The sequence below is a fragment of the Callithrix jacchus genome, chromosome 6, assembly GCF_049354715.1.
Source record: "Callithrix jacchus isolate 240 chromosome 6, calJac240_pri, whole genome shotgun sequence".
NCBI lineage: Eukaryota > Metazoa > Chordata > Mammalia > Primates > Cebidae > Callithrix > Callithrix jacchus.
Genome location: NC_133507.1, coordinates 28,005,135 through 28,143,463, shown reverse-complemented (window position 1 = coordinate 28,143,463; position 138,329 = coordinate 28,005,135). Strand labels below are relative to the sequence as shown.

Below are 138,329 nucleotides of genomic sequence, written 5' to 3'. Positions count from 1 at the left end.
AGTAGCTGTGGGAGACTGGGATTGTGGTCCCGGTTCTTCACCTTCCCTGCATCCACACCTTTTCCACGTCTCATGGGGCAAAGGGAACTTTCCTCACCCTTGATTTTGGGTTTAGCTCTGTGGCTTTGACCACTAAGATGAGGAAGAAATGGCAGTGGGTGGGGAAAGCCTGGGTCCTCTGGGACCTTAGCCTTTGTGCACTCCTTACCGTGTTCTGCATCACCTTGAGGCAGATGATCCTGCTGCCCTAGGAAGGGATGGACACCATGCGGAGCACGATCGCCCCCGCAGAACAAAGCCTAGCACACCCTATGAATGTGCGGGAGTAACTGGCTGTCATCGGAAGCCACTGAGTTTTGGGATGTATGTTACATAACAATAACTAAAGGATGCCAGTGAGATTATGGACCCAATTGTTTTTGCTTCACATGCAGCCTTTCAAGGATGCATCTAATGTGTACAATGCAGAATGCCAGCATTGAATACACCATGGATCTGAGTCAGTGCACTAAAAGAATAGATAAGTGGAATGAAACAGGTGATTCAGAAATAGACACAAATATATATTTGTGTGCACGTAGTACACAATAGAAGTACTACTTTAAATGATTAGAGAAAATATACGTCGTTGTATTAACAGTATTGAGACAACATCTGGCAAGAAATAAGAGTTCAATCTAGGCCCGGTGGCTCATGCCTGTAATTCTAGCGCTTTGTGAGGCCAATGCAGGGGGATTGCTTGAGGCCAGGAGTTCAAGGCCAGCCTGGGAAGTATAGCAAAATCCCATCTCTATGAAAAAATTTTAAAAATTAGCCAAGCATGGCACATGTGTCTGTCCTCCCACCTACTTGGGAGGCTGAGGCGAAGGAATATTTGAACCCAGGAGTCTGAAGTTACAGTGAGCTATGATAAATAAGAAAGGCCCTGTTTCAAAATAAATAAATAGAAGTTTAATCCATATTGAAATCAACAAAACATTTGTATGCAAAAGGAGAGAAGGAGGAAAAAAAGAAAAGAAAAGAGCTGAAACCATAGAAATACCAGGAGAAATTGTGAATGATTTTTAATGGTCATGGGTTAGATTTTGGAAAGAATGTTAAAAAACCCAGAAGCTATGAAGGAAATATTTGACAAATGCATTGTAAGAATAAAAAACCTTCTACAAAGCAAACAGTATTCTGATCAGAGTCAAAAGACAATAATCTGGGAAAAATATCTGTAACACATATGACATGACAGATAAGGAACTCATCACTTTAATATATAAAGAACTCTTTAAAAAATAAAAGGTGTAAACAAACTGATAGAAAACATGGGCAAAAGATAGCAACAGACTTTCACAAAAGAAAAATATGGATTACCAATGTATATTTGAAAATATGGTCCACTTCACTTGAAATTAACAATTGTAAGCCAGAACGAGGTTCAGTTTTTCACCTATCGAATTGGCAAAGGATATGTAGAAACACATTTACTGGAAAGTGTTAAGCTGGTTTAACCTCTTTAGAGCACAAGTTTGCAACACCCCTCAAATTTTTAAATGCACAAAACCTTTGCTCCAGCAATGTTATTGCTTTCCTACCTGTGGCCTGCTTTCCTCCCCTTTTCCCTGCCTTCTGTATTAGCTGTTTCCAATTCATCTTTCTCTGCAAAGCCAGTAACATCCTCTAAACTGCAGAAAAGATGGCAGGAGACTGTTTTGAAACCCATAACGGGCTAGGATCTGAGCAAGAGTCAACAATGCTGAAAAGCTAATGAGAAACTTTGTAATGGATGGATCGGGCTAATGATACCTAATCAATCTTAATATTATGAAGAGAGAGAAGGAGAGAGTACATCAGACATCTTACACCTCCTGTTGGAAATGGACAACATAACCTATAACATATTCTTGTCAAAAAATCAGGCTCAGGTCTTATAAGGCCATTAGCTCTAACTACCAGTTTACAGGAATGGTGCAGCATAGGGACACATGTCAAAGGTACCACAGGAATGCAGTCAGCCAAATGAAGGCTGTAGGAAGTTCTAGTGGATAAAGAACCTGGTTTCTTCAAATAAATTCTGAGGAAAGGGAAAGAGAGAGGGGCAATCTGTGGATTAAAGGAGATTTACAAGATTTATCAACAAAATGCCACGTATGGACTTAACTTGGAGTCTGAATCAAATGACGAAATCACAGACAGAGAGAAACAGAGAATAGGGACAGTTTTAACATTAGCAATCATATTAGAAATTATTCTATGTAATTTTAAGCATAATACATTAGGTTTCTGTAAAAAGTTCCTATTGTTTAGAAATGCATACTGAAACATTTGTGGATATGAAATCATAGGATGTCTGAGCTTCAAAATAATTTAGAAGTTTGGAGAGTAAGTAGCAGATAGATTAAACACAATTGGCTATTAACTGCTAATTACTGAACTGGGTAATGAGTACATAGAAGTTTACTATACTATCCTCTCTAGTTTGTTTATATTTGAAAATTTTCCCATAGTAACAAGTTAGACAAAGATATTTGTTGGACAGTTAATTTGTTGGCAATATCTTTTGAATATAAAAAAGTTCCCACACTGCAAGGAAAAACTGATTTTTCTGTAGCCACCCGTATTTTAAACCGTTCAATCAATCGATTGATTAATTTCCTATCCAAAATTCCTTTTAAAAAACAGACCATAATACCAGCACTTTGGGAGGCCGAGGTGGGAAGATCACCTGAGGTTGGGAGTTTGAGACCAGCCATTAACCAACGTGGAGAAACCCCGTCTGTACTAAAAATACAAAATTAGTCTGGTGTGGTGGTGCATGCTTGTAATCCCAGCTACTCGGGAGGCTGAGGCAGAAGAATCGCTTGAACCCGGAAGGCGGAGATTTCGGTAAGCCGAGATCATGCTATTGCACTCTAGCCTGGGCAATTAAGAGCGAAACTCCATCTTAGAAAAAAAAAAAAAAAAAAAAAGGCCTATGAGGCTGGGTGCGATGGCTTACACCTGTAATCCCAGCACTTTGTGAGTCCAAGGCAGGCAGATCACCTCAGGTTGGCAGTTTGAGACCAGCCCGACCAACATAGAGTAACCCGTCTCTGCTAAATATAGAAAATTAGCTGGATGTGGTGAATTCCTGTAATCCCACCTACTTGGGAGGCTGAGGCAGGAGAATTGCTTGAACCCAGGATGTGGAGGTTGCAGTGAGCCAAGATCATGCCATTGCACTCTAGCCTGGGCAACAAGAGCAAACTCCATCTCAAAAAAAAAAAAAAAAATTAGCCAGGCATGGTGGTGCACACCTGTAATCCCAGCTACTCAGGAGGCTGAGGCAAGAGAATCCTTGAATTAAATATGATCCTTCATGTAAAGAATTTAGAATAACGTCAGGCACAAGTCAAGCAATAAATTATCATTTAGTTGGTAAGAATCATTCCAATTTCATGGATTGGAATGATTCTTCTCAACTAAATGGTAAGCAGACACACACACACAATGTGTGTATGGAATAGCTCTTCAAGAACATACACACGCGCGCGCGCACACACACACACAACATTTGTGTATGGAGCTCTTCAAGAACCAGGAGGAAACCGTTATAGGGCATGGAAGGGTAATTAGGGAAAGATGTGAGTGGAAAGAGAAACAACATCCCATCGCACATGCTTAAAAAATCCGTTTAATTTTAAAATAGGTAATAGAACCATACAGAGAAAACATTAAAATAAAAAATTTTCACAGAAAATTTTCGTTCCCAATCCATTCCCTACTCACAGTCCTATATGTTACTTTTATTTTCCTTTGTTTGGAAATATAAATGCACGGTCATCCTACTTTCTCGTGAAGACTGCAATCTCTCTACATTCTTCCGCACTTGTTATTTTTGTGCATACGCTTTCGTTGTGAAATATTTTCCCCTATATGCTGTCGTATGTGAAATAAATAAATACACAGAAGCTAAACAGCTCCGCTTGGTCGCACCACCTCCAAGCCCGTCCCCGCCCTCCCTCAGGCTCACGTGCTCCGAGGGTCCCCTTCGCAGGTGGTTTCTGAGGATGCCTATCCGAACGCCTCAGACTGAAGTCCCACCCACTCTCCCTCTCCTCTGCTCTCTAGACGCCCGCTTCAATTTCGAACGCAGCGGGAGGCGCCTCAGGCAGTGCGGCGAGCAGCCAGTCCTCCGGCGCGCCGCGGGCCTTGGAGGACCCCAGCGACGGCCGTGGCGTAAGACCGGGGGTACGCCTCGACAGCGGCGGCTGCGGCGGGTGTTGCGATTGATTGAGCTGGTTGTCGACGGAGTCCACTTCCCTGGCCGCCCTTGCCACAGTGGCTGATTGTTGTGCAGCCAGCGCCATGTCTGTGAGCGAGATCTTCGTGGAGCTGCAAGGCTTTTTGGCTGCCGAGCAGGACATCCGAGAGGCGAGCCCCCTCCCTTCCCCATTCCCTTTCCCTCTCCATGCCTAGCTGGGCCACATCTCCCGGCCCTCCTCCGTCTTTGAGTATGGGGCGGTGGGGACGCCTCCGAGGGTGGGTTGCTTCCCCTCTAGCTTTAGGTTAGGGCATTCCCCGCCCCAAATTCTAACACACTGTCCTGATTCTCCATGTTCCGGTCTCAGCTTCTCAGCAACACCTGCCTCGTTTGTGTCAGTTTTCCTTCTTTTCAGCGCTTGCTTATATCGAAGGCTCGAATTGCACCTGGTCTTCAGCGAATAGGCGTTTCGTGTATTTGTTGTTGCTGTCTTAAAAGCACCTGTGATCTGTTTAAAACTGTCCTATGATTTCCTATCCCACATAGGATAAAAAATCAGACTCTACTGTGGCCCACATGGTCTCTCTTAAATCTCATTTTACTCTTTCTCTCTTTGTGGATGATGTTCACTTTAGCTCTTTACTTCTAGTGCCCCAGTTAGCTTTCTGCCTGTTTGCCTTTACTGGAATTTGCGTCTTTCCCGTTCTTTTTCTGGTTGTCTTATATTTATCTCCTTAACCTCACAACCTAAAGGATCTATTTCTTATGTTTTCTAGTCGCACATTAACTTTTTTAAAATGTGTGTAATGTTGATTATTTAAAAAATATCTTCTCCCCCATTGTATGTTAAACCACCAGAGGGAAGGGATTGTATGCTTGGTTCCCCAAGTATTTACACAGTGCCTCGCACAGAAGTGTGCTTAATGAATATTTAAAAAATGAATTAAAGGTCTGGTGTGGTGCCTCATGGCTGTAATCCCAGCACTTTGGGAGGCCGAGGCGGGCCGATCACCTGAGGTCAGGAGTTCGAGACTAGTCTGGGAAACATGGTGAAACCCTGTGTCTTCTAAAAATTCAAAAGAAAATTAACTGGGCGTGGTGGCACACACCTGTAATCCCAGCTACTGCGGAAGCTGAGGTAGGAGAATCGCTTGAACCCAGGAGGCGGATGTTGCGGTGATCTTACATCGCGCCACTGCACTCCAGCCTGGGCAACAGAGCAAGACTCCGTCTCAAAAAAAAAAAAAAAAATTAGAAATACCCAACTCTTGTATTGTATTTAATTCTTCCTTTTAGAAATTATGTTCACACACATCATCCGTTTTATAATGTCCCAATTGGATACTTGGGGTGAATGGGTGGCTGTTATCCTTTAAAGGCTACCTGAGGAATCTAAGGCTTTTTAGTGACTTTTTGAAGTCTTACGTAGGAAATAAGTGGAAAAGTCAGGACTCCACCTTGGTTATGATAGATCACATATACTATCTAATGTGTTTGATGTCAGTGTATGACAATAATTGTGTTGCATATCTGATTTTTATTTTTACTTCTCTCTAGGAAATCCGAAAAGTTGTACAGAGTTTAGAACAAACAGCTCGAGAGATTTTAACTCTACTGCAAGGAGTCCATCAGGGTGCTGGGTTTCAGGACAGTAAGTTCTTTGTTTTGTATCCAAGTATCTCTTATTTCAAGAGTTAGTCTCTATCTACAAGACATTATATAATGAAAAATGTCCATCATGGTCCATCATGCTTTATGGTGAATACAAATTGAAGAAGTAGGTGATTTAGTAATTTTGATTTTTCCCCTTCCACATAGTATGGTTTAGATAGGAATGTTTTCTCTATTGTGATAGCATTCTACAGATAATTACAATCGCTTAACCCATTTCCTGTTTAGAAAAAACAGTGCAGCTCTCTGCCAGCACAGTCTTCTCAAGGTAAGCAGGAAAAGGGTTTATAACTCCTTTGTGTTACCTAGCCACTTTTACTTGGCCCTTTTGTGTGTGTGTGTGTGTGTGTGTGTGTGTGTGTCCAGCCTTTCAGTGATTGAATTCCTTTTTATCCCCAACTTCCTGTTGATTTGCATTGAATGCTTTTTAAAATGAGATTAACAGTATAAAGTGTTCTCAAATAAATGTGTTAACAGTAAGTCTTGTGAATGAAAGTCAAATATGCCAAGCTTAGAGATGGAACCTTCATTGTAACTCATTGCCAGCGCAGCTGAAAGAGCTGAAGTTTATTTTCAGATACAAGAATGATATAACAATGCATTGACACATGCCTGAGGCAAGTCATTTTTCTTAATGATAGAGAGTTGGGTCATCTTGATTGTGAGTAGTTGGTAAAGGCTTTTTTCTGCCACATACAGGAAGAAGGAGCAATCTGATGTTAAGCATTCTCTCAGGAGTGAACAGGAATAGCGGCTGGTGTGCAGCCCCTGAAGGATGACGTCATTTATGACTACTTAGCCAATTACCAATGTGTATCCTACTATATTCCCTCTTAGCAAGTTGTTTATTTTTGAGTATAGCTAATTAGTAGGGAAACTAGGGATGATATTTTGAGAGCCAGGTTGAAAAGCAGAGATGTGTACATTAGTTGTGAGGTTAAAAAAAAAAGTTGATTCATTTCCAGATAGATTACTTATATTATTCAGCGAGAAGTATATTTGAAATTTGATAAGTTTTTCATGATTACATTTCATTATCTTTTGTGATTAGTTCCAAAGAGATGTTTGAAAGCTCGAGAACATTTTGGTACAGTAAAAGCACATCTAACATCTTTGAAGACCAAGTTTCCTGCTGAACAGTATTACAGGTTTGTGAGAAAAATAGCATTTTATAATGTTAAGTAAAAAAAGGGGAAAAATTATATGTACCACATGATTGCTTACAACTAGGTAAACATCCTGATGTGTAGGAGTAACAGAAAGAGAAGAACCAAACTAATGATGGTCATGGCAAACATTCGTGATTGTTTTTTCTTCTTTTTACTTTCTAACTCTTCTTAAGGAACATGTATTACTTTTGCAGTGAAAAAGCAATGAAAAAGAAAATGTGGTATGAAGGTCAGAAGAATATCTTTTTGCTGTATTTTGGTTTCTTGTGAAATTGGATGAACTATAGTTATAAAGGTAATGAGATTAGATGGTGATATATATAAATAGAGTCAAGTTTTCCTTTGAAGCTTGAATTTCACTGCCAAGTGACATATATAGCTAATATTTTATGCCACATCTTCTTGTTGAATCCACAACATTGTTAATTTTAAGATACACCATTATTTTATGTAAGGAAGGAAAATTCTGCCAGTCATAATTGTGAAACATGAGTCAGACGAGGCGGCTCACACCTGTAATCCCAGCATTTTGGGAGGCCAAGCGGGGGCAGCACCTGAGGTCATGAATTGGAGACCAGCCTGGCCAGCATGGGAAATCTCTTGTCTACTAAAAATACAGAACTTAGCTGGGTGTGCTGGCTCACACTTGTAATCCCAGTCACTTGGGAGGCTAAGGTAGGAAAATCACTCAAACCTGGGAGGCGGAGGTGGCAGTGAGCTGAGGTTGTGTCATTGTACTCCAGCCTGGGCAACAGAGTGAGACTTCATCTGAGAAAAAAAAATTGTGAAACATGGATTGTGAAATGTATCCTGGTTTCATATGTGTTAAACTGGGAAAAAATGCATCTGACTCAAGAATTTCTACTTATTTTAATTTTCTTACAAAAAAAGACATTATGTTAAGACATATGTATCAACAGTAAATAAGATGAGTATTTTCAGGGGTGGATAGTCTAACCTCACGAGAATATTCTTTAAAGCAGAGGTTGACAAACCACTAGTGTCTGCTGCCTGTGGGAGCTAAGAATTGCTTTTACTTTTTCAAGAGTTGTCCCTTTAAAAAAAAGAAAACTCCCAGATAAGAAGATGTAACAGTGAAAGTGGCCCACAAAGTCTATTTACTGCTTGGTCCTTTACAGAAAAAATTTGTTGACCCTTGCTGTAAGGCAGGGGTTCGTAACCCCTAGACTGTGGACTGGTACAGGCCTGTTAGGACCTGGGTGCACAGAAGGAGGTGAGTGGTGGGTGAGTGAGTGAAGCTTCATCTGTATTTACAGCTGCTCCCCATAGCTCCCCATTACTGCCTGAGCTCCACCTCCTGTCAGGTTGGTGGCCGCATCTGATTCTCATAGTAGTGAGAACCTTAATGCTGACTGCATGGCAGAGATCTAGGTTGCATGCTCCTTATGAGAATCTAATGCCTGATAATCTGAAGTGGAACAATTTCACCTGAAAACCATCTGCCCCACTTCTGTGGAAAAATTGTCTTCTGTGAAACCAGTCTCTGGTGCTGAACGGGTCAGGGACTGCTGTTGTCATAACTGAAGCACAGGGAGAGGTAGGACGGTAGACCTAGCAAGGTCGTTAGAGACCGTCTCTGTAGGTGACACACAGGCCGCCTTCTGGCTAGATTTGGCCTTGAGAAGGGTTTATGTGACTGCATTGTGTTGAGACCCTTTTTTGAATTTATTCCCACATTTGAAAATCAGGAGGCACAGTGTAATTATCCACAGGTTGTAAAATGTTCTTTTCTTTTTTCAGGCTTCTTGCTCAGTATTCTATCACTTTAAGTCCATTTATTTAGTGATTACAAACGGTAATTTTGTGAATCAGAATTTTCTTGGTATCCTGCACTCAAGATGTAGGAGTAAGTTGAGGCTACAGTTGTCTTCAGTTGTCAGTTGCAAACTTATTTTTCTCAGAGCAGTATGACTGTTCTTTCTGATTAAACTTAGAAAGCACGATTGCTCTTGTAATCTGTAATCTTCAGTTGTAAATCTTCTTTTTTTTTTTTTCAGGCGGAGTTACACTCTGTCGCCCAGGCTGGTGTGATCTTGGGTCACTGCAACCTCCGCCTCCCAGGTTCAAGCGATTCCCCCACCTCAGCCTCCTGAGTAGCTGGGACTATGGGTGTGTGCCACCACACCTGGCTAATTTTTGTATTTTTTGTAGAGATGGGGTTTTGCCATGTTGGCCAGGCTGGTCTTGAACTCCAGACCTCAGGTGATCCACCTGCCTCAGCCTCCCAAAGTGCTGGGATTACAGGCGTGAGCCACCGCGCCTGGTGTAAATTTTCATATTCATCAAAATTAGACCATATTGCTCACTGAATAAACTTAAATAATTGTTATAAATTTGGACTTGTAAAATTTATGGTAAATGTCATATTGCTCTTTATATATTGGGGCTTTGCATAAGATTTTATTTGAAAAATGACCTTATTTCTGCACTGTTTGAACATGACTGTATTAAGCCTGTCTCTCTGAAGGTCTGTAGCCTTGGAGGTTAAGTGTGCTTATTTTCCTGCAGATTTCATGAGCACTGGAGGTTTGTATTGCAGCGCTTGGTCTTCTTGGCAGCATTTGTTGTGTATTTGGAAACAGAAACACTAGTGACTCGAGAAGCGGTTACAGAAATTCTTGGCAGTAAGTGTCTTCATTAGTGGGATCTGCAGAATCAGGCATGGTTGCTTAGATTTTGGTGGAAAGGGTGGTTGTACTTTGTTTATTAAAACAAATAAGAACTAACTAAAAACCACTTATAGTCGTAGCTTGTTATCTGAGGATGACTGGATCCAGAACTCTCCCAATACCAAAATCTGAGGATGTTCAAGTCCCTTATATAAAATGGTGCAGTATTTGTAACCTGTACACATCCTCCCACATACTTTAAATCAACTCTAATTACTTAAAATGTCTAATACAGTATGAGTGCTGTATAAATAATTGTTATACTGTATTAATTTAAAAAATTTATATTTTGAATTGATGTATTGTCATTTTTATTTATTTTTCCCAAGTATTTTCAGTCTGCAGTTGGTCAGCACAGAGGGCCAACTGTACTTGGAAACACAAAAGCTAAAAATAATAGTGGCTAACTCATTTGCACTTGCTTCTTTCAGTTTTTAAAATTGGATTTTTTAAAATGTCAAGCCTACAGGAAAATGGAAAGAATAGTACGATGAATACCGGTTTACAGGCCACTTAGATTTGCCACTTGTTAACATTTTACTACATTTGCTTAATCTTCTCATTTTTGTGTCTTTGTCAGCCATTTGGAAGGTAGTTGCAAATATCGTAACTCCTTTTTTAAATGCTTTATCATGCACTTTGTAACAAGTGTATTCTCTGACCCAACTAGACACCATTTTGATAATACTACTTTTTAAGGAAGACTGAATTGAATTTTGCTTAAGAGCTCAAAAAATCCACAGTGCAGTCTAGTTGCCAAGGGTGTGAATATATTACAAAAACAGATTTTAAAAGATTCATCCTTTCACTTAATTTGGGAGAAATTATATGTGTATTTTTATATTCTGAGGCTTAAATGGCATTCACAGCATGCCTCTATTTTCATATGTTTTTTAGTTGAGCCAGATCGAGAGAAAGGATTTCATCTGGATGTAGAAGATTATCTCTCAGGAGTTCTAATTCTTGCCAGTGAACTGGTAAGCTCAATAATTTGCTGGTTGCTTTTTTGATCTTTCTGCTTCACTGTCACTTTTTAAAATGGGTACCAAAGTTCAAGAAGGCTGAAATCTTTTCTAAGCCGTCTCTCAGTCACCAGTTAGTCATTGACTGGCACTGTATGTGTTACAGTTTACTAGGCATCAGGGAAAAGCCGGATCAAATGATGAGTGCATACTTACTCAGTTATGAATTTTTTCTTTTTTTCGAGGCAGAGTTTTGCTCTTGTTGCACAGGCTGGAGTGCAATGGTGCGATCTCGGCTCACCACAAGCTCTGCTGTCCAGGTTCAAGTGATTCTCCTGCCTCAGCCTCCAGAGTGGCTGGTATTATAGGCATGTGCCACCAAGCCCGGCTAATTTTTTGTTTTTAGTAGAGACAGGGTTTCTGTAGGTTGGTCAGGCTGGTCTGGAACTCCCAACCTCAGGTGATCTGCCTGTCTTGACCTCCCAAAGTGCTGGGATTATTTATTTGTTATGTTTTTTTTTTTTTTTTTTTTTTTGTATTTTTAGTAGAGCCGCGGTTTCACTGCGTTTCCCAGGCTGGTCTCTAACTGTTGACCTTCAGTAATCCACCCGCCTCAGCCTCCCAAAGTGCTGGGATTACAGGCTTGAGCCACTGTGCCTGGCCAGTGAATTTTTAAAAGATGATAAGACCCTTTCTTTGTAGGGTAGTGGCAAAACATCTATTCTTGGTGACTGTGTTAATTCATGTAATTGTTTTGAAGACTTATTTATCTATATAACTATGTAAGTTATTCTTATCCTTTATTCCGTTAATCACTGTCTAGGGAAATTGCCCTGTAAAAGTCTAAAGAGGCAAAAAGCTTTCAGTAAAAATTGAGTAGTTGTGATAGAGACTGTACCAGTCTGCAGAGGTGAAAATATTTACTATCTGGCTTACTAAGAAAAAGTTGCGTATCCTTGCTTCACAGGAAAGAAGTCCAGGGCTGGTCTGATGATTCCTTGATCTTTGGCCTGAGGTTCTTCCAGCCTCAGCTTCTTTCTTATGTTCCAGAACTGTTGCTTTATTCACGTCTTCACTGTAGCCAGCAATAGGAGGAAATGGGAAAAGGGTATGCCCTCCTACTTTGAGGAAATTTCTTTGAGGCTGTACACACAAGTTCTATGTGATATTCTGGTGCCTTGCCTGCAGGGTAGGCAGAAATGGAGTCATTGGAGTGGGTATGTGTGCATTGAAAACCTGAGGAAGATGGGGAGAATGGATAATGGGGTTCACTTGCCGGCTGTACCACTTGTCTGACTTGTTGGAGACAGTTGACCAGTAAACTTGTAGCACCTTGTCGGTATTAGTTAAGTGTGAGGTGTCTTTAGGACCATACCTGTTGGGGCTAGGTGCAGTGGCTTACACCTGTAATCCTGGCAATTTAGGAGGCAAAGGTGGGAGGATCACTTGAGGCCAAGAGTTCTGTTCCAGCCTTAGCAACAAAGCAAGACCCCTTTCTATTTATATTAAAAAAGAAAACAAAAAAAGCTGTATGTGTTGAGAATGCCTAAAGGGGTAGTGTAGGTAAGCCTGGAAAAGTGGAGAGGATTTTCCAGAAAGGGGTATCTTTTTTTATTATTTTATTAAGCCAGTCAAACATAGCAGTAGAGGGGTTGTATACTGAGAAGGGGAATGTTGAGTTGGGTCTTGAAATAAATCTTAGCTCTCCTTCAAGATAGTGTTAAACTGACATAACTTTAGCTTCTTATCTGAAGTCTGCCTTACTTTTTTTTTTTTTTTTTTTTTGAGATGGAGTCTTGCTCAGTTGCCCTGGCTGGAGTGCAGTGGTGTGATCTCGGCTCATTGCATCCTCTGCCTCCTGGGTTCAAGCCATTCTTCTGCCTTAGCCTCCCAGTAGCTAGGATTACAGGCGTGTGCCATCATGCCCAGCTAATTTTTGTATTTTTAATAGAGACTGGGTTTCACCATGTTGGCCAGGCTGGTCTCAAACTCCTGATCTTGTGATCCACCCGCTTTGGCCTCCCAAAATGCCCAGCCTGCCTTCTTGATTCTAGGGGACTGGAGTTGCAGCTTTGTAGGTGGGCTCTAGAAATGTGATCATTTGGCAGAGGTTGGAAGAGATAGCAGAGCTGCTCTGATGTACTTTGTCATTTATTTCTTCCATATGATAGGAGATTTGCTGTAAAGATGCTTGTGTAATGTAACACTTTATTATGCAATAGCCAGTTTAAGAAATTAGAAAAATTTTAGATGTTATATTAAATTTTTTCTTGGCAAAAATGGTCTCATTTTCAGGGAGATTCTTTTTAGAGAAGCTCCTGTCTTATCTGTGCTTGCATGTACCCTGAGGTGGAACATTAGCGTAGCTGTTTATGCCGGCTTGTGGTTGTTCTAGTTGTGATTTGGAGGAAGATGCGCTGAGGAGGAGCCATGTTGTAACAAGCCCCCATTTCTGTTTCCTGGTATAGTCAAGGCTGTCTGTCAACAGCGTGACTGCTGGAGACTACTCCCGACCCCTCCACATCTCAACCTTCATCAATGAGCTGGATTCTGGTTTCCGTCTTCTCAACCTGAAAAATGACTCCCTGAGGAAGCGCTACGATGGATTGAAATACGACGTGAAGAAAGTAGAGGAGGTGGTCTATGATCTCTCCATCCGGGGCTTCAATAAGGAGACGGCAGCGGCTTGTGGTGAAAAATAGGAGGCTCTCCTTGCTCCTGGCCTTGCTGACCTCAGCGTTTGCCAGGAAGGGATGAGCCCAGAGTGCCTCTTACGGTAGTTAGGATGCCCAGTTGCTAAACACTGCGCTTTATTTTCTTAACCAGTTGTGTGGTGTGAGTATCAGAATTGAAACACTTTTTTGGGGGTAAAAAATAGAGCCTTTACGTGGACAGAATTTTCTTTGTTATTGTAGTGAATTTGCTCTGTAATTCAGTGTATTTCAGTTCTGTCAAAAAGTGTAAATGTTAGTTTCTTGGTAAAGTCCTTTTCTTGCTACCTTGACTGTTGATGTACTGATTGAGAAGTTCTTTGTCTCGTTTGTGATTCTTCCAGATGTGATGCTTGATATTTTCTATATCCAAGTTAGCCATCCACACCCAGGCATAGCCTGGATACGGTATAGTAACATAGATAATTAAAAAGATGGTTGCCAAGCAAGGAAAACTTATTTTATATTTTTCTTTCCTTATTTTAAGCATTGTGAGTAAATGAGATGAATTTTTTTTGCCAAGAGAATTTAGCCCCAGGTTCTCTCTCACTGCCATCAAAATATAAGAGATTAAACTGCAAAGTCAAATTCAACAGATTATTTTGGAAGGTTTTTGTATTAAGGGATTTAGTAACATCTTATCATTTGGTTCTCCACCAGGCAGGGAGTAGGGCTTAGTGTTTTAAAACACCTCTGCTTTCTGATGTTGCCTTAATGTTCTGCTCTTGCAGCAATTAAAAATTGTCTTCATTTACATTTGGAATTAACATGTTAGGTGATCTATTCCTAAACTATAAAACCTTTTTCCCAGCAGTCAGCAAGATCATTTCATCTGAGAGTATAAAGCCACCCACGTAAGTTAATAAGCAAAATCCTGACCATTATATTGTTAGAGAAAAATGCTTTCTTTGGAAGAAAGATAAAATAGTGAATTATAAATAAATCAGGTCAGGTGTGGTGGCTCACACCTGTAATCCCAGCACATTGGGAGGCCGAGGCAGGGGGATTGCTTGAGTTCAGGAGTTTGAGACCAGCCTGGGCAACAGAGTGAGACCCCATCTCTATATGAAAACATAAAACACAAAAGCACACACAAATCAGTGGGATTTGGTAATGTGTTTTAGAGTAAGAAATTTCAGGTTGTTGGTGACTTATCCCAACAGTCAGGTTTTAAATGTACAGTTTGAGGCGAGTCATGTAAATAATGTTGGTGGTCTTTCCCCCATGCCCCAATTTTCAGGTAGTACTAAAAGTATGTGCCAGGAAACATCTTGAATTGAGATGATTAAAATGGTGACTTAATCCATTTTGCACCCACAGAAAGGAAAGTGCTTTCCAGAATAATATGAAGTATCTAACAGTGTCACCTTTTCTTACCTGATCAACAATTTGGGCTTCCTGTTTGTATGAGGGGCTATTTGGCATACCCTTCACAGGTTTTATCAGGCCCCAAGTTAAAGGCTGACTACGTTTTTCCATTGTGAGGAAAGAAGTTGAAATGAGACGTGAGTTACTGTGCATTGGGATTTTAGAACAATTTTCTTGACAGCTCTTCTTGTGAAGTTTGTAGGAAGACAAAGGTGTTAAGTTCCTAAAAGTGCCAATGATGGTCACTTAAAACGTGTGTTAATAGCACTGCCAGGATCAAGCATGAAAGGCTAATTATATCCTCACACATAAGACAATAAGTTGGATAATAGGGTTTTTTTCCCCCTCTTTAAGTATTGATTCTGCTTGAGAATTTTGAAGTACTTGCCAGAGGTTGTGGATTTTAGTTTTAACAAATGCAATTTACATGGAGAAACATACTCTGGTCTTGGAATTCCATTTGAGGATTTAGAAGTGTCATGTTTATAATTATTCAGTTATGTTTGTTGCTGGCTTGTTGTAAAGCAATAAAAATTTTTTTGGTCTTTTTGTAACTGAGTGTGCTGCTATAAGAATTCTTCCATATGGATAACAAATTTTGAGTATTTTTTTGAGGCTAAAGAAAACCGGGGTGACAAGCACATACTGCTGTGTAATGGTTACACCATCCAAAAGACACCAGCTACTCAGAGTTTTATGCTGTAAAGTGCAGATAACATTTGTGTGTTATAACTTGATTGGGGAATTAAAGGTCATGTAACTGAAGATGTTGAAAAACCTGGGCTCTGGTTTTAGTACACCAGAATTATTTTTTCCACTTTCAGAAAATCAAGCAGGTTAGAGAAAATAGTGATGAATTTTAGGGGACACTTTCTAATGGATTCATTTGTAAGAAGAGAAGCAGCCATATACACTTGGGTAGATTTGCTGTGTCTTAAACTTGAATAATAATATAAGTAATGCTTAAGGGAGTTTAATAGAGTAAAGGAAAGTTTTGACAGTGTCTTGAGACCTCTAAGAAGCTAAAGAGATTAAGACAAACATGCAGGTTGCTACTGGCATAGTTTCATAATTGTGTACTCAGAAATTAAAGCTTGCTTGTTTCTTGGTCTGGACTAAGCGATTTGTCCTCCTTTTCAGATAGAGCATCACTGTCAGGGCTGACACCAAAATAAGACTTGCCCTGAGCTTGAAATAATTTGTTTTTTTAGTTTCTAATAAGCATCAAACAAGCAGAAATAAACAATGTCCCTTCCACTGGACAACAACAACAGCAATAACAAACATTTAAAGGCAATAAAATTGCCGGGACTGGTTGGTTGAATGAGTGAGCTGGGTGCAGGCAGTGAGGCGAGACGGGATGGGAGAAGGAGAAATCTAGCATTGCTGGCAGGTTTCTGGCCCAAGTTCGGTGCCATTCACTGAAGTGAGGAGTGTAGCAAGATCGAATGTTTGGTTGGGGCTGGGCAGCTGATACATTTGCTTTTGAATGTGCTGGATTTATGACACTGGAGCAGCCAGATGGATAAATCAAAAGTGAGTAAGAGCTCCCTGGAGAGCATGTAGAATAAGAGTCACAAGCTGTGGACAAATTCTCGGTTAACAGCATGGCTTAACAAGGTAAGCAGAGGAAATAGAGTCTGTGAGGAAGTGGAGTGATGGTCAGAGAGGTTAACAGAATGAGAAGAGTGGCTTGTTTCCGAAGCCAGGGAATAAAGGGTTTTAAGTTTTTGGGTGAGAGAATGAAAGTAATCTACAGCCTGGGAGCTCCATGACTGATCTGTCAGTTTATCCTGTGGTAACACCACTAGAGCTCATAGGCAAAGAACAAGGTTCATTTCTTACTCATGTTCCCTCTCCAATGCAGCTTAGTTGGGGATCTGCTCCATGTTGTCCTTATGTAGGGTGACAGAGCAGCGACTAACTAGACCATCGCTAGTTGTAATGGGAGAGGGAGGGAGCTGTGGAATGTCTTGCACAAACACGTGATCTGGTCACTCTAACAATTTTTTTTTTTTTAAATTTTTTATTGGATTATAGGTTTTGGGGTACATGAGCAGAGCATGCAAGACAGTTGCGTAGGTACACACATGGCAGTGTGCTTTGCTTTTCTTCTCCCCTTCACCCACATTTGGCATTTCTCCCCAGGCTATCCCTCCCCACCTCACCCTCCCACTGGCCCTCCCCTTTTCCCCCCAATAGACCCCAGTGTTTAGTACTCCCCTTTCTATGTCCATGTGTTCTCATTTTTCATCACCCGCCTATGAGTGAGAATATGCGGTGTTTCATTTTCTGTTCTTGTGTCAGTTTGCTGAGGATGATGTTCTCCAGATTCATCCATGTCCCTACAAACGACACAAACTCATCATTTCTGATTGCTGCATAATATTCCATGGTGTATATGTGCCACATTTTTCCAATCCAGTCTATTATCAATGGGCATTTGGGTTGATTCCAGGTCTTTGCTATTGTAAACAGTGCTGCAATGAACATTTTTAAGAGACAGTCTGGCTCTGTCACTGGGCTGGAGTGCATTAGTGCAGTCTGGGTTCACTGTAACCGTCACCTCCTGCGCTCAAGTGATCTGCCCACTTCAGCCTCCCTAGTATTAATAGCTGGGACTACAGGTGCATGCTACCATGCTTGGTTAATTTTAAAAATTTTTTACAGAGACAGGGTTTTGCAATGTTGCCCAGGCTGGTCTCAAACTCCTGGGCTCAAGTGATCCTCCCACCTTGGCCTCCCAATGTGTTGGGAGTACAGGTGTGAGCCACTGCACTCAGCCTCAATTCATTGTTTAGAGCTAGACATGTGGCCCTGCTAAACCACAAGGGGGTCAGGAAGTGAAATCCTATCTCGCAGGATGAGAGTCAGGATGGATGGACAAATACTGAAGTTTGGGGGGATGTTTAGTTTATAAAATAAATAGTAGTAATATTTCCATAAACACCAATTGGCTTGGGAGGGAGAATGTCCCAGGACCACTCCTGTTTGACAGAGTTCTCTGGTGTGTGTGTGTATTTGTTGGTGTTATGAGTATTTTAAGCCAATGTTCAATGAGGTTTCCATGTTCCAAGCACTGGGTCTAACATTTTATCTAGTTATCTCATTTTGTCCTTGTAACCACTCTATGAGGTAGCTACTACCATTTTCCCTATTTTAGATTTGGCTTCAAGAGGGCAGTTAACTTGCTGTGAGTTCATAGTTGTGAAATGAAAGCTGCGATTTAGAACCCAGTTATTCTGGCTCGACATTCAGACAGACCATTTCTTCCTGGATGCTCTTGCATGGAATCACTTCATAGCCTGACAAGGCAAATGTCAAATCCAGAAATAGTTGAGAGCACACAGTGTATGTTTAACTTTGGACTAAGTGTGGTTCATCATAAAAATGAGCATGAAAATAAATAGACTTGGTCCTCACCTTCAAGATATTTAGATCTAGTTGCAGGGGAGGAGGTGTTGAGAAAAGATATGAAACAGGTAAGACGTTAAATATTCAACTAATATTTGAGTGCCTACTATGATTTATTTTTAACAGCTTTGTTGAAATACATTCACATATAAAATTGACTCATCAAGTGTACGATTCAGTGATTTAATTTACCATGTGGTGGAAGCATCACCATAAATCAATTTTAGAACTGTTTTTTTATCTCCCCAAAATATCTCTACTCGTATTGCCAGCCATAGATGACACTAATCTAATTTTCATCTTTATAAATTTGCCTTTTCTGGACATTTCATAGAAATGGACTGCTACAGTGTATAATCTCTTGTGTCTTTTCACTTAGCATAATGTTTCTAAGGTTCCTAACATACATTAGTTTGTTCCCCCTCCCCTCTTTTTTTTTTTTTGAGATGGAGTCTCGCCCTGTTGCCAGGCTGGAGTACAGTGGTGTGATCTTGGCTTACTGCAACCTCCACCTCCCAGGTTCAGGTGATTCTCCTCCTTCAGCTTCCTGAGTAGCTGGGACTACAGGTGCATGCCACCACGCCCAGCTAAGTTTTGTGCTTTTAGTAGAGACGGGTATCACCATGTTTGCCAGGATGGTCTTAATCTCTCGACCTTGTGGTCTGTCCACCTCAGCCTCCCAATGTGCTGGGATTTACAGGTGTGAGCCACTGCACCTGGACTGTTCTTTTTTATTGCAAAGTAGTATTCCATTGTTTGTATATTCCACATTTTTTTTTTTTGAGATGGAGACTTGGAGTACAGGCTGGAGTACAGTGGCATGATCTTGGCTCACTGCAATTTCTGCCTTCTGGGTTCAAGCGATTCTCCTACCTTAGCCTCCTGAATAGCTGGGATTATAGGCATGCACAACCATGCCCTGCTAATTTTTGTATTTTTACTAGAGATGGGGTTTCACCATGTTGGCGAGGCTGATCTTGAACTCGACCTTGAGTGATCAGCCCATCTCAGCTTCTCAAAGTGCTGGAATTACAGATGTGAGCCACTGTGCCTGGCCACACGTTTCACATTTTATCTATATGTTCATCACATGATGACATCTATACATTCATCACATGATGACACATTTTAAGTTTTCATTTTTTTGGCTATTATGAATAATGCTGCTCTGAACATTAGTATGCAAGTCTGCGCGTGAATTTAAGTTTCTGTTTCTTTTGGGTAGGTACCTAGGAATCTGTGGTAAAAATGGTAATTTTATGTTTAGTTTTTTAAGAAACTGCCAAACTGTTTCCAAAGTGGCTGCACCATTTTAAATTCCCACCAGCAATATATGAGGGTTCCCTACTATGAATTTAAATTCAAGATGATGACAGATAGGATGTCATAGTCACAGTACTTAATTTCTAAATAACTTGTGAATAATTGCTATAGGAGTTTAGAAGGTATAGTTTGAAGTAGGTCATGAAAGAGGTGAGGTTTTATTTTTATTTATTTATTTATTTATTTATTATTATTTTTTTTAATTTTTATTGGATTATAGGTTTTGGGGTACATGAGCAGAGCATGCAAGACAGTTGCGTAGGTACACACATGGCAGTGTGCTTTCTTTTCTTCTCCCCTTCACCCACATTTGCCTTTTCTCCCCAGGCTATCCCTCCCCACCTCCCCCTCCCACTGGCCCTCCCCTTTTCCCCCCAATAGACCCCAGTGTTTAGTACTCCCCTTTCTGTGTCCATGTGTTCTCATTTTTCATCACCCACCTATGAGTGAGAATATGCGGTGTTTCATTTTCTGTTCTTGTGTCAGTTTGCTGAGGATGATGTTCTCCAGATTCATCCATGTCCCTACAAACGACACAAACTCATCATTTCTGATTGCTGCATAATATTCCATGGTGTATATGTGCCACATTTTTCCAATCCAGTCTATTATCAATGGGCATTTGGGTTGATTCCAGGTCTTTGCTATTGTAAACAGTGCTGCAATGAACATTCGTGTACATGTGTCCTTATAGTAGAACGATTTATAGTCTTTTGGATCTATACCCAGTAATGGGATTGCTGGGTCAAATGGAATTTCTATTTCTAAGGCCTTGAGGAATCGCCACACCGTCTTCCACAATGGTTGAACTAATTTACACTCCCACCAACAGTGTAAAAGTGTTCCTTTTTCTCCACATCCTCTCCAGCATCTGTTGTCTCCAGATTTTTTAATGATCGCCATTCTAACTGGCGTGAGATGGTATCTCAATGTGGTTTTGATTTGCATCTCTCTGATGATCAGTGACGATGAGCATTTTTTCATATGATTGTTGGCCTCATATATGTCTTCTTTCGTAAAGTATCTGTTCATATCCTTTGCCCACTTTTGAATGGGCTTGTTTGTTTTTTTCCTGTAAATCTGTTTGAGTTCTTTGTAAATTCTGGATATCAGCCCTTTGTCAGATGGGTACACTGCAAAAATTTTTTCCCATTCTGTTGGTTGCCGATCCACTCTAGTGACTGTTTCTTTTGCCGTGCAGAAGCTGTGGAGTTTCATTAGGTCCCATTTGTCTATTTTGGCTTTTGTTGCCAATGCTTTTGGTGTTTTGTTCATGAAGTCCTTGCCTACTCCTATGTCCTGGATAGTTTTGCCTAGATTTCCTTCTAGGGTTTTTATGGTGCCAGGTCTTATGTTTAAGTCTTTAATCCATCTGGAGTTAATTTTAGTGTAAGGTGTCAGGAAGGGGTCCAGTTTCTGCTTTCTGCACATGGCTAGCCAGTTTTCCCTACACCATTTGTTAAACATGGAATCCTTGCCCCATTGCTTGTTTTTGTCAGGTTTATCAAAGATTGTATAGTTGTATGTATGTTGTGTTGCCTCCAGTGCCTATGTTTTGTTCCATTGGTCTATATCTCTGTTTTGGTACCAGTACCATGCTGTTTTGATTACTGTAGCCTTGTAGTATAGTTTGAAATCCGGTAGTGTGATGCCCCCGCTGTGTTCTTTTTGCTTAGAATTGACTTGGCTATGCGGGCTCTCTTTTGGTTCCATATGAAGTTCATGGTGGTTTTTCCAGTTCTGTGAAGAAAGTCAATGGTAGCTTGATGGGGATAGCGTTGATTCTGTAAATTACTTTGGGCAGTATAGCCATTTTCACGATATTAATTCTTCCTAACCATGAACATGGAATGTTTCTCCATCTGTTTGTGTCCTCTCTGATTTCGTTGAGCAGTGGTTTGTAGTTCTCCTTGAAGAGGTCTCTTACGTTCCTTGTGAGTTGTATTCCAAGGTATTTTATTCTTTTTGTAGCAATTGCGAATGGCAGTTCGCTCTTGATTTGGCTTTCTTTAAGTCTGTTATTGTTGTAGACGAATGCTTGTGATTTTTGCACATTGATTTTATATCCTGAGACTTTGCTGAAGTTGCTTATCAGTTTCAGGAGTTTCTGGGCTGAGGCAATGGGGTCTTCTAGGTATACTATCATGTCGTCTGCAAATAGAGACAAATTGGCTTCCACCTTTCCTATTTGAATACCCTTTATTTCTTTTTCTTGCCTGATTGCTCTGGCTAGAACTTCCAGTACTATATTGAATAGGAGTGGTGAAAGAGGGCATCCTTGTCTAGTGCCAGATTTCAAAGGGAATGCTTCCAGTTTTTGCCCATTCAGTATGATATTGGCTGTTGGTTTGTCATAAATAGCTTTTATTACTTTGAGATACGTTCCATCGATACCGAGTTTATTGAGGGTTTTTAGCATAAAGGGCTGTTGAATTTTGTCAAATGCCTTCTCTGCGTCAATTGAGATAATCATGTGGTTTTTGTTTTTGGTTCTGTTTATGTGGTGAATTACATTTATAGACTTGCGTATGTTGAACCAGCCTTGCATCCCCGGGATGAATCCTACTTGATCATGATGAATAAGTTTTTTGATTTGCTGTTGCAATCGGCTTGCCAATATTTTATTGAAGATTTTTGCATCTATGTTCATCATGGATATTGGCCTGAAGTTTTCTTTTCTCGTTGGGTCTCTGCCGGGTTTTGGTATCAGGATGATGTTGGTCTCATAAAATGATTTGGGAAGGATTCCCTCTTTTTGGATTGTTTGAAATAGTTTTAGAAGGAATGGTACCAGCTCCTCCTTGTGTGTCTGGTAGAATTCGGCTGTGAACCCGTCTGGACCTGGGCTTTTTTTGTGAGGTAGGCTCTTAATTGCTGCCTCGACTTCAGACCTTGTTATTGGTCTATTCATAGTTTCAGCTTCCTCCTGGTTTAGGCTTGGGAGGACACAGGAGTCCAGGAATTTATCCATTTCTTCCAGGTTTACTAGTTTATGCACATAGAGTTGTTTGTAATATTCTCTGATGATGGTTTGAATTTCTGTGGAGTCTGTAGTGATTTCCCCTTTATCATTTTTTATTGCATCTATTTGGTTGTTCTCTCTCTTTTTTTTAATCAATCTGGCTAGTGGTCTGTCTATTTTGTTGATCTTTTCAAAAAACCAGCTCTTGGATTTATTGATTTTTTGAAGAGTTTTTCGTGTCTCGATCTCCTTCAGCTCAGCTCTGATCTTAGTTATTTCTTGTCTTCTGCTGGGTTTTGAGTTTTTTTGGTCTTGGTCCTCTAGCTCTTTCAATTTTGACGATAGGGTGTCAATTTTGGATCTCTCCATTCTCCTCATATGGGCACTTATTGCTATATACTTTCCTCTAGAGACTGCTTTAAATGTGTCCCAGAGGTTCTGGCACGTTGTGTCTTCGTTCTCATTGGTTTCGAAGAACTTCTTTATTTCTGCCTTCATTTCGTTGTTTACCCAGTCAACATTCAAGAGCCAGTTGTTCAGTTTCCATGAAGCTGCGTGGTTCTGGGTCTGTTTCTGAATTCTGAGTTCTAACTTGATTGCACTATGGTCTGAGAGGCTGTTTGTTATGATTTCAGTTGTTTTGCATTTGTTGAGCAGTGCTTTACTTCCAATTATGTGGTCAATTTTAGAGTAGGTGTGATGTGGTGCTGAGAAGAATGTGTATTCTGTGGATTTGGGGTGGAGAGTTCTGTAAATGTCTATCAGGTTTGCTTGCTCCATGTCTGAGTTCAAGCCCTGGATATCCTTGTTGATTTTTTGTCTGGTAGATCTGTCTAGTATTGACAGTGGAGTGTTAAAGTCTCCCACTATTATTGTGTGAGAGTCTAAGTCCTTTTGTAAGTCCTTAAGAACTTGTCTTATGTATCTGGGTGCTCCTGCATTGGGTCCATATATGTTTAGGATCGTTAGCTCTTCTTGTTGTATCGATCCTTTTACCATTATGTAATGGCCTTCTTTGTCTCTTTTGATCTTTGTTGCTTTAAAGTCTATTTTATTGGAGATGAAAATTGCAACTCCTGCTTTTTTTTGCTTTCCATTTGCTTGGTAAATCTTCCTCCATCCCTTTATTTTGAGCCTTTGTGTATCCCTGCATGTGAGATGGGTTTCCTGGATACAGCACACTGATGGGTTTTGGCTTTTTATCCAATTTGCCAGTCTGTGTCTTTTGATTGGTGCATTTAGTCCATTTACATTTAGGGTTAATATTGTTATGTGTGAATTTGATACTGCCATTTTGATGCTAAGTGGCTGTTTTGCCTGTTAGTTGTTGTAGATTCTTCATTATGTTGATGCTCTTTAGCATTCAGTGTGATTTTGGAATGGCTGGTACTGGTTGTTCCTTTCTATGTGTAGTGCCTCTTTTAGGAGCTCTTGTAAAGCAGGCCTGGTGGTGACAAAATCTCTGAGTACTTGCTTGTTCGCAAAGGATTTTATTTTTCCTTCACTTCTGAAGCTCAGTTTGGCTGGATATGAAATTCTGGGTTGAAAGTTCTTTTCTTTAAGAATGTTGAATATTGGCCCCCACTCTCTTCTGGCTTGTAGTGTTTCTGCCGAGAGATCTGCTGTGAGTCTGATGGGCTTCCCTTTGTGGGTGACCCGACCTTTCTGTCTGGCTGCCCTTAGTATTCTCTCCTTTATTTCAACCCTATTGAATCTGACGATTATGTGCCTTGGGGTTGCTCTTCTTGCGGAATATCTTTGTGGTGTTCTCTGAATTTCCTGCAATTGAGTGTTGGCCTGTCTTGCTAGGTGGGGGAAATTTTCCTGGATGATGTCCTGAAGAGTATTTTCCAGCTTGGATTCATTCTCTTCGTCCCCTTCTGGTACACCTATCAAACGTAGGTTAGGTCTTTTCACATAGTCCCACATTTCTTGGAGACTTTGTTCATTCCTTTTTGTGTTTTTTTCTCTAATCTTGGTTTCTCGTTTTATTTCATTGAGTTGGTCTTCGACTTCAGATATTCTTTCTTCTGCTTGGTCAATTCGGCTATTGAAACTTGTGCATGCTTATTTATTTATTTTTGAGACAGAATCTTGCTCTGTTGCCCAGGCTGGAGTGCAGCGGCACAATCTTGGCTCACTGCAACTTTCACCTCTTGGGTTCAAGCTATTCTCTTGCCCCAGCCTCCTGAGTAGTTGGGACTACAGGCGTGTGTCACCCCATCTGGCTCGTTTTTGTATTTTTAGTAAAGACAGTTTCACCATGTTGCCCAGGCTGGTCTCGAACTCTTGACCTCAGGCGATCCACCTGCCTCGGCCTCCCAAAGTACTAGAATTACAGGTGTGAGCCATCATGCCAGGCCGAAAGAAGTGAGACCTGTGTCCAGGTCTGCCCAAGCAGGAGCTGGGGCCAATATGTGAGGAATGCACTTTGCTTTCTCTCCTACTGCACTAGAAATCTTTACTATGAAGACTTTAAGGTTTTTGGCTGAGGAAAATAAACCTATGAATATATGTAGAATCCCCAAACAAGAAAGTTGGGCTTGTTAGAAAAAAAAAAGTGACACAGGAAGTAACCTATTTAGCCTGACCCTTACATCAGTTACTCATGATTATCTGGTGTCATTTAATATTAATTAGCATTGACCCACAGCCATCTGCTCTGGCTAGAATTCTGCGTTCATCTGTTGCAGCTGTGTTTTTTCGTGATCAAATGCTGGCCTCACTGTCTGGACCCACCAGCTGGACCTGACAGCAAGACCAGTTCAGAAGTCAGAAAGATTCCCCTTCAGCCTCCTCTGCCATGTCCCTGCTGTCAGAGCTTCTTTGATGGACCCTTTGTTCACCCTGACAGTGGAAGTGAAGCAAGATAATTTTTCACAGTTGGGAAGTACAAAGGGCAGGATGTTTGCTTTTATTCTGGGGGAAGACTGCAAGATGGTTGTAATCATGTAAGGGGTTGTTTTGAAAGCACAGCGGATGGACTGGGCCCTTCTATTTTGATACACGATTAGACCCAGCACCAATACAATAAAGATTCTTTTTTTTTTTTTGAGACAAAGTCTTGCTCTGTTGCCCAGGCCAGAGTGGAATGGTGTGATCTTGGCTCACTGAAACCTCATCCTCCCAGGTTCAAGTGATTCTCCTGCCTCAGCCTCCCGAGTAGCTGGGATTACAGGTGCCTGCCACCCAGTCCGGCTAATTTTTGTATTTTAGTAGAGATGGTATTTTACCATGTTGGCCAGGCTGGTCTTGAACTCCTGACCTTGGGTGATCCACCCGCCTCAGCCTCCCAAAGTGCTGGGATTACAGGCGTGAGCCACCACACCTGGCCACAACAAAGACTCATAATCAGTCAGTGTTAGTGTTTGGACTTTATTTCTTTGCATCTACATGTTTACTCTCAAATCTCTAAGACAAAGAACAAAGGATCAGCAGGGATGGACCCAGGTTCTCTTTCTTCAGCTGTTCCCAGGAGAGTTTGGCCATCAGTCTTCCTGGGATCCATCTGGGAAGTGGGCGCGAATGGGTTAACAACAGAAGTCCTGACCAGAGGACTTGGGAAGCCTGTCTTATGTACTGTCCCATGCCCTCAAAGAACAAGGACATGACTTTTTATTGTTTTATGAAACTGATCAAATGGTGCCCGGGTTCTTGGGCTGTGGCCTGCCTGTATCACCAAACAGCTGTAACCTTCCCTTAAACTGAAAACAGTCAGAAAGAGGAATATTTCCCCAATTATGTTCACTGAGGAAAAGGAAATGAGGTTGGCACAAGCATTTGTGAGCTGATTCCAGAAGGAGAAGGAGAAGCTTGGCTTTAATCTTCATTTAAAGAATACACATTGGAAGGAGAGGAAGGAATATAGCTGCCTGGTGTTCTGTCGCAGCTATGGTGGGAGTTGTGGGGAATATTGAAATGTCTGTATCATTGCTTCATGATACATTCTGTATGTTTTCCTCCATTTTGACTCATGTTATTTTTATTAGAAATAAGGAATTACCATAGAAAATTGGGAAATTGGCTGGGCATGGTGGCTTATGCCTGTAATCCCAGCACTTTGGGAGGCTGAGGCAGGATTGCTTGAGCTCAGGACTTTGAGACCAGCCTGGCCAACATGGTGAAACCTCATCTCTACTAACAATACAAAATTAGCCAGGTATGGTGGTGGGTGCCTATTATCCTAGCTATTCGGGAGGCTGAGGCAGGAAAATTGCTTGAACCCGGGAGGTGTAGGCTGCAGGGATGTGGAGGTTGCAGTGAGCTGAGATCACGCCATTGCCCTCCAGCCTAGGCAATAAAAGTGAAACCTTGTCCCAAAAAAAAAAAAAAAAGAAAGAAAAAGAAGAGAAAGGAAAGTGACAAACAGAAAACAAAACTGAAGTACAGAAACAGCCTCATTGGTTACAGCTGGGTGTTTGCCTTATTTGAACCATGGTTTGAATGGTCGGCAACATTTGATTGGCCAAAACTCCTGACTGGCACAAGTGTAGGCTACAATCTGTTTACACCTCCACTTGTTACAGTTCACGAGGTACAGAGAAACCTTTAGGCCGAACTTAAAATATGTAAGAAGGCAGATTTAGGCTAAACTTGATTTAACAGCTGATATTATTGAAAAAAACATCACTGTTGGATATCCTATAAAATCAGACAATGTTGTATGCCATTTTCTGCTTTGTGAAAGCATTTTTACATTCATTATATCATCTGACTTTTGAAGCTGTCCTGTGACTCATTCTGTGTGACTCTTTAGGTTGAGGGCTTGAGGCTCAGACAGTCCAAGGAGGAAGAGGTGTTCCCAGGGGTTGCACTGCTTTTCTTCCTTAGCCAGCCCATCCTTTCTCTCTGCTATCACCTACTTACATGCTTTTCAGCTTGTTCTGTAGCCTTGAATTCTGATCACCACTTGACTCAGTGTCGAGGGTCCAAAACTGATCCTGTGCTGCTGTGGAAAACGCTTTTAAAAAGTTAATTTTGGCCGGATGCGGTGGCTCACGCCTGTAATACCAACACTTTGGGAGGCCAAGGTGGGCGGATCATGAGGTCAAAAGATTGAGACCATCCTGGCCAACATGGTGAAACCTCATCTGTACTAAAAATACAAAACTTAGCTGGGTGTAGTTGTGTGTGCCTGTAATCCCAGCTACTTGGGAGGCTGAGGCAGGAGAATCACTTGAACCTGGGAGGCGGAAGTTGCAGTGAGCCAAGATTGCACCACTGCACTCTGGCCTGGGCAACAGAGTGAGACTCCATCTCAAAAAGAAAAAAAGTTAATTTTAAATTTTTAAAAATTAGAGATGAGTTCTTACTATGTTGCCTAGGCTGGTCTGAAACTCCTGGCCTTAAGTGATCCTCCCACCTTGGCCTCCCAAAGTGCTGGGATTACAAGTGTGAGCCACCACACCCAGCTTCTCAAAGTGTTAAACAGAGTTATCACATGTCTCCGCCATCCACTCAGGATATACTTGAGAGGACTGAAAAACCTGCATCCACAGAAAAACAAGAATGTTGGTAGCAGCATCATTCACAATAGCCAGAGAGTGGAAGCCATCTAAATGTCCATCAGCTAATGAATGGATAAACAAAACGTAGTGTTTTCCTATGATGGAATATAATTTGGCAATAAAAAAGAAATGAAATAGACATGTGACAACAAAGATGACCCTTGAAAACATTATGCTAAGTGAAAAAAAGCCAATCACAAAAGAGTATTCCTTCTTCTATAATCCTGCAATTCTAGTGGGCTGCTGGCTCAGCAAGAAGAATGGGAAGGGACTGTGGCAGAGACTAGGTAGGAGCTGAAGGACTCTGTGCCTTTAGAAAAGATGGGCACATTTCTGTGTCTAGATTGGTGGTTGACCGTGGTGAATTGGGAAGGGAGTCACTTGCATGTGACTCCCTTGGGAGGGACTTGGAGAGAGAAATCAGGGTGGGGCTCGACATTCGGCTTTCTACTTATGTTGGGCCACATAACTTGGAGCTGTCTTTACTCCCATTGATTGGGGAACTGATGGAAAATGTCCACTAATTCTACAGTTGGAGGATTATCGATGTCTTTGACACTGCTATGGGCTTCCTAAGAATATCCTTCGGGTTTGGCCTCTGGTAACTCCACAGGATTAGTTACTGCCTTTAGTTGCAAGAATTTTCAACCATAAAAAAGAAATTTATTGGAAAGATAAGCAGCTTGCAGAAGCTATACAAAAGCTTATGGAGTGCACCTTAAGAAAAAGTGTGGTTAAATATACATAAGATTTACCATGTCAACCATTTTTAAGTGAGCAGTTGTGTGGCATTGAATATGTTCACATTGTTGTACAACCTTCACCACTATCCATCTTCAGAACTTTTTCATCTTTTCCAACTGAATTTTTATTTTGAGATGGAGTCTTGCTCTGTTGCCCAGGCTGGAGTTCAGTGGTTTAATCTTGGCTCACTGCAACCTACGCGTCCCGGGTTCAAGCGATTCTCCTGCCTCAAGCCCCCAAGTAGCTGGGATTACAGGCGTGCATCACCATGCCCGGCTAATTTTTTTGTATTTTTAGTAGAGATGGGTTTCACCATGTTGGCCAGGCTGGTCTTGAACTCCTGACCTCAGGTGATCCACCTGTCTCGGCCTCCCAAAGTGCTGAGATTACAGGCATGAGCCACCGTGCCTGGTATTCCAACTGACATTCTGTACCCGTTTAAACTCCATTTTACCTCTCCTCCTAGCCCTAGCAACCTTCACTGTACTTTCCATCTCTATGAATTAGACAATTCTGGCTACTGCATGTCAGTAGAACCACACAGTATTTATCCTTTTGTGATGGGACTGGCTTATTTCATTAGCATAATGGCTTCCAGGCTTATCCACATTGTAACACCTGTCAGAATGTTCTTCCTCTTCAGAGCTGAGTAACAATTTCATTGTGTGTATAGACCGCATATTGTTTGTCTACTACGTGCTGATGGGCACTTGGGTTGCTCTACCTTTTGGCTATGGCAAATCAGACTGCACTTTTAAGACAACGTGTAGTAGGATGATTTTCATGGGCCATGAACTTAGGTATGCAAAAAAGTAAATTTTTCTATAACAGAACCTAATTTCTATCTTGAACATGCCTTCTCTTTTATGGTGTAAGCAATTCCGGTGTATTTTTCCTCAGTGATGGTAAGGGTGTCCTCAGTGATTTGGATGAGAATTCAGTTCAGGATTTTTTTTCCTTCTGACTACAGCCCTTTGATGGATCTCAGTTCTGTGCCATGGCAGTGTGTGTGTGTGTGTGTGTGTGAGAGAGAGAGTGTGTGTGGCTGGTCTGCAGTCACATTCTGCCTGAAGCTGACAGCTTCAGAGGTGCAAATGTGTGTTTCCCTCATTCCACCTTGGCATCCATGAAGCCTACCTTCCCCTGGCCTCGTACCATATGGTCCCTGCTTGTCTTTGTTGCGGCTTTCCCTAGACTGTAGGACCAGCTCTTCTCTACTGGCTGACTTTTACACCCCACTGGGAGATGTGGGGAAATTTGGCTTACACATTACACGGAGCAGAGGGAGCCTTGTGTGGTTGCCCCAGCATGTCAGTTGCCATTCTATAGAACTGTCCCATGCCATAACAGTACAAGGAAGTACTGCAAGGCTGTCACCTCCTGGGAGCCTTGACAGGGAGAGAGTGGAAGTCCCCTCTCCTCTGTCAGATCAGAATGTGTTGAGGGTTCTGTCATCCTCCCATCTTGGAGATCACCGTTAGGGACTGGTTAGGAGCTGAGATTCTTACCAGCTTCTCACTCTGAATCGTCTTCCAACTCTTTTTCTAACCTTAGAATGTTTTAATCTCCTTTCTCTAGTAGGGGAAAAACTGGCTAGGGAAGCATTTCCTAAGCCCCGTGTTTATATAGGCATACCTTTGAGATAAATTTGGGCTCAGTTCCAGACAACTACGATAAAGCAAATATCAGAATAAATGAGTTACATGAATTTCTTGGTTTCCCAGTGCATATAAAAGTTATATGTAGGGCTGGGTGCAGTGGCTCACACCTGGAATCCCAGCACTTGGGAGGCTGAGGTGGGAGGATTGCTGGAGACCAGGAGTTTGAGATAAGCCTGGGCAACATAGCAAGACCCTATCTTTACAAAAAAAGTGAAAAAAATTAGCTGAGCTTGGTGGCACGCACTTTTAGTCCTACCTGTTAATCCAAATCGCATCATTTTGTAAACTCTCTGCTATTTTGCAGACTTTGGTCAAAGCAAAACATTTCACAGGGGTTTGGGCCATGAGAAACACCCGGCCTAACCACCTGACCACAAGGCAGACAAAGGCCATATTAAAGAAACATCCCTATCATATCCTGCTGGGCAAAGGTCCAAGGAACACCACGATGACATCCCACTGGAAGAAGGACCAGAACCGCATCATCACAGGAACATCTTGTCAATATCATGCTGGGCAGCAAGACATACTGCTCAGACCCCTCCTGCCCATATTTATAAGTACCCCCAGTCTATAAACAGTGGTGGGCACTGTCATTATGATGGTTTCCCACTTCGGTAGGTTTTATGCTGGACGTAAAACCTGCATTTGCTGTAGAGCTGCCCTTTCTGTTGTTCTACTGCATGTCAGTAGAACCACACAGTAATTATCCTTTTGTGACTGAACTGGCTTATTTCATTAGCATAATGGCCTCTGTCTGGCTTATTTCATTAGCATAATGTGTTTCTGGAACCCTCGCCTTCCCTTGAAAACCTAACACTAGCTACTTGGGAGGCTGAGGCTGGAGGATCGTTTGAGCCCAGGAGCCCAGGCTGTAGTGAGCTATGACTGCAGCACTACACTCCAGCTTGGGATAAAGAGTGAGATCCTGTCTCTAAAGAACAAAACCAAGCAAAACACAATATCTGCAAAGTGCAACAAAATGAAGTATGCCTGTACTAAGAACTTGGAAGCTGAACTACGGGAAGAGCCTTTGAATTCTCAGCTTTGCTGTGAGCTGTTGTTCCTGAGCCCCAGGGGCTGTGCTAGACACAGCCTTCAGGTGTACACACCACTTTTCTCCATTCTGCTCCATCTCCTTTAGAGGATGACATCAAAAGGCTCCACTGGTTTCCAGCTTCTGGATGTATCTGGCCAATAAGAAGCACTGATAAGAGACTAAGGAGGGAGGAAAGCAAGATGGGGATGACTTTGTCAGCCCAGGATTATAGCTCCTGCCTGGGGACCTTGTCCATACAGTTCTCTTCCTTGTTCAGCTTCTGAGAACCCTGCCCTTCTCTCTGCCAGGGTGACAACAGCGGTGCCCTATTATTAGCTAAAGGGCATGACATTAGCCCTCCTTTTTTCTTCAAACACTATTCATCCCTTTATAGATGGAGAGTTTTATTAAACTCTCTTCAAATTACCCAGTATGAATGTGCCACTGATTTCCTGTTGACGTCTCGACTGATAATAATGCATCTTGATTGACAACCACACCATCACCTATTGACTATCTAATGTGAGAGAAGGCCCAGAAGCAACACCAGTAAGAGGAATACATCCTGTTAAGCTAACAGGTGTTTTCTACATGAACAAGGTGCAGCTGCTCTTCCATCATTATTGGCACGCTCTGCTGTGAGCCCATAGGTCAGGGGCTGGGGAATGGACGGTATGTGTTCCCTGGGGTGGGGTGGGAGGCAGAGGTTGGCTTATAGCTATTGTTTTTACAAAAAGCCTTTCTCCCTACAAATTTTAAAGGCAATCGAAGTTCATTAGTAAATTGAAAAAATATAGGAACCCATGAGAAATTTTAAAAAGTACTTATTTGTACCACCCAGAGGAAACTACTAAAATTTTGGTTTATAGTCTTCCAATTTTTTCTGTTTTACTATAAAGAGTAATATTGATATTTGACACAAAATTTCTAGTTTTTCATTATGACAAATAATAGTGTGATAAAAATCTTGGTGTGTGGTCATTGATTGCATCTCTGAGGTTATTTCCTCTTGAAGTTTTCTAGAACTCATATATTTGCTTTTTTTTTGAGATGGAGTCTCACTCTGTCACCCAGGCTGGAGTGCAGTGGCATGATATTGGCTCACTGCAACCTCCGCCTCCTGGGTCTAAGCGATTCTCCTGCCTCAGCCTCCCAACTAGCTGGGATTACAGGCAGGTGCCACCAAGTCTGGCTAGTTTTTGTATTTTTAGTGGAGATGGGGTTTTTCCATTTTGGCCATGCTGGTTTTGAACTCCTGACCTTGGGTGATCCACCCACCTCAGCTTCCCAAAATGCTGGGATTATAGGTGTGAGCCACTGTGCCTGGTTGAACTCATATATTTGAATTAAGAGTGTCTTAGTCAGTTTGGGCTTCCATAACAAAATACCATAGACTAGGTGACTTAAACAAGAGAAATTTAGGCCAGGTGCAGCGGCTCACACCTGTAATCCCAGCATTTTGGGAAGCGAGGCACATAGATCACAAGGTCAGGAGTTCCAAACCAGCCTGGCCAACATAGTGAATCCCCGTCTCTACTAAAAACACAATTATCCAGGTGTGGTGGTGCATGCCTGTAATCCCAGCTAGTTGAGAGGCTGAGACAGGAGAATCTCTTGAACCTGGGAGGCAGAGGCTGTAGTGAGCCAAGATCACACCATCGCACTCCAGCCTAGGCAACATAGTGAGACTCCATCTTATTAAAACAATAGCAGCAGCAGCAGCAGCAACAACAACAACAACAACAAAAAAAACAATAGAAATTTATTTCTCATCATTTTGGAGGCTGGTAAGTCCAAGATCAATGTTCTGGCTGAATTGGTTTCTGGCGAGGGCTCACTTCCTGGTTTGCAGACAGCTGCCCTCTCACTGTGTCCTCACATGACACAGTGGGGGCTCTGATATCTCTTCCTCTTCTATAAAGGTACCGTCTCTATCTGACTGAGACCCTGCCCTTACGACCTCATTTAACCTTCATCACCTCCTCAGAGGCCCAGTCTCCAAATACAGTCACATTGGTGGTTAGGGCTTCAACATGTAACTTTTAGAGGGTCACGATTCAGTTCATAACAAAGAATGTGTGTGTGTGTGTGTGTGTGTGTGTGTGTGTGTGTATATATATATGTAGACTGAGTCTTTCCCTGTCACCCAGGCTGGAATGCAATGGCACAATCTCGGCTCACTGCAACCTCCACCTCTCAGGTTCAAGCAATTCTCCTGCCTCAGCCTCTGGAGCAGCTGGGACTACAGGCTCATGATACCATGTCCAGCTATTTTTTGTATCTTTAGTAGAGATGGGGGTTTCACCATGTGGGCCAGGCTTGTCTCGAACCCCTGACCTTGTGATTCAACCACCTCGGCCTCCCAAAGTGCTGGGATAACAGGCATGAGCCACCGCGCCTGGCTGGATATAAATATTTTAAAGACTGGATACACAATTTCAAATTGCTTTCCAGAAAAGTCATCCCAATTGATGCTACCACCAGCTATATGTGAAAGTGGCTGTCTTACCATGCTGTCACTAGCCTAGCTTATTATGAGTTTGAAATTTTGCTTACTTTTACCAGTGTATGTTTTTGTCATTTTATTGTTTATTCTTTCCTTAACACCAACATTTAAAAATACCCGCTATCACCTGGGCATGGTGGCTCATGCCTATAGTCCCAGCACTTTGCTAGGCTAATGTGGGAGGATTACTTGAGCCCAGGAGTTGGGACCAGCCTGGACAACAAAGCAAGTTGCTGTCACTACAAAAACTAAAAAATTAGCCAGCATGGTGGCATGCACCTGTAGACCCAGCTACTCAAGTGGCTGAGGTGGAAGGATTGCTTGAGCTTGGGAGGTGGAGTCTGCAGTGAGCTCTGATGGTGCACTGCACTGCAGCCTGGGTGACAGTGAGGTCATCTCTTGCTCTCAAAAAAAGAAAAAGTACTGTTAATATTTTTGTGGTTTTAAATTTTTCCAAAAAATAGGATTATAATCTACACTCTGCTTGTAATTCACATCTTTTAAAATTGGAAATATAATGTGAACCTCAGTTTTATTATATTTTCTTTCTTTCTTTTTTTTGAGACAGAGTCCTGCTCTATTGCCCAGGCTGGAGTGCAGTGTCACAATCTTGGCTCACTGCAACCTCCATCTCCCAGGTTCAAGTGATTAAATCTTGGCTCACTGCAATCTCCACCTCCCAAGTTCAAGCAATTCCTTCCTCAGCCCCCTAGTAGCTGGAATTACAGGCACACACCACCATGCCCTGCTAATTTTTGTATTTTTTGTAGAGACTGGGTTTCTTCATGTTGGCCAGGCTGGTCTCGAACTCCTGACCTCAGGTGATCCACCCGCCTTGGCCTCCCAAAGTGTTGGGATTACAGGCATGATCCACCATGCCTGGCCTATATTTTCTTTGTATCTACTTCATTATTATTTAAAATTCATCATTGGTTAAACTAATTACATCAGTACTAATGTTTCTTATAAAAATTTGATTCACCTCTTTATGTGGCAAGTTTCTAAAATAACATGTGGGTCAAGAATATTGTTGTGTCCCTCTTTGGAAAATGCCATCTGCCACAGCTTCCTTGTGTGCAGGGATTCTCCTGAGGTCCTGGAAACTCTGATCTGTCAACTTGTTGCAAGAGACATTGGTTCCTGTGGGCACCAGGCTTCTACACTAGCCTGATTCCTGTTCCTGTGCCATGTTGGGTCTCCCTGGGGAGAGGACAGCTCCTGGGGTGGCCCTAGGGCTGCTGCATGGCAAAGTCCACAGTATCATTCTTATGCCTTTGTGTCCTCACAGCCCAGGAAGGGGAGTGCCTGGTGCAGCCAGTGAGCCAGCTGTGCTTCCTGCCCTATGGCCTTCCCAGGGGCTCTGATTCCCAGTGTGGCTCATGGTCAGCTTGTGAGTCTGGATGTTTAGTAGCATCTGAAAAGAACCACAGTAGAGGCTGCACCCTGAAATGGAGTCTGTACAGGAAAGGCAGATAATTACTTGATTCTTTCCTTTTAATTATCAGTTTCCAGAATGATGAATTGGTGCCATAGCAACCCCCAAAAGTGACCATTGAGGGTTTCCTTTTGCTTCTTACACTTAAAAAAGCAGCCTTGGCAGGGTGTGGTGGCTCATGCCTATAATCCCAGCACTTTGGAAGGCCAAGGCGGGTGGATCACTTGAGGTCAGGAGTTCGAGATCATCCTGGCCAATATGGTGAAACCTATCTCTACTAAAAATACAAAAACTAGCCAGGCTTTGTGGTGCACACCTGTAGTCCCAGCTACTCAGGAGGCTGAGGCAGGAGAATCACTTGAACCTGGGAGGCTGAGGTTGCAGTGAGCCAAGATTGTGCCACTGCACTTTAGCCTAGGTGACAGTACGAGATTCCCTCTCAAAAAAAAGCAGCCTTATTGAGGTACAATTAATTTTTTTCCTCTTGTTTTATAGATATATTATTATTTTAAATTTTATTTATTTATTTATTTTTATTGACACAAACCCTGAAACCCCATATTTTTAATTTTAATAGGTTTTGGGCAAACGGTATTATTTGGTTATATGAATAAGTTCTTAGGTGGTGACGTCTAAGGTTTTGGTGCAACCAGCACCTGAGCGTGTACACTGTACCCAGTGTGTAGCCTTTTACTCTTGCCAGCCTCCACCCTTTTCCCCGAGGTCCCAAAGTCCAGTGTATCACTCTTATGGCTTTGCATCCCCATAGCTTAGCTCCCACATGTGAGAGAACAAGCTATGTTTGGGTTTCCATTCCTGAGTTACTTCACTTAGAATAATAGACTCGAATTCTATCCATGTTGCTGCAAATGCCATTATTTCATTCCTTTTTATGGCTGAGTAGTATTCCATGGTACATATATACTGCTTGTTGATTGATGGGCATTTGGGCCGGTTCCACATTTTTGCAATTGTAAATTGTGCTGCTATAAACATGTGTGTGCAAGTATCTTTCTCATACAATGACTTCTTTTCCTCTGGGTAGATACCTAGTAGTGGGATTGCCAGATCAAACGGTAGTTCTACTTTTAGTTCTCTGAGGAATCCTTATTAAGGCATAATTTAAATAAAATAAAAGTTACCAATTTTAAGCATACGATTTTGGTGAGTTTTGAATATAATAAGGTAACCACCACCACTATCAAGACATAGAACATTTCTACCAACCCTAAAAGTTCCTTCGTGCCCTCCCTGAATCCAGGCTCCTGGCAACTACAATTTTGCCTTCTCTAAAATTTCATATAAATGGAGTTGTATGTAGGCTTTTATGTCTGGTTTCTTTCACCTAGCTTAATGCTTTCATATTATTTATTTATTTATTGGGTAGAGACAGGGGGTCTCTCCAGATCAAGATACCAGCACTCTAGAAGCATCTGGTCTATTCCTAGTCACTGCTCTGCCTACCGTAAAAGTAACTGCTATCCTGACTTCTCTCATGATGCATGAGTTTTGTCTGTTTGTGAACTTAACCAAAACGCAATAACTTCTGTAACATTTCAACATGACCTGAGAGTGTTTTTACTTTCAGGTGCAAGATATTCCAGGCTTGATATTCATTTTTCACTGCAGAACTAGAGTAGCCAGTCTCAAAAGTGTCTTGGTTCCCTTTAGAGGAAAATGGTATTTAGAGACCACAATATGGGCACTAGGGGTTACTAATTGCTACTGGGTGATCATTGCTTCTTAGCCTTTTCAGTGACCACAGCTTTGACATATGTAGTTTTTTTTTTTTTTTTTGAGAGGGAGTTTCGCTGTTGCTGTCTGGTCTGGAGTGCAATTATGCCATCTTGGCTCACTGCAATCTCTGTCTCCCAGGTTCAGGTGATTCTCCTGCCTCAGCCTCCCAAGTAGCTGGCATTACAGGCATGTGCCACGACGCCTGGCTAATTTTGTGTTCTTAGTAGAGATGGGATTTCTCCATGTTGGTCAGGCTGGTCTTGAACTCCTGACCTCAGGCACTCTGGCCGCCTTGGCTTCCCAAAGTACAGGCTTAAGCCACCTCACCTGGTCCAACATATATAGTTAAAAAAAATCATTTATTTATTTATTTATTTATTTATGAGACAGTGTCATGCCCTGTTACCCAGGCTGGAGTGCAGTGACACAATCATAGCTCACTACAATCTCTAATTCAGGCTCAAGCGATCCTCCTACCTCAGCACCCTGAATAATTGGGACTACAAGCATGTGCTGCCTCACCTGATTAATTTTTTAAAACATTTTTTGTGTAACAAGTCTTGCTATGTTGCCCATTTTGGTCTCAAACTCAAGTGATCCTCCCACCTTGACCTCCCAAAATGTTGAGATTGCAGGCATGAATCACTGCACCCAGCCTATACTTTTTATTTTTTCATTTTTATTTTATTTATTTTTTTAGTTTTTTGAGATGGAATCTTGCACTTGTTGCCCAGGCTAGATGGAGTGCAGTGGCGTGATCCTGGTTCATTGCAACCTCCACCTCTTGGGTTCAAGCAATTCTCCTGCCTCAGCATTATGAGTAGCTGGGGTTACAGGTGTCAGCCACTACACCTGGCTAATTTTTGTATTTTTAGTAGAGGTGGGGTTTCACCATGTTGGCTAGGCTGGTCTTGAACTTTTGATCTCAGGTGATCTGCACACCTCGGTCTCCCAAAATGCAAGGATTACAGGCCTGAGCCAGTGTATGGCCCCATACTTTTTAAAACAGAAAAATAATTCATAAATTTATTCTGATATTTTCAATCCAGTTTCCAGATGATAGCATTTTAACTTTTTTGAATTTTGTTTCTTTTTTCTACCCTAAATATTTTTGTGCTTGATGATATTACCATAATTTCTTACATGTCTTCCATATTTATATCCATATCTTTTGTTCTCTAATAATTTCAAAATATTCATTCCATGCTGGGCTTGGTGGCTCATACCAGGATCTTGACACTTTGGGAGGCTGGGGCAGGGGAATTGCTTGAGTCCAGGAGTTTGAGACCAGCCTGGGCACGACGGGGGTATCCCATCTCTACAAAAGTAAAATAAAACTTTAAAAATCTAAAATACTGATTTCAATGATGTCGTTAACATTAAGTCTACTGAATGTGGTTTAAAATTTCTTCATGGTTCTTTTTTGTCCTTAGGATGTATTTGTATTTGTCCTTAGGGATGTACTATTAAAATGAAACTGTGTATTTCATAGTCACTTGAAATAATTTTTATGCCATAAACTCGATATATGATGAAGCTCATTAGTTCAGCTTGAGTTTGATTTTTAGGAGTGGCTTTGTTTTTAATCTAACTTTATACAAGGTATATTCAAGGAAGCTTATATTTTATCCTTGCCCCCTCCACTCTGTTTTTTTTTTTAAATTTCTCTAGAGTCATGGTTTTAAAACTGTGTGCCAAGGTACTCCAGGGCACCATTTTGAACTCAAAGGGGCACCTTTGCTGGAAACTGGTTTAGAGCCAAGAAAGGTAGGTGGAGAAAGCTATAAGCTCATGCTGCACCAACAATCTGGGTGGGAAGCAAATTTGGATGCTGCACAGCCAAAAGAGTACCAGCAAGCCCTACACACACAAGCAGTCTCTCTTCAACTCTAGCCCCTCCCTTCACCCCATTCTTACTTTTGTTCTTTTACTCCTTCTTTAGGATTGGGTGCTACACATTTCTGAAGTCTTGCTTGGGTCAAAATCCCCATCATTCTTCGGATAAGATTGGGATAAAGTTCCCAGGCTGAAGCTTTCTGTAGCTGAGGCTTGAATTGTACAGCGTCTTAGGGATAAGAAAACAGGTTTCGAGCTGTGCCCTGCACTGGGACTTGAGCCCACAGCAAATGGAAAGTCCAGTGCTGATGCTCCTTCCATTTGCCATGCTGCTGCCACAGTCTCTGCTTTCAGGGAATTCGCTGTCTGATCAGGGCAGTAAGGTGCCATGTAGGACACCAGCAATACAGGGGTGTGTAAGGAAAATAGGGTGGGCTAAGAACCTGTGAGTGCAGTAGGTCTGAGAAGCCTGGGACCCAAACTGCAGGGGGGTCACCCCATTCTGGCTCCCACCCTCCACAGTCAGCCTTGCCTCCGAGTCCTTATCAAGTAAGCTTGGAGAAACATCAACACATCAGCTAACCCTTTGGCTGAAAAACGAATACAAGAAAAGATGAAATGGTAAGAGTAAAGAATAATCTCATTTTTTCTCTAGAAATGTATCACGTAGAAAGAGAAAGTCTCAGGCCAGGTGTGGTGACTCACACCTGTAATCCCAGCACTTTGAGAGGCGGAGGCAGGAGGATTGCTTGTACCCAGGGGTGTGAGACCAGTCTGGGCAATATAGTGGAACCCTGTCTCTAAAAATAAAAAAAAAAAGAGAGAGAGAAAAGAAAGCAAAAGTCTTTTATAATTCTACCCTCCAGAAACAGGTGCTTGTATCGGTTTGACTATATTCTTTTCTACAGATATGACTTTCTGTATTTTTTTCTATAGATGTGACTAAAGAAAACATTTAATTATGAAAAATTTAAAACTCTGACTTTTATAGAGAACACTCTGAACAGCTGACTTTTATAGAGAACACCTATAAACCCTCCACCTAGATTTTACCATTAACATTTTATTCTACTTGTCTTATCATATATTTGTTTTGTTGTTTTACTTTTTTTTTTTTTTTTTGAGACAGGGTCTCCCTCTGTTGCCCAGGCTGGAGTGTAGTGGTATAATCTTGGCTCACTGCAGTCTTCTCCTAGGTTTAAGCAATTCTTCTGTCTTAACCACCTGAGTAGCTGAGATTACAGGTATGTGCCATCACGCGTGGCTAGTTTTTGTATTTTTAATAGAGACGAGGTTTTGCCATGTTGTCCAGGCTGGTCTTGAACTCCTGAGCTCAAGTGATCTGCCCACCTTGGCCTCCCAAAGTACTGGAATCACAAATGTGAGCCACCGTGCCCAGCGATTTACTTTTTCAAAAGAAAAACTTCACATGCTCTCCTGGAGCCTAAGATAAGATTGATCTATCTCTCTGTGTGTCTCTATATGCGCACGCGCACGCACACACACACACACACACACACCCCTTACATACTCACATATAAACACAGTCAAGCCTCATTATTCACAGATTCTGTATTTGTGAATTCACCTACTTGCTAAAATTTATTAGTAACTCCAAAAGTAATGTTCATGGTCATTCCTAGACATGCTCAGAGTGGTAAAAATTGAGTTCTCCAATGTGCACGTTCCCAGATGAGGTGAAAAAGGGGACATTCTGCTTTCTTGGTTCAGCTCCCATACTGTAAACATGTGTCCATTTTGTGGTCTATTTAGTGCTACCTTTTTAACATTAAAAAAATTTTAAATGTAACTTTTTTTTCTTTTGAGATGGAGTTTTTGCTCTGTTGACCAGGCTGGAGTGCAGTGGCATGATCTTGGCTCACTGCAACCTCCCCATCCTGGGTTCAAGTGATTCTCCTGCCTCAGCCTCCCCAGTAGCTGGAGTTACAGGTACCTACCACCATGCTGGGCTAATTTTTATATTTTTAGTAGAGACAAGGTTTCACCATGTTGGCCAGGCTGGTCTTGAACTCTTGACCTCAGGTAATCCACCCACCTCAACCACCCACAATGCTAGGATTGCAGGTGTGAGCCACTGCTCCCAGCCTTAACTTGTTTTTGGAGATGGTGTCTCACTCAGTCACCCAGTCTGGAGTGTTGTGATACGATCATCATTCATTGCAGACTTGAACTCCTGGGCTGAAGTGATCCTCCCTCCTCAGTCTCCTGAGTAGCTGGGACTACAGGTGTGCCACCACACATAACTAACACTTTACATTTGTATGCTTTTTGGGAAGAATTTCACTGTTTAAAATAGCTCCCAAGAATAGTGCTCAAGTGCTGTCTAGGGTTTCCAAGTGCCAGAAGGCTGTTATGTGCCTTCAGAGAAGATGCACGTGTTAGACAAGCCTCACTTAGTCATGCGCTACAGTGCTATTGGCTGTAATATTAATGTTAATGAATGAATGACATGTAGTAAATGAGTAAATGACATGTAGTAAAGAGAACACTCATAGAACAAGGTTATGTATTGACTGGTTGATGAAAATGTTGTGAGCAGAGGCTTGCAGGAACCTAACCCTGTATGTTCCATAGGAGCTGTAGTTCAGTATTTGTAATTCAGTGCTTGCAGTGACTTTATTGAACATAACTACCAGGAATAATGAGAATTGAGTGCGTATGTTTATGTGTGTATATGTGTGTTTTCCCACGTGCAGCACTCTCATCTAATCTGGTTGGATTGTAAATTTGTGTAATTTGGAAAGCAGTGTATTGAGTATCCAAAAATGTACAATATTTGAATCTATTTATTAATCTAATCAATATTAATTATAAAGGGATAATCCTAAATACTGAAAAATGTTAACTACAAAGATGTTCACTGTAGTGCCAAATAGATTATAGTATATCTACATAATGGAAAATAATAGAGTATTTGTCAATATTTTATCATAAGATGGAAAATCACTTATGATACAGTGTTGTATGGAAAACCAGGATATGCAGTTCTGCATACTATGTGATAACCCCTTACATTGCAGGTGTTTCCCAAATGCCATCAGCCTGCAGGGTGAGTGGGGGGGCAATGAAAACCTGCAGTGCCTTCCTCCCTTCTCTCCACTCCCCCGACCAGCACCCACTGGAAGTCTCTTCCTCTGGTCATGGAGGGAGGCTAGTCTTAGCCACTGCTATCTTTCCTATTAGCCTATGAGCATTATGGTTTAAAGAAATGTCCCACAATCCATGTCTACTCAGCTCCTTGAGGATCTCATCCCCAAAGCTGCTGAAGATTTCTTGTCCCTGTTTACTTCCACCCCCTGAGATCCTGGTTGCCACAGGAACTGTGATAGGAGCAGGGCACTGCTGGGACAGAGGGGGTCCCTGTCACCTGCTGAACTGGTTGCCACTCTGGATTCTTTTCCCCAGGCCCACCCCTATGTAGAGAGCATGCAATGCCTGTGAGAACCACGATGGGTATCTTGGTTCTTGTGCCATCCTGTAGTCAGCTGCTATTTCTCTCCCTGAAGGGGAGTCAGGGATTATCAAGGGTGTGCTTGGGGCCCTGGCCAGTATACCTGTAGTAAGCAGGAAGCAGCAATTCTGGCTTCGTCTTTTCCTGGGGGTGGGATGACACCTTGATCCTCAAACTCTGCTGTCTCTTCTGCCTCCAGCTGTTTCAGGAGCTCCAGGTCGCTGGAGGAGGTAAGCTCATCCCGGATGTGACTCCAGTCATACTGCTTGCACAGGAAGCTCTGCCACTTGCTGGGGGGTTCCCCAGGCCTTTGAGGATGCTTGTTCTGGATCCATCGGGCTGTGTGCTTGTTCAGCTTTTCCAGCACAGTGTCCTCCCATGCTCTGGACTCCTTCTCAGGAGGTGAAAGCCAGGCTTCTCTGTCCTCCAGGTTCACATCTGGAGAAGGCTGCCGACCTAGACTATCTGGATGCATGCAGGGACGTTGGATGAGAGGGCGGGGTGATTCCCAGATGGCACCTGCTGGCTTTAATTTCTTCAGCTTCTTTTTGGGATTGGCAGAGCTTTCTGTTTTCACAGCCAGGGAGATGTCTCCTGCTAAGAGACTTGAGGAATCCAGGAACTTGAAGCTAACAGGTTTCTGAGGCCGGGCCTTCCTGATCCGGGGAGTGTGGATGATGCCATCGGTGTTGTAGAGGTGGTCAAAGCTGTACTGGCTGTAAGGAATGCCGGGCAGCCCTCGCTGCAACACCACCTCCTGAGCGAAGGTAAGGTTTGCAGCAGACATTTTCAAGTATTGGCTCTTGCGGTGTAGACAGTGCTGTGAGCTGAACTGAGGCACACTGGCAACAGAGGCACACTCCTCCTTGCCTTTCAGTTTTGAGTAGTTTTAAGTCACGCCCCATCCCAGCCGTGGGGGCAGTGACTGATAGAAGCAATGAGGGAGAAAGGTCTTTTCTTTCTGGGTCCTGGTCATACTGCTTCCCAGCAAATGCTTCCTTCCACACTGCCTGGCCCAGAGGCAAGGCCTGGAGACAATGCCAGGCACCTCTTAAGGGAATGGGAGGAACTGATGAGAGCTCTAGGCCGGCAGAAATTGGTAGCCCATAGCAGTTCAGAAAGAGAATAACATGAGAAACAGATGGAAAGGGGGTGGGGAAAAAAAAACCACATGAATTAGAACAAAAGAAGAAAATGGTGCAACATTCTAAATATTTCTTGTATCAGACCCCCATCTCCATGTGAGGGATGACTGCTTTTTGGCAGTATCCAGTGCTCCCAGTTTATCTTCAGATGTTGCTTTCTTTCATTCAAAAGGCTTATGGTATAAAGTTCAGACTATTCAGCATGGCATTCAGGGTTCTCCATGGCTTTGGCCTCAGTGTATGACTTTGCCCTGGCATGTAACCTCTGCTTGAGCCAGTCCAGTCTCCTGCCTGTTCTCTGAGTATCCTCTCTCCACATAATGGAGCTTCCTTCTGTATCCTCTACATAAATTAGGCTTTCATACTTGGCACAAATTCTGTCCAGTTTCCAGGTTCAGCTCAATCTGTCCTGTTCCATAACTCTTTCTTGACCTATCCAGGCCACCAGGTCATACCCAAGTTTATGAATCACTCCTAATCTGTACCACTTACTTTAACTGTTAATCCTGTGACAGCTCACATTGTTAAAGATTCTAACTCCACTGCACAGTGACCATGTCTCCTGTTTCTTCTTTCGGAGTCATCCAGCACATCTATTGCTACATAGTTTTTATTGTTAAAATATTGAACAGCTGTAACATATTCTATCAAATAGGTAAATTGCCGGGAACTCTTGACCAGCAAGAGGGTTCCAACCTGAATGGGGATCGCGCAGGAAATAGTAAAGGAGACAGAGAGAGGGGTCAGGAGGGATGAAGAGACAATGCTCTGTCATCAAGTTTATTATCTGAGGGCTAAGAATATATAGTTTTCAGGATCTGATTGACATCATGGTAAGGAGAAAAATAAGTAGCTAAATCATCAATTCTATACAATAAATTGACAGCTAAGCAAAAGGTGGCTATGGAAGATAATCATATCTTTGGTGCTCATAAGCAAGTTTCTTGTAGCAAAAAGTTTGTTCCTCATGAATGCGGGGGGCCATCTGGTTTCGCCCATCTGGTTATCTTTTAGCTAGATTCTCCTTTTTTTCCTGTCCTCGACTTCCCTATCTCTACTTCCCTCTGCCCAGGGGCTCTGCTTCTGGGGTCAACCTCCCGTATAGTGAACACCTGCTTTGCAGTCTCACATGGGAGGGTCCCCAACAGTAAATGGTTTTGACTCTTCCTGAATTAATTGGATGGGCTGTTTCCAGATTGTAGCTAGCATGGCAAACACTGTGGATAACAAATGCTTAGATTTAGTGTTAGTTTTGTTTTGTTTTCCTTTTGAAGCACTCCTTTGGCCTAATAATGATAGTTTTGGAATACCTTGCTGTGGGTTTTACATAGGAAAGATATTATGATCTTCATTTTCTATTGGAAGAAGCTGAGGTTCAAAGAGGTAGGTAAATTGCTTCAGATCACATAGCCCATAAGCAGAGGAGTCAGGTTTCAAACTTAGCCTGCTAGATCGCAACCCTGGAGCACTTAACCTCATTAACCTCTGTGCCACACTGGCCTTGGCTCAAGCGCCACTCCCTACCACTCACTTTGTTGGCCTTGCCACTCCCAGGAGCAGGTAGGCCTCCTTATGCATAAGGAGGAAGGAGAGGCCATTATTCCATGTCTTTCTATCCTGCTAGTGTCAACGCCTGCCCTGTGTCCAAGGTGCCCCACAGACCAGATCTGACTTGTTACTCTCTCCTCCTTAACCTGCGCACAACCTCTCTCCCTAGGGCACGATTTCTCTTGCTGTCTTCCATGTGTAAAAGTGACCTTGTTGTATTTCTTTCTGTTAAGGTTAAGTTTTGTGTGTGTGTGTGTGTGTGTGTGTGTGTGTGTGTGTTTTGAGACAGGGTCTCCTTCTGTCACCAGGCTGGAGTGCAGCACTGACATGATCATAGCTCGCTATAGCCTCAACCTCCCGGACTCAAGTAATCCTCCCACCTCATCCTCCCTAGTAGCTGGGACTACAGGTACATGCGCCACCACACCCAGCTATCTGTTTATTTTTAGGAGAGATGGGGTCTCACTATGTTGCCTAGGCTGGTCTCAAACTCTCAGGGTCAACAGGCCACCTGCCTCAGCCTCTCAAAGCGCTGGAATTACAAGTGTGAGCCACGGTGCTCAGTGAAGGCTCAGCTTTCATCTCGATGCTATTAGACCAGAATCAATAACCTCCCTCAAATTAAGGGATACACGATTAACATGCTGTCGCTCCAGGACTTTTTGCACATGAGGCTAAATTTAATTGCTTTATCTCTTCACAACCACGAAGGCAATGTCTTTACAATGGCGCTTGGTATTTCAATAGACTGGAAAGTAAGGAAAAAGAGGGTGGTCACAAGATGATTTTTTTCCCTGAAACAGTGGCTACTCTTACTGGTTGAAAATGGAAAGGCTGGAGCAAGATGGGCAGACAGAACCCTCCAGCAATTGTCTCCATGCAGGCACACCAAACTGAACAACTGTCCCTGCAAAAAAAGCACCTTTCGGCTGGGCACGGTGACTCGTGGTCACCAGTACTTTGAGGGGCCCAGGCAGGCAAATCACTTAAGTCAGGAGTTCAAGACCAGCCTGGCCGACATGGAGAAACCTCATCTCTACTAAAAATACAAATATTAGCTGAGTGTGATGGCAGGGGCCTGTAATCCCAGCTACTTGGGAGGCTGAGGCAGGAGAATTGCTTGAAGCTGGGAAGCGGAGGTTGCAGTGAGATAAAATGGTGCCACTTATTAAAAAAAAGAAGAAGAAGAAGGAGGCGGGGTGCAGTGGCTCCATGCCTATAATCCCAGCACTTTGGGAGGCCGAGGCAGATGGATTCAGAGGTCAGGAGTTCGAGACCAGCGTGGCCAACATGGTGAAACCCTGTCTCTAAAAAAATTTCAAAAAAGAAAAGCATCTTCATAAGCAACAGAAAATCAGGTGAGTAATGAAAGTACCTGGTTTTCTTTCTTTCTTTATTTTTAGAGCTATCTGAGGTTTTATTTTGGCCAAAAACCAAAAAAGCCATTGAATTGTTCTGCAGCCGGAGGCATGAGCCAGGGGGATCCCCAGGCAGTAAACACCTCTGCGTGTGGGCTGAGGGCTAGGGCTGAGCCTCAGGTGGGTCTCCTGTTACCTGTGCTCCCTTGCACAGGGGCCTCCCTCCCAGGCTCTGGGGCAGCCTCAGGAGAAGTAGGCTGGGAGGGGCTACTGCAGCTGTTCACTTAGGCGGGAGTCTGAGGACTCAGACACCAGCCTCCCATCATGGGTCTCAATCTTCTTCACAACCATGGCCCTGATGGAGCTGGTGTGGTTGAAGGAGCTGGAGCCCAGGCCATAGCTGAGGCCAGGGCTTGTGAGGCCCCCATAGGCAGAGCTCAGACCACCTGCATAGTCACTGGTGGCCTTTGTGTGGATATTCATGTTCTGCATCCCAGACTCCAGCTGGCTCTCCTCGCCCTCCAGCAGTTTCCTGTAGGTGGCGATCTCAATGTCCAGGGCCAACTTGATGTTCATCAGCTCGTGGTACTCACACAGCTGCTGTGCCATGTCCTGCTTGGCCCACTGCAGGGCGGCCTCCAGCTCGGACGGCTTGTCTTTGGCATCCTTAACGGCCAGCTCCCTGCGCTGCTCAGTGTGTGCGATGGCAGCTTCCAGGGAAGCCCCCTGGCCTTTAAGGCCCTCAATCTCAGCCTTGAGCAGGCTGATGTTCTGGTTCATCTCAGAGATCTCAGTCTTTGTATGCCGCAGGTCATCCTAATGCTTCCTGGCCACCATTTGTAGCTCCTCATACTTGATCTGGTACATACTCTCAGCCTCAGCCCACCTGCAGTTGGTGATCTCCTCATATTGTGCCTTGACCTCAGCGATGATGCTGTCCATGTTTAGGGAGTGGCTGTTGTCCATGGAGAGCACCACAGACATGTCTGAGATCTGGGACTATAGCTCCAGGATCTCCCCTTCATACAGCTGCCTGAGGAAGTTGATCTCATCAGTCAGTCCTTCCAGGAGAGATTCCAGCTCTACCTTGTTCGTTTAAGGTTCATCCACATCCTTCTTATGAGGACAAACTCATTCTCCATCTCAGTATGCTTACTGATCTCATCCTCATACTTGCTCTTCAAGTCCTCCAACAGCCCCTGCATGTTGCCAAGCTCTGCCTCCAGCTTCAGCTTCTCCTGGCCCAGAGTCTCCAGCTGCCACCCAAGATTGTTGATGTAGCTCTCTAACATGTTACTCCAAGCTGTCTTCTGCTACTGCAGGAGACTCTACTTGGTCTCCAGCATCTTGTTCTGCTGTTCCAAGAGCCTTACCTTGTTGATGAAGGAGGCAAAGTTGTTGATAAGGGTCTTGATCTGCTTCTTCTCCTGGGTATGTGTGGCCTGGATGTTGGGCTCCATCTCCAGGTTAAGGGGCTCATCAGGCTCTGGTTGATTGTGACAGTGGTGATGCCTCCCATGCCCTTGCTGCTAGCCCTACCAGAGCCTGCACCCAGGCCACCCCAGAAGCTGCTGCTGCCCACTGGGGAGAAGCTTGAGGAGCTGTTTTGAGCACCAGGGCTGTCTTATAAGATTCTTGCTAAGAGGAGTTCCCTCAGCAGCTGCTAAAGACCCAGGAGCCAGAGGTGGATACCTTGTAGGCCTTCTGGGTCACTGATCTCATCCTCATACTTGCTCTTCAGGTCCTCCATCATGGTGAAGGCAGGAGTGGAGGCTGGCGGGCTGAACCAGGCAGAGATTCCAGAAGGATCAGAGAAGCTGCTTCTTGACATTACCTGGTTTTCATATCATATCAAGGGACAAGGCACTGAAGAGGGTGGGAAAGATGATCCTGCATTGCCTATCCCCTCCTTCTCTACTCCTGGCACAACAGCTTGGAGAAAGAATCTGTGCACCTGGGGGAGGGAGAGGAGTGTGGGATTTTGCATTGGAACTCACTGCTACCCTGTCACAGCACAGCATAACACTGATCAGAATTCTGCTGGTGCCCACAGAGGAAGTATTTAGATTAGCTCTAGGCCAGAGGAGAATCCTCAGCCAGAGTGGGACGGACCAGAGTCCCAGCTGGTTCTCCCAGCAGCTGACCAAAGTCGCCTGGGGCTCTGAATAAATTTGAGTGACAGTCAGGTCACAAGGACTATCAGCTGGTTCTCCCAGCAGCTGACCAAAGTCGCCTGGGGCTCTGAATAAATTTGAGTGACAGTCAGGTCACAAGGACTATAGTCCTTGGGCAAACCCTGGAGCTGCACTGGTCATGGAGGCAGGGGACTTGGAGTGTGTGTCACCCCATGTGACACCAGCTGTGGTGGCCAAGGGAGTGCCTGCATCATTCCTCCCCCAACTCCAGGCAGGGCAGCTCAGGGAGAGACGCTCTTCTGGACATAGTCTTGCAACCTAAGTAGCAGCTCAGCCACATGAAAATGAAGCACCAGACAGAATCCTGAAGCTGCTGATTCCAGGCCTTTGCCCCTACACTATACTTCCAGACCCACCATGGACCAAAAGGGAATCCACTACTCTGGCAGATCAGATCTAGTCCTGGCAGAATTCACCATCTGCTGGCTAAAGTGCCCTTGGGCACTTTATATGAGTGGTAGCTAAGGAGTAGTGCCCACAGGCCTTAGGCAGGACCCAGTACTATACTGGTCTGCAAAGCTTCAGGTATGACCCAGTGCATTGCCATCTGTGGTGGCCATGGGAGTGCTCATGTTACCTCTTCCCCAACTCCAGGCAGCCCAGTGGGGAGAGAGATTCCTGACTAGGGGAAAGAGAGGAAAGAAAGTGAGAGATGTTACCTGGGTAACCAGGGAATTCTTCCTTATCTTACCCAAAGCCACCAAGGAGTGAGTGTATCCAGAAGTTAGCACCAGTTGCAGGTGTCATAGGCTTAGGGCACCCCCCAGTACACATCAGCTGCAGAGACCATAGTGTTTGGAAAACTCTGCCCCTACCGTGAAAGCTCTCTTTCCTCCCCCACAAAGGGGCTCCCTTATCTCTCACTCTACATACCGCCCTAGCCCTCCCGCCCAGCCGCAGCCACCTCCCGCCCGGTTTCTGCCTCATCAGCTCTCCCCAGCTTCCCGCCGCCCGGCTTCCCGCTGCCCGGCTTCCCGCCCAGCAGTTCAAACTGACCAACAGTTGCCCACCACCTCGGCTCTTGCCTTCCCCACTCCCTCAGCCCTTCAGCCCCCTATAAAAGAACCCTGCCCCTCTGAGTGGCACGGCCATTTTCCTTTTCGTCCTGGCTGGCCCGCCCGGAGGCTCTTTTCTCTCAATAAAGCCTGAACTTAAGGATTTTCTTCAAGCCTGAGGTCCGTTTTTTTCCGAACAAGCTCAGTCCTCCCGCAGAGGGTAGGTCAGACAAGCGGTGCCGAAAACCCGGGAGCTGAGGCCGTTGGCCCAGCCATGGCCCCCTCCCCCGACCTACCCAACACTGGCCCTCCCACCTCCACTCTCCGATTAAGGTAAGCCAAGTTTTTCTTGCTTTGCCTTCCCCCCGCCCCCCTCTCCTCTTCCTATGGCACGGTGCAGTTGCCTCCCTCCGGCATTCCGCACGGACTCCTCGCCTAGTCTCGGCCGAGCCGAGGAAGTCCTCCGTTCCAGCTCCAGGAGCCTTCCGAGGGATAGCTGCCAGATGGGGGATGCCCCTCTGACCACTTCCCTAACCGTGTACTCCGGGGAATTTGCAATGAAAGGGGATGCCTTTTCTTTGCATCTGCCCATCCGTGCTGAAGAGTCTGTAGCTGCACCTGCCATGGGAAATTCAGAGTCCAAAATACCTTCCAGCACCCCCCCTTGGGTGCTTGCTGCGAAATTTTACCAAATTGGGATACTCCCAAACCCTCAGAAAGAAAAAGCTTGTCTTCCTGGCCCAGGTGGCTTGGCCCCAATACAAACTCAGTAACCAGTCACATTGGCCCCCGACTGGCACTTTCGATTTCAATACCCTCTGAGATCTCGATAATTTTTGTCACCGCACGGGCAAGGACAATGAAATTCCTTACGTTCAGGCTTTTTGGGACCTCCGTACCCACCCCGACCTATGTTCTTCCTGCTCCACCTACCAAATCCTCTTAGCTCGTACCCCTCGTAAATCTTCCTCCACTACCTCTCCCCCTCCCTACTCCTCACCGGAGGATCTGCCTGAACATCTGTCCTCTCCTGCCAATCTCAGCAACCATCGCCATCAACAGCACGCTCTTCCCCGACTCCCTCTGCATCCCCTACCTCAGAAGCCATGGCTCGCTCTTCCTCTACTCCCTCTGGGCCCCCTCCCTCGGAGGCTGCACTTCCTCTTGCCTCTCCAGTGGCGGCCCACACCTGCTCTCACCAACCAACTATCCTGGCCCCACTCCAAAAAGTAGCAGGCGCTGAAGGTTTAGTCAGGGTCCATGTTCCTTTCTCACTCCAAGACCTGTCCCAAATTGAGAAATGTTTAGGATCCTTCTCAGCTGACCCGTCCACCTATATTAAAGAATTCCAATACCTCACTCAAGCATAAGAAGCCCTAGTCCGGTACACTCGGCTAGATCCAACCTCCCAAAATGGGGCCATTGTATTAGCCTCCCACTTTATCTCCCAATCAGCACCCGACATAAGAAAGAAACTAAAGAAAGCAGAAGAGGGGCCAGAGACTCCCATCCAAGACCTGGTAAAAATGGCCTTTAAAGTATTCAATGCCAGGGAAGATGCAGCTGAGGCTGCCCGCCAAACTCACATGAAGCAGAAGGCTGCCCTCCAGACCCAAGCCCTAGAGGCGGCCCTAAGGCCGTCAGGGAACCAGAAGCCCAAGGCCGAAACCCATGCCCCTCCGGGGGCATGTTTCAAATGTGGAAAGGAAGGACACTGGTCCCAAGCCTGTCCACAACCACGGCCACCAACAAAGCCTTGCCCTATCTGTCAGCTCCCGGGACACTGGAAGTCAGACTGCCCCAGCTTCCCCAGGGTGCCGGTTCCTCAAAACAGACACACTGGCGTTACGCAGCCGGCGGTCACCCTCGGTAGGGAGGAGCCTGCTTGCCAGGAACCGACCTCCGAGGGAGCTCCATTCCCCAGTCTATTAGGGCTGCTAGACGACTAGCGGGGCCCTGGCTTTCCGACTCTGGTTACCCTCGCTGAGCCAAGGGTCACTCTTCAGGTAGTGGGTAAAAGTGTCTCCTTCTTGCTGGACACAGGGCTACCTACTCCGCACTTCCTTCCTATTCTGGCCGTCTCACTCCTTCCCAGGTCTCGGTCATGGGAATCGATGGGACCCCGAGCATCCCCTACCAAACTCCACCACTCATGTGCTCATATAACTCCACTCCATTTACCCACTCTTTCTTAGTAATCCCCACCTGCCCAGTACCCCTCCTAGGGCGAGACATCCTTTCAAAGCTGAAGGCCATCATAACCTTCCCCACCGCCAACCCACACAGCCTCTTTCTCCTAGCCCTCACCTCAGATACTGAACCCCAAAAAGCCTTATCCAAACTCCTCCCCGGAGTCCACCCTCAGGTCCGGGACATTAACAACCCATCTGTAGCTACCCACCGCCAGCCAGTTCAGATCTGCCTTAAAGACTCCTCGCCTCATTTTCTCTCCCGCCCTCAATTTCCCATCTCTAAAGCTCACCGTATAGGTATCAGACCCATCATAGAGAAACTGAAAGGTCAAGGCCTCCTAATTTCCATTAACTCCCCATGTAATACCCCCATCATCCCAGTATGAAAGCCCTCAGGACAATATAGACTGGTCCAGGACTTGCGCTTAATCAATGAAGCCGTAATTCCCATACATCCAGTTGTCCCCAGCCCATACACCATTCTCTCTAACATTCCCGCAGGGACCACCTGTTTCTCAGTCTTAGACCTAAAGGATGCCTTCTTTACTATACCTCTACACCTCAACTCCTACTTTATCTTTGCCTTCACTTGGGATGATCCCCTTACTAACATGTCCCAACAACTGGCTTGGGCAGTCCTTCCACAGGGCTTCCGAGATAGCCCGCACCTATTCGGCCAGGCACTCGCCACCAACCTGCTCCACTGAAACCTCAAGCCCTCTCACCTCCTCCAGCTGGATTGAAGCTTACCCCACAGCCTCTGAGTCTGCCGGGACAGTGGCCACTCATCTCATTCAAGACATCATCCCACGCTTTGGACTCCCGGCCACCATACAGTCAGACAATGGCCCAGCCTTTATCTCCAAAGTCACTAATGCTGTTTCTACCTCTCTAGGAATTCAGTGGAAGCTACACGCTGCCTACCATCCTCAGTCCTCTGGTAAGGTGGAATGGGCCAATGGCCTAATAAAGGAGCATCTGACCAAGCTCATGCTTGAGCTCCACCCTCCCCGGAGTCCACCCTCAGGTCCGGGACATTAACAACCCATCTGTAGCTACCCACCACCAGCCAGTTCAGATCCGCCTTAAAGACTCCTCGCCTCATTTTCTCTCCCGCCCTCAATTTCCCATCTCTAAAGCTCACCGTATAGGTATCAGACCCATCATAGAGAAACTGAAAGGTCAAGGCCTCCTAATTTCCTGGGTAACCTTGCTTCCTATCGCCCTCACCAGGTTGAGAGCAAGCCCCTGGGGCCCATCACAGCTTAGCCCGTTTGAGCTGCTGTACGGCTGCCCCTTCCTACTTTCAACTCCCCCACCGCCAGAAACCACACCACTAGATAGTTACCTCCCTTACTTCACTCTCCTTCGAAGCCTCCTCCAGGAGCATGCCAACGCTTCTCTTCCCCAACCTACCCAGCCACCCGAAAGTACGCAGAAAGTCTCCCCCAGGGACTCAGTTCTTATCAGGTCCCTCTCCCCAAAGTCCCTCACCCCCAAGTGGGAAGGACCATACACAGTCCTCCTTACCACTCCATCAGCTATAAGAATTGCTGAAGTCCCATCTTGGGCTCACCTGTCTCGGGTAAAAAAAGCCCCTCATGGACCCTCCCTATGCTGGAAGGCTGTTCCTACTGGCCCTTTATCTGTCAAACTTACCAGGGCCTAGCAGCCACACCCCCTACAGATGGAGATTCTTCCTAACTGAAAACTATACCAAAACCACCTTCATCTGTAATACCCCCCCATACAGCCACAACCATCTTCTTACAACTTCCGACTGCCCTGCAGCCGGATGCAACAGTGCCATATATCTGAACTTCACCAAATTCCGCAACATCCATACTAAACCTCTCATGTGCTTCAACCATGACCAACCATCAGGAGCATGCAATGATACTCCTTGGCGCTCCTGCATGGGATGTACTTGGATGGGCTGTCGACTACATATAGCTATCGAGTCCACAGTACCTGCTCAATCTCAGCTCAAAATCATCCCAGATGTAGATGAAGAAGGAAACACCATTATTAGTTCTACACGGTACTCCCTTCTCATACCTGACCCCTGGGACAACCAGTGGAAAAGCCCCCAGAAGGCTGCCATGTATGACCACATAGACACCAAATATCCCTCTTCCCACCTGTACATCTGGCAGGCATACGTACGTACAGTCCACCAAGTCCACTCTGATATTAGCCTACAAGAAAAATCTCTGAATGACCAATTGCAACCACATTCACCTCCATTTTCCTGGTTAACCTTTCTCCAAGAAGGAATCAAGTTAGCTAACCTCTCAGGATTAACTGACCTAACCTCATGCCTCATGTGTGCCTCCTTAGGACAGACTCCCTTCGTTGCAGTCCCCTACCCCATCCCTCTCAACCTTTCAGCCTCAACTTCTTCCTTCTCCCCCATCAAAGAAGTCAATCTCTACACTCCACCTGATTTTAAACAGCTACCTGTGTGCTATTCCCTAGGCCAAAACTTCCCTAGCTGTAACAGAACTATATTGGTAACCACTAATATAAGAGCCCCATGAGGAATTTTTTTTAGTGTAACAGGACCTTAACAAAAACTCTCTACATTGGCCTTTCCTCATCTCTTTTATGCCTCCCAGTAACCCTAGTCCCTCGACTCACTATATATTCCCCAGCCGAATTCCAGATGCTGTAAACTCCCCATCGCCACACCCAACGAGCTGCCTTCCTACCCATTGCCATTGGAGTCTCCCTTGCTGGTTCAGCACTTGCAGCAGGATTAAGAGGAAGGGCACTAGTCCACTCTCACCTGGCCATAGCCCGACTGACCTCACAATTCCAAGTGGCTACTGATGACTCTACTGAGTCTTTAGCATCACTCCAATGACAGATCACCTCAGTTGCCCAAGTTGCCTTGCAGAACCGAAGAGCCCTAGACCTGCTCACTGCTGAACGAGGAGGGACCTGTATCTTCCTACAAGAAGAGTGCTGTTACTACATCAATGAATCTGGCCTAGTAGAAACCCGAATTGAGAGCCTACAGAAACTCAAAACTAACCTGCAAAATCAGAAGTTCTCAGCTGAAGCCACAGTGTGGTGGTCCTTCCTCTATGTATACCCTCTTGTCCCCATTGCTTGGGCCCCTAATAGCCGTTTGCCTAATCTTACTTATTGCTCCTTGCTTTCTACAGTTCCTACAGCGGCGCTTTCAAGAACTGACTCGGGTCATCATCCATCAGATGCTGCTCCAACCCTACCCTGAATGAGTGCTAGAAGTGGATCTCTCCCCGAACATCCAGGCTCCTTAGGAAAAGAAACCTCTTCAGAACCCCCAGTCGACCCTTGTCAGCAGGAAGTTGCCAGAGAGACAACCGATGCCCCTGACCCCCCCTCTTTTTCTTTTCTTTAAGGAGTCGGGAATGTTTGGAAAACTCTGCCCCTACCGTGAAAGCTCTCTTTCCTCCCCCACAAAGGGGCTCCCTTATCTCTCACTCTACATACCGCCCTAGCCCTCCCGCCTGGTTTCTGCCTCATCAGCTCTCCCCAGCTTCCCGGCGCCCAGCAGTTCAAACTGACCAACAGTTGCCCACCACCTCGGCTCTCCCCTTCCCCACTCCCTCAGCCCTTCAGCCCCCTATAAAAGAACCCTGCCCCTCTGAGCGGCGCGGCCATTTTCCTTTTCGTCCTGGCTGGCGCGCCCGGAGGCTCTTTTCTCTCAATAAAGCCTGAACTTAAGGATTTTCTTCTAGCCTGTGGTCCGGTTTTTTCCGAACGAGCTCAGTCCTCCCGCAGAGGGTAGGTTGGACACATAGGATTAAGTCACAACACTTAATCCCCTTTGAATATATGGAAAGCCTTCTCAAGGAGGATGGGTACAAATAAACTCAGACTGCAAAGACTGGAATAAATAACTGACTCTTCAATGTCCAGACATTGATGACAAACCACAGGCATCAAGAACATCAAGAAAAACATTACTTCACCAGACAGACTAAATAAGGCACCAGTGACCAATCTGGGAGTGACAGAGATATGTGACCTTTCCAGACAGGGAATTCAAAATAGTGGTCTTGAAGAAGCTCAAACATCGAGATAACAAGATAAGGAATTCAGAATTCTATCAAAGAAATTTCACAAAGAGATTGAAATAATAAAAATCAAGCAGAAAAGCTGCTCTGCCTATGGAGTAGCCATTCTTTCAGTTATTTACTTTTCTAATAAACTTGCTTTCACTTTGCAAAAAGAAAAAAAAAATCGAGCATAAATTCTAGAGCCAAAAATTTCAGTTGACTGAAAAATGCATTAGAGTCTCTCAACAGCAGAATTGGTCAAGCAGAAGAAAGGATAGGTGAGCTCAAAGACAGGTTATATAAAAATACACAGGGCTGGGCATGGTGGCTCACGCCTGTAATCGAAGCACTTTGGAGGCCAAGGCGGGTGGATCACCTGAGGTCAGGAGTTCAAGACCAGCCTGACCAACATTATGAAGCCCTGTCTTAAAAAAAAAAAAAAAAAGAAAGAAAGAAAATACACAATCTGAGGATTCAAAGAAAAAAAAAAGAATAAAAAAGCATGCCTACAAGAACTAGAAAATAGCCTCAGAAGGGCAAGCTGAAGAATTATTGGCCTTTAAAAGGATGTAGAGGGAGAGATTAATGTAAAAAGTTTATTTAAAGAAAACCCGTCTTGACTAAAAATACAAAAAATTAGCTGGGCATTGTGGCACATGTCTGTAATCCCAGCTACTCAGGAGGCTGAGGCAGAATTGCCTGAACCCAGGAGGCGGAGGTTGCAGTGAGCCAAGATCATGCCATTGCACTCCAGCCTGGGTAACAAGAACAAAACTGTGTCTCAAAAAAAAAAGTACAAAAATTAGCTGGGCATGGTGGTGCGTGCCTGTAGTCCCAGCTACTCGAGAGGCTGAGGCAAGAGAATTGCTTGAACCCAGGAGGCAGAGGCTGCACTGAGCCAAAATCGAGCCATTCCAATCCAGCCTGGGTAAGAAGAACAAAACTCCATCTCAAAAAAAAAAAATACAAAAATTAGCTGGACATGCTGGTGCATGCCTGTAGTCCCAGCTACTCAGGAGGCTGAGGCAGAAAAATTGCTTGAACCCAGGAGGCGGAGGTTACAGTGAGCCAGGATCGCGCCATTGCCCTCCAGCCTAGGTAACAAGAGTGAAACTCCATCTCAAAAAATATATATATATATACAAAAATGAGCTGGGCATGGTGGCACGTGCCTGTAGTCCCAGCTACTCGGGAGGCTGAGGCAAGAGAATTGCTTGAACCCAGGAGGTGGAGGTTGCAGTGAGCCGAGGTCGAGCCATTGCATTCCTGCCTGGGTAACAAGAGTGAAACTCCGTCTCAAAAATATATATATATATACAAAAATTAGCTGGGCATAGTGGCGCAGGCCTGCAGTCCCAGCTACTGGGGAGGCTGAGGCAAAAGAATTGCTTGAACCCAGGAGGTGGAGTTTGCGGTGAGCAGAGATTGTGCCATTACACTCCAGTCTGGGTAACGAGAGCGAAACTCCATCTCAAAGGTAACAAGAGCGAAACTCCATCTCAAAAAAAAAAAAAAAAAAAGACACAAAAATTAGCTGGGCATGGTGGCATGCACCTGTAGTCCCAGCTACTCAGGATGCTGAGGCAAGAGAATTGCTTGAACCCTGGAGGCTGAGGTTCTGGAAAGCTGACATTGCGCCATTGCACTCCAGCCTGGGTAACAAGAGCGAAACTCCATCTCAAAAAAAAAAAGCTGGGTGCGGTGGATCACGCCTGTAATCCCAGCACTTTGGGAGGCCGAGGCAGGTGGATCATGAGGTCAAGAGATCTAGACCATACTCGTCAACGTGGTGAAACCCCATCTCTACTAAAAATACAAAAGTTAGCCAGGCTTGGTGCCATGGGCCTGTAATCCCTGCTACTCAGGAGGCTGGGGCAGGAGAATCACTTGAACCTGGAAGGTGGAGGTTGCAGTGAGTTGAGATTGTGCCATTGCACTCCAGCCTGGGCAACACAGCGAGACCCTATCTCCCTATCTCCAGAATAAAACAAAGAATGGTTGTAAAGCAGGTCCTCTGTCCAATCGGAGTTGCCACAGTCTGGCCTATAAATCAGAACTGATTGCTCCTATCAGTTAGGGAGTTTAGCCATAGAAATAAAAAAATTTGCCAGGCCAGCCAGCCCCTGAACCCTCAACCCATAAGTAATGTTGCCTTAACCTTTGAGTGCATCTTAGTTGAGGAAGGAGCTCATCACAAAGGGTGATGGGAAGAAAACTTCTAGGTGCTCCCTCCTCTGCATCATCTCATACAAAATTTTAAACATAAGTAAAGGTAGAAATAATTTGGTAGAGAGAACATTCTTATACACACCATTTTGATTCTAAAATTAACATTTTCTGTATTTCATACATACTATTATCAATCCGTACATCCATCACATATCTATCCGTATCTACTGCCCTCTAGTCATGAAAAATTTATCTTATTTTAAAAATACTCTTTGGAGAAGCCCACAAAGGAAGTCTTAGAATAAGGGGGAGTCCCAAGGAGTAGAATGTTGAGACAACATAGAGAGACAATGTCATAGGAGCATGGTGGATCACACCTATAATCCCAGCACTTTGGGAGGCTGAGGCGAGCAGATCACTTGAGCTCAGGACTTTGAGACCAGCCTGGTCAACATGGTGAAATGCCGTCTCTACTAAAAATGCAAAAAAAAATTGCCAGGTGCAGTGACTCATGCTTGTAATCCCCACACTTTGGTAGGCTGAGGCAGGCAGATCACCTGAGGTCAGAAATTTGAGAACAGCCTGGCCAACATGGTGAAACCCCGTCTCTACTAAAAATACAAAAAAATTAGCCCAGCACGGTGGCAGCTGCCTGTAATCCCAGCTACTTGGGAGACTGAGACAGGAGAAACGCTTGAACCCGGGAGATGAAAGGTGCAGTGAGCCGAGATTGTGCCATTGCACTCCAGCCTGGGGGACAAGAGCAAGACTCCGTCTCAAAAAAAAAAAAGAAAAAGAAAGAAAGAAAGGAAATACAAAAAAAGTACCTGGTGTGGTGGCAGGTGTCTGTAATCCCAGCTACTCAGGAGGCTGAGGCAGGAGAATGGCTTGAACCTGGAAGATGGAGGTTGCAGTGAGCTGAGATCACACCACTGCACTCCAGCCTGGGTGACCAGGTGAGGCTCCAACTCAAAAAAAAAAAACCAGACATTGTCATAAATACACAAGTTTTCCCTGTGTTCATTTATGAATGTAACATGATCCCAACTAAAATGACAATTCAGTTTTTTAAAAAAACTAGATAAGATTATTTTAGTTCACATGGAAAAGCAAAGATGAATCTAGGCAAGTTGTGGAAATGGAAATTAAACAGAAAGTGAAGTCAAAAACAGTGTTAAAATGTATTAAAATAAATTATAAAACTATAATAATTTAAACAGGCCTATGAATGAGATCAAAGGAGTAGGAAAGAAAGTTGAATAGTCCATATATATGTGGAAGTTTGGAATATAATAATGGTGGCATTTGAAATCAGTGGGGAAAAAAATAAATTGTGCCAAGATGAAGCAGAAAAAGTTTAAAATCTAGAAAACAATAAAACTGGGTTCCCCCTCAGACCTTAAAGAAATTTCAATTCCTGAATGATCAGATTTACATTTGTATAAATGAAAGGTAACACAGAAATGAGAAAATGGAAGATTAATATGTACAAACTACTTAGCGATTTAAAAAATGTACTTGACTTTCAGATGTTGGGGTGCTAAAAAATAAAAATAAATAAAAATTTAAAAACTTACTTGACAAAAATAAAAAGACACCATAAACAAAGCCAAATGGCAAAAAAAAAAAAAAAGTTTGCAATTCATCTCACAAGGAACTCCTACAAATTAAGATAAGAATCAACAAGCCAATTAAAAAAATAGGCAAAGATTATGAAGTATCAGTTCATAGATAATGGAGCACACATGGTTTGGTTCTTAAGCAAAAATATGCCCAATCTCACTCATAGGAGAAATGTAAATCAAAACTACTGTAAGATTCCATTTAAGGCTGGGCTCGGTGGCTCACGCCTGAAATCCCAACACACTGGTAGGCCAAGTTGGGCAGATCACTTAAGGTCAGTAGTTTGAGACCAGTCTGAGCAATGTGGAGAAACCCCGTCTCTACTAAAAATATAAAATTAGCCAGGCATGGTGGCACATGCCTATAATCCCAACTATTTGGGAGGCAGAGCCAGGAGAATTGCTTGAACCTGGTAGGTGGAGGTTACGTTGAGCTGAGATCGCACCATTGCATCTGCCCTGGGCAACAATAGTGAAACTCCAACAATAACAACAACGAAAAGATTCCATTTTAATCAATAGAGAACTACATCAACACGTTTGATTCTGCGGTTGAAGAGACTGGGAGAGTCAGGGATTAAGTGCACATTCTCATACACATCTTGTGGGAGTGTAAAATGGCCCCGCTTCTGTAAAGAGTAATTTGGCAATATTGACCAAGATTAAAAACATACACATCATCCAGGTGCAGTGGTTCAAGCTCATAACAAGTTATTCTTGTAACAAGAGTAATGTTGTCGAATTACTCTTGGTCAATATTGCCAAATTGCCAAAGACCAGCCTGGGCAACATAGTAAGACCCCTTCTCTATAAAAAATCAAAAAATTAGCTGAGTTTGGTGACACATACCTATGGTCTCAGCTACTCAGGAGGCTGAGGTGGGAGAACTACTTGATCCCAGGAGGCTGAGGTTGCATTCAGCTGTGATTACACCACTGCACTTCAGCCTGAGTGACAGAGGAAGACCCTGTCCCCCACAAAAATTAAAAATTAAATGCACCACTCTTTGACTCAGCAGTGTAACTTCTAGATATTTATCCTGTAAACATATTGCATATGTATGAACAGATGTGTCACATAGGAAATTCACTGCAACATTGTCTATAATAGGGAAAAATTGGAAACAACCTAGATGTTCATTATATGGGGACTGGCTAAATGGATCATCATTCGTCTACACAATGGGTGATATAGTTTGGATGTTTGGCCCCTCCAAATCTCTTGTTGAAATATAATCCCCAATGTGGGAGATGGGGCCTGGTGGGAGGTGTTTGGGTCATGGGAGCAGATCCCTTATGAATGGCTTGGTGCTGTCCTTACAATAGTGAGTGAATTCCCATGAGATCTGGGTGGCTTTGTTTTTCGTTTTGTTTTGAAATGGAGTTTCACTCTTGTTGCCCAGGCTGGAGTACAATGGCGTGATCTTGGCTCACCGAAACCTGTGCCTCCCAGATTCAAGCAATTCTCCTGCCTCAGCCTCCTGAGTAGCTGGGATTACAGGCATGAGCCACCATGTCCAAGTAATTTTGTATTTTTAGTAGAGACAGAGTTTCTCCATATTGCTCAGGCTGGTCTTGAACTCCCAACCTCACGTGATCCACTGCCTCAGCCTCCCAAAGTGCTGGGATTACAGGCATGAGTCACTGTGCCCAGCTGAGATCTGAGTGTTTAAAAATGTGGGGCCAGGTGTGGTGGCTCAAGCCTGTAATCCAGCACTTTGGGAGGCTGAGGCAGGTGGATCACGAGGTCAAGAGATCGAGACCATCCTGGTCAACATGGTGAAACCCCATCTCTACTAAAAATACAAACAATTAGCTGGGCATGGTGGCGCGTGTCTGTAATCCCAGCTACTCAGGAGGCTGAGGCAGGAGAATTGCCTGAACCCAGGAGGCGGAGGTTGCGGTGAGCTGAGATTGCGCCATTGCACTCCAGCCTGGGTTACAAGAGTGAAACTTCATCTTAAGAAAAACAAACAAACAAACAAACAAACAAATAAATAAATAAATAAATAAAATAAAAATGTGTGGTGCCTCCCCACTCACTCTCTCGCTCTTGCACTTGCCATGTGACATGCCAGCACTTTCAGAGGCCGAGACAGGCAGATCACTTAAGGTCAGGAGTTCGAGACCGGCCTGGCCAACGTGGTGAAATGCCGTCTCTACTAAAAATATAAAAATTAGCTGGATGTGGTGGCATGCACCTGTAGTCCCAGCTACTCAGGAGGCTGAGGCAGATGAATCACTTGAACCTGGGAGGTGGAGGTTGCAGTGAGCCAAGAGCATGCCATTGCACTCTAGCCTGTGCAACAGAGCGAGACTTCATCTCAAAAAAAAAAAAAAAAAGAAATTCCCTCCCCCAGCCTCATGTTTCTCTACTGCTCCCATCTCCATCCCCCACCAGCTATGCCTTAAAGGCAAGCAAAACTTTGCTCTGGCTTCACATAAAAATCACAACAATATTAATAGGAGCCAAAATTTCCTGAACGCCTCCCCATGCCTGATGTGGGCACCTGGGCACTGTGGTCAAGAGTGTCTTGTTTCATTTCACAGCTTTATTTGGATATCATTCGTGTACCACATAGTTCACCATTTAGAGTGTGTGTTCAATGGCTTTTTGTAAATTCACACAGTTGAGCAACCATCACACAATTCTAGAACATTTCCATCACCTCCAGAAGAAACTCATACCCGTTAGCAGTCACTCCCCCTCTCCTCTCCCCTAGTCCCAGGCAATTACCATCGGCCCAGGGCCAATGTCTCTGTGGATTGGCCTATTCTGGGCATTTCATATAGATGGAATCACACAGTATGTGGACTTCTGTGTCTGGCTGCTTTGGCTTACCACAGTGTTTTCCAGGCTCATCCACAGTGTGGTGTCAGAATGTCACTCCTTTTTATTGCCAGATAACATTCCATTGTATGGATATACCACTTTTTTTTTTTTTTTTGAGTCAGAGTCTTGCTCTGTGCCAGGCTGGAGTGCAGTGGCGTGATCTCAGCTCACTGCAACCTCCGATTCCCTGGTTCAAGCGATTCTCCTACCTCAGCCTCCCGAATAGCTGGGATTACAGGCACCACACCCAGCTAATGTTTGTATTGTTAGTAGAGATGGAGTCTCACCATGTTGGCTAGGATGGTCTCGATCTTCTGACCTTGTGATCTGTCTGTTTCAGCCTCCCAAAGTGCTGGATTACAGGCGTGAGCCACCATGCCCAGCTTGATATACCACATTTTATTTAGCCAATCATCATTTGAGGGACACTGGGGTTGTTTCCACTTTTTGGCTCTTATGGATAATGCTGCTGTAAACATTCAGGCACGAGTTTTTATGTGGTCAGGTGTTTTCAGTCCTCCTGGGCTGATACCTAGGAGTGGATTTGCTCAATCATTTGATAACTCTATGACTAACCTTGGGAGGAGCAGCTGGACTGTTTTCCAAAGCAGCTGCATCCTTTTACATTCCCACCAGCAGCATATGAGGGTTCCAGTGTCTCCACATCCTCGCCAGTACTTGTTAGTATCTGTCTTTTTCATACCAGCTGTCCTCATGTGTATGAAGTAGTAACCCACTGTGGTTTTGATTTGTACTTCCTTGGGAGCATCCCCATGGTACAGAACAGGGAACTAAGGTTCAGAGAGGTGAAGAGCCCTGTCTGCAGCCATGGGGCAAAGATGGGAAGAAGCAGGATTCTTTCTCATCCCTTATCTGCCTTCCCAGAAAATCCCTCTAATGAGGTTGAAGGAATCCCTCTATGGGAGTAAGATGACCAGGGATGGGACACAGGCCCTTGGGAGGGTTGGATGAGATGCTCTGGAATATCAGAACTTCCTGTGGAAAGCCTTCACTAGTGCCTGGTGCATAGGAGGTGCTTGGGTCTGCTGAGTACTATTATCTCTCTAACATGATATAGACCCTTCCACCCGCTTCTAGAGGGACCTGGGCCTTCCAAAGCCAGCCGTGTACATGGAGATTTCTGGAAGGGGCCATATTCATTGAGTACAGGCTAGCCAGTGGCCTGAAAGGACCGCAGTCATGGACCATCCATCCCTGGCATACCCGGATTCTGCTGCAGGTGCAGAGAACTGCCTGCTTCACAGCCCAGTTTTTATTCATGTCCACATCCATCCTCCATCCATCATCCATCCATCCTCTAGCCCACGCTTCTCTGAACCTCATTGTCCTCATCTGAAGGCGGAGGATGCAAGGCTGCTTCAGGGCTGCTGTGGCGATCAGCACCAGGCCAGGGCATGGGGCCCAGGGCCAATGTCAATCATCATTTCAACAATTCCCAGTCCCTGAGGGGTGCCTGTGGTTTCTGCAGTTGCAGAGGAGGGGCCAGAAGGCCACTCTGGCTATGAGGGCTTGACCTGAGAGCCCCAGGTGGACACATCCTGAGGCAGATTCTCAGCAGGACCACGGTGGGCAGGACCCTCAACTGAAATAAGGGGAGTCAAGAGCCCAGGGTGTAGTATTGGATGGCAGGGGCTGGGGAGATGGTCCAGACCTGGCAGATACAAGACAAACACACTTTAAGGCTAAGGGAGCTCTGAGTTCAACCACTGTGTGACCTTGGGCAAGCTACTTAACCTCTCTCAGCCTGTCCCGCAACTGGAATAAGGGGTTGTTGATACCTTATAAGTGAAAATGAGATCCTAAAGTAAAGGGCCTAAATCTTCAAACTGATAAATCCACTAGCAGAATCCCAGGCTCGGGTGCACCAGGAGATCGGGACCAGTGAGCTCACAGCAGTGTTGGTAAGTCATAGTACCCAGTCGGGAACACACTCCAGGTTCTTGTCAGCAATACAGTGGATAAGTAAGTTGACAGATGGTGAGATAGTCATACAGTGAAATTCTTACAGCGATTAAAGTGAACAAATTACAGACACATGCGGCACCACAGATGACACTTACAAATGTAAGATACGAGAAATACAGCATGATTCCATGGACATGTGGATCAGACAATGGAGGAAACTCACTCACAGTGTTTACAATGACATACACAGGGAGGCTGCAGGGGAGAACAGTGGAAAAATAGCTAATGCATGCCAAGCTTAATACCTAGGTGATGGAGTGCCGCAGCAAGCCACCATGGCATGGGTTCACCTGTGTAACCCTACATATCCTGTACATGCACCCCAGAACTTTACACCCTAAAATAAAAGATAAATAGGTGACAGGCACAGTGGCTCATGCCTGTAATCCCAGCACTTTGGGAGGCTAAGGTGGGCAGATCACAAGGTCCAGAGATAGAGATAATCCTGGCCAACGTGGTGAAACCCTGTCTCTACTAAAAATACAAAAAAATTAACCTGGCATGGTGGCACCCACTTGTATTCCCAGCTACTTGGGAGGCCAAGGCAGGAGAATCACGTGGAACCTGGGAGGTGGAGGTTGCCGTGAGCCGAAATCATGCCACTGCACTCCAGCCTGGTGACAGAGTGAGATTTGGTCTCAAAAATAAATAAATGCATAAATACATAAATAAAATGACATACACATAGGTAGTAAGACTACAAAAAGAACATTAAAAATGGGATTAACTCCTGGACAGACTGGCTTATGCCTGTAATCCCAGCACCTTGGGAGGCCAAGATGGGAGGATCATTTGAGGTCAGGAGTTTGAGACCAGACAGACCAACATGGCAAAACCCAGGCTCTACTAAAAATACAAAAAAAAAAAAAAATAGCCAGGCGTAGTGGCGCATGCTACTGAGGAGGCTGAGGCAGAGAATCATTTGAACCCTGGAGGCAGAGGTTGCAATGAGCCAAGATCACACCACTGCACTTGCTTGGGCTACAGAGCGAGACTCCATCTCAAAAAAAAGAATGGGATTACCCTAAACATCAGGACAGTGGCTGCCTCTATCAGGGAGGAGAAGGGATAGATGGAGATGACACACGGGATTGGAGAGGTCCTCTTTTGGGATGCTATGTTTGGTAGGTAGTAGCTACACAAATATTCACTTTATGTTATATACAAAACTGTGTAAACATGTTTTATGCACTGTTCTCTGTGTGTGATTATCTCAGAAGCAAAGAATAATTTGAGTGCCTGGTAACAGGATTGGAGCTGAACAAAAGCTGATTGTCTCCCACCCTCTCCCTCTATCCCCACCGGTCCTGTGCTCTGCACTTTGAAGCCAGGCCTCCTACAAAGCAGGAGGAAGATGCTGAGTGAGGCGTGGGTGTGAGCTAGCCACCTGCTCTCCCGCCTCCACCCCATGCACTGCCACCAGGCACAAATGCCCCAGAAAGACACTGCCCAAAGGTTTTTTTAAAACCGCTTTATTCAGGTTGGCTGGTAGTCACGGACCAGATCACATATACAGGGCAACCCACCCCTAGGCAAACCCTCGGCCTCTCCCATCTCCCCCACATCATTGCTGAGCAGCAGCCAGAGGCGTGAACCAATTCTGAGGAAAACTGGGTCCAATAGAAATATTTACAAATAACCAGGGGGCAGGTGTGCCCCTGATTGGGAATCGTGAGGGAATTGGGTACCAAAAGGCCCTTGGCTCCCAACTGCCCTGGGCCCTGGGGTGGACTTAGCACAGGACCCAAGAGGTGGCTAGGGCACTTGGAGTTGGCAGAGAGGGCCTCCTGGGAGAGCCTTGAAGACCCTCAAAGGGGTCCTGCTGGTGCAAAACTCTGCCTGGGGCCATGAGTCTGAGGGGAAGGCCCCCCCTTCTGACTCGCCATGTGACAAGACAGTGAGTCCTGGATCCCCTCTATCCCTGGAGGGTCACACAGGGAGCTGAACAGGAAGGACCCACCAGGAGGGGGTTGGGCATCTCGCTGTCCTCCCAGGGCTCCGTGAGTGACCCTGCAGAGCCAGCGTCCCAAAAAGTCCCTCCTGGGAACTCTGTCACCTGGGTCTTCACCAGGGGACAGGCCCTAGTTCTGCTCAGAAGCATCAAGTCCAACTTCAGGAAGGGGTCACTGTCCACACCCCCAGGTCCAATCAAGGGATGGTAGGAGGAGGGAGATGAGGCTGGGGCCCCAGCTCAGGACAAGCAAGCAAAGCAAAACACTGGACTCCACAGAAGCTGGTGACAGGAAGGGGGTGGCCTAGGCCCCAGCATGGTCCCCACACCAGTGTTCAGGTCGGCTGGCCCCTTGGTACCCAGGGCCACCTTGTCTGAGTCAGGTCACCACAGGAGTCTGAAAGAGCAGGGGTAGGTGAGGCTTACATGCTGAGCAAGGGGTGATGGAAAGAGGGCCAATGTGGTGGCCACAGGTGGCCTTGGGGATGGGGCACGGATGGACGCAGGCAGTCCATCCCCGGTGGTCCGGCGGCTCTTCATGCACTCTGTACAGTGTGGGGCAGGTGGGCAGGGACAGGGCCATCAGTCTAGAGGCTGCAGGCCTCCTGGTCCACTGAGCACTTCCTCAGCTCCTTGCCCAGCTTGGGGGATGGTGGGGCGGGCATGGCAGGAGGGGATTCGGGCAGGTGCAGGACGGAGTTCTCCCCTGGCTGCACTCCCAGGTAGGCCTTGACCTTGTGGTGCCAGGCCGGGCCTTGCCGTTGCTGAAGTCGACGACGTGGCACTCATAGGTGACTTCATCCATGGGCTTCACCCGGGACAGGCGCAGCTTGTGGGAGATGTTGCTGCCCACCACCTTGACCACCTGGGGGTGACAGAGAGACCATGACCCATCCATTGGGTGACAGAGGGAGAGATGAAGAGTGTGGGGGTCCCAGGATCACAATCTAGGGCTGGAGCCCCAGAAACATGCTCACAAGGGCGCACCAAAGTTTGCACAAGAGTGAGTTAAATTGCAAAAAGGTAAAGCAACTGACATGTCCATGAACAGAGCGCATAACTAAGCAGTGGCTGGTTCCCTGCATGAAGCACTGCAGAGCGGCCCAAAAGACGGAGCTGGAACGAGGTGCATGAGCTCAGTGGCAGAGAGCAGGGCAAAGCTCTCACTGCTGCCTGCCCCCAGTGATGCCATTTATGTAAATAAACATGCAAACCTACTCTGTAATTATTTGGGGGTCTTCCAGGTGTGGAAGTTTACAATAGACCGAGGGAACACCGGGGCCTCCACACAGCAGTGGTGGACTCTAGGGAAGAACACAGGGGAGAAATAGACCTGGGGTAGACAGCAAAGCCAAGTCTTCATTTAATCTGAAAGTTTACATTTCTTAAAAAAAATAATAGAGGGGCCTGCAGTCCGAGCTACTCAGGAGGCTGAGGTGGGAGGACTGCTTGAGCCCAGGAGTTTGAGGCTTGAAGTGAGAGCCATGATCCCATGAATGCACCTCTGTTGTGAACTGAACGCAAGCCCGGGAATCTCGTCCAGCGAGAGGGTCCCAAACCTGGAACCCGGAAAAAAAGGAGAAAGGAAAGAGTGAGGTCTGGAGGGCTGGCTTAGGCTATGTCCAAGCAGCAATTTTATTTTTGCAATACATTCCATTATATACCTTTCTGAAGTTAATGTTGTTTATGCCAGATCAACATACTTAAGTTACAAGGTAAGCAAGTTAAGCCCACTAAGTAAGTTACGCCCAGTAGGTTACAGTAAGCAAGTTATGCCCAGTAAGTTACAGTAAGTAAGTTACAGTTATGCCCAGTAAGTTATGGTAAGTTACAGTTATGCCCAGTGAGTTATGGTAAGTTATACCCAGTAAGTTACGGTAAGTAAGTTACAGTTATGCCCAGTGAGTTATGGTAAGTAAGTTACAGTTATGCCCAGTAAGTTATGGTAAGTTATACCCAGTAAGTTATGGTAAGTAAGTTACAGTTACGATCAGTAAGTTACAGTAAGTTACAGTTATGCCCAGTAAGTTATGGTAAGTAAGTTACAGTTATGCCCAGTAAGTTATGGTAAGTAAGTTACCAAGTGTAAATACTTAAGTTAATATTTTACAACGAATGTAACAAGGGTATAAAATGAACACAATCAAGCAATAAGCCATAAGGAGCCGAAAGTGGACACAATGCCTCCCAAGTCCTCATATCCATAAAGTAACGTCTGCTAATTATTTTGAATAGCATAGTCCCTCTCTTGGTTCCTGCTTTTTCTCAGCTTGACTCCCCCAACCAGGGATCTGTGTCCGGGCTCAAGCTCACCATATGGCGAGGTCCATTTCCTAGGGGCCTCACATGGGAGTGATTTCCACAGGTCTCCCTTACACTTCAGCCTAGGTGACAGAGTGAGACCAGTCTTTCAAAAACCAAACCAATCCCGGAACTTTGGGAGGCCAGGTAGGTGGATCATGAGATCAAGAGATGGAGACCATCCTGGTCAACATTGTAAAACCCCGTCTCCACTAAAAATACAAAAAAATTAGTTGTGCATAGTGGCACAAGCCTGTAGTCCCAGCTACTCGGGAGGCTGAGGCCGAATTGGAGAATTGCTTGAACGCAGGAGGCAGAGGTTGCGGTGAGCCGAGATCCCGCCATTGCACTCCAGCCTGGGTAACAAGAGCGAAACTCCGTCTCAAAAAAAAAAAAAAAAAAAAAAAAAAAAAGAAAAAAACCTGGGCATGGTGGCCGGCACCTGCAGTCCCAGCTACTCCGGAGGATGAGGCAAGAGAATTGCTTGAACCCGGGAGGTGGAGGTTGCAGTGAGCCGAGATCGCGCCATTGCACTCCAGCCTTGGTAATAAGAGCAAAACTCCATCTCAAAAAAAAAAAAAAAAAAAAAAAAAAAAAAAAAACAATTAGCTGGGCATGGTGGCGTGCGCATGTAGTGCAGGCTACTCGGGGGGCTGAGGCAAGAGAATTGCTTGAAGCCAGGAGGCGGAGGTTGCGGTGAACCGAGATTGAGCCATTGCACTCCAGCCTGGGTAACAAGAGCGGAACTCCGTCTAAAAAAAAAAAAATGAGCTGGGCATGGTGGCGTGCACCTATAGTCCCAGCTACTCGGGAGGCTGAGGCAAGAGAATTGCTTGAACCCAGGAGGCGGAGGTTGCGGTGAACCGAGATCGCACCATTGCACTCCAGCCTAAGTAACAAGAGCAAAACTCCATCTCAAAAAAAAAAAAGGTGGCTCATGCCTGTAATCCCAGCACTTTGGGAGGCCGAGGCGGGTGGATCATGAGTTCAAGAGATCTAGAACATACTGGTCAACGTGGTGAAACCCCATCTCTACTAAAAATACAAAAAAATCAGCTGGTCATGGCGACGTGTGCTTGTAATCCCAGCTACTCAGGAGGCTGAGGCAGGAGAATTGCCTGAACCCAGGAGGTGGAGGTTGCGGTGAGCCAAGATCGCACCATTGCACTCCAGCCTGGGTAACAAGAGCGAAACTCTGTCTCAAAAAAAAATTACAAAAATTAGCTGGGCATGGTGGTGCGTGCCTATATTCCCAGCTACTCGAAAGGCTGAGGCAAGAGAATTGCTTGAACACAGGAGGTGGTGGTTGCGGTGAGCCGAGATGGTGCCATTGCACTCCAGTCTGAGTAACAAGAGTGAAACTCAGTCTCAAAAATAAATAAATAAAAACACAAAAGTTAGCTGGGCATGTTGGCACATGCCTGTAGTCACAGCTACTCGGGAGGCTGAGGCAAGAGGATTACTTGAACCCAGGAGGCGGAGGTTGTGGTGAGCCGAGATTGCAACATTGCACTCCAGCCTGGGTAACAAGAGCAAAACTCCATCTCAAAAAAAAAAACCAAATAAACAAACAAACAAAAAATTAGCTGGGCATGGTGGCCCACGCCTGCAGTCCCAGCTACTCGGGAGGCTGAGGCAAGAGAATTGCTTGAACCCAGGAGACAGAGGTTGTGGTGAGCCGCAATCACGCCATTGCACTCCACCCTGGTTAACGAGCGAAACTCCACTTCAAAAAAAAACAAAATGAAAATTAGCTTGGCATGGTGGCGCACACCTGTAGTTTCAGCTATTCGGGAGGCTGAGGCAAGAGAATTGCTTAAACCCAGGAGCTAGAGGTTGCAGTGAGCTGAGATCGCGCCATTGCACTCCAGCCTAGGTAACAAGAGCGAAACTCCATCTCAATAGTATTTCAAAAATTAGCTGGGCATGGTGGCGCGCACCTGTAGTCTCAGCTACTCGGGAGGCTGAGGCAAGAGGATTGCTTGAACCCAGGAGGTGGAGGTTGCGGTGAGCTGTGATCACGCCATTGCACTCCAACCTGGGGAACAAGATTGAAACTCGGAAACTCCATCTCAAAAAAAAAAAAAAAAAAAAAAAGAAGCCAGGTGCAGTGGCTCACACCTGGAATACCAGCACTTTGGGATTCCGGGGAGGGCAGGCAGATCACTTGAGGTCAGGAGTTTGAGACCAGCCTGGGCAACATGGGGAAACTCCATCTCTACTAAAAAATGCAAAAACTAGCCAGGAGCGTGCATGGTGGTGCATGCCTGTAATCCCAGCTACTTGTGAGGCTGAGGGGCAAAAATCATTTGAACAATTCAGGAGGCAGAGGTTGTAGTGAGCAGAGATCACAGCACGGTATTCCAGCCTGGGTGACAGAATGAGACTCCATCTCAAAACATAAATAAATAAAATAAAATAACACAATAAAAAGTAAAACAGTGTAAAGGCTGATTCCAAATATATCAGGATGTTAATAACTATTCACTCCACTTGCAGGGAGTAATGGTGTTTGCTATATTTGTCTTTTTTTTTTTTTTAATAAAAAGAAGGTGTTGGGCCTATGGAGGGGGTGGTGGTGGGAGGGGGCTTCTTTCCTTCCCTGGCCCCTTCTTAGAGCCAAAAAACAAAGCCTGTGGCCCCTGCCCTGCCTGGGCACAACAGTGGAGATCGGTTCCCAGCTGCCAGCTGCTGACCCCCTTCCCAGACAGTTTCACAGGCTCAGGTGAGCAGGCCCCAGACCTGTGACCTACCAGTCTCTATTCTGGAGAGACCACCAGCTGACCTGTTCCTGCCAAGCCCCAGCTCCTAGAGAGGGAAGCCCAGCTTCTGGCTCCAGGTGGGATGCCCCTGCTGGTCATCCCTGCAGTGAGGTGCAAGGATGAAAAGGCACAGCCTCTGTGTGCAGCCTGCAGACATTCCTAAGCCTGTGCCAGGTGCTCATATGTGTGACTTCTAATCATCTCACCAATCTGCTCTGGACTCCCTAGGAGGCCTCTTTCATCAACTCCCAAATGAGAAACTCTTGCTGACCTCATGGCCTTTGTGCGTGCTGGGCCCTCTGCCTGGGTGGGGTTCCCTGCTCATCTTTACCTGCTGGGTTACCATTCATCCTAAATGTCACTTCTCCAAGAAACTGACCCTGCGTCACCACTCCCTCCTATTTCGTGCATAGCAGTCTTCTCATTTTGAATCGTGTGTTTGTTGAGTTGATTTTGGGTTCTCTCCCTAGCTAAACTGTACCCTCCATGACAGCAGGGACAACTTTTATTTTGTCCATGTGGGTGGTTACCACAGAGCCAGCACTCCATAAATAATCATCAACATGTGTTGAATGAATGGGCCCACCCATGGCCTTCTTTCTCCAAGTGAAGTGGTACTCAGATGTCATGCTTTCTAATTTTAAGTCACATGCTTATGATGATAGGGTTTGGCTCTGTGTCCCCACCCAAATCTTACCTTGACATGTGAGGGCGGGACCTGGTGGGAGGTGATTGGATTATGGGGGCAGTTTTCTCTATGCTGTTCTTGTGATAGTGAATAGTTCTCGCAAGATCTGATGGTTTAAAATTAGCAGTTTCCCCTTCATTCCCTCTTCTCCTGCCACCATGTAAGACATGCCTTGCTTCCCTTTAGCTTTTCGCCATGATTGTAAGTTTTCTGAGGCCTCCCCAGCCATGAGGCCTCCCCAGCCATGCAGAACAATGAGTTAATTAAACCCCTTTCCTTTGTGAATTACCCAGTCTCTGGTGGTCGTTCTTTTTTTTTTTTTCTTTTTTTGAGACAGAGTCTTGCTCTGTTGCCCAGGCTGGAGGGTAGTCATTCAATCTCAGCTCACTGCAATCTCCACATCCCAGGCTCAAGCAATTCTCTGCCTCAGCCTCCTGAGTAGCTAAGATTACAGGCGTCCACCACCATGCCCGGCTAATTTTTTCTATAATTTTAGTAGAGACAGAGTTTCACCATCTTGGCCAGGTTGATCTTGAACTCCTGACCTCGTGATCCACCTGCCTTAGCCTCCCAAAGTGCTGGGATTAGAGGGGTGAGCTACTTTGCCGGGTCTCTGGTAGTTTTTTATAGCAGGGTGAATATACATAACAATGCCCACTTTGAAGATGATGAAACTGAGGCTCTAGGCCTCAGATGAAACTGTGCCCAGAGGCACAGACTCAGTGAGTGGTGGAAATGGGAGCAGGCTCCATGCGCTCTCACCCTCCCAGTGCTACAACAGGCCCACCAAGGGCCACCAGTACTGGCAGGGCCACAGGGAAGCGAAGAGGAGTGTGTCCAGCAGCAGGGACTGGCCATCCTCCCTCATGCTGAGCCTTCCCGGCTGCCTATTGTCCCCTATATGAGGGAAAGCCTTCAGTAGAGGCACGGAGGTGACACCCAGGCAGGACTTCCCCACAGCAAGCAGTGGGAAACCCCCCCAGCTGTCCCTCTGGCTATGGGGCACCTCCTCCCTAGTGCCAGGCTCTGCTGCAGCCCATCCTATCCCTCTGACTCCATCACCTCCACCCAAGGGTACAAAGAGGCTCTGCGGTCCTGCATGCTCTCTCCAGTGAGTTAGGAGATGCTGTTGCAATCGGGAGTGAATTACCTCAACATCTGCTTCCCTCATGGATATTAATTATCCTTCATTTGTCAACCCTACAAGGCGCTAATGGAGTAATAATGCAAAGCGCTGGGAGCACTCACTCCTAGGGAGGGAGCACCGAGCAAGGCCAAGCCCTTGGCCCACCCACTCCCATCCCCCAGACGGCAATGAAGGCCTGGACAGCTCCCCAGGCAGCCAGCTTCCTCCTCCCTGTCACCCCTCTCTGCCAACAGACAGATGTGGCCTTCAGAAGCATGAGCTCTTCCTCTCTCAGAGAGGAGGAGGGCAGGGAGTAGTGGAAGGCCAGGCGCTGACCCTGACAAGGAGCCAGCACCCTGGCTTCGGTTTTCTTGAGCTAGATTCGCCCATTCATTTAACAGGCATTTAGCAAATGCCTACTCTGAGCTGGGTGCTAGGGACACCACGGTGAGCCAGCCAGATCCCGGTAATGCTGGCATGAGCTGACGGTCTAATGGAGAACCTAGACCTCTAACCCATAATCAAGCAACTCAGCGAGTGAACTTCCAACAGGACGAAGGGCGAGGACACACGTCAGATGTGACTCCCTCCCAGTCCCTGTGGTCTGTGCCTCTAAGCACAATCTGGAGAAGGCAAATATATTTTCAACAAAAATAATAACAGCAACAGTTGTGCCAGCGGCTAATGTTTATGAAGTGCCTGATTTTTTTTTATTATTTTTTAAAAAGGAGTTTTAATTGATTCACAGTTTCACAGCCTATGTAGGAGGTGTGATACTGGCATCTGCTCATCTTCTAGGGAGAACTCAGGAAACGTTCAGTCATGGCAGAAGGCAAAAAGATAGCCAGCATGTCTTTCATGGCTCAAATTAATAAAAGCCATGTATAACAATCCCACAGCCAACATAATACTGAATGGGGAAAAGTTGAAAGCATTTCCGTGGAGAACTCACCATATGATGCCATTTGCCAATTTGGAACTCTCCAGAGTCCTCACTATCAAGCAGGCCTTCACCAGATATGGCCCCTTGACCTCAGACTTCACAGCCTCCAGAACTGTAAGAAATACATGCCTGATCACTGTGAGATGATGTGATAAGTTTCATCAGTCTTTCTTTTTTTTTGAGACTGGGTCTCGCACTGTCACCTTAGGCTGGAGTGCAGTGGCGTGATCATGACTCATTGCAACCTCAACCTCCTGGGCTCAAGCAATCCTTCAAATTCAGCATCCCCTCCCACCCCCTGAGTAACTGGGGCTACAAGTATGCACCACCACTCCTGGCCAATTTTTATATCTTTCTGTAGAGATGGGAGTCTATGTTGCCAAGGCCGGTCTCGAACTCCTGGGCTCCCCCCATGCTCCTGCCTCAGCCTCCCAAAGTGCTGGGATTCTAGGTGTGAGCCACCACACCCAGCCAAGCTTCATCAATCTTATTTAAACCTCACAATGACCCTATGATGCAGGTGAAGAAACTCAGACAGGTGAAGTGATTTTCTCAAGGCCACCCAGCTGGTGACAGAGTCCATATCTTACCCACCCCTCTGGGAGCCTTCTGAACAGTAAACTAGAGGTGGGTCTTCTCGTGTCTTTCCAAGTCCCCCAACACTCCATGTCTTGGGGAAGCCCAGCCCAAAGCCTCATCAGAGGCCTCTCCCACAGGAGGGGGCCCAACATCCACCTCCAGGAGCAGCCTGTTAGATTTCATCCATTGCGCATTGTGCAGAAAGTCCTTTGGCCCAGCCCTCCAGGATGACTGGAGAGCCCCCGAAGAGAGGACCCCTGCATGGCAGCCTGGCTGTAAATCATAATCACCTCTTCGCAGACATCAACAGGTCTTAGCAGTGCAATTAAGCACCTAATTATGCTGAAATAGACAAGGTTGAGTTCTGTCCACGGCCAAGTTCAGCCTCCTCCCTGCTCGCCCCATGGTCCAGGCTTTTCCCGGCACTTCAGAGACACACCAAGGCCAGCTTACATTGGGCAGGCTGGGATCTTCCAGCCATGCCAGGAAGAATGGATTCATACTCATGATGCCAGCCCTTGTCTTCACATGGCCTCCTGGCAGAGGTGGTGGCCCCAGGGAAGGTGCTGGGGTGAGGAATGGGGGTCTGGTGGATTCTGCCCCAGGCTGGGCCCTGCAATCAGCCTCTGTTAGCTCCACCCTGCACTTTACCGGCCCCTCAGCATGTTCAGAACCCAACTCAGGGTCTTCCCAGACCTGGGCCCAGAAGGCCCTACCATTCCAGCCAAACTGCAGTCACCATTTCTGTTTTCCTTCCACGCTCTGCACACTCCACCCCTGAACCCACTGACCTCTAACTGGACCATCACTGGACCCCTTCCCCTTCTCTCCAGAATCCACATCCCCCAGCCCTGGCCAAAGCAAGGTCCCTGCTTCTCCCATCTGGGCCATCACCCCAGCTTCCTCCTGGGTCTACACAACCTTCCAACCTCCTCTTCCATGACAGCCAGACTGATTTTTTCAAAAAATTTTAACTTAAACTCTTTGATGGTTCCCATGGTGGCTGACAAGGCCCATCAAGGTCCCCTCCCAGCCTGCCCCTCAGCCTCATCAGCCACTAGCAATTCCTCCAACGCACACACCCAGCCAAGTTCCCCACCCCTTGTCAAATCCTCCACACTTCAGTGCTCACTTCAAATAGCATCTCCTCCAGGAAACCCTCCTGGCCCCCCAGGCTAGACCAGATCCCCTGTTTCCAGGGTTCTCTGCATTTTGGTCACAGTTGTAATTTTATTTTTTATCCTGCATGATTATAGGATTAACACCCCTCTCCCACATTGGACAGGGAGCACCCAGAGGGCAGGGACTGTGGCCATGATCTTTCCAGAGTCATCTTTGTTTAACTCACCTGCAACCATAAGCCATTTACAGTGATGAAGTCCCCCGGGAAGGGGGTATGTGTGAATTTCACCTTGTCTTAAAATTAGGAAATTTTGGACTGTCTATGTTTGCAAAACTAGTTAAAGGGAAATTAACCTTAATTCTAGCACAGAGGACTTTAGTCAGATAGAAAGAAAAACTTCCAGAACTTGAAAATGGCCAATAAGCAGAAATGTTTGCCTGAGCCACAGAAATGATTTTACCTAATGGTGGAGTCTTTAGCAGGTATAAGCTGCCAAGGGAGATATTTTTAGGCCAAGGTCCTTCCTGGGTCCCAAGTTAAACGAGGTAATTCGTGTAAAGTGCTCGTCCTGGTTCCTAACATATGGTAAGAACTCAATAAATGTTAGCTGCTATATTATTACTATCATCATTATTTTATCACAGATGCCTGTCCTTCCACATAAATGATCTCCTTACGAGAGCAGTGATGTGATCTCAGCTCACTGCAGCCTCTGCCTCCCAGGTTGAAGTGATTCTCCCACCTGAGCCTCCCAGGTATCTGGGGCTGCAGGTGCACACCACCACGCCTGGATAATTTTTGTATTTTTAGTAGAGACAGGGTTTCACCATGTTGGCCAGGCTGGTCTTGGAACTCCTGACCTCAGGTGATCTGCCCACCTCAGCCTCCCAACATGCTTGGATTACAGGAGTGAGCTATCAGATTCTGAGCTTTTATTTTTTATATTTGAGACAAAGTCTCCCCCGTCACCCAGGCCTGAGTGCAGTGGTGTTATCTTGGCTCACTGCAACCTCCACCTCTCAGGTTCCCGCTATCCTCTTGCCTCCGTCTTCTGAGTAGCTGGGATTACAGGCACGTGCCACCACACCTGGATAATTTTTGTATTTTTAGTACAGACAGGGTTTCACCATGTTGGCCAGGCTGGTCTCGAACTCCTGACCTCAGATGATCCACCCACCTTGGCCTCCCAAAGCACTGGGATTACAGGTGTGAGCTACTGCACCCAGCATCTGAGTTTTGTTTTTTAACTATTATTATTGCTATTATTATCTTGCCCGTATCCTGCTCTCTTGCTAGGAATAGGAGTTTTATGAGTCACAAATTCATGTTAACAAGTTTCCACCCTAAGAACCACTGTCATCCACATAGCCTAATCCAAGGTGTTTTCACATATGCCTTCTGCAACAGCTCATTGAGGAAAAGGGAGAGTTGAGGAGGTGGCAGAGCTGGACCCAGGACTCGGCTCCTGGGACACTAAGTGCTGGCCCCACTGTGTCCTCACAGTCCCTATGCAGCAGTCAGCACAGCCGACTCTGAGAGTCTGAATCTTCACAAGGCCAACATGGCCACCCTGACAGGTTCACGAAGCCCTCCCCCCACCAAGCCCCTCAAAGCTCACAGCACTTTCTTACCCTGAACCTTGGACCATTATTTTTTGATCACAGATGCCTGTCCTCCCACATAAACGATCTCCCTATGAAATCCTGAGATTCCACCAGCCTGTAGACTGCACTATTTGGCTTAGACAGTATTTTTACTTATTTATTTATTTTAGAGTCTCACTCTGTCTCCCAGGCTGGAGCGCAATGGCACAATCTTGGCTCACTACAACCTCTGCCTCCTGGGTTCAAGTGATTCTCCTGCCTCAGCCTTCCAAGTAGCTGGAACTGCAGGCGTGTGCCACCACGTCCAGCTAATTTTGGTATTTTTAGTAGAGACGGGGTTTCACCATGTTGGCCAGGCTGGTCTCGAATTCCTGACCTTGTGATCCGCCTGCCTCGGCCTCCCAAAGTGCTGGGATTACAGGCATGAGCCACTGTGCCTGGCCCTTAGATGGTGTTTTTCAAAAAATCTAATTAGATAACAGTAGTTAAAACTCGGCAGAGATTCCATTGAAATCGGGATTTTTAGAAGTCAGGAGAATATGGGGCCTAGGTCCCTGCCTAGCTCAGCTGTGCCCTGTAGACACAGGGTCTGGGTTTCTCAGGCCCCCACAGGAGCTCCTTCACTTGCTCATGTCATGTCACTGGTATGCATATGTGAACAGATATGGTGGCATGTCCACATACAAACATCTGGCCAGGTGTGGTGGCTCATGCCTGTAATCCCAGCAGTCTGGGAGGCTACGGCGGGAGGATCACCTGAGGTCAGGGGTTTGAGACCAGCCTGGCCAACATGGTGAAACCCCATCTCTACTAAAAATACAAAAAGTATATGGGCATGGTGGTACACCGCTGTAGTCCCAACTCCTCAGGAGGCTAAGGCAGGAGAATTGCTTGGACCCGGAAGGTGGCAGTTGCAGTGAGCTGAGAAAAGACAGAGCATGATGGCTCACGTTTGTCATGCCAGCACTTTGGGAGGATGAGGCGGGTGGGTCAGAAGGTCAGGAGTTCAAGACCGACCCGGCCAACATGGTGAAACCCTGTCTCTACTAAAAATACAAAAAACTAAGCTGGGTGGGGTGGCTTATACCTGTAGTCCCAGATGTTTGGGAGGCTGAGGTGGGAGAATTGCTTGAACCTGGGAGGCCCAGGTTTGGTGAGCTGAGACCATGCCATTGCAATCCAGCCTGGGTGACACAGTGAAATTTTGTCTTAAAAAAAAAAAAAATTGCCAGGCACGTAGTCCCAGCTGCTTGGGAGGCTGAGGTGAGAGAATTGCTTGAACCTGGGAGGCCCAGGTTGTGGTGAGCTGAGACCATGCTGTGAGCTGAGACCATGCCGTTGCAATCCAGCCTGGGTGACACAGTGAAATTCTGTCTTTACAAAAAAAATTGCCAGGCACGTAGTCTCAGCTGCTTGGGAGACTGAGCTGGGAGGATCACCTGAGCCCAGGAGTTCTGGGCTGTGTAGTGCGCTATTTCGATCGGGTGTCTGCACTAAGTTTGGCATCAATATGGTGTCCTCCTGAAAGCGGGGGACCACCTGGTTGTCTAAGGAGGGTTGAACCGGTCCAGGTCGGACACGAAGCAGGTCAAAATTCCACTGCTGATCAGTAGTGGGATAGTGCCTGTGAATAAGCACTGGACTCCAACCTGGGCAACATAGCCAGACCCCCTCTGTTTTGTTTTTTGTTTTTTTTTTTTTGAAGCAAAGTTTTCCTCTTCTTGCCCAGGCTGGAGTGCAATGGTGCGATCTTGGCTCACTGCTGTGTCTGCCTCCCAGATTCAAGCAATTCTCCTGCCTCAACCTCCTGAGTAGCTGGCATGACAGGCTTGTGCCAACACGCCCCGGCTAATTTTGTATTTTTAGTAGAGACAGGGTTTCTCCATCTTGGTCAGGCTGGTCTCAAACTCCCGACCTCATGTGATCCGCCCGCCTCGGCCTCCAAAGTGCATGGATTACAGGCATGAGCCACCACGCCTGGCCCAGATAACTAATTTTTAAGAACTTTCTCCTATTCAGGAGACTGTCTCTGCCCATGCTCGGTGACTCAGGCCCAGCCAGCACTTTGGGAGGCCAAGTCAGGTAAATCACTGGAGGTCAGAAGTTCAAGACCAGCCGGGCCAACATGGTGAAACTCTATCTCTACTAAAAATACTAAAATTATATGGGCATGGTCACACACTGCTGTAGTCCCAACTCCTCAGGAGGCTAAGGCAGGAGAATTGCTTGGACCCTGGAGGTGGCAGTTGCAGTGAGCTGAGAAAAGAAAGAGCATGATGGCCTATGTCTGCAATGCCAGCAGTTTGGGAGGATGAGGTGGGTGGTCAGAAGGTCAGGAGTTTAAGACTGGCCCGGCCAACATGGTGAAACCCTGTCTCTAATAAAATACAAAAAACTAAGCTGGGTGGGGTCGCTTACACCTGTAGTTCCAGATACTTGGGAGGCTGATTTGGGAGAATTGCTTGAACCTGGAAGGCCCAGGTTGCAGTGAGCTGAGACCATGCCATTGCAATCCAGCCTGGGTGACACAGTGAAATTCTGTCTTTAAAAAATAAAAATTGCCAGACATGCTTGTGCATGCCTGTAGTCCCAGCTGCTTGGGAGGCTGAGGTGGGAGAATTGCTTGAACCTGGGAGATCCAGGTTGTGGTGAGCTGAGACCATGCCGTTGCTATCCAGCCTGGGTGAAACAGTAAAATTCTGTCTTTAAAAAAAATATTGCCAAGCACATAGTTCCAGCTGCTTGGGAGGCTGAGGTGGGAGGATCGCCTGAGCCCAGGAGTTCTGGGCTGTATAGTGCACTATTCTGATCGGGTGTCCGCACTAAGTTCGGCATCAATATGGTGACCTCCTGGGAGCAGGGGACCAACAGGTCATCTAAGGAGGGGTGAACCGGCCCACGTAGGAAACGGAGCAGGTCGAAATTCCACTGCTGAACAGTAGTAAGATCGTGCCTGTGAATAAGCATTGGACTCCAACCTGGGCAACATAGCCAGACCCCCTGTCTTTTTTTTTTTTTTTTTTCAGGCAAAGTTTTCCTTTTGTTGCCCAGGCTGGAGTGCAATGGTGCAATCTTGGCTCACTGCCATGTCTGTCTCCCAGATTCAAGCAATTCTCCTGCCTCAAAATCCTGAGTAGCTGGGATTACAGGCATGTGCCATCACGCCCAGCTAATTTCCGTATTTTTAGTAGAGACGTGGTTTCTGCATGTTGGTCAGGCTGGTTTGGAACTCCTGACCTTGCCAGGCAAGGTGGCTCACACCTGTAATCCCAGCACTTTGGGAAGCTGAGGTGGCAGATCACAAGTTCAGGAGTTTGAGACCAGCCTGGACAACATGGTAAAACCCTGTCTTTACTAAAAATACAAACGTTAGCCACACATGGTGGCGGGTGCCTGTAATCCCAGCTACTCTGGAAGCTGAGGCAGGAGAATTGCTTGAGCCTGTGAGGCGGAGACTGCAGTGACCCCAGATCTGTAACCTCCTCCTCGGGTTCAAGTGGTTCTCCGGCCTCAGCCCCTCCAGTAACAGAGATTACAGGCGGGCGCCACCACGCCTGGGTTAATTTTTGTATTTTTAGTAGAGATGTGGTTTCAGCATGATGGCCAGGCGGCTGGGATTTCCCCCGCCTCGCCCCAGATCCCCAGGAAAGGCCAGCACGGCCCTCCCGTGGGTGGCACAGAGACAGATGCGAGGAGGGCCCCTCTCCCTGGGAAGGGGCTGGCTGGGTCCAGTCCACAGGGCCCCTCCAGGTGCTGACCTAGGATGGAGTTGAGGTGCGGCAGCGCGGGACACCAGAGCCCCTGCCTGCATCCTGGGGAGCCGGGTGACCCAGGCAGCCCTGGTGAGGCCGCGGGTGTCTGGGCCCTAGGAGGCCCCCAGGCTCCCACAGGACGGATGCGAACAGGGAGGCCGGGGAGGCCCTGCGGCCCTCGGGACTGTCCCTCCAGCCCCCAGCTTTCCGTGGTTTTAAGGGCCCCCTCTGCAGAGGGACAAGGGAGCCCGGCCTGCATGCTGAGGCGCCGCACTTGAGGGACCCCAGAGCTCCGGCCAGGCCGCTTCCTTTGCGGATCGCGAAGCTGGGGTCCAGAGGAGGGCAGGGGCAGGTCCTGGAAGCTCCCGAGGCAAAGAGAGCTGATCTCGGGGCTGGGGTCACAGGGCTCCACTCCTGTGATCTCTAGGGTCCCAGAGCCGGGAGGAGAGACTGGGTGCCTTTCGTCCACCTCTGGGGCTGGGCAGAGGCTCAGCCTGTGCCGCAAGGCGAAGCTGCTTATGTGCAGTCCAAGCCGCGGCCCCTTTAAGAGGGGGTGGTGCTTCAGCCAATCGCTAGGGACGCTGCCGCTGTGCGAGCCTCTACGGAAGCTGAGAGGGCGCTTCCGGCAGAGCCCCCGGCAGAAGCCACGGCGTCGTTGAAGCAAGCGGAAGCCGTGGCGGTGTGGTCGGAGAGAGCGAAAGCGGCGGCCAGAGTTGGCGGCGCGGTCCGGTGGAGCAGAAAAGGAGTCGTGTCTCAGGGAGCAGAAGCTGCGGCGCCCAGAAGTGGTGGCGCGGTCCCAGCGAGCTTCTGAGCAGCGGTGGTGGCTTCCACGTGATGGGGGAGCAGGAGGCAGGTCTCCGCGGTAAGTGGCGGGGCATAGACCCCACCGGGAAGCCTCTGGGCCTCCCTGCTCCTTCCCCGCCGCTCGCTTTTGGGCCCTGACTCCTTGTGGGCATCTGAGCCCCAGTAGTCTGCATGGCGGCGGTTGTGGGGTCCTGGCCGCCCCAGCGTCCGCACCCTGGCCGGGAACGGTGTGCGACCCACGTCCAGCATATAGGAGGGCCTGGCCCAGAGGCTGCGGTGAAGCGCGGGACCTGGGACCCTCCGAGCCCCACGGGCCTCTGAGCTGAGGTCCAGGGTTATTTTGATGTCTCCGGACCTTTAGAAAGAGACCTAGCTAGAGCACAATAGAGCAGGGGACGTCTGTAGTGTCAGTTCTTTGAGGAGTCTCCAGGTATGTAGCTGTTTTCCGTGGTGTGTATTCTGACTTTTCGTTTCCATCTACAGTGTATGAGTGGATGGAAAACTCATACGCTGTAGATGGAAACTTTTCTCGAAAAGCATACCCGCGTTCCTTTTTTTTTTCTTTGGAGACAATCTTGCTCTGCCCAGGCTGGTGTGCAGTGGTGCCATCTGGCCTCACTGCAACCTGCGCTCCCGGGTTCAGGTGATTGTCATGCCACAGACTCCCAAGTAACTGGGATTACAGGCATGTACCATCACGCCCAGCTAATTTCCGTATTTTTAGTAGAGACTTGGTTTCTGCATGTTGGTCAGGCTGGTTTGGAACTCCTGACCCGGCCAGGCAAGGTGGCTCACACCTGTAATCCCAGCACTTTGGGAAGCTGAGGTGGCAGATCACAAGTTCAGGAGTTTGAGACCAGCCTGGACAACATGGTAAAACCCTGTCTTTACTAAAAATACAAACGTTAGCCACGCATGGTGGCGGGTGCCTGTAATCCTAGCTACTCGGGAAGCTGAGGCAGGAGAATTGCTTGAGCCTGTGAGGCGGAGACTGCAGTGACCTCAGATCTGTAACCTCCTCCTCGTGTTCAAGTGGTTCTCCTGCCTCAGCCCCTCCAGTAGCTGAGATTACAGACGGGCGCCAGCACGCCCGGTTAATTTTTGTATTTTTAGTAGAGATGTGGTTTCAGCATGATGGCCAGGCGGCTGGGATTTCCCCCGCCTCGCCCCAGATCCCCGGGAGTGGCCAGCTGAGGCAGGATAATTGCTTGACCCTGGGAGGTGGAGACTGCAGTGACCCCAGATCGGCAACCTTCTCCTTGGGTTCAAGTGGTTCTCGTGCCTCAGCCCCTCCAGTAGCTGAGATTACAGGCGGGTGCCACCAGGCCTGGTTAATTTTTGTATCAGTAGTAAAGACAGGGTTTCTCCGTATTGATCAGGTTGGTCTCAAGCTTCAGACCTCAGGTGATCTGCTGCCTCAGACTCCCAAAGTTCTGGGATTACTGGTGTGAGCCACCGAGCCTGGCCTCTCCTATTTTTTAAAATATTTTCTAGGAATGTTCAGTAAGTGTGAATTTATCTGTGTGGTTTTTAATTAAACCACACACAGTTAGTTAACTTTGTTGGATAGTTAATTTTGAGGACCTTTTATCTGTTGTTCGGTTTTATGTTGCAGAATTGCCTGTTCAGGTCCTTTGTGAAATATTAGATTGTTTTGTTACTTTGTAGTGTTTTTTGTATACAACTTAGATGACAACACATGAATTACATGATTACCTGAAAGTTTTGCCTAATATATAGGGTTTTTTTTTTATTTGGAAAGTAGTTTCTTTGCCATGCTGAAACTTTTCTGGTTGATGTAGTCCACATTTATTTTCACCTTTTATGCATGTAATTTTGGTCATCCATATAAGGAAATAGGTATCAGTTACAAAGCATTTAATTGTCAATGAGGTTTTTCTTCCACGGTGTGTCTTTTTCTCTTTTCAAAGGTGAGCAGAGATTCAAGTGACCCAGAATATATGCTCAACCTGTGTTTTAGTTAAAAATATTTTGTGGTTTATGGTCTTTTGTTCTGGTCTTCAGGGGTTTGTGTGTGTGTTTGTTTTTTTTGGGGGGTTGTGGGGGGTGCAGGGGTTGATTTTCATATATTATGTAAAATCGGGGTCCTGTTTCTCTCTTCTGCATCCAGATAACATTTTTCTCAAAGGCATTCGTTGAGCAGACTCTGCCTTCCACATTGTGGTGGTCTTTATCAAAGTGAGTTGACTATGTCCATGTTTGAATTGATCTTGTTTTGTCCTCCCCATTTTTGTCCACAGTTCTAGGTATTGTTTTTATCCAAGTACTATCTATCTGCAGCATAACTGCAGCTTGGCAGTGTGATTTAATATCGAAGATTGTGGGTCCTCACTTTGATTGTATTTCTCAGGATTCCGTTAGATATTAAGTGTTTTTATGGTTCCCTGTGATTTTTAGCAATATGTATTTATTTCTGTTAACTTTTTTTTTGCAACATAAAGGTGCATAATTAGGGGTACATTTTCACACATATAGATTGAGTAATGATCAAATCAGGGTACTTAGGACCTCAATTCCCTCATAAGGTATTATTTTTGTGTGGAGAGAACACTCAAAATTCTCCTTTCTTGTTTGGAAAAATATAATATTGTTAACTCCAGTCATCAGGCTGAGGAGGAGAACACTCAGATTGATTCCTTTAAGGTTAAGATAACTATGCCTCCATAACCAATCCCTACTCCCCCTCTATCTCCCAGACCCTGGTAACCAATATTGTGGTTTCTACCTCTTTAAGATAGACATCTTAAGATTCAGTGTTTGTCTTTCATGGCCCAGCTCATATTGAACATGTTTTCTAGGTTCATCTCGGTTGCTCCACATGACACTGTTTCATCATTTTGGTGTCCGAAGAATATTCCCTAGTGTATGCATACGAGAGTTTCTTGATCCCTCTGTGGATGGACAGGTAAGTGGAATGTATACCCAGTACTGGGAATGCTAGATAGTATGGTATTTTTCTTTTCTATTCTTTGCAGGACCCCCATCTGTGATTCATACTTTTAATACTCAATTTACGTTTCCACAAAGTTCCCCTTTGTGGAAATTAATATTAGAAGTTGTCTGTTTAAATATTTTAATCTGTTTATATTCATTGTAGTTGGGAGTGAGATAAGATCTGAGTGTGGTTTTGATCTTCATTTTTCTCATGCGTGGTAATGGTAACCACATTTTTGCAAATGTTGCATCAGTTTCTTGTCTGCACAAATATCTCTTCAGGTTATTTGGTTTGGTTATTTTTCTCCTTTTTTTTTTTTTGCAAGCTGGTAGTGTTACTGGCTTGTACCTTTTTAAAAAAATAACTTCTTATTCAACTGAATGTTTGCCCAATCTTTTCTTACAATTTTTAGCATGCTTTTTCAATTTGTTGATTGTTTGTTAGGCACAGACTCTTCAGTTTGACATGGCCCCGAATGTGTATAGTTTCTTGGTTAGTTGTGCTGTTGGTTACTAATGAAGAAAAAACAAAATCACTATCAAAGCAGTCCATTGTCCAGGAGCCACTAAGCGGGGCTATTTATTCATTGATTTATTTATCTATTAATCAATTTATTGAGAAGCAAACTTGCATTTATTTATTTATTTACTGACGTACTTATGGAGAAGCAGGTCACATTTAATTATGTATTTTGAGGCAGATTTGGATTTATGTGTTTATCTACCTATCTATTTAAAGACAGGCTTACATTTACTTATTTATTCATTTAGACACAGGCTGACATTTATTTATGTACTTATATATTTGTGTGCAGGCTTGCATTTATTCATTTTGTTAACTGTGATGATTTAGAGGCTGACTTGCGTTTCTTGATTGATTGATTGATTGGATCATTGATTCATTGATTTTAGACAAATTCTAGCTCTCTGACCAGGCAGGAGTGCAGTGGCACAGTCTTGGCCCACTGCAACCTCCCCCTCTTTGGTTCAAGCGATTCTTCTATCTCAGCCTCCCTTGTAGCCGGGCCCCCAGGAGCGTGCCACCACGCCTGGCTAATATTTTTGTATTTTTAGTAGAGACCGGGTTTCTCCATGTTGGCCAGGATGGTCTTGATCTCTTGAGCTCGTGTTCCACCTGTCTTGGCCCTCCAAAGTGCTAGGATTACTGGACTGAGCCATGTTGCCCAGCCTTTATTTATTTATTTGCATAATTATTGATTTATTTACTTAGAGGCAGGAAGCCTGGATTGCATTTATATATTAATATTTTTACTTATTTAATTATTTTCATCTTAGTATTTTTAAAAATAGAGACAGGGATTCTTTCACCATCTTGGCCAGTCTGGTCTCGATGTCCTGATCTCAGGTGATATGGCCGGTTCAGGCTCCCAATGGGCGGGGGATTAAAAACATTAGCCACCAAAGTGGGGCTGCTTATTTATTGATTTATTTAGAGACAGACTTGCATTTATTTATTTATTTGCTGATGTACTTTTGGAGAAGCAGGTCGAATTCACTTTATTTCTTTATTTGGAGGCAGACTTCTATTTATGTATTTATCTAGCTATCTGATTATTTAGAGGCAGGCTCACATTTACTCATTTGTTTTATTGAGACCCAGGCTCACGACATTTTTTTTATATTTATGCATTTGTGTGCAGGCTTGCATTTATCTGTTTTCTTAACTGTCTGTATAATGATTTAGAGGCAGTCTCACATTTATTTATTTATTTGCTTATTTATTTTAGAGGAAGTCTTGCTCTGTCACCAGGCTGGAGTGCACTGGCCCATTTTTGGCTTCCTGCAACCTCTGCTTCCTGGATTCAAGCAATTCTTCCTCCTTTGCCACCGGAGGACCTGGGACCACGGGTGAGTGCCATTGAGCCTCGCTAATATTTTTGTATTTTTAGTAGAGATGGCGTTTCACCATGTCGGCCAGGATGGTCTTGGTCTCTTGACCTCGTGATCCGCTGGTTTTGGCCTCCCAAGGCACTGGGATTGCAGGCTTTAGCCATGGCCCCTAGCCTTTGTTTATTTATTTACTTTACTTATTTATTTACTTAGTAGTAAGCAGACCATCCTGCATTCATTTATTTTTTAAGTCTATATTTATTTGTTTATTTATTTTCATCTTATTATTTTTTAAAATAGAGACAGGGTTTTTTTCACCATCTTGGCCAGGCTGATCTCGATGTCATGATCTTGGGTGATATACCGGGCTCAGGCTCCAAATGGGTGGGAGATTAAAAGCATGAGCCACTAAGTGAGGTTATTTATTCATTGATTTATTTATCTATCTATTAATCCATGTATTTAGAGGCAAACCTGCATTCATTCATTTATTTACTGATGTACTTATGGAAAAGCAGGTTGCATTTAATTATATATATTGAGGCAACCTTGGATTTATGTATATCTATCTACAAATCTAATTATTTAGAGGCAGGCTTACATTTACTTATTTATTGATTTAGACACAGGCTGACATTTAATTATCTACTTATGTATTTATGTGCAGGCTAGCATTTATACATTTTCTTAACTACCTAATGATTTAGAGGCTGGCTTGCGTTTCTTGATTGACTGATTGATTGATTGATTCATTGATTTTAGATGGATTCTTGCTATCTCACCAGGCTGGAGTGCAGTGGTGCAGTCTTGGCCCACTGTAACCTCCCCCTCTTTGGTTCAAGCGATTCTTCTGTCTCAGCCTCCCTTGTAGCTGGGACCCCAGGAACGTGCCACCATGCCTGGCTAATATTTTCGTATTTTTAGTAGAGACCGGGTTTCTCCATGTTGGCCAGGATGGTCTCGATCTGTTGAGCTCATGTTCCACCTGTCTTTGCCTCCCAACGTGCTGGGATTACAGGACTGAGCCATATCCTCCAGCCATTATTTATTTACATAATTACTGATTTATTTACTTAGAGGCAGGAAGCCCGGCTTCCATTTATTTATTTATATTTTTACTTATTTATTTATATTTTTACTTATTTATTTAATTACTTTCATCTTAGTATGTTTTTAAATAGAGACAGGGATTCTTTCACCATCTTGACCAGGCTGGTCTTGATGTCGTGAACTCAGGTGACTATAGCTGGCTCAGGCTTGCAATGTGTTGGGGCTTAAAAGCATGAGCCACAAAAACCACATGATTATCTCAACTGATGCAGAGAAGGCATTTGACAAAATTCAGCAGCCCTTTATTCTAAAAACCCTCAATAAACTAGGTATTGATGGAACATATCTCAAAGTAATAAAAGCTATTTATGACAAACCAACAGCCAATATCATACTGAATGGGCAAAAACTGGAAGCATTCCCTTTGAAATCCGGCACTAGACAAGGATGCCCTCTTTCACCACTCCTATTCAATATAGTACTGGAAGTTCTATCCATAGCAATCAGGCAAGAAAAAGAAATAAAGGGTATTCAAATAGGAAAGGTGGAAGCCAAATTGTCTCTATTTGCAGACGACATGATAGTATACCTAGAAGACCCCATCGCCTCAGCCCAAAAACTCCTGAAACTGATAAGCAACTTCAGCAAAGTCTCAGGATATAAAATCAATGTGCAAAAATCACAAGCCTTCCTCTACACCAATAACAGACCTAAAGAAAGCCAAATCAAGAATGAACTGCCATTCACAATTGCTACAAAAAGAATAAAATACCTTGGAATACAACTCACAAGGAAGGTAAGGGACCTCTTCAAGGAAAACTACAAACCATTGCTCAACGAAGTCAGAGAGGACACAAACAGATGGAGAAACATTCCATGTTCATGGTTAGGAAGAATTAATATCGTGAAAATGGCTATACTGCCCAAAGTAATTTACAGAATCAATGCTATACCCATCAAGCTACCATCGACTTTCTTCACAGAACTGGAGAAAACCACCACGAACTTCATATGGAACCAAAAGAGAACCCGCATAGCCAAGTCAATTCTAAGCAAAAAGAACACAGCGGGGGGCATCACACTACCGGATTTCAAACTATACTACAAGGCTACAGTAATCAAAACAGCATGGTACTGGTACCAAAACAGAGGTATAGACCAATGGAACAGAACAGAGGCAACAGAGGCAACACAACATATCTACAACCACACAATCTTTGATAAACCTGTCAAAAACAAGCAATGGGGAAAGGATTCCCTGTTCAACAAATTGTGTTGTGAAAACTGGCTAGCCATGTGCAGAAAGCAGAAACTGGACCCCTTCCTGACACCTTACACTAAAATTAACTCCAGATGGATTAAAGACTTAAACATAAGACACGGCACCATAAAAACCCTAGAAGGAAATCTAGGCAAAACCATCCAGGACATAGGAGTAGGCAAGGACTTCATGAACAAAACACCAAAAGCATTGGCAACAAAAGCCAAAATAGACAAATGGGACCTAATCAAACTCCACAGTTTCTGCACAGCAAAAGAAACAGTCAATAGAGTGAATCGGCAACCAACAGAATGGGAAAAAAATTTTGCAGTTTACCCATCTGACAAAGGGCTGATATCCAGAATTTACAAAGAACTCAAACAGATTTACAGGAAAAAACAAGCCCATTCAAAAGTGGGCAAAGGATATGAACAGACACTTTACGAAAGAAGACATATATGAGGCCAACAATCATATGAAAAAATGCTCATCGTCACTGGTCATCAGAGAGATGCAAATCAAAACCACATTGAGATACCATCTCACGCCAGTTAGAATGGCGATCATTAAAAAATCTGGAGACAACAGATGCTGGAGAGGATGTGGAGAAAAAGGAACACCTTTACACTGTTGGTGGGAGTATAAATTAGTTCAACCACTGTGGAAGTCAGTGTGGTGAATCCTTAAGGCCTTAGAAATAGAAATTCCATTTGACCCAGCAATCCCATTACTGGGTATATATCCAAAAGGCTATAAGTCCTTCTACTATAAGGACACATGTACACGAATGTTCATTGCATCACTGTTTACAATAGCAAAGACTTGGAATCAACCCAAATGCCCATTAATGATAGACTGGACTGGAAAAATGTGGCACATATACACCATGGAATATTATGCAGCAATCAGAAATGATGAGTTTGTGTCATTTGTAGGGACATGGATGAATCTGGAGAACATCATCCTCAGCAAACTGACACAAGCATCATCCTCAGCAAACTGACACAAGAACAGAAAACGAAACACCGCATATTCTCACTCATAGGTGGGTGATGAAAAATGAGAACACATGGACACAGAAAGGGGAGTACTAAACACTGGGGTCTATTGGGGTAAATGGGGAGGGCCAGTGGGAAGGGGAGGTGGGGAGGGATAGCCTGGGGAGAAATTCCAAATGTGGGTGAAGGGGAGAAAGAAAGTAAAACACACTGCCATGTGTGTACCTATGCAACTGTCTTGCATGTTCTGCACATGTACCCCCAAACCAAAAATGCAATAAAAAATTAAAAAAAAAAAAGCACAAATCCTAAAAAAAAAAAAAAAAAAAAGCATGAGCCACCAAGTGGAGCTGCTTATTTGTCGATTTATTTAGAGGCAGACTTACATTTATTTATTTGCTGACATATTTATGGAGAAGGAGGTCGAATTTACTTATTTATTTATGTATTTGGAAGTGGGCTTGGATTTATGTATATATCTATCTAGGTATCTAATTATTTATTGGCAGCCTCACATTTACTCGTTTATTTTATTTAGACCCAGGCTCACAACATTATTTTTATACTTATGTATTTGTGTGCAGGCTTGCTTTCGTTCATTTTCTTAACTGTTTCTCCTGCCTCAGCCTCCTAAGTAGCTGGGATTACAGGCTCCTGCCATGATGCCTAGCTAATTTTTTGTATTTTTAGTACAGATGGGGTTTCACCGTATTGTCCAGGCTGGTCTGAAAGTCGTGACCTGAGGTGATCCACCCGTCTCGGCCTCCCAAAGTGCTTGGATTACAGGCATGCGCCATGCGGCTTTCTACATTTTAAAATTATACTATTTACCCCTAGCACCAAGATTTTGGCTCAATATAGTCTCAAAATACCATTGCCCAGTGAAAGAAAACAAGCCTTCCTGGGAAAGTGCTGCTTCCAGGTCTAGGCCAGAAATGTGTAACGAGCCTGGAACATATTGTCACTCTGGATAGCAAAAAATCCATCAAAGATTATTAGGATGATTTCAACATGTCTGAAGGGCCAATCTGAAGGGACTCCTTCTAACCAAAGATAGGACATTTTGTACATTAATAAGGTTAATAGTTGCAGTGAATTGAGAGATATCAGATATGTTTGAATATCTGCATTCATAATGATCCTTTTGAAAAAATAAAAGTAGGCTGGCACAGTTCCTCATGCTTGTAATTTAAACACTCTGGGAGGCTGAGTTAGAAGGATCCCTTCGTCCAGGAGTTCAAGACCAGCCTGTGCAACAGAGGGAGACTTTGTCTCTACAAAATATTTTAAAATTACTCAGGTATGAGGGCCCGTGTCTTTGGTTTCAGCTACTCAGGAAGCTGAGATGGGAGGGTCACCTGAGCCTAGAAGTTTGAGGCTATAGTGGCATGACTGCTTCTCTGCATACCAGCCTGGGCAACAGAGCTAGACCCTCCTTGTCTAAATAAATTAATTAATAGAAGTGGTCACCATTGAAGGATATAAATGAAACAGCCCATCATTTTGAAAAATGGTAAACAGAAGAAATCAAGGCTTGAACTGGTGTTTTCTATATAAGTTGTAGAAGTGAGTAACACAGTTTATAAGAAGCAGCATCTCTTTTTTGTATTTGCTTCATTTTTTTCTTCATGCAAGGCCCTTCTTCGGGTAGCAGTATCTCTTTCTGGAAGTATGGCAGCTCATAAACGAAGAAGGAATGATACAACAGTATCTTCATTGTTCAATCCATAATTGATCAATGGCCATTAATATCACCAATTTAAAAAAAAGATGTCCAGAAAGTACACACCTCCTCCCAGAAGAAACTAGCACAGTCTTTGCCCTGACCCTCAAGTCCAACCTGAATCTCACCAAGTCTTGAGATCAAACTACTAATTTGTCAAAACTAGAACAAAGAGCAAGTTAACCAACATGACAAGATACAATTAGCGGAATTCACAGTATGAGAAACAGCATGATAAGAATACACTTAGCATAATCCAAAGTATGGGGAAGTGGCCTGATTTATTCACTAAATGGGCTGCAAGGGACAGCACAGAGATCAAAGTGGGAAGCTGTCAGGATCAAAAAAATTGTAAGAGGTGAATCAAACAATCCCAAAGAGAGACTTTATTTGGATCCTGATTCAAACAATATACACATGAAATGACTGGAAATTGGAGCTAGAAGGGGAGTTGACAGTCATAAAGAGCAATGGTGTAAGATGGTTGGTTGATGATGGTATTGGGATTATTATATTTTTTAAAGAGTTCTTGTCTCCGGGCACGGCGGTTCACACCTATAATCTCAGTAGTGTGGGAGGTCAAGGTGGGAAGATCCTTTGAATCCAGGAATTCTAGACCAGCACGGGCAACATAGCAAGACCCTTTCTCTACTAAAATACAAATAAACAAATTAGCTTGGCATGGTGGTGTGAGTCTGTAGTTGCAGCTACTCAGGCAGCTGAGGCAGGAGAGGCCACAGTGAACCAAGATCATGCCACTGAACTCCAGCCTGGTTGACAGAGACCTTGTCTTGAAAGAAGAAACAAAAATTGTATCTTTTACAGACATAGACCAAGACAGTCGGGGAGGAAATTATATGATGTGTGGGATTTGCTGTAAAATCATGAGAGGAAGAGGAGAAGCATGTAGGAGTATACATGTAATGAGATTGGCCATCAGATAACAAATGTCTGAATCTGCTGCTGAGTAGGTGAAAGCTCACCACACTAGCCTCTTGTTCCAGAAAGCTCTAGAATAGAAAGTTTGTCTAAAAATCCACTTCATGGATTTGTAACAAGCATTGAATAAGATCATGTATACAGAGTGTTTTATCACCATGGCTTGTGGGTAGTCAGCACACAAACATTGTTTTTAGTTCTGTATAGTCCCTGTCCATTAATCACACCCAAAAAAGGTATGTTGTTCACACCAAGAGCTCTGGCGCATGGACCTTTGTCCACTGGGTGGTAATTTATTGGAATTTGAGGTTTAGAATGAGGAAATACCAGCCTTCAAAGCCCCAGGCCTACTATCAAATAGCAAAGCCAATGGTCCCAGATGCCTTTGTAGCACACCTAGTAAGTAGGACCACTTTTCTCTCGCCTTGTAGGCACACTTGAGTTCATTTACTCATTTTTCATTCATTTCTTATATGCCATATATTGGGTACTAAGGATCCATAATACAGTGGACCACTAATTGACTGAAAGCATCACTTTCAAAGCATCTTTTCAGGATGAGCATTTCGTGTCAAGTGGATTCAAGGAACAGTGTAAAGGATCCATGGCCTCAGTCACCATGAAGACCCTCCCAAGAGCCAACGTCCTGGGCCCATATAAATGAATGGAGACATGGAACTCACCCTTACAAGGCCTAGAACCTGACAGAGCATACGAGACAGAAGCCCAAATAACTAAGAACAGGAAGCTAAAGGTGAGAGGTGGGCCCCAAAGGATTCTGTGAAATGCTTTGTGTTTGTGGATTTATCACGCAGAATGATAGCTTTGTTTTTATTCACAAGTTAGACACGCTTTCTATATAGAATCTATGAAGGGACATTTCTGAGTTTTTTGAGGCCTGTAGTGAAAAATAGAATATCTCAGGCAGCTCAGGATGAATAATGCAGTCACCAAGAGGGTCAGGGTTGCCACAGGTGGCCAGCAGCAGGGATGGGCATTGTGAGCCATTAGATGGGTTTGTGGGAAGTGGCATTGTGAGCCACTGGCCTGACTTTGTTGTTTCCTGGTAACCAGGTGACATAGGAGGCTTTGTGACATCAGCCAGGGCCAGCAGCCTTCAGTCGGAAGCTGGCAGTGGGAGGAGGAGGAGCTCCGACTACTCTCACAGAAGTGTTTTTGCCCTTGGCGCTTGCTCTGTTGCTTTTCTTTTTCTTTTTTCTTTTTTTTCAGTGTGTTTCTTTTTTTCTGTGTGTGTGTGTGTGTGTGTGTGTGTGTGTGTGTGTGTGTTGCTTTGTTTTTTTTCTTTTTTTACTTGCATTTTAGGTATGGGGGTATGTCTGAAGAACATTCAAGATTGTTGCATAGGTACACATGTGGCAGTGTGATTTCCTGCCTTCCTCCCCATCACCAGTATCTGGCATTTTCCCCATGCTATCTCTCCCCAACTCCCCACCCCCCTACCCACTGTCCCTCCCCTATTTCCCCACAACAGACCCCAGTGTGTAGTGCTCCCCTCCCTGTGTCCATGTGTTCTCATTGTTCTTTTTTCTGATTTTGTTTGTTGCTTTTTTTTGAAAGTCCCCTTGTAGGTCACTCATGGGGAACTGCATAGGCTGCGGGGATTGCCTCAGCTGTGCCTCATGCCAGGAGGCAGAGGTGCTGTCTTGTGAATGTGAGACTCAGTCTGCGGCAGCTGAAGCACCAGCATCCACCACTGCAGAGACTGCTGTTTTACATCCCGGAGTGGCGGAGGTCCAGCACGTGCAGCCCATCAAGTCAAAGCGGCGCAAAGGTAAAGAAGCCATGGGCGCCATTTGCTCTCTGGCCACCACCTCCCCCACCTACTTCCCATTCCCTCACCCAAGAGACATCCTCAGTTTCCAGCTCCCTCCTGCCTATAGCCAGCTTTCCCAGGGCTGGGCGTGGGGTCAAAGGCTAGTCCTGCCTCTTGTCTTTGTTGTTGAGCCTTCTTGCTTGAGGCATTTTTGGTCTAGTCTCTTTCTTTCCCTGATGAAAATTCAGATACTCCAGCTTTGGAATCTCCATCCCATTCTCTAGCCTTACCTATCCAGCTACTATGGTACCTCAGTGAAGGAGCCGGTTAAAGGCCCAATCATTTCTTTTCTCCTATTCGATAAGGAAGCTAATAATTGGGATAATTCAGACTCAAATATTTGGAGACTTCTTAAATTTAAAATAGAGTTTGCCATGGAAGAGATTATATGGTGTTCTTAATAGATGGTTTGAAGTCACCTTGACAGAAGCAGCTTTATTTCTTCCAATTGTAATTTGAAAACAGAAGGAAAAATTGAGGGACATGCTTAAAATGACTGCAAAAGGTATGAAATGTTACTGCCAGAGCTGTAAAGAAGTTGTTTTTGTTTTGGTTTTACCCAAAAGTTTAGCCGAGGAGCTGTGATTACTTTAAAATTCCCACTTTGACATGAATGTCTCTTCAGCCCTTCTCCAGTAACTTCACGGGCTTTGTTTACCTCCTTGTTCTGAAAGACAGGTAGAGCTAGCTCCTGGTTACAGGTTCAAAAAGAGATGAAATGACTTTAGACTTGAATTTGTAAGGTAAAGACTTGAGAGTTAGAAGGCCAGACTCTGCCTATGGAAAAGAGTTTGTTTTCATGGCTCCCCTTCCTACAGGATGGGAAAGGGGAGGAGAGAGGAAACATTTCTTTTTTCTATGGTCAAATTGAAGACAAAAACTAACACTTGTAAGACAGGAGAGGAGCATTTAGTTACAAAATCAGTCAAACGTTTGTATATCACTACATTTGTTGAGCAAAGAAAAGCTACCAGACTCAGAAAACCAGAGATGCTAATGGAACTGACAGGGTTTTCTACTGAGTTCAGCCCCCAATAACAACCTCCCTCCCCTCCACACACTTTTCTCAGGACTGGAAAGCTTAGGCAGCCCAGGATGAATAATGCAGTCACATGGGGGGGAACAGTGACCCCAGGTGAGCAGCAGCAGGGGTGGGCATTGTGGGCCATTGGGTGGGGTTGTGGGGCAGGGCATTGTGAGCCAGTAGCCTGACTTGGTTGTTTCCTGGTAACCAGGTGACATAGGCTTTTTGGGTGACAGGCATCAGCCAGGGCCAGCAGCCTTCAGTCTAAAATTCTTTAGGATTTTAGAAATAGATGAATCTAGCAACAGATAATTCTGGGTAACCAGTTCTTGAACAAAAACTAAGTCCACTGAAATAGAAAACACTATATCATAAAAACATAGAAATATGATCAGCTCATTTCTTTCATTTTAATGGCAGAGATTTTATTAGTATGGAGAAAATGTCTTACAGCTCTTGTGTTTAAACTTCAGTTTAGCTGTTACCTTCTTTCACAGAATAATTAAGCCTCACGGTGGGTGTGCCTTTGTAACAAGGAAGTGCTGTACTCCCTTTTCAGAATATTGAAAAATTGTGAAAGAATGAACAAATAATTATGAGACTTAATAGATTGTACCTTATACACAAGCATGCAAGTACCTGTGGAAACTCCTTGCTTGGTGGTGTATGGCAAGCCTCTGTGTGATATTCTGTCCGATTTGGTAGATGAGGTAGTGAGAGAACAAAGTGAGCCTTTTCCTTATTCTTTAGGATGTAAAACATGTTTTCATGTACATCTTATTAGAACCTTCCAAATACAAATAAGGCCTGTGGATATTCTCCCTATGTTGCTGATGCAGAAAGGAAGGCTTAGAGATCTGAAGGGACTGTGTGAGACAGCTGCTGAACAGAACTGAGGTTCTATGTCATCAAAGTAGACATTGGAGGTCGTAGTGATGCTAAACTCAGTTCTTAAAGAGCTTGACAAACTCCAGAATGTCTTCTATTTTAAGGTCTACCCATAACATAAACCTCTCTTAGAACTTACTTTCATCTTGATTAGTTCCTTTTGCATTTTATTTTTTTTTATTATTTGTATTTATTTATTTATTTTGAGACAGAGTTTTGCTCTTGTTATCCAGGCTGGAGTGCAATGGCGCGATCTCGGCTCACTGCAACCTCCGCCTCCTGGGTTCAGGCAATTCTCCTTCCTCAGCCTCCTGAGTGTCTGGGATTACAGGCACGCACCACCATTCCCAGCTAATTTTTTGTATTTTTAGTAGAGATGGGGTTTCACCATGTTGACCAGGATGGTCTCAATCTCTTGACCTCGTGATCCACCCGCCTTGGCCTCCCAAAGTGCTGGGATTACAGGCTTGAGCCACCGCGCCCGGCCCTGCATTTTATTTTACACAACATTTACCTCTCCATTTTTCCTCCTAAAGAGATGGGTCCTCACTGTGTGGCACAGGCTGGCTTCTGACTCCTGGCCTGGGATCAAGCACTCCTGCTGCCTCAGCCTATAGGAGAGCTGACAATACAGGCATGTGCCATCTCTCCTGGCTCTGCCTTCTGTCTATACATTTATTGAAATAGATAAGGATAAAAGTAGGGGTAACAAAGAGTTTCTTGTGCTAACTGATTGGAAGCTGAGAATGTCCTGGTCTGGAGAAGCTGGCAAGAGGGCAGGTAAGGCCCCACACATTAAGCACAGGCTGCGAGTAAGAAGTGTTAAGTCAGAACAGTTGAGGAAAAAATAGTTTGGGAGTGCAGAATTTACCATTTTATGTGTATGTGCATGATAGTAAGTTTCAAATGTATTTTTGTGGTATTCAGTAAAGGGATAACAGAAACCTCAATTTCAGTGTTTATTCTTTGGCCAGGCACGGTGGCTCATGCCTGTGATCCCAGCAATTTGGGAGGCCGAGGTGGGCAGATTACCTGAGGTCAGGAGTTTGGGACCAGCCTGGCCAACATGATGAAACCCCTTCTCTACTAAGTATACAAAAAATTAGCCAGGCGTGGTGGCACATACCTGTAATCCCAGCTACCTGGGAGGCTGAGGCAGGAGAATCACTTGAATCCAGGAATTGCAGGTTGCAGTGAGCCGAGATCGTGCCAGTACACTCCAGCCTGGCTGGGCAAATAAAACAAGAAAGCAACATGTTCAGAACACTCAATACAAAGTATAGACGCAGTCAAAGTTTGTTGTTAATATCTTTATTTCAGAAAATTTTGTATCACTTTTCTTGGAAAGTGATAAATTCCTACTTAGATGTGAAACATTTTAACCTTTCTATAATGACAAATTGAATTCTTTTGGTGACTTAGACAAATATCACAGTAACCAGTGCTCCAACCATTCTGTGGCACACCAAACAGTCATTTAAAGTCATCAGGTAGAGCAGGGTGCACTGCTGTGGAAAGACATCCTGGAGTGCTCTCTAGGTGCCAAGTCCTGTTTCAGGAACTTATGCCATAAATGATGCTCTGCTTCATTGTTCTCTTCTGAAATATTTCAAAAGAACATTGTGTCTTGAAGCCATTTCAAAGAAAAGTTCTAAGAACCCAGTTTAGATCTCAGACTCAAACATATTTTGTCCTATCATGCATTTATTTAGCATTATATGTAATATGACTGGGGGTAATATAAGTAACACAGATTAAGATAGTAGGAGCTCATTATCCAATTTTATCACTACCCATCAACTTTTCATGCAGCCTTTTGTGTTCTTACCATAGGAACGCTGCTCGTTGGCTGGCTCTCTCAAGTGAGGGGTCAGGAAGGGAAAGAATGGGCACATGATATAGAGATTTCTGAGCAGCAGGTCTTTTAGCTTTCTAGTTGCTATTTTGAATCGTCCTTTTAAAATAACTGTCAGTATGTTTCATGTAAAAGATGTAGAAAATAAAGAAAAATTATTTGTTATACTCAGAATACCCAGAGCTCACTTGTGTTACTGTTTGAGTACTGGTTGTTCTGGAAATTTTTGGTATGCATTTGAATATTTTATTTCACAAACTTTTTTATAAAATAAAATTTTTTGATCATTTCATATGTGCTGCCTTGTAAGTTTTACTTAAAGCAGTGCAATAATGGCGTAAGTTTCTCAAACAGTACTTGACACCTAGAGAGCACGCCAGGATGTCTTTGCATGCCAGGGCACCCTGCTGTACCTGATGACTTTGAATAACTGCTTAGTGTACTACGGACCGGTTAAAGCACACTGTATTTACCTACCCTTTGTGATTGGCCGTCTTTTTTCGTAAAGTCAGACACAATCCTGTCACGTTTGATTCTAAGAACACACGTAAAGCACATTTTGATGACAGATGCGTGATATCTCATTATAAAATTCAGATAATATATTTTGTCTAGTGACATAATTAAACCAATGAAATGAGTCACTTTGTATTTAAAGCCAGTTACCTTAAACTGCAGTTACCGTTGACTTTTAAATAGACATTAACATTCTTCATTTATATTTTTGTGGATCTTGATAGCTTGTGTCTTTAATTCTAAATAGCCATCAGTTTAAAAAATCTGATGCTGTCCTAGATGATAAATCAAAAGACAGCTTTAGCAGATCTGGGAGAATTGGGAGAAACTTAACTAGTTTGGGGTAAAATGAAACATATGTATTGAGCACTTTTAAATGGCCTGGAAGTGTTGCAGATGCAGGGCAAACAGTGGAACAAACAGAGAGCCCCATTCTAAGTCTGACCCTTACATTCAATAGGGAAGTAAGGGCAGCTAGCACATGAATACTCAAGAATGGCGGGTGGTGACGTGCTGGGAAGATAGTAAAGCAGGGTGATGGATTAAAGAGGAGGGCAGTTTTATGGAGGGTTGGTGCTAAGGGCTGGAGGTTCTCTTTAAGTGACATGTGAACAGTCTTAAAAGTGAAATGGGCTGGCTACAGTGGTTCCCACCTTTAATCCCAGCACTTTGGAAAGCCAGGATGAGGGGATTCCTTGAGGCTGGAAGTTTAAGACCAGCCTGGCCAACACAGAGACACCCCATCTTGTTTATTTTTAAAAATAATAAAGTGAAGGGAAACTTGTGAGGATGATGGGAGAGGGCTTCCAGAGAGGGATATCCACTTTGGAATTCCTGAAATCAAAACAAGGTTGTTTTAGGCAAAGGACAGAAAGACACAAGAGTGGCTGCAGCAGAGTGAAAGGATGCTGGGATGAATAAGGTGGGTGAAGGCCTTGTACATGTAGTGAGCACTCACAGAGAAGATGGACTTCAGTTGAGATGAAAAACCACTGGAGGATTATAGCCCAGGATTACTGTTAGTTCTCTAAGAAAAAGACTGAGCAGCAGCTCTGTGTGAATATACTGAAATACAGGCAAGGGTGGAAGCAGGAAGAGCAGCTAGGAGGCTGGTGGAGTAGTTCAGGTGAGAGCCAACAGTGAAGAGAAAAACTACAAGGACCTGAAAAAGGCCGACTTCAGAAAAATCAAGTGACACTAAAAATAGATAATAAAGTGATAAATAGACAAGTCACAGAAAAAGAAATGCAGGTGATTGTTAAACACATCTTCACTCATAAAAGAAAGGCAAAGGACCGCTCTACTGCAGTGTCTCTCCTATTGAGGGAGATCCCAAAAACATGGCAAAACGTTATTTGGTGTGGCTGTAAGGAAAGGTGCATTCATATATTGCTGGTGGAAATGCAAAAAGGCCCAACTCCATGAAGGGGAATTTGGCACAATCTTACAACCGTGAAAATGCATTTAAACCAGACATCCTACCTTGAGGAATTTTATCCTGAAGGTGTGTTCCATAAATATAAAACAAACTATGTGCAAAGTTCTTGTAGCATTATTTTCAATAGTTAAATATCGGAAATAAGTGACATGCCTAGTAAGGGACTAGTAAAATAAGCTGGTACTTCTACATGAAGGAGAAGTATGGAGCTGTGAAAAAGAGTAAGATGTCTTTTTATTGCTATGGACTGACTCCCAAGATAGGGTACACAGAAAAGCCAAAAGGAGAATATGCAGTAATATACATGAAAGAAAGCAGGGGAAATAATGTGTATTTCATTATTTAAAAATAAAAGACAACATTGGGGAAGTCTTGATGATGACCTGTGACAGTTTTCTCCTAACTTCCCTGGGTAGCCAAAGTGCATATTTTCTCAAAATACCTTTCTGCTATGGGTTCTGCAAAGGATGTTAACTGTGCACTTCTCACCTTTGAGTTAGAGAAAGCTTTGCTTTGTAATCTGTTGTGCCTTGTGTAATATACAGACTGCTCTTTGATTTTATTCTATCCTCTCAGTGTTTTGAGTTAGGTGTAATATGGGAATTATACTTGTGTTACATATGAGGAGGCTGGTTCTAAGAAGAAGACTGAGTAGATCAAGAATGTAAATTCTAGATATATGGCATATAAAACTAGAATTTATAAAAAGGTGTGCATATGGCCTGCCTTGTCTAAAAAACTTTTTTTTTTTGGCTTACTAAAGCAATCAAGCCTCAGGATGAAAACAGCAATATTAGATAATGAGAAATAAAATGGGGATACTTGTAACACAGTAATGCTTTTTATTTTGAAGAGACAGGGTCTTGCTGTGTTACCCCGGCTGGAGTGCAGTGGCATGATCATAGCTCACTGCAGCCTCAATCTCCTAGGCTCAAATGATCTTCCCACAACAGTCTTCCATGTAGCTAGGGATACAAGGGCTCACCACCACATCTGGTGATATTTAGAGGATTTTTTGTAGAGACGAGGTCTCACTGTGTTGTCCAGGTTGGTCTTAAACTTCTGACCTTAAGCAATCCTCCTGCCTTAGCCTCTAAAAATGTCAGGATGATAGCCATGGGCCAGCACACCTAGCCCAGAAATGTTCCTAAAAGTCTGAAAAAAAAAGTTAAATTTTATTAAGAAATACATAATAAGATAAACGTATACTATGGTATATGAAATGTCACACTTCAGTGACGGTCACTACAACAGTGATTAAAATATCCAACAGTTGAGGCAAGTCTGAGAACGGAGAGGGACATACAGGATTGGTTTGGAAGCCAGAATTAGGATTGTCAGAGCTGGGAAAGCAGAAGCAAGGCAAGAGTGTGCCCAGGAGTGGGGTACGCAGCAGCTCCGTGGTATGCCGCGTGCACAGGAGTGTGGCACGCAGCAGCTTTGTAGTATGCCATGTGCACAGGAGTGTGGCACGCAGCAGCTCCGTGGTATGCCGTGTTCACAGAAATGTGGCATGCAGCAGCTCCGTGGTATGCCGTGTTCACAGGAGTGGGGCACGCAGCAGCTCCGTGGTATGCCACGTGTCCTCTTTTACGTCAGGCCAGCTCCAGCCCAGCAGATGAGAATCACCTGATGGGTAGAAAGAGTGGACTCAGGTAAAATCTCTGATCATGCATCATAACGGAGAGACTTAAAATGTTTGCGTTATGGGTCATAAAACTATTAAAAGTGACAACATAGGGATAATAGAGTAGGTCAGTAAATGCGGTAAGCCACCTGCCACCTCTCCAGAGCTTCAACCATCCCACAGAAATATTGGGGCAGCAGGATTTGACAAAGCTTGTGAGAAGAGCTCTCAGTCCAGGGTCCAGGGCACGATCTAGAGGACTCAGGTGTTCTAGGATCTCTATCCCTGGGGAACCAACTACTTTATTACCTCAGATCTATCACTCTTCACTGTGGTGACCCTGGGCAAGTCACTCAAAATGTCTGAATTTTCATTCACTGAATTGGAAAATATGGGTTATAGCCCCTTCCCTGCCTGTCCCTTGGGGCTGATGTGGGGATCAGGGAAATCACAGATCTCTGTCATGAGCTGGAAATCATGTGGCCATGGAAACTGTGAAGTCACTTTCCATCCCACCCTGCACAGGAGACATGGAAGCTCCCTCTCTATATTCAACCACTACCCAGCATCTTGATTATCCTTCTTGACATTGAATGATTGAACATTTTAGGGCATTTACAAAAAAAAAAGTCTTTTTAGGTCTTTATCTGCATTTCATCTACTCAGGTCTATAGCATAGATCTACTAATGTTTCTACATCTTCTACATTTTGGTAGAATAGGGAGGAGACACACAGATGGGTTCATATCCCTCTCCCAGGTATGTGCAGATTCTAAGTAGGATTTGAACCCAGCCTATTCTTGGTAACTTGGATCTTCTGCTTTTCTATATTGTCTCATCTGAATAAAGGTATCTGCCTGGACAAACAAATCTTCCTAGAACCCAGATCTAATTCAGGTAGCATTGAAAAGCAGTCGGTGAAAACTAGGATCAAAAGTTTAAACTGAATAAGTTTTTACTAATTTCTCTGTGGTCTTCTGCCAGCAAGATGTCAAGCACTGTCTTTATTATAATACATTTCTACCTTGCAGGTTTGGCTGGCCGCATCAGGAGCTGGGTAGTAAAAAAATGGAGGCATAGGAAATGTTGCCACATTGAAAATGAAGGTAGGGTGGAAATTATATCATTAAGTTTATTGAAGCAAATAATTCCAGTTTACTCATCCAGTGTCCCAGAGAAACTCAGTAAATGCTATGTCATGTTCTTCATTTATTTCATTTGTGCCCATTTAAATGCATTAAATCAATGGGCGATGCAACTACACAAGTAAAGGTACATTGACAACTTAGAGTTTGGCTCTTTTTTTGTTTGGTTTTGTGAAAAGGTCTCACTTTGTCACCCAGGACTGCATTGGTGCAATCACAGCTCATTGCAATCTTGACCTCCCCATGTTCAGGTGATCCTTCTACCTCAGCCTCCCAAGCAGATGGCTGTAATGGACATGCTTTATACCAAGCTATTTTTTTAAATTTTATTTTTTTTTGTAGAGATGGGGTTTCACAGTGTTGCCCAGGCTTGGTTCACTTTTGATAGTAAAGGACATGTCAAATGTTTAGACATTTGCTTTCAGTTTGGGCAATTATGAATACAGCAATTATAAACCTTTTTGTGTCTTGTTTGGAAACAATTTTTAAAATGTAACTAAGGAAATACTAAAATTATGATTACTTGCTCGTACGGTAAGACTACGTTGCTTTGTAAGAATTTTGGTAGAATTTACCGGTGAAATCATCTGAAGATAGTGTTTTTGCTCTTTTGAGAAGATACTAATTATTGATTCAATTTCTAATATAAATATAGGCCTTTTCAGATGATTCATTTATCATGAGAAGACTTTAAACCTTCTGAAACAGATCCAAAAAGTTAGCTCATTTTATATAATGTTTCCAAGTGTGGGCACAGATGTGTTCACAATATTCCTTTATTATTTTTTGATTTCACTCCTCTTGAACTGATATTATTAGCACATCGTGACTTCCTTCCTTTCCTTTGAGGTTAGACAAGGTAGAGGTTTATCAGTGTTATTGATCTTTTCAAAGAACTGGTTTTTGGTTTTGTTGATTTTCTCTGATTACCTGTTTTTTATTCCATTAATTTCTGCAATCGTTATTTATTTTTCCTCTATTTGACATTATACTGCTGTTTTTCTTTCATTGCCCAAGGTGGAAGCTACATTATGAATTTAGATTTGATTTTTCTCATTATTGACACAGCATCATGAATGTTACTAAATATAATATCATTGAAATGCACACTTAATAATTAAAATAATAAATATGTAAGCTTTTAAAATTTTAAAAATACAACAGGATAGATGATAAATGTAGCAGGATATGTAGATCCACAGAAGTTAAATAATCCTGTAACTTTTCATAAAATGTTGGGATTTGCCTAGACCTTCACGTGGGCAGCAGGTGTGATGAGATGCTCTCACTGGGCCATACAGTGCCTTTCTGTATTAATCGGTTCTCAGACTATTTCATACTGACGAGGGTGCCCTAGCTAGAAAGCCGGGCTCTTTCATTTGTTTCTTCCCCTCTCCTTTGCCTTCCTTCAGCACGAAGGAGAGTGGCCCAGCAGCAGCTCAGTTCATGCTTGTCAACAGCCCACCTCCATACACTGCAGCTTTGGTCCACATCCCCCAATCCTCCTTGTGAGATTCCCCAGCGTCACCAGTGCACTGACTGTCTCTCTGTGTTCTCCTAGCTCCTGTTCAAGACCCAAAGGGGTGCACAAGTCAAAAGCTTCAGGAGGAGACGTCACCTGACTTAGTAAGATGCATTTTTTTGTCTTGAAGAGAAATGTCTTTTTCTGGGGCTTCCAGAATATCAAGTGAATTTTATTTTTGACTGCCATTGTGAATCAGGCCTCAGCTGTCATGGACTCTAGCTACCAGTCACTGTAATGTATGACCAACTGAGGCCTGATTAATGATGTCAGTCAAAAGATGGCATCACTTACAAACTAGTAGTGAGCATATTTCTCAGTAGCAACATTTTCTTCCTGAAAAATAATTTTGTATTTGGCAGCCAACATGGACTTGCTAAACATTCCATGAAAACCCACTGCCTTGGTGGCTCACACATGGAATCCCAGCACTTTGGGAGGCTGAGGCAGACAGGGCCAATATAATATAATGAAACCCCATCTCTAACTATAAAAACAAACATTAGCCGGGCATGGTGGCAGGCACCTGTGGTCACAGCTAGTTGGAAGGCTGAGGCAGGAGAATTGCTTGAACCCAGGAAGGTGAGGTTGCAGTGAGCCAAGGTCATGCCACTGCACTCCAGCCTGGGTGACAGAGCAAGAATCTGTGCAAAACCAAAGACAAAAACCCACTGCCCTTTCTACAAGCATCCTCTATGCTTTATTTGGGGGTCAGTGACTTACTTGATCACTGTTTGATAGCTGGTTTTCTAACACCACCAAGTGAATAAAAGACCTGTGCAGTCAGGACCCAGTATGATCTGATCCTCATGATGGTTTTGTTTCCCTCTCACTGCAGGAAAATGCTACAGGTGAATATCACCACAGTACGTATTCCTTTTTTAACATAGCGTCATTACGATGTAGTTAACGTGCAACCCAATTCACCCATTTAAAGTGGGTGATTCAGTGTTTTTACTATATTTATAGGCTATGCACTCATGTTACAATCTAATTTTAAAACCTTTTCATTCCTCCTCAAAGAAACCTCATTAGTAGACACCCCTCTGTTTTTCCCAACCTTGCACCCCTGGTTCTAAGCGTCCCTAATGTATTTCTTGTTTCTATATACAGTGCCTTTCTGTATTAACCGGTTCTTAAGGTGACTGTTTCACGTTGATGAAGTTGCCCTAGCTAGAAGGCCAAGGCTCTTTCATTTCCTTCTGCCCCTCTCCTTTTCCTTCAACACCAGGAGAATGGTCCAGCAGTAGCTCAGTCCATGCCTGTGAACCACCCAGCTCCACACATTCCAGCCCCTCCATACACACATTGCCCAAAGCTCCTCGTGAGATTCCTCATCAGCACCAATGCACTGACTGTCACTCTGTGTTCTCCTAGCTCCTGTTGATGACCCACAGGAGTGTACACTTGTCAGTGAGGAGAAGGAGGAGGCCTCTGACATGGTAACATCCATTTCTTTGTCTGGAAATTTTTTTTTTCTGGGGATTCTAGACTATAAAGTGAATATGATTTTTGACTGCCATCATAAATTAGGCCTCAGGCGTCTTGGACTCTAGCGACTGGTCACTGGAGACTATGACCAACTGAGGCCTGATGGATGATGTTCGTCAAGAGAGGACATCACCTACAAACTGGTCGTGAGCACATTTCTCAGTAGCAGCATTTTCTTCTTGAAAAAATAATTTTGTATTTCCTAGAGAACATAGACACCTGCTAAATTTTCCAAACGCACTGCATTTTCTGCAAGCATCCTCTGTGCGTAATCTGGGGCCAGTGACTTGATCACTGTTCTACATCTGGTTTTCTCGTTGTTGTTGTTTTGAGACAGAGACTACCTCTGTCACCCAGCTACAGTGCAGTGGTGTGATCTCAGATCACTCTAACCTCCACGTACTGGGTTCAAGCAAATCTGTGCCTCAGTCTCCGGAGAAGCTGGGACTACAGGCTCACACCACCACCAGGCCGGGTTTCTTGTAGTTTTTAGTAGAGACAGGGTTTCACCATGTTGGCCAGGATGGTCTCAATCTCTTGACCTCATGATCTGCCTGCATCAGCCTCCCAACGTGCTGGGATTACATGCGTGAGTCACTGTTCCCAGCCTGCCATCTGGTTTTCTTATGTCACCAAGTGAATACAAGACCTGTGCCAACAGGACCCAGCATGATGTAATCCTCAGGGTGTTTCTTTTTGTCTTATTGCAGAAAAAGCCTGTGGCCCTCTCTCACTGCCGTACGTATTCTGTTTCTTTTAAATAGTTACTGAAACGTAGTTGACATGCAAACTAATTCACCCATTTAAAGTAGGTTCCTTTCTGTATTAACCAGTTCTTCAAATGACGATTTCACATTGATGAGGTTGCCCTAGCTAGGAAGCCAAGGCTATTTCATTTCTTTCTGCCCCTCTCCTTTTCCTTCCTTCAGCACCAAAAGAATGGTCCAGCAGCAGCTAGGTCCATACTTGTCAAACGCCCAGCTCCATACACTCCAGCCCCATCTACATTTCCCAAAGCTCCCTGTGAGATTCCTCACCAGCACCAGTGCACTGACTGTCACTCTGTGTTCTCTTAGGTCGTGTTGAGGTCCTACAAGACCACATCACAGAAGACATTGAAAATGATGAGATGCCCCCTGACGTGGTAAGATGCATTTCTTTGCCTCGACGAGAAATTTTTATTCCTGGGGCCTGTGGAAGTTTGAGTGAATATCATTTTTGACTGACATACTGAATAAGACCTCAGTTGTCAGGTATTCTAGCGACCAATCAGTGGAGTTTCTGACCACCTGAGGCCTGATTGATGATGTCAGTCAAAAGATGGCATAACTCACAATCTGGTCGTGGGCATATTTCTCATTAGCAACATTTTCTCCTTGAAAAATAATTTTGTATTTTTCATCCAGCATAGATACTTCCTAATTATTCCAAACCCACGGCATTTTCTGCAGGCATCCCTTGTGCTCCGTTAGGGGCCTGTGACTTCATCACTGGTTGACATTTGGTTTTTTTTATAGTTTACTTTTGTTTTTGAGACAGAGTCTCTCTGTCACCAGGGTCCAGTGCAGTGGTGTGATCTCAGATCACTGCAGCGTCCTGCTACTGCATTCAAGCAATTCTCCTGCCTCAAACTCTTGAGTAGCTGGACTGAAGTCTCTCACCACCACCACACCCACCTTTCTTGTAGTTTTTAGTAGAGCCGGGTTCACCATGTTGGCAAGGATGGTCTCAATCTCTTGCCCTCATGATCTGCCCGCCTCAGCCTCCGAATGTGCTGGGATTACATGCGTGAGCCACCGTTTTCAGCCTGCTATCTGGTTTTCTTATGTCACCAAGTGAATACAAGACCTGTGCCAACAAGACCCAGCATGATGTAATCCTCATGGTGTTTTTTTTTCTCTTATTGCAGGAGAAGCCTGCGGCCAAGTATCACCACCGTACGTATTCTGTTTCTTTTAAACAGTTACTGAGACGTAGTTGACATGCAAACCAATTCACCCATTTAAAGTAGGTTCCTTTTTGTATTAACTGGTTCTTCAAATGATGATTTCACATTGATGAGGTTGCCCTAGCTAGGTAGCCAAGGCTCTTTCGTTTGTTTCTGCCCCTCTTCTTTTTGTTCCTTCAGCACCAAGGAGAATGGTCCAGCAGCAGCTCGGTCCATGCCTGTCAAATGCCCAGCTCCATACACTCCAACCCCGTCCAATTTTTCCAATGCTCCTTGTGAGATCCCTCAGCAGCACCAGTGCACTGACTGTCACTCTGTGTTCTCTTAGGTCCTGTTGAGGTTATACAGGACCTCGTCCTAGAAGACATAGAGGACGATGAGATGCCCCCTGATGTGGTAAGATGCATTTCCTAGTCTCGAAGAGAAATACTTCTTCCTGGGGCCTCTGGAATATCAAGTGAATATCATTTTTGACAGACATTGTGAATGAGACCACAGTTGTCATGGACTCTAGCGAGCAGTCAGTGGAGTTTCTGACCAACTGAGGCCTGATTGACGATGTCAGTCAAAAGATGGCGTAACTCACAATCTGGTCGTGGGCATATTTCTCAGTAGCAACATTTTCTTCTTGAAAAGTAATTTCGTATTTTTCAGCCAGCATAGATACTTGCTAAATATTCCAAACCCACTGCATTTTCTGGAGGTAATCCCCTGGGCTCCATTAGCGGCATGTGGCTTCATCACTGTTTGACATTTGTTTTTTTTTGTTTAGCTTGGTTTTGTTTTTGAGACAGAGTCTCTCTGTCACCAGGGTCCAGTGCAGTGGTGTGATCTCAGATCACTGCAGCGTCGTCCTACTGCATTCAAGCAATTCTCCTGCCTCAAACTCTTGAGTAGCTGGACTGAAGTCTCTCACCACCACCCCACCCACCTTTCTTGGAGTTTTTAGTAGAGCCGGGTTCACCATGTTGGCCAGGATGGTCTCAATCTCTTGTCCTCATGATCTGCCCGCCTCAGCCTCCGAATGTGCTGGGATTACATGCGTGAGGCACCGTTTTCAGCCTGCCATCTGGTTTTCTTATGTCACCCAGTGAATACAAGACCTGTGACAACAGGACCCAGCATGATGTAATCCTCATGGTGTTTCTTTTTGTCTGATTGCAGGAGAAGCCTGCGGCCAAGTATCACCACCGTACGTATTCTGTTTCTTTTAAACAGTTACTGAGACGTAGTTGACATGCAAACCAATTCACCCATTTAAAGTAGGTTCCTTTCTGTATTAACTGGTTCTTCAAATGACGATTTCACATTGATGAGGTTGCCCTAGCTAGGTAGCCAAGGCTCTTTCGTTTGTTTCTGCCCCTCTTCTTTTTGTTCCTTCAGCACCAAGGAGAATGGTCCAGCAGCAGCTCAGTCCATGCGTGTCAAATGCCCAGCTCTATACACTCCAGTCCCGTCCACATTTCCCAATGTGGGAAATTCCCTTGTGAGATTCCTCAGCAACACTAGTGCACTGACTGTCAATCTGTGTTCTCTTAGGTCCTGTTGAGGTTTTACAGGACCTCGTCCTAGAAGACATAGAGGACGAAGAGATGCCCCCTGCCGTGGTAAGATGCATTTCTTAGTCTCGAAGAGAAATATTTTTTCCTGGGGCCTCTGGAATATCAAGTGAATATCATTTTTGACTGCCATTGTGATGAGAGCTTAGTTGTCATGGACTCTAGCGAGCAGTCAGTGGAGTTTCTGACCAACTGAGGCCTGATTGACGATGTCAGTCAAAAGATGGCATAACCCACAATCTGGTCGTGGGCATATTTCTCAGTAGCAACATTTTCTTCTTGAAAAGTAATTTCGTATTTTTCAGCCAGCATAGATACTTGCTAAATATTCCAAAACCACTGCATTTTTTTGCAAGCATCCCCTGTGCTGCATTAGGGGCGTGTGGCTTCATCACTGTTTGACATCTGTTTTTTTTTTGTTTAGCTTAGTTTTGTTTTTGAGACAGTCTCTCTGTCACCAGGGTACAGTGCAGTGGTGTGATCTCAGATCACTGCAGCGTCCTCCTACTGCATTCAAGCAATTCTCCTGCCTGAAACCCTTGAGTAGCTGGACGAAAGTCTCTGACCACCACCACACCCACCTTTTTTGTAGGTTTAAGTAGAGCCGGGTTCACCATGTTGGCCAGGATGGTCTCAATCTCTTGCCCTCATGACCTGCCCCCTCAGCCTCCGAATGTGCTGGGATTACATGTTTCAGGCACCGTTTTCAGCCTGCTATCTGGTTTTCTTATGTCACCAAGTGAATACAAGACCTGTGCCAACAGGACCCAGCATGATGTAATCCTCACGGTGTTTCTTTTTGTCTTATTGCAGGAGAAGCCTGCGGCCAAGTATCACCACCGTACGTATTCTGTTTCTTTTAAACAGTTACTGAGACGTAGTTGACATGCAAACCAATTCACCCATTTAAAGTAGGTTCCTTTCTGTATTAACTGGTTCTTCAAATGACGATTTCACATTGATGAGGTTTCCCTAGCTAGGAAGCCCAGGCTCTTTCGTTTGTTTCTGCCCCTCTTCTTTTAGTTCCTTCAGCACCAAGGAGAATGGTCTAGCAGCAGCTCGGTCCATGCGTGTCAAATGCCCAGCTCCATACACTCCAGCCCCGTCCAATTTTCCCAATGCTCCTTGTGAGATTCCTCAGCAGCACCAGTGCACTGACTGTCACTCTGTGTTCTCTTAGGTCCTGTTGAGGTTTTACAGGACCTCGTCCTAGAAGACATAGAGGACGATGAGATGCCCCCTGATGTGGTAAGATGCATTTCTTAGTCTCGAAGAGAAATATTTCTTTCTGGGGCCTCTGGAATATCCAGTGAATATCATTTTTGACTGTCATTGTGAATGAGACCTCAGTTGTCATGGACTGTAGCGAGCAGACAGTGGAGTTTCTGACCAACTGAGGCCTGATTGACGATGTCAGTCAAAAGATGGCATAACTCACAATCTGGTCGTGGGCATATTTCTCAGTAGCAACATTTTCTTCTTGAAAAATAATTTCGTATTTTTCAGCCAGCATAGATACTTGCTAAATATTCCAAAACCACTGCATTTTTTTGCAAGCATCCTCTGTGCTGCATTAGGGGCATGTGGCTTCATCACTGTTTGACATTTGTTTTTTTTTTTCTTTAGCTTAGTTTTGTTTTTGAGACGGAGTCTCTCTGTCACCAGGGTCCAGTGCAGTGGTGTGATCTCAGATCACTGCAGCGTCGTCCTACTGCATTCAAGCAATTCTCCTGCCTCAAACTCTTGAGTAGCTGGACTGAAGTCTCTCACCACAACCCCACCCACCTTTCTTGTAGTTTTTAGTAGAGCCGGGTTCACCATGTTGGCCAGGATGGTCTCAATCTCTTGCCCTCATGATCTGCCCGCCTCAGCCTCGGAATGTGCTGTGATTACATGCGTGAGGCACCGTTTTCAGCCTGCCATCTGGTTTTCTTATGTCACCAAGTGAAAACAAGACCTGTGCCAACAGGACCCAGCATGATGTAATCCTCATGGTGTTTCTTTTTGTCTTATTGCAGGAGAAGCCTGCGGCCAAGTATCACCACCGTACGTATTCTGTTTCTTTTAAACAGTTACAGAGACGTAGTTTGACATGCAAACCAATTCACCCATTTAAAGTAGGTTCCTTTCTATTATTAACTGGTTCTTCAAATGACGATTTCACATTGAGGAGGTTGCCCTAGCTAGGTAGCCAAGGCTCTTTCGTTTGTTTCTGCCCCTCTTCTTTTTGTTCCTTCAGCACCAAGGAGAATGGTCCAGCAGCAGCTCGGTCCATGCATGTCAAATGCCCAGCTCTATGCACTCCAGCCCCGTCCACATTTCCCAATGCTCCTGTGAGATTCCTCAGCAGCACCAGTGCACTGACTGTCACTCTGTGTTCTCTTAGGTCCTGTTGAGGTTTTACAGGACCTCGTCCTAGAAGACATAGAGGACGAAGAGATGCCCCCTGATGTGGTAAGATGGATTTCTTAGTCTCGAAGAGAAATATTTTTTCCTGGGGCCTCTGGAATATCAAGTGAATATCATTTTTGACTGCCATTGTGAATGAGACGTCAGTTGTCATGGACTCTAGCGAGCAGTCAGTGGAGTTTCTGACCAACTGAGGCCTGATTGACGATGTCAGTCAAAAGATGGCATAACTCACAATCTGGTCGTGGGCATATTTCTCAGTAGGAACATTTTCTTCTTGAAAAATAATTTCGTTTTTTTCAGCCAGCATAGATACTTGCTAAATATTCCAAAACCACTGCATTTTCTGCAGGCAATCTCCTGTGCTCCATTAGGGGCATGTGGCTTCATCACTGTTTGATATTTGTTTTTTTTTTTTAGTTTAGCTTAGTTTTGTTTTTGAGACAGAGTCTCTCTGTCACCAGGGTCCAGTGCAGTCGTGTGATCTCAGGTCACTGCAACGTCCTCCTACTGCATTCAAGCAATTCTCCTGCCTCAAACTCTTGAGTAGCTGGACTGAAGTCTCTCACCACCACCCCACTCACCTATCTTGTAGTTTTTAGTAGAGCCAGGTTCACCATGTTGGCCAGGATGGTCTCAATCTCTTGCCCTCATGATCTGCCCGCCTCAGCCTCCGAATGTGCTGGGATTACATGCGTGAGGCACCGTTTTCAGCCTGCCATCTGGTTTTCTTATGTCACCCAGTGAATACAAGACCTGTGCCAACAGGACCCAGCATGATGTAATCCTCATGGTGTTTCTTTTGTCTGATTGCAGGAGAAGCCTGCGGCCAAGTATCACCACCGTACGTATTCTGTTTCTTTTAAACAGTTACTGAGACGTAGTTGACATGCAAACCGATTCACCCATTTAAAGTAGGTTCCTTTCTGTATTAACTGGTTCTTCAAATGACGATTTCACATTGATGAGGTTGCCCTAGCTAGGTAGCCAAGGCTCTTTCGTTTGTTTCTGCCCCTCTTCTTTTTGTTCCTTCAGCACCAAGGAGAATGGTCCAGCAGCAGCTCGGTCCATGCGTGTCAAATGCCCAGCTCTATACACTCCAGTCCCGTCCACATTTCCCAATGCTCCTGTGAGATTCCTCAGCAGCACCAGTGCACTGACTGTCACTCTGTGTTCTCTTAGGTCCTGTTGAGGTTTTACAGGACCTCGTCCTAGAAGACATAGAGGACGAAGAGATGCCCCCTGCTGTGGTAAGATGCATTTCTTAGTCTCGAAGAGAAATATTTTTTCCTGGGGCCTCTGGAATATCAAGTGAATATCATTTTTGACTGCCATTGTGATGAGAGCTTAGTTGTCATGGACTCTAGTGAGCAGTCAGTGGAGTTTCTGACCAACTGAGGCCTGATTGACGATGTCAGTCAAAAGATGGCATAACCCACAATCTGGTCGTGGGCATATTTCTCAGTAGCAACATTTTCTTCTTGAAAAGTAATTTCGTATTTTTCAGCCAGCATAGATACTTGCTAAATATTCCAAAACCACTGCATTTTTTTGCAAGCATCCCCTGTGCTGCATTAGGGGCGTGTGGCTTCATCACTGTTTGACATCTGTTTTTTTTTTGTTTAGCTTAGTTTTGTTTTTGAGACAGTCTCTCTGTCACCAGGGTACAGTGCAGTGGTGTGATCTCAGATCACTGCAGCGTCCTCCTATTGCATTCAAGCAATTCTCCTGCCTGAAACCCTTGAGTAGCTGGACGAAAGTCTCTGACCACCACCACACCCACCTTTTTTGTAGGTTTAAGTAGAGCCGGGTTCACCATGTTGGCCAGGATGGTCTCAATCTCTTGCCCTCATGACATGCCCCCTCAGCCTCCGAATGTGCTGGGATTACATGTTTCAGGCACCGTTTTCAGCCTGCTATCTGGTTTTCTTATGTCACCAAGTGAATACAAGACCTGTGCCAACAGGACCCAGCATGATGTAATCCTCATGGTGTTTCTTTTTGCCTGATTGCAGGAGAAGCCTGCGGCCAAGTATCACCACCGTACGTATTCTGTTTCTTTTAAACAGTTACTGAGACGTAGTTGACATGCAAACCAATTCACCCATTTAAAGTAGGTTCCTTTCTGTATTAACTGGTTCTTCAAATTACGATTTCACATTGATGAGGTTTCCCTAGCTAGGAAGCCCAGGCTCTTTCGTTTGTTTCTGCCCCTCTTCTTTTTGTTCCTTCAGCACCAAGGAGAATGGTCCAGCAGCAGCTCGGTCCATGCGTGTCAAATGCCCAGCTCCATACACTCCAGCCCCGTCCAATTTTCCCAATGCTCCTTGTGAGATTCCTCAGCAGCACCAGTGCACTGACTGTCACTCTGTGTTCTCTTAGGTCCTGTGGAGGTTATACAGGACCTCGTCCTAGAAGACATAGAGGACGATGAGATGCCCCCTGATGTGGTAAGATGCATTTCTTAGTCTCGAAGAGAAATATTTCTTCCTGGGGCCTCTGGAATATCAAGTGAATATCATTTTTGACTGCCATTGTGAATGAGACCTCAGTTGTCATGGACTCTAGCGAGCAGTCAGTGGAGTTTCTGACCAACTGAGGCCTGATTGACGATGTCAGTCAAAAGATGACATAACTCACAATCTGGTCGTGGGCATATTTCTCAGTAGCAACATTTTCTTCTTGAAAAGTAATTTCCTTTTTTTCAGCCAGCATAGATACTTGCTAAATATTCCAAACCCACTGCATTTTCTGGAGGTAATCCCCTGTGCTCCATTAGGGGCATGTGGCTTCATCACTGTTTGACATTTGTTTTTTTTTGTTTAGCTTAGTTTTGTTTTTGAGACAGAGTCTCTCTGTCACCAGGGTCCAGTGCAGTGGTGTGATCTCAGATCACTGCAGCGTCGTCCTACTGCATTCAAGCAATTCTCCTGCTTCAAACTCTTGAGTAGCTGGACTGAAGTCTCTCACCACCACCCCACTCACCTATCTTGTAGTTTTTAGCAGAGCCGGGTTCACCATGTTGGCCAGGATGGTCTCAATCTCTTGCCCTCATGATCTGCCCGCCTCAGCCTCCGAATGTGTTGGGATTACATGCGTGAGGCACCGTTTTCAGCCTGCCATCTGGTTTTCTTATGTCACCCAGTGAATACAAGACCTGTGCCAACAGGACCCAGCATGATGTAATCCTCATGGTGTTTCTTTTTGTCTGATTGCAGGAGAAGCCTGCGGCCAAGTATCACCACTGTACGTATTCTGTTTCTTTTAAACAGTTACTGAGACGTAGTTGACATGCAAACCAATTCACCCATTTAAAGTAGGTTCCTTTCTGTATCAACTGGTTCTTCAAATGACGATTTCACATTGATGAGGTTGCCCTAGCTAGGTAGCCAAGGCTCTTTCGTTTGTTTCTGCCCCTCTTCTTTTTGTTCCTTCAGCACCAAGGAGAATGGTCCAGCAGCAGCTCGGTCCATGCGTGTCAAATGCCCAGCTCTATACACTCCAGTCCCGTCCACATTTCCCAATGTGGGAAATTCCCTTGTGAGATTCCTCAGCAACACTAGTGCACTGACTGTCACTCTGTGTTCTCTTAGGTCCTGTTGAGGTTTTACAGGACCTCGTCCTAGAAGACATAGAGGACGAAGAGATGCCCCCTGCTGTGGTAAGATGCATTTCTTAGTCTCGAAGAGAAATATTTCTTCCTGGGGCCTCTGGAATATCAAGTGAATATCATTTTTGACTGCCATTGTGATGAGAGCTTAGTTGTCATGGACTCTAGCGAGCAGTCAGTGGAGTTTCTGACCAACTGAGGCCTGATTGACGATGTCAGTCAAAAGATGGCATAACCCACAATCTGGTCGTGGGCATATTTCTCAGTAGCAACATTTTCTTCTTGAAAAGTAATTTCGTATTTTTCAGCCAGCATAGATACTTGCTAAATATTCCAAAACCACTGCATTTTTTTGCAAGCATCCCCTGTGCTGCATTAGGGGCGTGTGGCTTCATCACTGTTTGACATCTGTTTTTTTTTTGTTTAGCTTAGTTTTGTTTTTGAGACAGTCTCTCTGTCACCAGGGTACAGTGCAGTGGTGTGGTCTCAGATCACTGCAGCGTCCTCCTATTGCATTCAAGCAATTCTCCTGCCTGAAACCCTTGAGTAGCTGGACGAAAGTCTCTGACCACCACCACACCCACCTTTTTTGTAGGTTTAAGTAGAGCCGGGTTCACCATGTTGGCCAGGATGGTCTCAATCTCTTGCCCTCATGACATGCCCCCTCAGCCTCCGAATGTGCTGGGATTACATGTTTCAGGCACCGTTTTCAGCCTGCTATCTGGTTTTCTTATGTCACCAAGTGAATACAAGACCTGTGCCAACAGGACCCAGCATGATGTAATCCTCATGGTGTTTCTTTTTGTCTGATTGCAGGAGAAGCCTGCGGCCAAGTATCACCACCGTACGTATTCTGTTTCTTTTAAACAGTTACTGAGACGTAGTTGACATGCAAACCAATTCACCCATTTAAAGTAGGTTCCTTTCTGTATTAACTGGTTCTTCAAATGACGATTTCACATTGATGAGGTTGCCCTAGCTAGGAAGCCCAGGCTCTTTCGTTTGTTTCTGCCCCTCTTCTTTTTGTTCCTTCAGCACCAAGGAGAATGGTCCAGCAGCAGCTCGGTCCATGCGTGTCAAATGCCCAGCTCCATACACTCCAGCCCCGTCCAATTTTCCCAATGCTCCTTGTGAGATTCCTCAGCAGCACCAGTGCACTGACTGTCACTCTGTGTTCTCTTAGGTCCTGTGGAGGTTATACAGGACCTCGTCCTAGAAGACATAGAGGACGATGAGATGCCCCCTGATGTGGTAAGATGCATTTCTTAGTCTCGAAGAGAAATATTTCTTCCTGGGGCCTCTGGAATATCAAGTGAATATCATTTTTGACTGCCATTGTGAATGAGACGTCAGTTGTCATGGACTCTAGCGAGCAGTCAGTGGAGTTTCTGACCAACTGAGGCCTGATTGACGATGTCAGTCAAAAGATGACATAACTCACAATCTGGTCGTGGGCATATTTCTCAGTAGCAACATTTTCTTCTTGAAAAGTAATATCCTTTTTTTCAGCCAGCATAGATACTTGCTAAATATTCCAAACCCACTGCATTTTCTGGAGGTAATCCCCTGTGCTCCATTAGGGGCATGTGGCTTCATCACTGTTTGACATTTGTTTTTTTTTGTTTAGCTTAGTTTTGTTTTTGAGACAGAGTCTCTCTGTCACCAGGGTCCAGTGCAGTGGTGTGATCTCAGATCACTGCAGCGTCGTCCTACTGCATTCAAGCAATTCTCCTGCCTCAAACTCTTGAGTAGCTGGACTGAAGTCTCTCACCACCACCCCACTCACCTATCTTGTAGTTTTTAGCAGAGCCGGGTTCACGATGTTGGCCAGGATGGTCTCAATCTCTTGCCCTCATGATCTGCCCGCCTCAGCCTCCGAATGTGTTGGGATTACATGCGTGAGGCACCGTTTTCAGCCTGCCATCTGGTTTTCTTATGTCACCCAGTGAATACAAGACCTGTGCCAACAGGACCCAGCATGATGTAATCCTCATGGTGTTTCTTTTTGTCTGATTGCAGGAGAAGCCTGCGGCCAAGTATCACCACCGTACGTATTCTGTTTCTTTTAAACAGTTACTGAGACGTAGTTGACATGCAAACCAATTCACCCATTTAAAGTAGGTTCCTTTCTGTATCAACTGGTTCTTCAAATGACGATTTCACATTGATGAGGTTGCCCTAGCTAGGTAGCCAAGGCTCTTTCGTTTGTTTCTGCCCCTCTTTTTTTTGTTCCTTCAGCACCAAGGAGAATGGTCCAGCAGCAGCTCGGTCCATGCGTGTCAAATGCCCAGCTCTATACACTCCAGTCCCGTCCACATTTCCCAATGTGGGAAATTCCCTTGTGAGATTCCTCAGCAACACTAGTGCACTGACTGTCACTCTGTGTTCTCTTAGGTCCTGTTGAGGTTTTACAGGACCTCGTCCTAGAAGACATAGAGGACGAAGAGATGCCCCCTGCTGTGGTAAGATGCATTTCTTAGTCTCGAAGAGAAATATTTCTTCCTGGGGCCTCTGGAATATCAAGTGAATATCATTTTTGACTGCCATTGTGATGAGAGCTTAGTTGTCATGGACTCTAGCGAGCAGTCAGTGGAGTTTCTGACCAACTGAGGCCTGATTGACGATGTCAGTCAAAAGATGGCATAACCCACAATCTGGTCGTGGGCATATTTCTCAGTAGCAACATTTTCTTCTTGAAAAGCAATTTCGTATTTTTTAGCCAGCATAGATACTTGCTAAATATTCCAAAACCACTGCATTTTTTTGCAAGCATTCCCTGTGCTGCATTAGGTGCGTGTGGCTACATCACTGTTTGACATCTGTTTTTTTTTGTTTAGCTTACTTTTGTTTTTGAGACAGTCTCTCTGTCACCAGGGTACAGTGCAGTGGTGTGATCTCAGATCACTGCAGCGTCCTCCTACTGCATTCAAGCAATTCTCCTGCCTGAAACCCTTGAGTAGCTGGACGAAAGTCTCTGACCACCACCACACCCACCTTTTTTGTAGGTTTAAGTAGAGCCGGGCTCACCATGTTGGCCAGGATGGTCTCAATCTCTTGCCCTCATGACATGCCTCCTCAGCCTTCGAATGTGCTGGGATTACATGTTTGAGGCACCGTTTTCAGCCTGCTATCTGGTTTTCTTATGTCACCGAGTGAAAACAAGACCTGTGCCAACAGGACCCAGCATGATGTAATCCTCATGGTGTTTCTTTTTGTCTTATTGCAGGAGAAGCCTGCGGCCAAGTATCACCACCGTACGTATTCTGTTTCTTTTAAACCGTTACTGAGACGTAGTTGACATGCAAACCAATTCACCCATTTAAAGTAGGTTTCTTTCTGTATTAAGTGGTTCTTCAAATGACGATTTCACATTGATGAGGTTTCCCTAGCTAGGAAGCCCAGGCTCTTTCGTTTGTTTCTGCCCCTCTTCTTTTTGTTTCTTCAGCACCAAGGAGAATGGTCCAGCAGCAGCTCGGTCCATGCGTGTCAAATGCCCAGCTCCATACACTCCAGCCCCGTCCAATTTTCCCAATGCTCCTTGTGAGATTCCTCAGCAGCACCAGTGCACTGACTGTCACTCTGTGTTCTCTTAGGTCCTGTTGAGGTTTTACAGGACCTCGTCCTAGAAGACATAGAGGACGATGAGATGCCCCCTGATGTGGTAAGATGCATTTCTTAGTCTTGATGAGAAATATTTCTTCCTGGTGTCTCTGGAACATCAGGTGAATATCATTTTTGACTGCCATTGTGAATGAGACCTCAGTTGTCATGGACTCTAGCGAGCAGTCAGTGGAGTTTCTGACCAACTGAGGCCTGATTGACGATGTTAGTCAAAAGATGGCATAACTCACAATCTGGTCATGGGCATATTTCTCAGTAGCAACATTTTCTTCTTGAAAAGTAATTTCGTATTTTTCAGCCAGCATAGACAGTTGCTAAATATTCCAAAACCACTGCATTTTTTGCACACATCCCCTGTGCTCCATTAGGGGCATGTGGCTTCATCACTGTTTGACATCTGTTTTTTTTTATCTTAGTTTTGTTTTTGAGACAGAGTCTCTCTGTCACCAGCGTTCAGTGCAGTGGTGTGATCTCAGATCACTGCAGCGTCCTCCTACTGCATTTAAGCAATTCTCCTGCCTGAAACTCTTGAGTAGCTGGACTAAAGTCTCTGACCACCACCACACCCACCTTTTTTATAGGTTTAAGTAGAGCCGGGTTCACCATGTTGGCCAGGATGATCTCAATCTCTTGCCCTCATGATCTGCCCGCCTCAGCCTCCCAACGTGCTGGGATTACCTGCGTGAGGCACAGTTTTCAGCCTGCCATCTGGTTTTCTTATGTCAGTAAGTGAATACAAGACCTGTGCCAACAGGACCCAGCATGATGTAATCCTCATGGTGTTTCTTTTTGTCTTATTGCAGGAGAAGCCTGCGGCCCAGTATCACCACCGTACGTAATCTGTTTCTTTTAAACAGTTACTGAGACCTAGTTGACATGGAAACCAATTCACACATTTAAAGTAGGTTCCTTTCTGTATTAACTGGTTCTTCGAATGACGATTTCACATTGATGAGGTTGCCCTTGCTAGGAAGCCAAGGCTCTTTCGTTTGTTTCTGCCCCTCTTCTTTTTGTTCCTTCAGCATCAAGGAGAATGGTCCAGCAGCAGCTCGGTCCATGCGTGTCAAATGCCCAGCTCCATACACTCCAGCCCCGTGCACAATTCCCAGTGCTCCTTCTGATGTTCCTCAGCAGCACCAGTGCACTGACTTTCACTCTGTGTTCTCCTAGGTCCTGTTGAGGTCTTACAGGACCTCATTCTAGAAGACATAGAGGACTATTAGATGCCCCCTGATGTGGTAAGATGCATTTCTTTGTCTCGAAGAGAAATTTTTCTTCCTGGGGACTCTGGAATATCAAGTGAATATCATTTTTGACTGCCATTGTGAATGAGACCTCAGTTGTCATGGACTCTAGCGAGCACTCAGTGAAGTTTCTGACCAACTGAGGCCTGATTGACGATGTCAGTCAGTAGATGGCCTAACTTACACTCTCGTCGTGGGCATGTTTCTTAGTAGTCACTTTTGTTTTTTGAAAAACAATTTTGTGTTTGCCAACTTACATCACCACTTTCCAAATTTCCAACACACCCCACTGTCTTTTCCAGAAGCATCTCCTATGCTTCATTTAGGGACCAATGATGTGGTTTTCTAATGTCACCATGTGAAAAGACCTGCACCCACAGCACCCTGCATGATATGATGCTTACCATGTTTTTTGTGTTCTTCTCTTGTTGCAGGACCCCGTGACAGCCCCAAATGACCTCCGTAAGTATTTTTTTTTTAAACTGCCTTATCGTCACAGAGTTGATATGCAAATCAATTCACTTATTTAAAGTGGGTGATGTAGTGTTTTTACTATATTTACAGGGTTGTGCAGCCATTGTCACAATCTAAGTTTAGAATCTATTCTTTCCCCCTCAGAGAAACCCTATCGCCATTAGTAGTCACTTCTCTTTTTTTTTCTAGGCCCTTACAGCCACTAAGCCACTTTCTTTTACTCTAGATTTTCCTTCTCTGGCAATTTCTTTTTTAATTTAAATTTGATTTTAATTTTTGGGATGCATGTGCAGGATGTGCAGCTTTGTTACATAGCTAAAATTGTGGCATGGTTTGCTCCACCTGTCAACCCATCACCTAGGTATTAATCTTCACATATATTAGCTCTTTATTCTGATGCTCTCCTGTCCACTTCCCTCACAGTGTGTGTTGTTCCCCTCTCTAACATTTTACATATTTTAGTATCACTTTCTTTCTAATGGCAAATGTAATTGATAAGTCTGGGGGGATTTTCTTGCTTGCTTTTGTCTGGAGAACCTTCCTAGCTTCAGGTTCCTGATAGGTGTGAGGATCTGGGGCGTGCTGTGAGAAACAGTTGTGTCCATGAAGAACTCGGCTCTGAGACAGGAGAATCTCCATCATGCCCTATTGATGCTACTGTTGAAATAGGTTTTTGTTTCCTTCTGAAAACCTTCACACACACAGAGCCAAGGTAGCTGCTTTAAGTCATAATGAAGGTCACGTGGACCACATGATGGTTTGAGAGGTTTTTTTGGAGCATTCATTCTGTGGAAATGAATTGCTTTTCAGTAAAATTTGATTGTCCTATATGTGTCAGTATTTTCCCAGTGGAACAAAAGAATGAAACTGCTTGATTGTGCAGTGTCACTTGTTCACCCCAGAAGTGATTTTCTCATGACCAGATTGTCCTAGACATCTGTAATTTCTGGACGAAGCTTTCCATTGGTTCTGCAGGGGTGCTGCTGTGTGTGAGTCAAGGAAAATATCAGTTTTACCAACATTGAGGTTCTCAGAATTCATGGACGCCTGCTTCGTGGGCTCCATGGGAGAGAGCAAGGGAGAGCCTCTTGCTAGACCTGAAGGGGAACATGATTTAGAGGATCAGAGGGAAAGAAAATGAGAATATTCGGGACATTGTTAAAAGAGAATGTCAAGATTGCAATGTTAGAGGCATCAGTTCAGCATCATCACCAGGGCCCAGGCAGGATATGAGACCCCTTCTGGGGAAGAGTGAGTAGGACTTGGCCTTCCTCTCCGTCGAAAGCTTGGTGTGAACATCACCGTAAATGCCTTGAGAAAGGAGCTTCCTTCCTGACTCATGTCTTCTCCATCTATTTGTGTGATGCTGGCAATGATACCAGCAGAGTGTCATTGCGGAGAGGGGCAGAACAGGAATCAGGTCCCCATTTTTCTGACATAGGACAGGACACGAGTCAGTAGGAATGGACCTCAGGGTTAGACCAGACACAGAGAGGTCCCAGGACTGATCTTCCTGGGGCTGAGACAGACAAGTTTTTATTTGTCACCTCTTCCGGAAACCTCCTGAGGAATGATTCTTCAGTAGACCCTGTTGGCCAAGGGTCTTCTGGCCCAGAAATGCTTTTCAACTGGACAGAGTCTTCCAGCTCTTGGCCTGGGCAGCTGCAGCACTCCAAAGTAGCAGGGCAGGTGGGGGAGGGACATGAGTTCCATTGCAGGGTGATCTCAGCAAAGGGCTGGGGACTGATCCCAGACTCCAGGTCATCCTTGCAACTTTTCTGTACAATCCATAACATCTCAGTTTCCACTTATTTTGGAGATGGTTTAAAGTCTTTCATCTCAAAGTCTGAGTCTTCCCACAGGTGAATAGAGGAACCCTGTCTACGGGTATTTACTAGCAGGGCAGTGACTGTGTCTTTTTCATTTGTCCTTACTACAGAGCTCAGTCCAGGAACAGAGACATTAGGCTCCATGGATGTTTTAATGAAAACACCCCTGGGATGAGCTCTGTCACCCCTGGGCTGGGATCTAGTGCAAGTGTGGAAAGGTTTTTTTTCTCAGCCTGTCCAGCCTGTTGAACCACACACTGATCCTGGAGCCTGCCCAGCTTCTGAGTCAGGGTCTCTGGAGATTAAGGTGAGCTCCTGAGGACAGTGAGACGTCCCCACCCCTCTGCTCTTGCTGCTCTGATCTAGTCTAGACTGGGTGCGTAGGGCCACGCTCTTCCCCTGGGTGCAAGTGTATTTCTACTGGAATCTCTCTGGACCTGGATGTTGTCCTCACTGTCCTATCCCCAGCCACACACAGTGACGGGCCCTTGTGCAGATGCCCAGGAAGTAACCATAAGTGGTGGTGGGATCAGAGCAGCAAACGATTCTGCAAAAAACACCAGGAGAGGGGAGTCAGGTCTTCCTTATGTCTGGATCTCTGGAGCTGTCCCGTCTAGTGTGCTTCTCAGTCATATACATGCCTCTTTTTAGTTAAATAAACAAATATATACAATGAAATATTCAAAACCTCATCACAACAGCCACCATGCAATGGCCCAGCAGCCATACATCAGAGAGCATTTCCATCCCCCACAGAATGCTGTCTTGCATGTCTACTGTGAGCCTGGCCCAGGGTCTGATTGTTGGACTCATGTCACTCAAAGCGTGCACATCAAAGTTGGGATCTCAGGGTTGTGGGATTGGAGGTGAGACCTATCATGGGCCAGTGGAAGAAAAAAATTGAAAGGTGATTCCTTCCACTTCTCTTTCTTACTTGAAGGCTGGAAAGCGTAAGCAATGCCTTGTTGAAGACCTCTGGCTCCACAGAGCCTGGAGGGAGTCTGAGAACATGGAGGAAAGCTCAGGGTGATCTCGTGTAATCCAGTGTGACCTCACCTGGAGTAGGAGGGTGGGTGAGTCACTCTCTGAAATAACTTCTTGCTGAGATTTGTGTCTCTAAAGATTGGCCAGTGGACACCATCCATGAGGGAAGCTGCAATAGGATAATTTCTGCAGGTAGAAAATGATACCCTAGGCCGGGTGCGGTGCAGAAGATGGCGTTACACTATTTCCTGTCTTCAAAAACTAGGCTTCCGTTGTTCTCTAAGTTGATATTTATAAGTTAAGTTCTGGACCTTTTATTCACAGATTGCTAAAAGTTGTGCAGGAAACTCCATAGGATAAAATGTGCTGATAGCACATAATTCTGTCCATGCTATGCTATGGATGACGTTTTTATCTTTGGAGGATCCTCATTCTACATAATAAGATGCAAAACTAAGTGGGCACCCTCTATCCAGTCTGGGGCACTTCATTAAAGAACTGAGTTTGCTGCTGTCTGTAATTTGCTTTTCTTCATGAGACCTTTGAACCACCTAAATATTGCCAGCACCCCCTTTTGGGACCCTGACATCTGAGAGGGTGAAATGGCACAAGTGCAGACATCCCTGGTTCCTCCCTGAAGTTTCCCTCCTCTAATCATCTTCCTTAAGGGAAGATGCTGATGACTGCTCTGACTGCTAATGACTTATTTAGACCTCTCCAGGTTTGGACTGTCATACATAGAATAAGTCAATATGTGACTCTCGGTGTCTGGCTTTTTTGCTCACATTATGATTTGAAATTCACTCATGTTCGTAAGTGTAACTGGCTTTGGAATAATACTGGCACTCAGTTCTGTGAAGTAGATTGTTAGAAGGGAACAAATGTTTTATTGTCATGAATAGTGCCAAATATTTTTCAAAATGGTGATGCTAATTCATGTTCCTGTAGCAGCATATGTGAGGAGACATTTCTCCAAATCCTTGTGCACTTTTAGTTTTATCTCTCCCTAAAAATTCCATCACTGTGGTTAATCTTTCAATTGTATAGCATCTTACTTAAAATTTTTCACCAAAAATTTTGTTTTAATCTAATGATGCAGGCCGGTAGGTTTGTGTATGCCCGTCTGACCCCAGCCATGTAAGTAATCATTGATCAAAATGTCACTGTGCCACATGACTGTACTTGATAACAGCTGCTTAAGTTATTAAAATGGAAAGGATAACTGATAGACATTTGAGTCATGGATACTATGTGGTCACTTCTCTATGTTGCCTCTTTGAAGCATCACAATCACTTTGAGGCATAATTAGTTTGGTTCTATTCATTATACAGATGAGGAATGTGAGTCTCAGTTAAGTAAATTATCACAAGACATGCACACAGCTGGATCTCTCTAACACCAAAGGCTAATCTCTAAACGAACATGCTGCACTGCCTGTAGTGGCGAAGTAGACTTGCCATAAAGTGAAGTTTCCTTCCACAGCTGGGCATGTGAGCTTAGCAGGGTTGCTGTGACCCATTGCTTTATGGGTTTGAGATTGGTGTTGCAGAAACCCAGATGGAGAAGCTTTTGGCTGAGGGAGTGAAAAATGACTGAAAGGATAGATGAGTGCGTTTGAAGGATCATGCTTCCATAGAGCATGTTGTTGAGCCTCTTGGAATAAAAACACATACAATCAAACAGAATCACCCAGTCCTCAGTTGTACCATTCGGTAAGCATCAGCACGCCATGAAGTGTGCTCACTGCTGTGTTGTGGGGACATAAAATCTATCCCAGGCTTCTGTGGCCACCCATTCTGTCCTGTCCAATGAACCTCTTTTCTGTTCCGTTGGTCTCCATCTCTGTTTCAGTACCAGTACCATGCTGTTTTGATTACTGTAGCAGCTGACTAAGTTTGTGATCAGGTTTTCAGTATTCATTGAGAGAAACAACCTTTTGCAAACAATCCACAGCACAATCTGCCCCTCATAAAGCTTTGTTTCTGTGTTGCAGGTAGTGCCGGTGTTCCATCTGAAGTGTGACTCTGGTAAGTATTCTGGAATTATTGTCAAGAAAAAAAGCTGGCTTCAATGTGCAGTGCCACCCTGATTCTGGGATTGTGATAGGAATAAGCATAGTGAAAGTGTTTCTTAGAAACCTGAGTTCCCCGGGGAAAAATCATGGCCAAATTTTGAGGCAGCAGCTGTGCTCCCTTTTGGCTGGTACTGAGTTGGGTGCTTGAGGATTGGTGGTGTGTTGTGTGAGGCTGCATCATGTGATGTGAATGTGTGTGCTTCTATGCAGGTGAGGCCGTGTGTTTTCTCAGGAGAGATTTCCCATTTACACAGCCCATTCTCCAGTGTCCACTTTTAAAGAATAAAATCCAGCCCCACTCTACTCTGTCTGTACAGTGACTCCTCCACCCTCACCAGAGCCATCCCTGGGTCTGGTTTATTATCCTCACAGCTCAGGTGGAGAACCTGAAGGGCCAGGGGGTGGCCCCAGCTCCTGAGTTCCTGAATGAAAATGAAAACAAATCCAGGAGTGTGGGCCAGTGCTGACACTGGCAACTACTGGCATGCTCTCAGTCATGGGGTGTTCGCCACCATGCAGGGAGTACAGCATTCGTGTATAAGCCCTAAGGAAGTCCCAGACACTGCCCGTCGTTATAAAGTGGCCTCCATGGTCACACAACCCAGGGCAGTTACAGGTACATCTCCCCTGTAATCATCAGTGTGAAAAGCACAAAGATCCCCAGGTGTTTGGGTCGGCTCACAGATCCTTTTTTGTTTCGTTTTTACGTTCAGGGGAACCTGTGCAGGATGAGCAGGTTTGGTACATAACATAAACGTGTGTCAGGAGGGTTTGTTGTACAGGTTATTTTATCATCCACATATTAAGCCTAATATCAGTTATTTTCCTGACCTTTTCCCTCCTCCCACCGTCCACCCTCCAGCAGGCCCCAAGCTCACAAATTCTAAGAGGGGTGGGGGACCACACTGGCTAATGCAGCCCACTTCAGTTGTGAAGTTAATTTGCTCAGCAATTGGCCAAAGCATATAAGGATCGGTGATGTCTTTTAGTAGATTTAGTAATACCTTCCCAAGCCCTAAAATGCTCAAACCCTGCCAGCTGAAAATGATGAGAGGGACAGGTACAAACTCTGTGCAGCACTTGGTTGGTAGCCTGGTTTCCATCCCCTTGTGGCAACTCTTGTGCATGCATGTTAAAGATCCTCAGCCTCAACCCAAGCTTCCTCCATGAGAAGCCCTCTCACTATTGGCTGGCTACTGCAGCATATGGACACCAGCCAAAGTGAAACAAAACGTTGCTTCAAAACAAGTTATGTATTCATAATGTCCACTCATTGTTTTATAGTCTCTGCTCTCTCTGTGGTTATGTCTTCCTATTAATTTCTGATACTAATTTTGTGATTTTCCTTTTTTCTTGATAAATGTCACTAATGTCTTGTGCACTAGTTTTTTCTTGAAAACAACTGTTGGCTTTGATCCACAGCTGAATCATCATCCATGGCTGGGACAACAGGGGCATATCCACAAATGAGCATCATCCACAGCTGGGGCATCATCCATGCCTGGGGTATCATCCACGCCTGGGGCATCATCCACAGATGGGCATCATCCACGCCTGGAGTATCATCCACGCCTGGAGCATCATCCACACCTGGAGCATCATCCACTGCTGTGGCATCCACAGCTGGTGCATCATTCACTGCTGTGGCATCATCCACAGCTGGTGCATCGTCCATTGCTGGGGCATCATCCACGCCTGGGGCATCATCCATTGCTGTGGCATCATCCACCCCTGGGACATCATCCACTGCTGGGGCATCACCCACTGCTGGGGCATCATCCAAGCCTGGGGCATCATCCACTGCTGGGACATCATCCACTGCTGGGGCATCATCCCCTGCTGCAGCATCATCCACTGCTGGGACATCACGCCTGGGACATCATCCACTGCTGTGGCATCCACAGATGGGCATCTTCCACACCTGTAGCATCATCCACTGCTGCAGCATTATCCACAGCTGGGGCATCATCCACTGCTGGGGCATCATCCACTCCTGGGGCGTCATCCACTGCTGTGGCATCATCCATGCCTGGGGCATCATCCATTGCTGTGGCATCATCCACCCCTGGGACATCATCCACTGCTGGGGCATCACCCACTGCTGGGGCATCATCCAAGCCTGGGGCATCATCCACTGCTGGGACATCATCCACTGCTGGGGCATCATCCACTGCTGTGGCATCATTTACAGATGGGCATCATCCATGCCTGGAGCATCCACTGCTGGGGCATCATCCACACCTGGGGCATCATCCACTGCTGTGGCATCATTTACAGATGGGCATCATCCATGCCTGGAGCATCCACTGCTGGGGCATCATCCACGCCTGGGGCATCATCCACTGCTGGGGCATCATCCACTGCTGTGGCATCCACAGATGGGCATCATCCACTCCTGGGGCATCATCCACAGATGGGCATCATCCATGCCTGGAGCATCATCCACTGCTGGTACATCACCCACGCCTGGGGCATCATCCACTGCTGTGGCATCATCCACAGATGGGCATCATCTACTCCTGGGGCATCATCCACTGCTGTGGCATCCACAGATGGGGCATCATCCATACCTGGGGCATCATCCACTACTGGGGCATCATCCACTGCTGTGGCATCATCCACAACTGGGGCATCATCCACACCTTGGGTATTGACTGCTGGGGCATCATCCATGTCTAGGGCATCCATTGCGGTGGCATCATCCACCCCTGGGACATCATCCAATGCTGGGGCATCACCGACTTCTGGGGCATCATCTATGCCTGGGGCATCATCCATGCCTGGGGCATCCACTGCTGGGGCATCATCCACTGCTGCGGCATCATCCACAGATGGGCATCATCCATGCCTGGAGTATCATCCACTGCTGGGGCATCATCCACTGCTGCGGCATCATTCACACATGTGCATAATCCACTACTGGGGCATCATTCACTGCTGTGGCATCATTCACTGCTGTGGCATCCACAGATGGGCATCATCCATGCCTGGAGCATCATCCACTGCTGGGACATTATCCATGCCTGGGGCATCTTTCACTGCTGTGGCATCATCCACAGATGGGCATCATTCACTCCTGGGGCATCCACTGCTATGGCATCATCCACAGATGGGCATCATCCACACCTGGAGCATCATCCACTTTTGTGGCATCCTCCACACCTGGGGCATCCACTGCTGGGACATCATCCAGAGCTGGGGCATCATTTACTGCTGGGGCATCATCCACGCCTGGGGCATCATCCACTGCTGCGGCATCCACAGATGGGCATCATCCATGCCTGGAGCATCATCCACTGCTGGACATCATCCACACCTGGGGCATCCACTGCTGGGACATCATCCAGAGCTGGGGCATCATTTACTGCTGGGGCATCATCCACGCCTGGGGCATCATCCACTGCTGCGGCATCCACAGATGGGCATCATCCATGCCTGGGGCATCATCCACTGCTGTGGCATTCACAGATGGGCATCATCCATGCTTGGAGCATCATCCACGTCTGGAGCATCCACTGCTGTGGCATCATCCACTGGTGGGACATCATCCACACCTGGGGCATCCACTGCTGGGACATCACACCTGGGGCATCATCCACTGCTGTGGCATCCACAGATGGGCATCATCCACGCTTGGAGCATCATTCACGTCTGGGGCATTATCCACTGCTGGGACATCATCCACACCTGGGGCATCCACTGCTGGGGCATCATCCATGCCTGGGGCATCATCCACACCTCTGGTAGCTCTGCAGGAAGGTTGCCCATTTCACCCTTGCTTTCTCCAGGTTCCAGAGGCTCCCACTTAAAGGAGCATCTCTCCCCACTCTGCCTCACTCAACACCAGCTCTCCTGTACCTACTGCTAAATGCTTTCTTCCACCTTCACCTCATTGGATTCACGACTCTGGAAAATAGTCAAAAATTATAAAAAGGTGGGAGTGGGGGTGATCTGGAAATCCCTGCTATAATATTTTTAAAGGAATCTACTGGAAACTATTTATGTTTTAAATAAAGCCATCCCTTACTTGGCACTAGAATATCAAGCCATTCATGTTTTTAACAGAATTTGAGATATAATTCAAATGTTTTTTATATGAACATATGTGTGTATGTGTATATATACAACTATATACATGTGTGTATGTATATATACACAGTTGTATATATATGCACATATACATGTATATATGTATATAGTTGTATATATACAGACATGCATATATGTATAGTTGTTTTAGGACACAAAAATACTGATCCTGAGAAAAAAGCATTGGTCTACATAAATATTGAAACTATCTGGCATAGCAAAAGACCCCTTTAAGAACATGACTTAGCACAGAGCGACAGAAAATACAGCGTGTACATGTGAAGAGTGTGTCGTATTGGCCTTGGCTGTCAACATTGCCAGTGTTGCTGCTGTCCTCAGTGCAGACAGCTGTGGCATTTGTTCAGAACCTTCGGATGCTGAGGGTGGCTGAGTCGGCCCTGTCTGGGCCACAGACCCTAAATTGGACTGAAGGGAGGGACTGGTTCAGAATCAGCATAGTGAGGATGGTGGGTGTGTGGAGCAGAGCTGAGTGTGGATCCCTGTCCCCAGGTAAGGTGCCCCCTCTTCTGTGCAGTGAGTGAGGGTAAAGACAGGAGCCCTGGGTATGGTTGAGATGCGATTCTGCTTTGTGACACTGCTGTGGAGCCTGAGCTTTCCGAAGCCGCCTTACATCTTCCAAAACCTTCACAGGAGCAGAGCCACTGCATTTAAATAAGAGCTGCTACCCGCCTGTTCTGGGCCCCTCTGCCCTGAGTTCTCACAGCTGACCTGGTGGGGTGAAGGTGTGTCCTAGCAGGTCAGTGTTGCCACCCAAATCTACCCAGTGGGCTCCCTGATGACCAAACTCCCATGGAGGCTCTGAGTCATTTTCCAGCTGGGAGAGGCCATCTCTGGAGTGTCCTTCACTGTCCCACAGTGCCCTCAGACCCCAAAGCCTTTCTGCCTCTGACACACCAGGGCATCTCAGGTGGAGAGCCTTGGCTGTCCTGATCCTCCTTCTAAAGCTCACAATGTCAGAGAGGGGCCAGGGCAGCCGGGAATCCTAAATAAAGGGGACTTGGGTTGAAGGGAGGTCACTTGTTCCTGCCAGCTGTGCCAGCAGAGCATGGGTGGCACTTTCTATCTGTCGGTGTTTCCTGGGACCCAGAATCACAGAGTTTACTCACACTATTAACACACTCATCAGCCACCTAAAGGCCTCTCTTTCATATTTTTCCCTATCACCATTTCAACTCATGTTTTCCTCCGTCAGTCATCAACTCAAGTGTAAATCATGTGGTTCCACTTCAACTTTTAAATCATCTCTACAGATACTTAAAGAATTCATAGTGTGTTTCCATTTCTTAAGCAAATAATTGTTTTTCTCTTTAGATTTCATCTGGTTTATTTTTTGTTTTTCTGAGATTCTGCATCTCAAAAGTAAAAAAAAAAAAAAAAAAGCCTAAATCTACCTTGCCACCTTCCAGTGGCCCCAAAGTATTCCAAGGCGGTACTTCTCCCACTATCTCCTCTTTAAATAAGGGGTGATTATAACAATGTTGAGGGAAGAGACTGAATATTCTCATTCATTGTTTTTCCTTCCTCGTCTGTAATAGATTATTCCTTAAATTTGCCAGATTTGTAGACCAAAATTTCAGAAATATTTCTTTTATTAAAAACTTCCTGGCTGGGCGTGGTGGCTCACACCTGTAATTCCAGCACTTTGGGAGACTGCCGCAGGCGAATCACGAGGTCGGGAGTTCAAGACCAGCCTGAATAACAAGGTGAAACCCCGTCTTTACTAAAAATACACATATTAGCCAGGTGTGGTGGTGCGTGCCTGTAATCTCAGCTACTCAAAAGGCTAAGGCAGGAGAATCCCTTAAACCTGGGAGGCAGAGCTTGCACCACTGCCATTTAGCCCGGGCAACAGAGTGAGACCCTATCTCAAAAAAAAAAACCTCCCTGACTCATTATGATTCACCCATGTTTTTTGCTGTCTACTATAGGTGAAAGTATGAAGAACAAGAAAATAAATGGCCAAAAAGTAGCAGCAGGCCAGGCACAGTGACTCATGTCTGTATTCACAGCACCTTGGGAGGTGGAGGTGGGCAAATGACTTAAGGTCGGGAGTTAAACACCAGCTTGGTCAACATGGTAAAACCCTATCTCTGGCCGGGCGTGGTGGCTCACTCTGGAAATCCAAGCACACAACCATCGCCGCCATCTGTCTCCATGGCTCTTTTCTTTCTTTCTTTTCTTCTTTTTGAGATGGAGTTTCGCTCTTGTTACCCAGGCTGGAGTGCAATGGCGCAATCTCGGCTCCTGGGTTCAAGCAATTCTATTGCCTCAGCCTCCCGAGTAGCTGGGACTACAGGCACGCGCCACCATACCCAGCTAATTTTTGTACTTTTTTTTTTGAGATGGAGTTCTTGGTTCTTACCCAGGCTGGAGTGCAATGGCGTGATCTCAGCTCACCGCAACCTCCACCTCCTGGGTTCAAGCAATTCTTCTGCCTCAGCATCCCGAGTAGCTGGGACTACAGGTGCCTGCCACCATGCCCAGCTAATTTTGTACTATTTTTTTTTTTGAGACGGAGTTTCGCTCTTGTTACCCAGGCTGCAGTGCAATGGCGCGATCTCGGCTCATCGCAACCTCTGCCATCAGGGTTCAAGCAATTCTCTTGCCTCAGCCTCTCGAGTAACTGGGAATACAGGCACGCGCCAGCATGTCCAGATAATTTTTGAATTTTTTTTTTTTGAGACGGAGTTTCGCTTTTTTTACCCAGGCTGGAGTGCAATGGCGCGATCTCGGCTCACTGCAACCTCCGCCTTTTGGGTTCAAGCAATTCTTCTGCCTCAGCATCCTGAGTAGCTGGGACTACAGGCGCCTGCCACCATGCCCAGCTAATTTTTGTACTATTTTTTTTTTTTTTTTTTGAGACAAGAGTTTCGCTCTCATTACCCAGACTGGCGTGCAATGGCGTGATCTCGACTCATCGCAACCTCTGCCTCCTGGGTTCAAGCAATTCTCTTGCCTCAGCCTCCCGAGTAGTTGGGACTACAGGCACATGCCAGCATGCCCAGCGGATATTTGTACTTTTTGGGGGGAGGGGAGCGATGGAGTTTCGCTCTTGTTACCCAGGCTGGAGTGTAATGGCGCAATCTTGGCTCACTGCAACCTCCGCCTCCTGGGTTCAAGCAATTCTTCTGCCTCAGCCTCCCGAGTAGCTGGGACTACAGGTGCGTGCCACAATGCCCAGCTAATTTTTTACTATTTTTTTTTTTTTTGAGAAGGAGTTTCACCCCTGTTGCCCAGGCTGGAGTGCAATGCTGCGATCTCGGCTCACCGCAACCTCTGCCTCCTGGGTTCAAGCAATTCTCTTGCCTCAGCCTCTCGAGTAGTGGGACTGCAGGTGCGCGACACCATGAACAGCAAATTCTTGTCCTTTTTTGTTTGTTTTTGAGACAGAGTTTCGCTCTTGTTACCCAGGCTGGAGTGCAATGGCATGATCTCGGCTAACCGCAACCTCCGCCTCCTGGGTTCAAGGAATTCTTCTGCCTCAGCCTCCCGAGTAGCTGGGACTACAGGTGTGCCCCACCATGCCCAGCTAATTTTTGTACTTTTTTATTTTTCATCCTGATTTTGTTTTATTTTGCATTTCATATATTATCCAGTTTCACATTCTCACAGGATCAGCTATGACAACAGCCACCTCACTCCCGACTCTGAAATGGCCAGACGGTCACAGCTGCGGCTGACAGTAAAGCACTGATACGCTCAAAACAAAAAACATTGCACAACGTTTCCTTCATTTCATTTTCTTTTTTTTTTTTTTGAGACGGAGTTTTGCTCTTGTTACCCAGGCTGGAGTGCAATGGCGCGATCTCGGCTCACCGCAACCTCCGCCTCCTGGGTTCAGGCAATTCTCCTGCCTCAGCCTCCCAAGTAGCTGGGATTACAGGCACACACCACCGTGCCCAGCTAATTTTTTGTATTTTTAGTAGAGATGGGGTTTCACCATGTTGACCAGGATGGTCTCGATCTCTCGACCTCGTGATCCACCCGTCTCGGCCTCCCAAAGTGCTGGGATTACAGGCTTGAGCCACCGTGCCCGGCCTCATTTCATTTTCTTAAACAAATGCCTGACACAAAGGCTTACTGCTGAAGAAAGAAAACCATTTTCTTCTTCATGCCTCAAACTAAACATTAAACTTATCTGGCAGGGCAAATGAGGTCTCTTTAATAATTAATTGTACACACATGAAAAATCCTTTATGATGCATAAATATTTTGTTACACGGTACAAAATACTTTTCACAGTCTGGTTGGTTTCCAGGTTTTGAAGAAACACGGAGCAGTGGCGGGCGGGGTGCGCTGTGGAGAGGTGAACAGGATGGGTGGGGGGCTGGTCCAAGAAGACAGCAGCAGAGGAGCTCAGTGTGAAATGAAAAGCAAACCCCATCTATCTGTTGGGTGGAGGTGGGAGCTGAGCCTGGAAGCGCATGGGGCCACAGGGCTTGGGGCCTCCCTGAAGTGGGGTGGGTGCAGGGGCAGGGTGAGGAAGGGCCAGGCAGGATGAACCATTGGAAGCCAGGACCTGCCGCTATGGTGACAGTGTGAGAACAAACTGTACACTCACATATACACAAGTGTAAGTGTCTTCATTCATGCCAGAAAACATGCAAAATCAAACACCTTGCTTTCTCCAGGGGGAGCTGCAGAATCAGATTTGGGCAGAAGGTCAGGCCTTGCCGGTCCCCGTGAGGCCTCTGAGCGGGATCTGGATGCCCCAGCGAGAAGGTCCCTAAATCCTCCTGGGAGGCATTGGAGAAAGGCTTGAGGGTGCAGAACAGGGCTGAGGAAGAGGAGGGAGGGGAACAGGAAGCAGTCCACTGAGTCAGGCTTAGGATTCACAGTCTCTGGAGGGCAGCAGCAGCTCTGTACAGGCCGCCTGGGGGCGGTGGGAGCTCAGGGCGCCTGCCCCGGCACCACCATAGATTCCCAAAACCAACTCCCCTGAAGAACTAACAGAACTGACGGTACTTCCATTCTTGCTGGGTGGTGTCAGAGGAAGGGTACCAGTGCACCTGAGCATGGAGGGCAGCGGCGGCGGCAGTGGCAGCTGGGTAGGTGAACGCAGCACGGGAGATGGCTGGGGTCAACTCTGTGGTGTACGAAGGGTAGGGGGCCCAGGCCTCTGGGGATGCAGGGATCAGAGCAGCCCCCATCAGGTCATAAGGGTCCCGTGCAATCAATTGTGCTCCTAGGGCAGGGTGCATGTTGCTTGCTGGGATTTGGAGTCACCATCAGCTTGCTCTTGGCCATCTTGGTGTTGGCTTTGGCAAACTCTAGCCTCAGCGTCTGCGGGTTCTCAGGATGGAAGCGAATACCGTTCAACGCGTTCTTGGCTGCTTCTGCTCCTGCCCGGCTGTCAAAGATCACAAAACCAACAGGCTGTCTCGGGTGAGCTTGATCAGGGACCCTTCATACCCCTTGAACGGCCGGAAAAGCAAGTACAGTTCTCTGGGTTTAATGTCCACAGGGAGGCCGCTGACAAACAGTGTCCGGACCTCCTCCTCCAGGGCGCAGCGGGAGCCAGCGCCGGAGCCGGTGCCGGTTCCGCCTCCGTGTTCTCTGTCCGGCTTCCGGTTGCTCATGGTGCGGGGGAAGGGGCGGCGGGAAGGAACGCTAGGGCGAGCGGCGGGAAGGAACGCTAGGGCGAGCGCCGCGTAGGCCCCGCGGGGAGTGAGAAAGGACCCGGTGAGCGGTGCGCTTGCGGGTGCAGGGCGGGCTGCGGATGGCCCGCGGGACCGTTAGAGGGGCAGCCGCCATGTCGGGCCGGGGTCACATCAAGTTTGGCGGGTTCGGGAGGTGGGGAGGGGATGCGGAGGGGGAGGCAGTGGGAGCCCGAGAGGCTGGCGCCTCCGCCTTTTCACTGCCACCGGCGAGTGCACTTTTTTTTTTTTTTGAGACGGAGTTTCGCTCTTGTTACCCAGGCTGGAGTGCAATGGCGCGATCTCACCTCACCGCAGTCTCCGCCTTCTGGGTTCAGGCAATTCTTCTCCTGCCTCAGCCTCCTGAGTAGCTGGGACTACAGGCACGCGCCACCATGCCCAGCTAATTTTTGTATTTTTAGTAGAGACGGGGTTTCACCATGTTGACCAGGATGGTCTCAATCTCTTGACCTCGTGATCCGCCCACCTCGGCTTCCCAAAGTCCTGGGATTATAGGCGTGAGCCACCGCGCCCGCCTGAAGCCTATTGTTGAGTGAAAGCTTGGAGGAGCCATTCCAGCAGCAAGTTCAACAACTCCACCTGAGTTTAGCAGGATATTAAACCCTGAGTCAGGGAGAGTGCATCTATGTCAATAAACTCTCCCAACGCAGCCTTATATTCTCCTTGTCACCCTTCCCTGCCCCAAGTCCTCAAGATACTGGGGCATTTGCTCCCTAGTTTCTATTAGTACATATTAGCCAGTTCTTGAAATTCTTTGAGTTATGTGAACTGTTTCTTCCCAAAGTAAGGACTCTCGGTCCCTGTTCTGCTCATACTGAAGCCAGACCCCGGTTATTGATCTGGAGGCAATGAGGAAAGATGGGGGCAGATCTTGGCGAGGACAAGAATCATCCTGCAAAGTTTTACGTCAGGAATTGGCAAACTACAGCCCGAGGGACAAATCTGGCCCACCATCTGTTTCTAAATAAAGTTTTATTGGAACACTTCCATGCTCATGTGTTTATGTATTGCCTACAGCTGCTTTCAGACTAAACGAAGCTGAAAAGTTGTCATACAGGCTCCATGTTCTGCAAAGTCGAAAACACTTGTTATCTGGCCCCTGACAGGAAATGTTTGCTTACTCCTGCTTTGTCCAGGAGTCAGTGGGTGGTAGTCCATTGAGGATTTATGTTATCTAAGAAAACTTACAAAGAAGAGGGGAATTAGGTGAGCAAGGAAGTAGGGCGTGCTCTGGTAGAGGACCAGACTGGTTTTCATTCAGCTTTCCAGCACTGCCACTTACTAGCTGTGACATCTTGGGCAAGTCATTCTGAGTGCTAGCTCCTACCCTCCCTGCTTCACAAAATCATCAGAAACGTCAAATAAGACAGTGGGCACAAAACTACGTGGCAAACCGTAACATGCTATAAAAATGGGAGGTCTAGAGAGGACTCAAGATGGCGCTGTGAGAACATCCCAGGATTGAAGCTCTCGGTGAATGTGCAGAGAGGTCAGTCAGAGCTGCATTTCCAGACTGATCTTTGTTGCCCAAAGAATGGGGAAATTCCCAGGTATAAAGGAGACACGGGACGCCAGGCAGAGGTTTTGGCTGGTGCAGCCAGCAGCCAGGGTGGCGGCGGCCGGCCCTACACAGTGCTCCACACAGGGCGTGCTTCTCCGGGTGCCCTGTTGAACCAGCAACCTGAGACTTGAGAGGGCTGAACTTGAGACTGAACGGGACTTGGACAGTGGGCCAGCCCAGGGGATTGCAGGGACACAGTGTTAGGGGCAGCACAGTGGGATGAACAAAATGGCGATTCCAAATGCTCCCGGTGGAGACGTTTCCTGAGATGCTCCTGGGGGAGGGGCGTCCACCATTACCGAGGCAATCCGCCCCTACTGAGATACACACCCACTGCTGATGCAGCCTGCCATTGCCGAGGCAACCTGATACAACAGAGAGACTCTGCCGCAGGGCGTAGCCCCTGGCAGCAGGGCGGAGACCGCAGCAGAAGAGCAGAGCGTGCAGCAACAGGGTGAACCTCACAACAGCAGGGCGGAGCCTCGGTAGGCAAACAGTGACTAGACTGCCTCCTAGCTGGGCAGGACACCTCAACGGATATCCAAAAATAAAGCCCCAACCCCCGAACACAGAGCATCTGAAAAAAAAAGGGTTTTTTAATGAGCTCTGTTGCAGCAGAATCAAACATAGCAGCCTAACAGCCCTGAATGAACAACAGAGCTCACAGCTCAACAATTGAGCTCCTATAAAGTACAGACTTTCTCCTCAAGCAGCTTCCTGACCCCTCTATATCCAAAAGACTGACATTTGGCAGGAATCATCCTGGGACAAAGATAGCAGAAAAAGAAACTGGTAGCATCCCTCACTGTTCCACAGCTGCTATAGGTGCACCCCAGACAAGCAGGGCCTTGAGTGGACCTCAGCAGTCGTATAGCGAAGGGGCTAGACTGGTAGAAGGAAAACCAAGTAACAGAAATACTTCATCATCAACAATCTGGGTGTCCACTCAGAGACCCAATCGAAAAGTGA

General features: G+C 45.3%; 2 protein-coding genes, 1 long non-coding RNA gene and 3 pseudogenes across 15 annotated transcripts; 2 read left to right on the top strand and 4 right to left on the bottom strand.

Moving 5' to 3' along the window:
- The first annotated feature begins 4,206 nt into the window (after positions 1-4,206).
- On the top strand, positions 4,207-15,356 carry LOC100400759 (translin). Its single transcript, XM_002763612.7, has 6 exons — positions 4,207-4,401; positions 5,789-5,882; positions 6,954-7,050; positions 9,601-9,716; positions 10,659-10,738; positions 13,192-15,356. The coding sequence occupies exons 1-6, from the start codon at positions 4,336-4,338 to the stop codon at positions 13,423-13,425; spliced, it is 687 nt and encodes a 228-aa protein (XP_002763658.1). The 5' UTR covers positions 4,207-4,335; the 3' UTR covers positions 13,426-15,356.
- Positions 15,357-42,498: 27,142 nt separating this feature from the next.
- On the bottom strand, positions 42,499-43,414 carry LOC100389177 (HEAT repeat-containing protein 4 pseudogene; annotated as a pseudogene).
- Positions 43,415-46,756: 3,342 nt separating this feature from the next.
- LOC128932461 (keratin, type II cytoskeletal 8 pseudogene) lies at positions 46,757-48,320 on the bottom strand (annotated as a pseudogene).
- A 17,682-nt stretch (positions 48,321-66,002) lies between these two features.
- On the bottom strand, positions 66,003-77,605 carry LOC118154509 (uncharacterized). Its single transcript, XR_004744491.3, has 3 exons — positions 74,504-77,605; positions 74,310-74,412; positions 66,003-67,345 (listed from the first exon to the last, which is right to left on the bottom strand). It is a non-coding gene; the product is annotated as an uncharacterized LOC118154509 (long non-coding RNA).
- Positions 77,606-81,997: 4,392 nt separating this feature from the next.
- Positions 81,998-130,081, top strand: LOC128932340 (uncharacterized). Of its 13 annotated transcripts, none has more exons than XM_078329063.1 (19): positions 81,998-82,220; positions 84,982-85,088; positions 86,866-86,986; positions 90,215-90,324; positions 93,485-93,693; positions 94,518-94,731; positions 103,153-103,227; positions 104,828-104,892; positions 105,627-105,654; positions 106,166-106,230; positions 106,990-107,017; positions 107,356-107,423; positions 108,189-108,216; positions 108,556-119,466; positions 120,230-120,257; positions 120,597-120,664; positions 121,105-121,132; positions 125,952-125,985; positions 127,455-130,081. In XM_078329063.1, the coding sequence occupies exons 5-14, from the start codon at positions 93,604-93,606 to the stop codon at positions 108,639-108,641; spliced, it is 747 nt and encodes a 248-aa protein (XP_078185189.1). In that variant the 5' UTR covers positions 81,998-82,220; positions 84,982-85,088; positions 86,866-86,986; positions 90,215-90,324; positions 93,485-93,603; the 3' UTR covers positions 108,642-119,466; positions 120,230-120,257; positions 120,597-120,664; positions 121,105-121,132; positions 125,952-125,985; positions 127,455-130,081. The 13 variants fall into 13 exon arrangements, with proteins under 13 accessions (XP_078185189.1, XP_078185188.1, XP_078185191.1 ...); XM_078329062.1 differs by lacking the exon at positions 90,215-90,324 and adding an exon at positions 84,294-84,361; XM_078329065.1 differs by lacking the exon at positions 90,215-90,324 and having other exon boundaries at positions 93,496-93,693.
- Positions 130,082-134,287: 4,206 nt separating this feature from the next.
- Positions 134,288-136,004, bottom strand: LOC100411780 (RNA-binding protein with multiple splicing 2 pseudogene; annotated as a pseudogene).
- Positions 136,005-138,329: the final 2,325 nt, after the last annotated feature.

What these genes read in the sequence shown, in the direction of transcription:
- LOC100400759 (XM_002763612.7), top strand. Translation starts at nt 4,336, where the DNA reads ATGTCTGTGAGCGAGATCTTCGTGGAGCTGCAAGGCTTTTTGGCTGCC. An exon ending in CCGAGCAGGACATCCGAGAG is followed by an intron (nt 4,402 to 5,788) that starts GCGAGCCCCCTC and finishes ACTTCTCTCTAG; the next exon opens with GAAATCCGAAAAGTTGTACA. An exon ending in CCTGCTGAACAGTATTACAG is followed by an intron (nt 7,051 to 9,600) that starts GTTTGTGAGAAA and finishes ATTTTCCTGCAG; the next exon opens with ATTTCATGAGCACTGGAGGT.
- LOC128932340 (XM_078329060.1), top strand. An exon ending in GACAGCCCCAAATGACCTCC is followed by an intron (nt 121,133 to 127,454) that starts GTAAGTATTTTT and finishes TTTGATCCACAG; the next exon opens with CTGAATCATCATCCATGGCT.